The sequence below is a fragment of the Hyalella azteca genome, unplaced genomic scaffold (genome assembly GCF_000764305.2).
Source record: "Hyalella azteca isolate HAZT.00-mixed unplaced genomic scaffold, Hazt_2.0.2 contig5418, whole genome shotgun sequence".
In the NCBI taxonomy this organism is placed as follows: domain Eukaryota; kingdom Metazoa; phylum Arthropoda; class Malacostraca; order Amphipoda; family Hyalellidae; genus Hyalella; species Hyalella azteca.
The window spans coordinates 138,788-282,966 of record NW_025935610.1 but is presented as its reverse complement, the minus strand read 5'-3'; the positions used below and the strand labels follow the sequence as shown (position 1 = coordinate 282,966).

At 37.9% G+C, this 144,179-nt stretch overlaps 11 protein-coding genes and 1 long non-coding RNA gene across 17 annotated transcripts; 7 read left to right on the top strand and 5 right to left on the bottom strand.

Moving 5' to 3' along the window:
- Nucleotides 1–6,008: 6,008 nt before the first annotated feature.
- On the bottom strand, nt 6,009–11,791 carry LOC108675552. Of its 2 annotated transcripts, XR_001931116.2 has the most exons (5): nt 11,669–11,791; nt 7,411–7,547; nt 7,004–7,182; nt 6,566–6,719; nt 6,009–6,229 (listed from the first exon to the last, which is right to left on the bottom strand). It is a non-coding gene; the product is annotated as an uncharacterized LOC108675552 (long non-coding RNA). The 2 variants fall into 2 exon arrangements; XR_007156701.1 differs by having other exon boundaries at nt 6,009–6,719.
- Nucleotides 11,792–24,291: 12,500 nt separating this feature from the next.
- Nucleotides 24,292–28,881, bottom strand: LOC108675550 (interaptin). Its single transcript, XM_018163570.2, has 3 exons — nt 28,817–28,881; nt 27,107–27,383; nt 24,292–26,882 (listed from the first exon to the last, which is right to left on the bottom strand). The coding sequence occupies exons 1-3, from the start codon at nt 28,848–28,850 to the stop codon at nt 25,493–25,495; spliced, it is 1,701 nt and encodes a 566-aa protein (XP_018019059.1). The 5' UTR covers nt 28,851–28,881; the 3' UTR covers nt 24,292–25,492.
- Nucleotides 28,882–29,125: 244 nt separating this feature from the next.
- Nucleotides 29,126–30,169, top strand: LOC125177881. Its single transcript, XM_047880459.1, has 3 exons — nt 29,126–29,132; nt 29,269–30,011; nt 30,161–30,169. The coding sequence occupies exons 1-3, from the start codon at nt 29,126–29,128 to the stop codon at nt 30,167–30,169; spliced, it is 759 nt and encodes a 252-aa protein (XP_047736415.1).
- Nucleotides 30,170–30,175: 6 nt separating this feature from the next.
- LOC108675548 (centrosomal protein of 290 kDa) lies at nt 30,176–39,258 on the bottom strand. The gene is made up of 13 exons (XM_018163567.2): nt 39,104–39,258; nt 38,444–38,539; nt 37,950–38,085; nt 37,216–37,352; nt 36,268–36,399; nt 35,760–35,872; nt 35,423–35,558; nt 34,350–34,540; nt 33,491–33,635; nt 32,494–32,590; nt 31,291–31,384; nt 30,565–30,679; nt 30,176–30,226 (listed from the first exon to the last, which is right to left on the bottom strand). The coding sequence occupies exons 1-13, from the start codon at nt 39,140–39,142 to the stop codon at nt 30,176–30,178; spliced, it is 1,482 nt and encodes a 493-aa protein (XP_018019056.2). The 5' UTR covers nt 39,143–39,258.
- A 2,245-nt stretch (nt 39,259–41,503) lies between these two features.
- Nucleotides 41,504–44,688, top strand: LOC108675551. The gene is made up of 5 exons (XM_018163571.2): nt 41,504–42,630; nt 42,845–43,018; nt 43,431–43,650; nt 43,917–44,032; nt 44,174–44,688. The coding sequence occupies exons 1-5, from the start codon at nt 41,945–41,947 to the stop codon at nt 44,379–44,381; spliced, it is 1,404 nt and encodes a 467-aa protein (XP_018019060.1). The 5' UTR covers nt 41,504–41,944; the 3' UTR covers nt 44,382–44,688.
- A 9,303-nt stretch (nt 44,689–53,991) lies between these two features.
- LOC108675558 (zinc finger protein 622) lies at nt 53,992–62,132 on the top strand. The gene is made up of 9 exons (XM_018163579.2): nt 53,992–54,276; nt 54,496–54,619; nt 55,905–56,017; nt 56,358–56,463; nt 59,149–59,237; nt 59,594–59,818; nt 60,152–60,293; nt 60,604–60,856; nt 61,589–62,132. The coding sequence occupies exons 1-9, from the start codon at nt 54,091–54,093 to the stop codon at nt 61,704–61,706; spliced, it is 1,356 nt and encodes a 451-aa protein (XP_018019068.1). The 5' UTR covers nt 53,992–54,090; the 3' UTR covers nt 61,707–62,132.
- A 652-nt stretch (nt 62,133–62,784) lies between these two features.
- LOC108675555 lies at nt 62,785–79,871 on the bottom strand. 3 transcript variants are annotated; one of them, XM_018163576.1, is made up of 6 exons: nt 75,414–75,570; nt 68,482–68,745; nt 68,054–68,165; nt 66,984–67,130; nt 65,915–66,333; nt 62,785–63,692 (listed from the first exon to the last, which is right to left on the bottom strand). In XM_018163576.1, the coding sequence occupies exons 1-6, from the start codon at nt 75,543–75,545 to the stop codon at nt 63,666–63,668; spliced, it is 1,101 nt and encodes a 366-aa protein (XP_018019065.1). In that variant the 5' UTR covers nt 75,546–75,570; the 3' UTR covers nt 62,785–63,665. The 3 variants fall into 3 exon arrangements, with proteins under 3 accessions (XP_018019065.1, XP_018019064.1, XP_018019063.1); XM_018163575.2 differs by lacking the exon at nt 75,414–75,570 and adding an exon at nt 79,810–79,871 and having other exon boundaries at nt 62,785–66,333; XM_018163574.1 differs by having other exon boundaries at nt 62,785–66,333.
- A 7,700-nt stretch (nt 79,872–87,571) lies between these two features.
- LOC108675554 lies at nt 87,572–92,296 on the top strand. Its single transcript, XM_018163573.2, has one exon. The coding sequence runs from the start codon at nt 87,674–87,676 to the stop codon at nt 91,355–91,357; it is 3,684 nt and encodes a 1,227-aa protein (XP_018019062.1). The 5' UTR covers nt 87,572–87,673; the 3' UTR covers nt 91,358–92,296.
- A 347-nt stretch (nt 92,297–92,643) lies between these two features.
- LOC108675557 (transcription elongation factor 1 homolog) lies at nt 92,644–96,398 on the bottom strand. 2 transcript variants are annotated; one of them, XM_018163577.2, is made up of 3 exons: nt 96,214–96,398; nt 94,867–95,055; nt 92,644–93,641 (listed from the first exon to the last, which is right to left on the bottom strand). In XM_018163577.2, the coding sequence occupies exons 2-3, from the start codon at nt 94,980–94,982 to the stop codon at nt 93,509–93,511; spliced, it is 249 nt and encodes an 82-aa protein (XP_018019066.1). In that variant the 5' UTR covers nt 94,983–95,055; nt 96,214–96,398; the 3' UTR covers nt 92,644–93,508. The 2 variants fall into 2 exon arrangements, with proteins under 2 accessions (XP_018019066.1, XP_018019067.1); XM_018163578.2 differs by having other exon boundaries at nt 96,334–96,398.
- Nucleotides 96,399–97,130: 732 nt separating this feature from the next.
- On the top strand, nt 97,131–119,698 carry LOC108675553 (gamma-aminobutyric acid type B receptor subunit 1). Of its 2 annotated transcripts, XM_047880460.1 has the most exons (20): nt 97,131–97,660; nt 98,138–98,236; nt 98,794–98,928; nt 99,399–99,569; nt 100,061–100,277; nt 101,351–101,499; nt 101,902–101,994; nt 102,237–102,407; nt 103,558–103,699; nt 103,990–104,140; nt 104,403–104,498; nt 104,734–104,878; nt 105,669–105,879; nt 106,093–106,193; nt 107,186–107,341; nt 108,373–108,501; nt 108,947–109,070; nt 109,968–109,985; nt 115,837–115,866; nt 117,183–117,211. In XM_047880460.1, the coding sequence occupies exons 1-18, from the start codon at nt 97,493–97,495 to the stop codon at nt 109,979–109,981; spliced, it is 2,472 nt and encodes an 823-aa protein (XP_047736416.1). In that variant the 5' UTR covers nt 97,131–97,492; the 3' UTR covers nt 109,982–109,985; nt 115,837–115,866; nt 117,183–117,211. The 2 variants fall into 2 exon arrangements, with proteins under 2 accessions (XP_047736416.1, XP_018019061.1); XM_018163572.2 differs by lacking the exon at nt 109,968–109,985 and having other exon boundaries at nt 117,183–119,698.
- A 4,771-nt stretch (nt 119,699–124,469) lies between these two features.
- LOC108675546 (alpha-L-fucosidase-like) lies at nt 124,470–138,940 on the top strand. The gene is made up of 9 exons (XM_047880461.1): nt 124,470–124,765; nt 131,174–131,338; nt 132,009–132,257; nt 132,980–133,143; nt 133,824–134,025; nt 134,833–134,973; nt 137,465–137,627; nt 138,072–138,210; nt 138,394–138,940. Exons 1-9 carry the CDS (start codon nt 124,732–124,734, stop codon nt 138,610–138,612), a joined length of 1,476 nt encoding a protein of 491 aa, XP_047736417.1. The 5' UTR covers nt 124,470–124,731; the 3' UTR covers nt 138,613–138,940.
- Nucleotides 138,941–141,719: 2,779 nt separating this feature from the next.
- On the top strand, nt 141,720–143,674 carry LOC108675544 (alpha-L-fucosidase-like). Its single transcript, XM_018163564.2, has 4 exons — nt 141,720–141,819; nt 142,202–142,366; nt 142,796–143,044; nt 143,517–143,674. Exons 1-4 carry the CDS (start codon nt 141,786–141,788, stop codon nt 143,672–143,674), a joined length of 606 nt encoding a protein of 201 aa, XP_018019053.1. The 5' UTR covers nt 141,720–141,785.
- Nucleotides 143,675–144,179: the final 505 nt, after the last annotated feature.

The window sequence follows — 144,179 nt, the reverse complement described above, 5'->3', positions numbered from 1 at the left end:
TTACATCTTACAATAATAACTACACAAAGAGCAAGCTTTTGACCTCTACCTAATTTTCCACATAGACATGTCATCATCAGTCATCATGGATCATAATTTAAATAGTAAATAGAAAATCCAAATATATTTAAAAATATAGATTAGCTAGCTTATAATCTTGTTGAATATCCTAAGCTCTCTCAAAATGACCTAAGAAATATTTCACCAGAATTCTCAATTCTGCTGAATAACATCAGTAATTCATCACCAGTGCAAAATAGGCACCTTGCAGCAAATTTATTCCTGTTCTAATTATTCTTCGCCAAAATTCTTTCTATAAGTAAAACAGCAGGCACCTGTCATCAAATGAAACACTAAAACAGCTTGACAGAACAAATTTTAAAAAGCAATCACTTATTTAAGATTATGTTTTGCTAATGGTACTACACTACTACCCACTTGAAATTATTCTGCGGCCACGATACTGCCTCAAATTATAAGTTCTAAATGTATGATTCAATCCAATCTCATATCGATTGCACTACTTCAAAAATTTTTAATGTAACATACCTATACACGAGTATTAGCTGACTATAATCTAAAAAGTATTTAACGCATATAAATGTAACCCATAAGACATGCGTAAATTTTATTCTTCCGCAATAACGGAGAGTTCTGCTACTCAAATTTCAACAAATATTTTGCCTTTCTCCCATTCTTGTATTTTTTTCCTCATGAATTATTCAATCCTAAACCACAAAATCTCATCGGCAAGCTAGTCAGTAACCACTAGTCAATAACCTCTTAAATTTTGACTGAAGACAGCAAACCCTTTCCAAATTAATTTAGACAAAAGGTTTGCCCACCCTATTAAAAACTCATATACTTTGTTAAATAATAAGTAACATGTAACATAGTTAATATGCCCCATTTATAGCAAAGGTTAATCAACCTGACTTAAGAGAACTAAAAACGAATTTTGAATCGAAACATTATAAAATACAGTTCCTGTAGTAGAAATATTTCATCTTCTCATTAATGCAGAATTCTAGTGTTCGTCTTTTTCATAACAGAAACTATCAACCTCCGTCACTTCAACATAAAATTACTATCGGTCCTTGGAGAAAAGCTAATAGTTCACTTTTTAAAACGGCAATAAACTCAACTTTCATTGAATGGACTAACAAATTTTTCCGATGATCCTCATCCACATTTCAGGCGTTGCAAGTAGTATTTCATACCGAGCAAAGAAAAAAAATCAGTAATCAGTCAAACGTCTCTGAGCAGCCAAAGACCATTTAACGCCACTTTGAGCCTTACGAAAATTTACCCAAACCGAATCAAATCCCAATTAATTTACCATACGTTTCTCAAACCAAACTTACCTAATAAGTATTTAACCTATATAAATTTCTATTGCCATTTACCTCGCAAACATAGATATCAATTAAGTAAATCACTGCTTCTTTCATCCCAAAATTGCTAAATGACTTCATAAACGCTATAAAATCACTACACCTAGAACACTTATCAACTCAATAATAGCAGACCTTTACAGACTGCAATTGTTCAACAGTGCTCTTTTCACTCTAACCACAATCCGATTTACAATTGTCAACTACCACCATACTATAACCATGAAGCATTTTCAGAAAATCTTTCGCCTCCCAATATACATAATTTCAAAATCATGTTCCGCTTAGAATAGAATAGAATAGAAGTGTCGGCGTTGAATAAATAGGCCCATGGCCTGTTGCCGATTCTTGACTTTATCGTGACTTGATTCACAAGGGATCCGGCCTTTGGAACCTGATCTTTCCATAGCTGACGAATGAATGAGATAGCGCAAAAAACGCAAATATATTTGATCAAATAACCAAAAAATTGCTCGTACAACTAAATCGCGCACAATTAATCAAAAGCAAAGCCAAGTAACAAAACATGGTTACAAAACTAGATAACACGGTAAACCCACGAAACATTATAAAACGAAACGACGTAACGTTAAACACAAGTGGTAAATCTACGTAATGAGCAATAAATATAAGCAACACAAAATTGACCCAGAAACATCCTTCGATGTATTATTTACAGCCTACGGCCGTTAATATCTGATACACAATAGCCTGTGCATTCATAGCAGAGGCGCCTAGCAGGGGCGTTCCGGCTTGGCGCCTAATTTCAACTGTAGAGTTCCGCAACAGGCATGACGCCAATCGCTCAACAATGGCGAGTACGAAAAACATGAACACGTGACACATTACTGGATAAATCCATCCATCGGCTCGCCACCTACTCTTCAATAACACGATCACCAAGCGGCTCATCACCATAGCATTTGCAGGATCTACGGCCACAGGACAGAATACAAAGACACTCGCTCATTAACATTTGAACTGGGATCCAACCCTCGCCTCTATGCTCCAATATTGTGCTCAGAACTTGTAACCACTGGGCCACCCTCTGTTAGTCTTCACATCATCTATCACAATCAAGCAAATTAATTGGTTACACTCTGACCGATAAATTTATCCAACGCGTGCTCACACAGACCCTAGCAATAGATTTACTCGCTAAATTCAAAATCAATCATGTCACACGGAACCAATCCTGTCACACAAAACAATCCACTCGCAAATATTTCGATTTCTAAATCGTTAGCGGCCTTCGGTGATTCCACAACGACGAGATCCATTGGAGCCATATCCTCGATAGAAACGGCCGCCGGTCTATGAAGCGCGCGTCGCTTGCAAGTTCTTCTGTTGTGTTTTCGTACACCGCACATGGAACACGTAACACGGCGGCGTCGTCGTCCCATCAGGAATCTAATAAACAATGTATTGATGTCATATTGATGCCAGAGAAAGTCAAAGACTAATGAAAATGAATTTTACAACATTCCATTGGGTTGAACTTGGATACAATAGATAACAGTACCAAAACTGTTATATTTGCTTGTATGTACACCCTTCTAGCCAATTAGCTGAAACTTCTTGCCAGTTAGCTTTCTGAAATTTCATAATACTGTCAAATAATTTTGTAAGATTTATAAATAAATTTGTATGCAAGAGCACATGAACCATAGGTATATAAATGCACTGAAATAAAGACAGATTATATATAAATTGAATTTAAGCATGAATGTAATGTACATTATATACCTACACTAGTAATAATTAATATTTTGGTGAAAATCTATCTGCCATACACCTGCATACATGCAGCACCTTTCTGGGTGCTAGAGAACATAATAGGCCATAAATAAAATCTGCTTATTTGTGGCATTTAAGTCTAGGATAATTTTATTTTCTTTATTATAATAAAATCATTTGAAATAACTAACGACAACATTATTATTCTTCAACAATATTCCAGATACCTTGTTAGGTATGCATCAGAATTTCCAACACATGAAGTGATACCTCAGATGCATGCATTAGAAATAATGACAGTTAATATATTGAATAGATATTAACTCACAGCCTTGGTTATTAGGAATTTGCCAGGTAAAAATGACATTCATTCAGTGAATATATAATTCACCTGATTTTAGAAGCTGTCAAGTAAATTTCAAAGATTTTTGCAATATAGACAATCTGTAAATTTCCTAAGAAACCTTTACTTGCTATGACAACACAGCTTCCCTGGAATAATCTCGCCACCTTACCCTGAAGCTACCCTAGGCCCTAGGCTTTGCTTAATAAATAACTTACCGAAAAACGAAGCAAACCAAACCTACTTAGCAAAATACGAAGAGAAATTTTTCGATTTCGTAAACGAAGTTTTAGACTTTCCAAACAACACTTCTAGACAACGCATCAAATGACGCTGTAGCAAATGCAATCCTATTCTTCGCAATCACAGGATTGAAAGAACTAGCTTAAATAAAATTTAGAATACATTAAATTAAAAAATTAGCTTGTTACCTTCAAGCATTTCTTTTTGAAATTGACTAATATTTTCATCGAGTATGGAAGCATATAAACCCTAAACTACATTTATTTCTAATAAACTAAAGCACACAAGTCACATCCGAATAAAGGTTTCAATTTTTCGTGCACACGAATTCGGTGCTTTCGCATGATAATAAATTGAAATCTTGAAAGACCGTCAACCATTGATTTACAGACATTCCCATAACACTACCGAACCAACAAAACACCCTTCTCCAGTGTATAGCAAATTGTAAACAGCTGGCTAGAATATCGAATTTTCGACGAAAATTAAATAAACAGAACTCTCCTTGACCCTAACTCCTGTTTTCAAATAAACTCTTGCATACTTGGACGCCAGCTCATTTTTCACACATTTATTCTTATTTCTGTTGTTGGCAATGCACTTTTCTCATCGTATTTCTTATAAATACCTACATTAAGAAATGTGACGACGCCACTTAATGGATCTACAATTGCCCACACGTTTCCAACCTACAAAGTGAGCACAGAAATTAAAAAACTATTTTATAAATTCAAAAATTGCAATAAATCCATGGTGCATACCACTGGAATTATGTTAAAATGCGATATTAAAGAACGATATGAGAACTCAAATTCCTGGATGAATGCATATAAATGAAAAGAACAAAAAACAAGGTAGTAACATTTCATATATTGTACTTGAATGCAATTTTTCTTCTCGAAAAATGAAACGAATTACTAAAAATAATTACAAGTAATTGATAAATATTATTCCATAGTATCTAATAACAAATAGCAGTTACGGCCCTACGGCCGTAACAATCTAATGCCCAGAAGCCTCTGTTTTAGTCGCGGGGGCGCCTAGCCTCGCAAGAAGCGAGGCTAGGCGCCTAATTCTCACATGAAAACTCTGGGATTCCGACAGAACCAGCAACACGCATGGCACTAATCTGCGACCACGGTGCGTACAAAGTACGAAGCACGTGAGCACATTGCACTTCAGAAATCTGGGCTACCGCACTCTTTGTCCGTTCCTCCTGTATCTGTATGTCCTGTATCTTCCTGTTTGTACGTTCCTCCTGTATCTGTATGACTAGCGAACGAAAGCGAATAAGGAAGTGTGAAATCAAGAGTGACAGTGAAATGAAAAAAATCACGCAAACGACGGTATAATCAAACATTTTTTAATCTAAAAAACACCATTCAGTAGTTATGAATGTATATTCAAAATTTCGTTCAAATCTGTTCGGTAGTTTGGAAGAAATTCTTTGATCACTGCGAATTTCGGCCTGTAGCGCAATACTGTATAACTCACGAATGAAGGAGATATTAAAAAATTTTCGCAAGCTAAACATCTCCGTCAAGTTCTGATGAATACATGTTACAAGTTTTATTGAGCTGCGTTCATTAGTTTGGGAGATATTACTTGATAATTGAATTTGGAGATTGGTCGTGAGACCGGTCACGAGTCAGGCCGTAAATTTGCCCGAGACGTCCTAGGTTTCTAGTGCTGAAATGGTTAAAAGGGATGAAAAACATATTGGTTCACTAAAAGGGGTTCTATTTGTGAAATACACTTTTGTGTTTAATCTTTATCTTTTAAAATTGCAGCGTACTAAATTTTCTAGAAAGAGGCGCATGATTTTATATGTGTCTGTTGGGGGCGCTAGAAATTCACTAGGGAGCCAAAGGGGGCGCCAGCCTGAAAAAGTTTAGGAACCACTGAATTAAGCGAATAGGCAAACAGACACTGCCACTTGCCCGTCACAGTGCTACCAGCGACTATTTTTTTGAAAAACCTAGATTATATCTCCGAAAAAAACTAGAATTGAATGAAAAAACCTAGATTCATCCTATCATGTAATTCATACTAATAAATCCTTCTTGTTCGCATAGGAATGAGTTTGGAACAGTTTCTATTTAACGTATTACAATTATCATTCATCTTCATCCCCCTAGTAAACAACAGTTTTCTAAGCATGTCTTGCATCCACTTGTCTACTTTAATCTCTCCTGTAAATGGCTTTATACAATGTCTCGTAGCAGTTCTCTACGTGGCTCCCATTTTATGCAAGACTAACCACGTTTCGTCCACGTTTGTTTAGCGAGGATTCGATCTCGGGAATCAAATTCTGGAAAATACAAATTTAGCTAAAATTCTGGAATGCTAACAGTTTGCTGTTACACCGCTACTTGGAAAAACGTTAAAAAAAATAAAAAGGTTAGAATAGACAAAGGTTAAACGCTTGAACGTCTTTATTTAAGTTTCTTCTTCTGTAGAACGGGCTGCAGGGCTTCCAACCACGCGATGTACGAGGAAAAATCCACTCCAACTGCAAGTCAAGAGCACACAATAATACAAGTTTATGAACACAATAATACAAGTTTATGAGTGCGACAATATAAAAAAGACATTTGGCAACGCGACGAGCTAAAACTAAGTTCAAAAGCACAATAAAGTTGTTAGACGCTTACCTGAGAGGGCGCATCTATTTTCCATGATGAGAAAACCAATGTACTAGCTAGTTAAAAATGATCAGTCACACAAAAGCAACAGAAAACCAAGCATTATTAGTGAAGAAGCACATATTCCAAAACACACAAGATCTCGAAAATATTTCAGGTGATGACATGAGAGCATGAAAAACGCAAAGCTGAAAAACATCGACCTGCTGCGCGTGGTCCAGGAACAAGGCTCGAGTGTTGATGAGGACGACGGTGGCAGCGCTGTCCGAAGTGCACCGAGCGCTCGAGCCGCTCTCTGAACTCGGGAATGCGCGTCAGGGAGCCGCATCTGTACGGCTGGATCATCGGCTCGCCAGTCTGTATATCAAAAACTTTTTATCACGTGTAGAAATGACTGGAATATTTTGTTCATCATTCCATGCACAAAAAAAAATTAGTAACGAACAGCAGAAAATTAACTTGCAAATAGGCTATCTGTACTTTATATGAGGCAGAAATAAGTCTGCTGTCCGTTTTTTACACATCATTGGCTACTGACATTGACTAGGTGTGTAATTACAAGGCTGCAAGATAAACAACGGATAAACGGTATATTGCGCATATTTGATAGCAGCCATAAATAAATAGCAGTTGAGGCTCACACCAATAGGATCCATTGTCATCAAGATTCACGCAATCCTTGAGTTTGGGCTTGGTGCCTCAACGCTGTCACTGGGAAGCAACAGCAGGAAGCGACGCACGTCGCTGAAGGCGCACCGCTTGCTGCTGAAGGCGCACCCAAACTTGCTCAGGTACGCCAGCATCTCGTCCTCAGCACAAACTGGCCAAGAGAAAGAAGATCATGGCACATGTAATCTCTAACTTGCAGGCTGAGGAAGAACTATGAGAATCATAATAACGCAGGTCATAACAAAGATATAAATATTCATAACAAGACATGGACATAATTCTTACCACCAAGTTCAACAACAAAGTCTTCCAAGTTCAACAACAAATGTCTGCAAATGTGCATGTTATCAAACTACAGCTTTCAATTATAATATCTCACACTGTGGCAGCCGTCTCCGATCAGCCTCGTGACATCAACACCAGCAGCAGAAGGAACACGGATTCGCAGAACATCATCCATATTTGACCTGCAGCTGCCACCCAAGCCAGCCACTTGCCACTGGCACCCATCATGATCTGCCCAACAAGTGCCCAACTTCAATGATTCATGGATGACAAATGGGAAAACAAAAGTGAACAGAGCTAGTTAATAATATTTGTCTCATCAAAATGATGAGTAAATAGAGTGTTTTCTATTCACCACATCAATGGTTAACATACATTCATATACATGAAAAAGTGTAAAGATATAACCAACAATGTTAGAATATATTCACTATTAGGTTGGGTTTAGAAACCTCAAAACACTGTTCCACTTAATACAATTATACCTGAATTTTCAAGTTTATTCTTGAATACAAAAATTTATTTTAATAGGCATTTTGATATTGCCCAAAATAAATGGGCATATAATGAGAGAATAATATTCAGGCAATGATAAATAGATACCTATATAATCCCTACAATATTAGAAAATATTCATTGAAGTTTGGCTTGAGAAACTGTAAAAACTAGGTTCTACTTTAAACAATTATTCCTGAATTTAAAGGTTATAGCTCTTAATAAACTCAAAAATATTTTGAAGAAAAACTCCCCTCTCACTTTCAATTATTACTTGCAAAAATATACAAGTCTCATCATACAAAACCTTGTTTTAAGTACATTCATTAAGGACATGACAACTAAACAGGGATTCATCCAATCTCAGAGCACAGAATGCAGTCACAAAATTCATAACTAACAGACATTTGCAATGAGAGCTAAAATATGGCAATAAGCTCAATTATAATTTCAATTTTAAGGACAGTATAACACCAATCCCCTAAAGCGTACATCTTAATGAACACAAGACACGAGGTAACCTGCAGTCTGAACTGCAACGTGTTTTATTCCGAATTACTTAAAATTTGATACTTGTCCCAAGATTTGTTCAAAGTTACCAGCCTGCCACCAGTTTTAAGCTATACGCCAGTCAAAAAATGTTGGGTATGGAAAATAACTATATTATGTGGCTTATCAGATGTGAAAAGTAAAATTCTTTCAGTGTGAACTGCAAGTACATGCTTTGATGCTCATATTTAGAATGGTAAGTGATCAATACCCTTCTGTTCAAGTTATGCAAAAGTTTATCTGAATTGGTTTCAAAGTAAATTGCTAATTGCTTGATTATAGCTGGGTTGTTGTAGTAATAAATATTTTGAATGCAGATCAATAAAATTCAATATCTTGAAAAGAAATAAAATAATATATTAGATTCATTGCCAATAAATGTAAGAAAATGGAATAATTCAAACATATTGCATTTAAAACCACATTGTGATTATCTCAACATATCCCATGATAATCAAGCTGTGAGTAATTTTAAAAATTATACAAAAACATGTTTCAAGCTCTCAAAATAAGAGACGTTGCTGTTCAGACTACAGATTACCTGGTGTCCCATGCTCATTAAGATGCATGCAGATTTATTGTGGACATGAGAACTGTGCAGGTATTCACCCAATCTCAAGGCACAAAATGTAGCCAGAAAATTCATAGCTAACAGCAGTCAGAAATGAGCATGGGACACGAGGTAACCTGCAATCCAAACAGCAACATGTTTTATTCCAAATAGATAGAATTTAATTCATGTTTCAAGATCTGTTAGCAGTTACTTGCCTGCATACAGTTTTACTCTCTACGCAACTAAGTTACTAGTTGCCTTTTCAAAAATATTCTAACAAAAACTGTCCCTATTTACCCAATGCGTCACTCTTATTTACTGAGTTTGACGTTAAAAATGGCTTGTCATTTAAAAATTTAAGTAAAATTGATAATATGTGATATGAAATGACATATTTGGTTTTTATTTCACTTGATTTATGTAAATTATTTCTATTTCAAAATTATTCCAACAAAGACTGTCCCTATTTATTTAATGCATCACCCTTATTATTGAGTTTGCCACTAAAAATTTCCTGTCATTTAAAATATTTCATTGATAATTTCATTGTCTACATTGAAAGAATTTCACTTTTCACATTTGATAAGCCACATAGGGTTGTCTAGTTACTTTCCATACTCAACATTTCTTGACTGGCATATAGATATTGAGTAAAACAGGTGAGTAGCCTAACTTTGAACATATATAGGAAGTTAGGAACTGGCCAGAAAACATAAAATAAATTTTATCTATTTCAGAATAAGACACATAACTGTTCAAACTGCAAATTACCTCATGTCCCAAGTCCCATGCTCAAACATATTGCATTTAAATATCACCTAACTTCTTATTCATGAGAATTTATAAGAATATAAGTACTGTATATCATAAGAATATATGTAGGCCAGTTAAGTATCATGGATACCATTATTATCATACATAAGAAATTGGTTCAAATATTGAGTAGATAAGAGAATTAAAAATAAACTGATTCTAAAAATCTCTGGTTTGCCACTATGCATGCCATGGCAGCAGCTGGAATGGCATGATGGCGGCATTGGCTCAAGTCAAGTACTCAAGCTGTTCCAAGGCTGAAGGCGCAAGCATGCACTGTACTGACTGTAGCTAATTTTTTCTGCTATTGAAACTCTGCAGTAATATCAATAGATTTTAAGTCGCAAATGATAGCTAAAAAGTAACGGAACAACCTAAAACTTCAAAATTCAACACCTGAAAACTAAAAAATTCTGAATTTATTCAAGATTAAAACAGGCTGGTGAGTGTTGGCTAGATCAATCCTGTCAGCAGCTCTAGTTATGGTTTGGAATTCTGGTGCAGAGGAATGTTTTTTTGTTGTTCAGTGTCATTGCCTATCATTAAACACATTTATCATTTAGAATTTTTAGCAATTATTAGAATTTTTGAAATGAGTGGCCAGATTTAGCCGCAAACTTGGTAATAAAAGTGGCATATGTAGCAAATCTGTACAGTTTTAGTTAGAATAGCTTTGAAATAACAACAATTACCATATATAAAGTAAAATAAAGTGTAATTGAGTCATTTCATATCACATTTTTTTATTTTTCATTAGAAATTATTAATGAAATGCAATTTTTAGCTGCAAATTTGGTAATAAAAGTGGCATATGTAGCAAATCTGTAAAGTTTTTGTTAGAATAGCTTTGAAATTGCAACAATTACCATAAATCAATTGAAATAAAGTGTAATCGAGTCATTTCATATCACATTTTATTTTTTTTTCATTAGAAATTTTTAATGACATGCAATTTTTAGTGGCAAACTTGGTAATAAGGGTAGCATATGTAGCAAATCTGTACAGTTTTTGTTAGAATAGCTTCGAAATAGCAACAATTACCATAAATCAAGTGAAATAAAGTGAAATTGAGTCATTTCATATCACATTTTATTATTTTTCATTAGAAATTTTTAATGACATGCAATTTTTAGCCGCAAATTTGGTAATAAAAGTGGCATATGTAGCAAATCTGTACAGTTTTTGTTAGAATAGCTTTGAAATAGCAACAATTACCATATATAAAGTGAAGATAAGTCGTACGATTGTTTCACCTTGTACAATTATTTCATTTTTTTGTACTATTTTTTAAGCAGGGTTGCCAGACGGTCATTTTTTTGGGACAGATTCCGTAATTTAGTTTTTCTCAATTGCATTGGCCGGCTAAAATGTATGATAGAGGTACTTCCTAATTAAATTTTAGATACTCCAAGAAGAAAATAAATGGGATTTTTATAGCGGAACCTAAAAATAAACTAGTATACATTGAATTATTGACCTTTTTTGTCCTTTTTTGTTCACGGATTTGGCCAATTTTAAGCAACCTGAATTATGTACCACTACCCTCTAAAGAAATACATTTCGTGATACGCATATGTACCAATAAGTAGTCAACGTGTTAAAAAATATAAAAAGGTCATATTTAATTAACAAATCAATTGCTTATATTACATCAATTGGTATTAGGTAATTAAAAACCTAGCATTATTGTTGTGGCTACATTCAGTGCCTTGACATTGGGTGAATACCTGACAAGTTGTCAACTCCACGACCACAATTAATGTACTTTAAAGATAATTTTGAAGAATTCGGATAATACTTTTCAAATCTGATAAGCCACATATTATAGTTTTTTTCAATACTCAACATCTCTTGACTGGCGTATAGAGTGAAACTCGTGGCAGGCTAGACGCTGGAGTAACTCTGAACATAGGCTATCTGGAACATGAATTAGCCAACCTACCTGTAAATTTGATCTATTTTGAAATTAGACATATTGCCATTCAGACTGCAGGTTACTTCATGTCCCATGCTCAAACATATTGCATTTATAATATAGTATGGCCAGATTCAACTTCCCGGAGAAATCGCGGAATCGCGGAAATTCTCATATCGCGGAATATTCTCAAAAGCTTTCTCAAACCAAAAAATTACTGTAACGATCTATTGAAACAACAACGATCTATTTAATAATAGACAAAATAAATTTGACGCATAATTATTCACCAAAAATAAGCCTCATGACTGGGCCTCATGGCGCGAAGGAGGTCTCGGATAAATTTACTAAAGGACCCGAGGCCGGTCTCGCGTCGGTAAAGGTTTTATTAGTGTTTTATTGGATTTGTCTAGTTTTTTTGCTGTTTTTAATGGAACCTGTTCCTAACTAGACCTAACCTGCGAGGTTTTCGTTGATTGGCTGGTTTTTTTCTATGTTTGGAGTCCGGCGGCCGCGGTTCCGACCGTAAATTTGTCCGAGACGTGTTTAACAAATGCTACTAGTATTATTAGTTATTGTGTTTATTTACTCTTTACTGAGTATACATAGAATATAAGTACAATAAGATAATCAAGATTTTTTTAATTGACGGACGAGTGAATCCATGCTAATAACCGATGAAATCTGTTAGTGCATTTCATTAAATCTAAGAAGTGCTTTTCATTTTTTGTTGATCATAATTTCTCCTTATTCGCGAAATATCTACCTATATTTGTAATGCCATGCACCTGGCGCTCTATCACAGTGTAATTCTCTGCTTTAATTTCCTCTGCCATCCACCTAGTGTTCTATCTTGATAATAGCTCTACCTCGATTTCTCTGCCATGTACCTAGTGCTCCATGAACCTAAAGTTCTGTCATCATGCAAGCTCTACCTTAATTTTCTCTGCTATGAACCTAGTGCTCTATCAGAGTGCAGGCTCTACTATAATTTGCTCTACCATGTACCTAAAGCTCTATCCTCGTGCATTCGTTTCCTCGATTTGCTCTGCCAAGAACCTAGTGCACATTTGCCCTGCCAGCTCTACCCTGATTTATACCGATCTTGCATATGGCGCTACGTCACCGTTGAAGCTCTATAATAATTTGCTCTATTTTTATTACCTCGATTTGCTCACTCTGATATGCAACTAGTGCTCTATCATCATGCAAGCTCTACCTTAATTTTCTCTGCTATGAACCTAGTGCTCTATCAGAGTGCAGGCTCTACTATAATTTGCTCTACCATGTACCTAAGGCTCTATCCTCGTGCATTCGTTTCCTCGATTTGCTCTGCCAAGAACCTGGTGCACATTTGCCCTGCCAGCTCTACCCTGCTTTTTACCGATCTTGCATATGGCGCTACATCACCGTTGAAGCTCTATAATAATTTGCTCTACTTTTATTACCTCGATTTGCTCACTCTGAAATGCAACTAGTGCTCTATCATCATGGTATCTCTGCCTCGACTTTCCCCGCCGTGAACCTAGTGCTCTATAAACGTGCAAGCTCTATCTTGATTCGCTCTATATATTATCTACTACTCAATCCTCGTGAAGAAGCCTAGCGGTTCCACCACAGAATTTTACGCCTATTCCCATTTTGTGGGAAAAATTGCAAAACGATCCCAATGAAAATTACAGCGTATGTACAGGGAGTCATGACCGACACTTGTGCAAAGTTTCAAGGCATTTCATTACGTTGTCGCGGAGTAATTTGAATTTAGGGAGTAAGAAACGCTGTTCACTCGTCCACCACTCACCTGCGATTCTATCACCTGCCCGAGTGAGTGTTCGACCTGCAGTTTTCTATGAACTCATTTTGAGGTAAGACTCTTGCAAAGGAGACTGATAGGATATCGATCTCGACGACAGATCTTCACGTGATACAAATATCACGTGAAGCCTCAGAACGATTACAGCTATATGTTACAGTCATAAGTTACAGTCATAGGTTACAGTCATAAGTTACAGTCATAAGTTACAGTCATAAATTACAGTCATAAGTTACAGTTATAGATTACAGCCATAAGTAACAGTCACGCACCCGTCGTACTGCCTTCAATGTAGTACCCCAGCAGGGCCTGGGCGCCGTGGTGGGTGTTATAACAGTTATGAGTTACAGTAATAAGTTACAGTTACAAGTTAGAGTCACGCACCCGTAGTCCTGCCCTCAATGTAGTACCCCAGCAGGGTCTGGGCGCCGTGATGGGCGTTATAACAGTTATGAGTTACCGTTATAGGTTACAGTCATAAGTTACAGTCATAAGTTACAGTTATAAGTTACAGCTATAAGTAACAGTCACACACCCGTAGTCCTGCCCTCAATGCAGTATCCCAGCAGGGTCTGGGCGCCGTAGTGGGCGTTATAACAGTTATAAGTTACAGTCATAAGTTACAGTTACCTAGACATGTGCATGAGTTACCTGGACATGTGCAAAGTTTCGAGGCATTTCTTTTACTTTTTAGCGGAGTAATTTGGATTTAGGGAGTATGAAAGACTATTCACTAACACTGTCCACTTACTCACCTGACTGTTCTATCACCTGCCTGAGTGAATAGTCAATTGTTACGCAGCAACAATAACCTATTATAGTTTCCCATGAAAAAGTTGCTAGTTTTCTTATAAGAATGATTTCAATGAAGGTATTTTGAGGGCAGACTCATGCAAGGAAAGTGATAGAATATCGATCTCGACGACAGATAAGATTATAGATGGAACAAGTTAATCTTCGCTCTTTCTAATTCATTACGGTCAATATGGAACCGTCTACACCTGCAACCGTCTACCTACACCGTCTAATACACCTGCAACTACACGTAGCGACCTTAGTATACACCATCTAATACACCTACACGTTATAAATCATCCCATATAGAAACAAATACGTTAACAGTCTGCTCTGTCCTAGAGCGGAGACGCGTGCAATGGGAGCGCCAGCCGACAACACACCTGCTTCGACGGGAGTCAGAGCGACACTGGCAACTGCCGACGGAACAGCGCTTCACTCGCTGTCACAGTGCATACGGCAGCGCTATACGGCAGCGCTATAAAGTAGCGCTATACTTTAGCGCTATACGTATAGAGAAGGTAGCGCTATATACGGTTCATCATTCCTGGTCAATGTAAATTATTTTAATGAAGTTAACTGATAGATTTTGAACTTTAAGAATGCTCAAGATGACAGAACTCCGCGAAGGAACGGACGTCGGTTCAACGACAAAACTTTACGATTATTTCGATTTTGTGGAAAAAATTACTAAGCGATGACCAAATGAAAATTTAACCGCATGTACAGGAAGTCATGCCCTAGACGTGTGCAAAGTTTCGAGGCAATTAATTGCTTTGTTGCCGAGTAATTGGGGGGGGGAGGGGGAAAGGTTTTAATTTTTTTATAGCCGTAAAAATGGTGCTAGAGAGCTGTAATTTTAGAGGGACATACTTCTCATCATGGTCGATATGTGTATCAAGTTTGGGACTTGTGGCTTCTTGCATGACTGAGAAAAAAATTTTTCAAAAATTTTCGACAAAAAAATGAAATAATTTTTTTTCGCCATATACATGTTCCGAGATAGCCCAAAAAACTCAAGTACATACCGGCAATCATGCCTAACATATGTGCAAAGTTTGACAATTGTGACTTTTATTTTGGAGGAGGAGATAGCTTTTGAAATTTTCCCCCAAAAAAAGTTTTTTAATTTTTTTCGCCATATACATGATCCGGGAAGGCCCAAAAAACTCAAGTGCATACCCGCTATCATGCCCAACATATGTGCAAAGTTTGCCGCTTGTGACTTTTATTTTGGAGGAGGAGATAGGTTTTGAAATTTTTCCCAAAAAATAGGTTTTTAATTTTTTTCTCGAAAAAATTCATAATGATGACCCCCTCAAAAATAATCCCCCAGGACATGCTCATGGTCCCCATATGCTCGAAAAATTTCAGGGCGGCAAGTTGAGCAGTTCTCCCAAACCCCCGCGGGGTAAAAAAAAATGTTTTGGTTGAGTGTCGCCATATACATGATCCGAGATAGCCCAAAAAACTCAAGTGCATACCTGCAATCATGCCCAACATGTGTGCAAAGTTTGAAAATTGTGACTTTAATTTTGGAGGAGGAGATAGGTTTTGAAATTTTCCCCACCCCGCGGTGGGGTAGAAACTTGGAAAAAATCCGGCAAAAATCGCGAAAAAAATTTTTTTTCGAATTTTGAAATTTTTTCAACAGCATATCATAAAACAAGTCTGGGGATGATTTTTCATCTAAATAAACGTTCCTGTGAGATGCACGGATTTTGAGTTGTATCGCCTTGAATTTTTGCCAAAAAGTCGAAAATACGATTTTTTTCGAATATCTCGCGAACCACGCATTTTAGAGGAAAATGGTCATCAGTATAGCCATAATACTTTTCAATTTGGCATATTTTGGCATAAAAATTTTCTCTCTAGCTTCAACCGTTTGGCCTCCACAGAAAACGGGCAAAAAATTCAATCGGCTTTTTCTCGGCGGGGGAAGGTCACATGGGACCCTTGATTTTTTTCAACATTAAGCTAGGGATTCTCTACATTATTATCATATTTGCGACAGTAAGAATATTCACGGGTCTCTTTTTAAAAAATCCCGAAAATTTGGTAAATTTTTCACCTTTCCCCCCGTGGGGGGCACATTTTTGGGGGGATCGGGTCAGGATGTTCCGGAAACATGCCCCACCTCAAGAGAAGAAAAGGAGCCAAGATTGAAGCGCGTGCGAGGTCTGGTTGATTTTTAGCGATTTTTTTAAAAAATCCCCACTCTTTGGGGATTGGTGTCTTCCCCATGGGGAATTTCGGGAATCGGACCGTTGATTCGTCAATAGGAAATCGAGCTCTATTATGAGCCAAAATTTCAGCTTCCTAGCAGGCCTGGAACATAGGAAATGCTACCAAACGGCAACATTTGTTGTAAAGGAGCAAAAGAGGGCCAGTAGACCCTGTCTCTTATACACATCTAGATGTGTATAAGAGACAGGGTCAGGATGTTCCGGAAACATGCCCCACCTTAAGAGAAGAAAAGGAGCCAAGATTGAAGCGCGTGCGAGGTCTGGTTGATTTTTAGCGATTTTTTCAAAAAATCCCCACTCGTTGGGGATTGGTGTCTTCCCCATGGGGAATTTCGGGAATCCGACTCCTGATTCGTCAATAGGAAATCGAGCTCTATTATGAGCCAAAATTTCAGCTTCCTAGCAGGCCTGGAACATAGAGAATGGCGCCAAAAGCCTACAAATCGTGAGAGGTACGGAAGTTGGATGGCAGTCCTCGTCCAGAAAGGATTTCTGTACTAGGGGCGGGGGTTCGTTTTAGTGATTTCTTCGAAATTTTTTTTCGAGTCCCCACGCGTGTAATGAACATTAACGCGACGTTAATATTGATACAGGATTCGAGATGTTCATCTCGAAATCTCGAATCATGAAGAGTTCCATTAAAGACTGTTACGAAGTGGATTCCATTTACACGAAGCTCTGCTATATACAGCCAAACGTGAGCGAATTCCTAATAACTTTAATTATTCTAAATTAATAAGTTTATTCGCACCAGAACTGTGAACTACTACGCGGCTTAATCTTAGACGTTATCTGTATTTAAATATTCACATTATTCTTGGAATGAACAGAATATATTAATTTGTATGACCAAAAGAAGTGGCAATCAGTTCCAGAAATAATTGTGATATATTTCTGAAATTATCAAAATAAATGTCATTCCCAAATTTCATTCCCAAATTGTCATTGTAGAATAAAATATTCATAATCAACATTAGTATTAATATACGACCGTGAAGGCATTCAACTTGTGGAGAGGAATCTCCATTGCTTTCGTCAATAATTATTCATGCCGTGCAAGAGATATGATACGCGTGGTCCGGCATAAGTTGAATCAGATGCTACCCTTCACTTCCCAGTCTTACTGAGTGTTGATGCTGCTCTCTTCCCAGTCTTAATAAATGCATGTCAGCAAGAGCTACGACCGCAGTATATCGAAGCTAAACCTCTGACCACAGTTCGTTGCTATATAGAAGACCGGCTCATGCAAACCCAAATGTGTGTCAAGGAGCATGTATGCAGTCGTCGAAGCAGACTTATGAAACCCGGAGTGAACCGAAAGACCGGTTCAGCGACACGCCCGCTCCTTATTAAGCTTCGTAAACAAGGATTACACAGTTCACTAACAGGACCTAAGCAGGCAGACAAGGGGGTGGGTGCCCGCATGGCCGGTGCTGTTAGAGCATATATATCGCTCATATCACAGGAGCAGGGGAAACTGAGGAAAAAAAGTAAACGAGATGAACGAACTTGGTCAACTGGAGGCCGTTAGTCCACAGAGCATTAATAATGTTAGAAATATGTGTTGCCTCTCGTTATTACATGGAGGAACTAGAGAAGAATATATTAGTAGTAAAGAGAAGTAATGAAATCAATGGAAAATTCGTCTCGGTAGGCTTCAAACCATTACGAATAAGAGTTTCCGAATTGTTCAAGAATCTATTTCATCTCACTCCGTTACTACCCGTTACGACAAAATAAATAGGCGTTAAAAATATTTTCGCCTTTTCAACAGTTGATGAACTTACAATGCAAAGAAATTAGTCCAGTGAGATGAATGGAAGTTCGTATATAAATATCGATATCAATCCTCAGAACTCCTATCAATTATTCTTTTTTTTTGTCAGTGCAGTGAATACGGTTCATTTCTTTAACAACCAAACCTTCAAAGAATAAGAACTAGCTATGCAACGCTGAAAGTCAAAAACCACTCATCCCAAAATAAATTAGCGACCGATATCACTAATATCAATACAAGATATCATCACTAATATCAATACGAGATCATTCACTATCAACCAGCGGCGAAAGGCTGCACTCGCCATAACTGGTTAGAAATAAAAAAGGCACTAACATCTCATTGCAACGAAAAGTAAAGAGAAGCTAAAGAAACAACAATATAAACGAAGACACTAACACAAACGTCGCTTAATTTCACGGCATTACGGCCCACATACAAGGGACACAGCGCAGGAGTGAACAAGGCAATCCTACCAAGAAGGCATCGTAACCCCTCAGCCGATCGCTGAGGCGGGTCGTCGGGAGACAATATTCCGGGAAAAAGCGAATCCTCCCAAGCCAGTAACACCCAATTTAAGGAAAATTTTTACCCCTAGGGCGTAATTTTCCATTTTTATGTGATGAAGCTTACTCGAGTGCGTTGATTCGGTAAATATGCATCAACGATGATAACACTTTTGAAATAGTCAACAGACTTATATCAGGACATGTTAAGTTGAGCACCGTAACGAGGCGATAATTTGCAGAGCCAATTCACTAGATTGTATGGAGAAGCAATGGCATGAGTCAGTTGACCCAAGCTGATGTGTAAATTACAATGAATGTCTTCATATTAAAAACCTTCATGTCATCAAGTGTGACTAATAAATAACACTCAGTCGTCGAAAAATAAAGTAATTACATGATATGATCATGAAGATTAAATGAATTAATAATAATCACAAGAATTGCGGTACGAATATATGACCGAGGCATGCAAGCCAGGCTCGGTCAACAGCTCAATTTACGCTCCGAGGTGCATGCATGACAGGGCAACGCACTGTTTTAAACTCAGCTTTGCTCACCACGTGATAACAGCGAAAATCCTCGTCGTTTGTATTGGGGGACGGTCTCGTAACACGTGGGCTCCACGATGTCGTCATTTCCTCAATAAAGTCAAGATAATCGCCAACGATGATTGAGTGCGAGTGTTTGGCGACAGGCAGATCGTGGGAGCACCAACACATAGATAACATGTGCACTACCGATCACTGAGTCAAGCGATACTCGGCTCAAAGCTCCCGAGTCAAGGGCAACGTAATCTGATAAGAACATTTTACCTAATAAACACTAATGAGAGCTATCATGATCGTAAAAACGCTTAATAGATCAAGAAATATCCTCGGTATTTATATTTCTGCCTGACCTGGCCTAGATGAATGTCAATTTTTTATAATTTTTACAAAGGGAAGACATTATAATCGTGGCCCGGTATTGGAATAACTCCACGTGACTGCGTTAACGTAAAAATTAAGCGCCGAACTTGCAATAAATTCCAACAGATTTTCTCTTGTAGCGAAAGTCACGGCTAAAATTAAGATTGTAACATTAATATTCACATCAGTTTTCAGAGTAAATGTAGGACGCACGACGCAGTATTAGATATAAGAACCTATAACATGATGGAATAAACAAAACAATCTCAACTATATAAGTAAAACTTGCACGTTTGTGTAAAAATTCACGTGTTGCTGCATGAAAACTAGGTAGCAAATACAGCGAATGCCTGTTTGCATAGAAACGACCGAGTTGATGAGTTCCGTTTAGGATTCCACCCTGGGCAGCACGAATCTTGTACGCCAAATTCACCGCAAATCAGGGTTGTTGTCTAGCATCCTACATAGCCTAATTGGAGAATTTTGACCTTTGAAATTCATTGGCCGGCAAATGGCCTTTAATTTATCAACATTTTTGAGTGTGTAAAATAAAGAAAAATTGCACCGTTGCACCGAAAATTCCCAATTTTTCAATAAATATTGAAACATTAATTGTCTGAAGAAGGCTGAAGTATTTCAAATGTCATCGAATTGTAGACAATTAATTAGACGTTACAATCCTAACCATGCGCATATTGCATATTCTAGTATCGGGAAAAGAATTTTCAGCGCTTGGAGTTTAGATGAAAATTAGAATGTGCTTCAAAATATGCTCAATAGACCACTGAAATGACAATGAATGTAGTGAACATTTGCATATTCATGAGCAAAATGCCCAAGTTTGTACTGTCTCGTCTTTTACTATTGATTTTCTTCATTTTCGATCAATTTTATTCTATTTCATGTAAAAAACTTTAGACAATTTCACTTATTCCAAACAATTAAATTACTACTGAAACTCAAATGAGATAAAAGTTTAGGGCACAGGAATAACCGTTGCAACACTGACCTTATCTCTGACTCTCGAGTTGCAAATATTTATAGTACCTGGATAATAATTATCGTACTTCATTGCAGTGATGAGGAAAAGATCGGTCAATGACCCTACTGAGCGAGCAGCAATGCAGCAGGAAATACAGTATATCCGCATTACCTATTCCTGCATTCATGTTGCAACCTAAACCCCGTGAAATAGCAGGATAAAAGTAATTAAATTTAAAAGTTGTTTGAAAATACGAAACGCCTAACAAACTTGCCTAACATCCACAATTACCCTACTAACTATAAAGTCGAATACACACCACCATTTTTGGAAGGAAAGATCATAAGATGCAAGTATTTGCATGAGATTAGAGATTTACGAATTGAATACTATGACGATTCGGGGGTAACGGATGTCCAAAAAGTTACAAGTTCTGCTACAACCAGGTTAGGATAAATCACGACGAGCGTCTACAACCTAAATGCTTCTTCAATAAATCATTTTCTTAGGATAAGTCGACATGGACAGGAGTAACTCGCTCGACGGATCGGATTAAGCCGGACTTGTCTTTCAGTTGCGACGCAAACGTGACGTCAATGTGTCGGCCGAAATATACGCGCGGAACGGCGGCGGGGAAAAGAAAACGTCTTTCATTAAATTGCCACTCATAAAAATTATCATTATTTAACTACTCCTACTAATGCACCATATAAATGTGAATGGTAGGTGCTAGCTATAAATATTCAACATAACATACAGAGTATTGATTTATTTGCCGAGATAACTTGCAGCGATTTAAAGAGACCTTTCCTGTCATCGTGAACTGTCTGCGGGCAACGATGCGCTGAACTTCAAACTCTGCACGGCTATTCAAACGCGTTCATCTTCATGGCCGGCGGTAAAATTTTACCAATACAGGCAATAGCTAATGACGTTAACACACAATGATTAATATCCCTTATTTGCTAGATCAAATTTATGTTATATGGAATTTTCATTAAAAAGCTTGAAAATATCAAATGGTGAATCAAAAGTGCTACCACATGAGGAGTGTAATCAACAAATTTAGTACGCATCCTAATACTGTATAAAATCAGTCATCGGTATATGTATTCAGTAATCGGTATTCGGAATATGAATAGTATGAATGCTATGAATATCCTATCTTTTAATAGACTAGACGTCTCCATCACAATATGAATGAGCGAAAGTTATTGGAGCACCAAAGAAAATGAACCGGTCGAACCAAACTGAGAAGCTGCATAAACTAATAAGACGAAACATTGTTAATGAAACACGTCATGGCAGAAAGAATGGAAAAAGATCCACTTACCTTCGTATTAGTGTTGGGCATCTTGTCAAGAGATGGCAGAGACGCCAGAAAAGTAGGTAGCTTCGGATGCAGGAGATCGTTCTGCTCGGCTTTGCAGACGACTCTCAGTGCTCCGCTGCAGGCGATAACATTTTCCGAAGAATATTCAACAAAAGAATAATACTCACCGTTCGTAGCTTCTCCGAAGGCAAAGATCTGTAGAATGCGACTCTTTTATAGTATTAACACAAACACTTGCGAAATTAAAATTATCAAGACGAATTTAACGCATTAACGTGCAAGCAAACACAGCAAAATTTCACCACGACCACCATCACCAGCCCCACAACACCATGTCAGATGCAAGACTGAGCCGCGCTGACGTTTGCAACGGTTTTGACCACGTGACAGTCGACAACGTTCTCGATGGCTGGTAAGAGCATGGTTGAATCCGAAATGAAACGGCAAATTATAAACTATACTAATAAAGTTATTTATTTTTAACAGGGGGGATTTTCCATCTCTTACGGCGTTACAATTGTTGTCAGCGATCCTTTGTAGTGGGTTTAGCTAAATTTTAAGAACGTGCTTCAACAAATTTCTAAGCTAGCAAATAAGTGGCAGTTGAGTTATAACTACAATATTGTGCAAATTAGTTAGGACAGTGGTTGAAATAACACAGTTATTTTCCCCATTGAAGTTTTATTAAGAATCATAACAATGGTACAAAATATGATATAATTAATAGGAGATATGACCTCCTTTTGCTTTTACAAGCATTTTGAACACAATTTGACATGGATTCAACCAATGTTGAACACATTTTAGTCACTTGCTCATCATGATACCATCAATCCCATTGAAAACGTATATGCTATACTCAAACAAAAACTCCTGAAAGGAGACTGCTCGACAATGGCAAAGCTAATTTGTGCTGTAATTAGGACCTGGTATCATGATGAGCAAGTGACTAAAATGTGTTCAACATTGGTTGAATCCATGCCAAATTGGGTTCAAATGCTTGTAAAAGCTCAAGTAGGTCATATTTTCAATTAATTATATCATTTTTTGTACCATTGGCATGTTTTTTTAAATAAAACTTCAATGTGGCAAATAATTGTTATATCAACCACTGTCCGAATTTGCACAATACTGTAACACAAATAAGACCTCATTAAGAGGAACAGACGTAATTTATCGTGTCGTGATTATTTAAATTATTCTTAGTATAATCATAGTTATTTTAAAATCATTTTCGTTTATCATGCCATTATCATTTATCTAGCCTATAATCAATCGCATTCTTATAACTGCGTTGGTGGACACTTAAGTTATTTTAAATGTCCATATTTTCTATGTCCATCTCGATCGATGTCATAAAATTGACTATAACATCAAACGTTGCATATTTGAAACTGCATCGAATCGAGTGATATTTCGATCTATATGAGAAAACGAAACTGTATTACATTTTTCGGATCGATCAAAAGAAGGTATACAATTACTTTGTATATCAATTACTTTGTGGATCGCGAAACGAACGCAATGCAATTCCGTAAGACTGTTCATGCGATGTAACATGTGCCGTTTTTATTACCACGTTTTTCTTAGCTCGCTTTCGTGTCTGTGATGATCAAATCTTGCAATCGATATTTCACCAACTTTCCCATTAGCTAGCGCTCTGAAACTTTTAGGGAAGCTCAGCTCCCGATAACAATACAATAATCAATAATTTGTTGCACGTTTCCTGGCGTATAAACTCTAAAGGAACTCACAAGCAGGGGTTGGAACCTTTAATGCACGCCATCCTCGAGAGGATATTCGTGTTTAGACTGCGTATATCGATGATACGCTTCGCCCCACGTTTTTCGTTTTAGATGTTGTAAAAAATTTTAACTGAAATACAAAAGACCAAGAGAATGAAAGCAAACAGAGATCAGTAGCTGCCGAAAAATTATTTTCTACTTTTGAGTCCACATGAAAAACGTGGTCTTTAAAAATTTTTTTTTATACATTTTATTTCAAGTATTACAGGTACAATTACTGAATGACTTACGAACGCTTTTATATGTATTAAGTATCCGAGATTTTTTGGTCGTTTCGATCGCGTAAATGCGGTACCTACGGCTACAAATATTGCATGGAATTTTCATAGAAATTTCATATGAAACGCAATAAATTTTCGTACCTACATTGTGGCCCGTTGGAGAGTAGGATTGCAAAAATAGTCAATCCGATTTTTATTTTAGTAAGTTCAGCGTCAACAGGAAAATAATAAACTAACTCTAACTGTAAACTGTAACTAAAATAACTTTATTTAAAAATATTAAAAGTCGGTTTCTTATGATTTCGGAGATGGGATTCAAATGGAAGTTTTATGCTCAAATATGGCGTGAATAGGGATTCTATATTCAACACTAATTTAGTCCGAGAATTACTAACCAATTATTTGAAAAAGGATTAGAGAGAACAAGATTTTCAAATCTCAGGGACTATATTTACCATGAACAGCATCATCTGTTATTATCTTAGAAAATTATAATATGCACGGCTATAAAATAGTCACTTCATTGCTAGTGAAACTCGATTAGTACATATTCATGTTTGTACTGCAGTTAAGGGTAAATTTGAAAGACTTTTGAGAAATTAAAATCAAAAAGTTTGCCGGTACTTAATTGTGGCCCAGTGCTCCATTACATATATGAACAGGTTTATAGTATAGTATTGAATGGGTATAAATCTACCACTTATACATTTATTTTGTTCGTTGGATCATGCATTACCGAAAAGTTTGAGGTTTGGGAAGCATCTACTTCGAACAATCTCTCATGAATGTTTTTTTCCTATTATAGCTGAAATGACAAAGATGCAAAGAATGGGCTAAAGAAATTCACACATTTTAAAATGATTAATCACTCACGCCTTAATTAAGCTAGAAAACAATCAACGAAGTTTGACGTCGATAATGAGTTTATTAACATGTTACGTGATTAAGTTGAATTTCCAGCCAAATTTTTGACAGTCGAACGTTGGCCATTCAAATGCCATTGGCAGCCTGTCAATATTTTGAGCAGGAAAGATGAGAATACAAAATGTGAACGTAATTTGAGCAGCGTTGTAACAGATATTTGGCAGTTTGTCGAACACATTGAAGTTGTTTGATCAACAATGAATATTATCTGGCAAACGGATTCTAACACATATATGGAAATGAACCTCAATAAGCAGAAACTTCACAATATTTCTCTGGGTGAGATATTAATTGAGCTATCAGCAAAAAAGAGGAACCAAAACAGGCTTAATGCAGCTCTATGCGCTTCTTACGATATTGTATCAGTTTATATTGCACTATATTTTTATTACAAAATGGTGATAGTCCTTGCAGCTTATGAGCGCATCGAAAAGAAAGATTATTATTTTACACAAGATTTTCTTACTCGACCAATTGAGCTTTTGTGCAAATAGCTTTTTAGAAAGTTACTGCATCAGCAAAAATGTTTAGTAAGTTATCACTTAATCTGAAGTTCAGCGATGATTCTGTCTTTTTCGATGAGTTTTTCTCTCATTTTCTCGACCAAAGCAGTCAGCAATATGGTTGGGGCCTGAGAGGCCTGCTTTTTGTACGAATTGCACTGCTGCCTCAACTCTTCTATTTGTTTCATGTAGCTACTGGTCTCATTCATGGCTTGTTTGAGTTCCTGCTCATGCTGCTGGGATTTCTTCTTGCAAGAAACTTCTTGTTTGTCAAGTTCGTGTTTGAAACGTGCCTGCTCTTTCGACAACTTCGCATTAATAGATTCAAGCTTCGATTCAGCATCTGCCTTCTCGATTCTTGTTGTTGAGAGTTGCTTTTCTAAGAGACGAACCGTTTCTGTCATCGCTTGAATTTGGTCAATGAATTGTTGGTGGTGGAAACTCCCATCTTCACGACTCGGAATGGAATCCAAATACAACTGAAGGTCTTTGATTCGTCGTAGAGCTGCATCCCTCTCCTTGGTTACATAGCCAAGCTCTTGTTTGTACTTGTTCGTCTCATCCCGATGTTCTTCACTCATTTTCTCTATAAAGTCCTGATAGCGCTTCACTATCTGGTTGCTGTTTTCGATTGTAATTTCTTCTCTAATTGGAATTTGCGGTTCACGCTCTGCGAACTCAATCCTGTTGAAGGCTGCTGGAGCTGAGTCGTCGACTTGCAATGTGAGTGCAAGTTCATTAGGTGATGTCTTGTATAGACTCATCTCACTTTTTACTTTGTTGATAAATTGTTCTTTGGAAATCAAAGTAAGTTCTTTTTCCCTTATCGTTCTCTGAAGGTTTTCATTCAATGCCCTTTGTTTTTCAAGGTCTGTTATAGCCTGTCCCAAAACTTCATCATTTTGAGCGATGTATCGAGCTATTCGGGAATCTTCATCGTCCGATTGCGATTCGATCGTCTGGATGGCGATCGTCGCCACGTCGGTTTCTAACTTAGTAACCCCGTTTCTTTCCTCGTCCCCGACTGCCGAACTGCATGTGACATTTGCAGTCAAATTTTCGATTATTTCTCTCAGCTGAGCTTCTTTTGCTACAGCTGACAATTTCAACTCAGTGTTTTCTTTCGACAAGAGTTCGAGTTTTTCCTTTAGTTCAATGTTAGTTAACTGTTGTTTCTGAAAGCTATGGCACCACATGGATACATTTTGTTCAGATTGTTCGTTGGAATGAATTTCTTTAATTTGATCAATGTGCTTCATGTTAGCCTGCAGTTGCCGCAACATTACTTGAGCGTCGAACTGCAAATTACGTGCAGCAGTGAGGGCTTCATGGGCTGCTCTACGCTCATCCAGGAGCTGGTTTAGCAGATGGGCTAAAACGCTTAGAAGTGCAGGAGTTGTGGTGTCGTCTGTTGTCAGCTTCAACCTGCATTTGAAAAGAAGTTTGCTCATATTTAGGTAAGTTCATCCATCTATAATGCTCTTGACAATTAACGTCAACTTTCCCCAACACATTTACTCATAGTGTCGTGGTATGGAGGAGTCGTGTTAACAGAAAGAAAAAGAATGAGTTAGATTTTGTAATCGTTTTCATAAGTTCAAGTGCAATTTATTTGAATTTTTCTTAATCATTTATTACTTTAAACTCACCTGACGCTTTCGAGAACCTCCAAGACGTGTTGATGTGACCGCTCAGCAGCAACGAAATTGCTCTCGATTCGTGCGCTGATATTGACCGTCGGTTCAACATCGAAGGCCTCGAGCGAGCGCCGTGGCAAGCGGTCACCGCCTACGCTGCGGCTGACAGGTTCAGCGTCGTCGTACCTGCGTTTGGACGCTGCAGGCGGAGTCATGCAGTTGTTCTGCACCTCGTTGTGCTGGTCTTCACTCGCTGACACGTGCGTATCGATTGACACGAATTGCTGGCCTGGATCACAGACAGAGCGGCGTCAGTGGTGGCATTGATCGATGCGAGGGCTACGTACGGTACACTCAGTGAAATGAATGGGTAATGTTGTCCCTATAGTTATACATTATCTTACATAAAGCACGAGCTAAAAGCGGACGTAGCACTGATACGCCTTTTTGGCGAACCAAACTGGTTCGGGATCAATGGCACCCACACACAGGCATGAAGTGCATCGTTATTTGGACAAAGTCTCACTCATTCCTCTGCGTGTAGAAGCTCTCGCTAAATTGAAAACCCTAAGCAAAAAATCATCTAACTGCGGGGCACTGAATAAGTTGATATATTGGCGCAGAGTAAAGATGGCCGAACTTTTTTGGCTATACAAAAATTCCTAAGCCTGTTAATGCGCAATATGTTACGATTAATGTGCTATATGTCACGATTAATGTGCTGTATGTCACGATTAATGTGCTATATGTCACGATTAATGTGCTGTATGTCACGATTAATGTGCTATAATTTACGATTAATGTGCTGCAGGTTACGATTAATGTGCTACATTTCCGATTAATGTGCTATATGTCACGATTAATGTGCTACATGTTGCGATTAATGTCCTACAAGTCACGATTAATGTGCTATATGTCACGATTAATGTGCTACATGTTCCAATTAATGTGCTATATGTCACGATTAATGTCCTGCTGTTACGAATAATGTGCTACATATTCCGATTAATGTGCTTTATATTCCGATTAATGTGCTTTATATTACGATTAATGTGCTACTTGTTGCGATTAATGTGCTGCATGTTACGATTAATGTGCTACATGTTGTGTTAAATGTGCTACATGTTACGATTAATGTGCTACATTTCCGATTAATGTGCTATATGTCACGATTAATGTGCTACATGTTACGATTAATGTGCTACATGTTACGATTAATGTGCTACATGTTACGATTAATGTGCTGCATGTTACGATTAATGTGCTACATCTTGTGTTAAATGAGCTACATGTTACGATTAATGTGCTATATGTCACGATTAATGTGCTACATGTTACGACTAATGTGCTACATGTTACGATTAGTGTGCTACAACTTGCGATTTTTCTTTAATCGTGAGTGCGATTAATGTGCTATATATCACGATTAAAGTGCTATATGTCGCGATTAATGTGCTACATGTCGCGATTAATGAGCTACATGTCGCGATTAATGTGCTACATGTCGCGATTAATGAGCTACATGTCGCGATTAATGTGTTACAGAAGACGATTGATGTGCTACATTTTAGATTATTGTGCTACATGCTAAGATAACGCCAACCTATTTACACTAAGTCGTTCTGCTGATTTTCCGCGATTTTTTTGAGTCTTTCTGACTAAATTTGTTGTACTGTGCAAAGAGATATGATTGCATCCAAGTAAGTCCTCATAATTATTCACCGTAAGCAACAAGATTGAGTTGCCCACTCTCCATGCTAGGATCCTCGCTCTCCGATCGTCCTTCTGTTTCCTGATACAGAGAATAATATTCATACATTAGCAAATAGAGAATTGATAAAAAAGTTTAGCGTATATGATGCACCAACAGATATTCTATGATGTAATTATAGATGAACTATTCGATGGGATAACGTTCAAATGAAAGCATTTAAATTATTATTATGTGATAACTTTGCTAAAACAAACTTTTGAACTTTGACAATAGAAACTTTATAAGTGTACTTATTACCCGATTAAAATTGCCTGATAATGAGGCGTAATCTCTTACGGGTAATCTCTAACTTTCTTGTGGGGGTAATCACTACCTTTCATATTGAGGTAATTACCATCATTTTCATTGGGGCCATCAATATCCATCTTGTGGGAAGTAATCACTATCTTTATTGTGGGAGTAATTACTATCTTTATTGTGGGAGTAATTACTATCTTTATTGTGGGAGTAATCACTATCTTTATTGTGGGAGTAATCACTATCTTTATTGTGGGAGTAATCACTATCTTTATTGTGGGAGTAATCACTATCTTTATTGTGGGAGTAATCACTATCTTTATTGTGGGAGTAATCACTATCTTTATTGTGGGAGTAATCACTATCTTTATTGTGGGAGTAATCACTATCTTTATTGTGGGAGTAATCACTATCTTTATTGTGGGAGTAATCACTATCTTTATTGTGGGAGTAATCACTATCTTTATTGTGGGAGTAATCACTATCTTTATTGTGGGAGTAATCACTATCTTTATTGTGGGAGTAATCACTATCTTTATTGTGGGAGTAATCACTATCTTTATTGTGGGAGTAATCACTATCTTTATTGTGGGAGTAATCACTATCTTTATTGTGGGAGTAATCACTATCTTTATTGTGGGAGTAATCACTATCTTTATTGTGGGAGTAATCACTATCTTTATTGTGGGAGTAATCACTATCTTTATTGTGGGAGTAATCACTATCTTTATTGTGGGAGTAATCACTATCTTTATTGTGGGAGTAATCACTATCTTTATTGTGGGAGTAATCACTATCTTTATTGTGGGAGTAATCACTATCTTTATTGTGGGAGTAATCACTATCTTTATTGTGGGAGTAATCACTATCTTTATTGTGGGAGTAATCACTATCTTTATTGTGGGAGTAATCACTATCTTTATTGTGGGAGTAATCACTATCTTTATTGTGGGAGTAATCACTNGAGCACACGAGTTATCCGTGCAGTTATTAGAGCAGTTGTTACTGGAGCACATGTTAATGTTCTTTCTGGAGCACACGAGTTATCCGTGCAGTTATTATAGCAGTTGTTATACTGGAGCACATGTTAATGTACACTCTGTAATGAAGCACATGTCTTCCTGTAGCACATGTTAAGGTATTAATGTACTTTCTAGAGCACATGAGTTATCCGTGTACTTATCATTGCAGTTGTTACTGTAGAAGCTATCATCTAATATGTAATTGGTATAAATTGTCAATTTTTTGTTATAGTGACGGTATTTGTTTGCGTAAAGTATCCTCAAAAGTAAATTGCCCCCCAATTTCTTAAGCAAATGGCAATAAAATCTTTCTTATTTAAGTTAATAATTATTAATTAAATCATCAATTAACATAACAATTGACGCATGAAAATATGCAATTTGATCTTCAAAAATCCTAGAGGAATGGTTAAAAGAAATTCAGAATGTGTTCTCACAGAATAAAGTTTATCAAACTGCTTCTGAAGTTTAGCGATGATTTTCCTGGCGTCTTGAACAGTTTGTTCCCCCAGTCCTGAGCTCCGGCCTGACCGATCTCCCGCAATCTTAGACCTAAAATTAAAAGAAATGTCATAACAAAATTAAGTTAAATATAAAATTGAATGCATTACATGGATGAGAAGAACTTCTAAGAATTTAAAATCCAAAAAAAAAATTAAATTACAAATAATAAAAAAATGTCTCAGGAAAGTCAAGTAAATTTAGAATTATATGCATCATACAGATGAGAAGAATTACTACCACGGATGCGTTAATTTTCGAGTCAAATTAGATATGAGTAGGGAAGAAGTAAAACTTTGAAAAAATCTAAATAGAATTGTTTATTACATCCCTCTCTCTATTTTACGTGTCGCAGCTTCATTCTACAAATGAAGGAAGGTTAACTTTTCAAGTGAACTCGTTGGGTGAAGAGCTTCAATTATTTTGTTCATCTATAACAGTATAGTTTTCATATGATTGAAGCCATAAAAATGACCAAATCTCTTGTTTTTATCAACTCGAATCATTGCTCATAATGAATATAATTTCGATAAAATGTAAAAAATCAATACAATTCAAAACTAACAGAACTGTCATAACAAAACATGCAAATTGGTTTTCACATCCTCAAAATGACGAAATATTTAGTAAAAGTAAGCATTATTTAGGCAAGGTTTACTCACGTTGTCCCCAGCGCTTCTCTCAGCTCTCCTGCAAGCTGTCCCAACGCCTGCCGCATCAGCTGAAGCTCCTCAGACACCTCTTTGTTCAGGCCTCCTACAGGGAATAATCATTCATCTATTCATTAATAACTACAGTTAATGTAAGAAAATAATTGTTGAAAATAGAGTAATACATTTAAAATTAATACTTATAGCAATAAAATACTTGAATGAATCACCCGGTGAAATAAAAAATCGTTCAACTGTTGAGCCTTCGTAAGCTAATAACTTTTGAAAGAAAAACCTGGCTTCGTGTTCTAAGCCAAGCCCATTAAGATAAAAAATCACAGACTGATGTCTTCAATAATGCATTAGAAACTGTTTACTTTCATTTATTTACTTTTATTTATTATTTGCTTTTATTTATTTACCATACACTCATTTGGAAAAAATAATATAATAATAAGTAATGCTTGTGGTGTTTTTGCTACTCACGAAACCACGATTTCGTGCGCATTTATTTGGGTTCCATAAAAATGTCATCGTAACGGAAGGAGCAGGCAAATTCACCGATATCTTATAATCAAAGAGTAATTCTTTTTAATGTCCTAGATTAAGATTTTTCATGGCTACGATGACAAGAAATTTTTCGACTGTAACGGTAATCAATGGCAACGAAAATAAACAGTGCACAAATTATGCTAAAAGATGCCTGTAGATGCTGAACTGACCAGCAGATAATACGCCTACTGAATAATATAACCTGCTCATAATACGCTTAATTAATGAACTGATTTGCAGATAATACGCCTACTGAATTAATCTACAGATAAGGGGCCAAACCTACTGAACTGACCTACAGTTGATACTCAACGAACTGACCTGTAGTTAATACTCAACGAACTGACCTGTAGTTAATACTCAATGAACTGACCTGCAGTTGATACTCAATGAACTGACCTGCAGTTGATACTCAATGAACTGACCTGCAGTTAATACTCAACGAACTGACCTGCACTTAATACTCAACGAACTGACCTGCAGTTAATACTCAACGAACTGACCTGCAGTTAATACTCAGTGAACTGACCTGCAGTTAATACTCAACGAACTGACCTACAGTTGATACTCAACGAACTGACCTGCAGTTAATACTCAGTGAACTGACCTGTAGTTAATACTCAGTGAACTGACCTGCAGTTAATACTCAACGAACGGACTGACCTGTAAGGCACGATAAAGCCTCCTGTACAGGCAGGTCGAGCGCCGTGAGCTGCACCGCGTGCCGCGTGTTCGCCAGCTCCCGCGTGAGTGCGTAGACCTGTAGGAGGGCGGGACTGGTGGTGATGACATTGATAGGAAACAGGGACCATGTTATAAAAAATAGTTACTTTTGTACTTCTTTTCATATATTAGACTAAATATTATAAATTTTCTGACTTTCTAATAAGTTACTCTTAAAATTCTGCTATGAGTGACACTCTTCGGTGAAAGTATTCACACTTACGTGGCACACCTCATTAATATTAAGACATTAGTGCGTGTTGCCAATAAACAAGAGTCATTCGGTGACTCGCGCCCCTAGTTGCCATGATCACAGTTCTCAATGAAGTACGTCAATAATACTACATCAGTTACGGTAGAGTTACCATTAAAGAATAGCATTTCAGAGACTAGCATCTCAAATCACGTCGACCACCTCACCATTCCACAGTGACATATGTCAATAAAATTACTCCAATTTGAAGAGTATCCATTAAACTAAAGTCCTACAGATATGAGCACCAAAGTCACCTCGATCACCTCACTCTTGAGTGACATACGTCAATAACATTACTCCAGTGTCAAGAGTATCCATTAAACTAAAGTCCTACAGAGATGAGCACCAAAGTCAAGATGATGACCTCAGTCTTGAGTGATATAGGTAAATAGCATTACTCCAATTTGAAGAGTATCCATTAAAATAAAATCCTCCAGAGATGAACACCAAAGTCACAATGATGACCTCAGTCTTGAGTGATATACGTCAATACCATAACTCCAGTTTGAGGAGTATCCATTCAACTAAAATCCTACAGAGATGAGCGCCCAAGTCATAAGGATGACATCAGTCTAGAGTGATATACGTCAATAACATTACTCCAGTGTCAAGAGTATCCATTAAACTAAAGTCCTACAGTCATACAGTGCGCATACAGTGCACCAAAGTCACGAAGATGACCTCAGTTTTGAGTGATAGCTTCTCCTCCTCGAGCGCCCTGACGCGGCGGGTGAGAGATGTGATGAGTTTCTTGCGTCTCTGTCGCTGGCTGGCCACCCCCGCCGGCAGCTCCTGCTCCGCGCGCGGCTCTAGCTTCAGACGCGACCTGCCTCCGACACCGGGTAGAATTATTTATTAATATAATAATAATAATAATAATAATAATAATAATATAATGATAGTAATAATAATAATAATAAGAATACTAATAGAGGTCTCAGCATAGAAGATTAAGCCAGTTGCCGATTCTGAATGTTTCACAGCTTGCTGAGGGTTTTGAACACGCAGCCTAATGCTCCTGCTAGTAACCACTCTGTGCCCGATCACTTCTCCGATTTGACCAAAACTGTCACAGGTAGCTGGGATCGAACCGCAACTCACTGCTCCAACCAGGTACTCTAAGCTGTACTCTAAATTTAGTCTTGGGTCTAATGAATCGTTTCAATTTTTCAAGTTTGTTAAATCTCGAGGGTGGCTGCTTCTTGTAGAATTTACTACAATATATAATATTATTAGGTATAACATAATTTACTCATATAAATTGTTCTCCAATAATGGTGTAGGTTGTTGGAGGGCATCGCTTGTTAGGTTTTTTACATTAAGTTATACGAAGAAAAACTTTTTAAACATATAGAGCACACACTGTTGATGAACTGACTACCTTTTTAATATTTATAATTCTCTGACTAATGTCACAGATTTTTAATTAATTGATCCACATTTTGTAGAGCAAAAGAGTAACAATGCACAACCAAAACAGTTAGTAAGAGCTAGCTATTAAGATTGGAGCGTACCCACGTATAAAATTAGTTGTTCTGACCTCAAAAGCTCGTTTTCTTCAGCGACTTCATCCTCTCTGATCTGGAGGGCATTTGTGAGGGCGGTGAGCTCAGCGACCTGAGACTCCCGCTGAGCGAGCTGACTCCTGCACTCCTTCAGCTCCCTCAGCGCCTCGGCGAACGAATATTCACCGCTCATGTACGACCGCAGGTTCTCCGTCACCGACGCCAACTGCCACAACAATTCAGGGACTCAGCATGTTCAAAATAGATTATTACGCGTGTCTGAAACGCCCTCTATTTAAATGTATTGACACTCTCGACCCTGCCTCACATGACACTCTCAACTCTGCCTCACATGACATTCTCGACCCTGCCTCACATAACATTCTCAACTCTGCCTCACATGACACTCTCAACTCTGCCTCACATGACACTCTCAACTCTGCCTCACAAGACACTCTCAACTCTGCCTAACATGACACTCTCAACTCTGCCTCACATGACACTCTCAAGTCGGCCTCACATGACACTCTCAAGTCGGCCTCACATGCGCACTCTTCTCCTACTCCTACTTAAGCACGGTCAAAAATGGCAGCGATTGATTTTCAAACAAAAGGCTGTCTGGCAGACTGAAATTGTTTTCGAGCTCTGGAATTTTTTAAAGCACTCTCACCATCTCTCAATCGGCTGAGTGCAGGGCGACTGAGAATATTTCTTTGCTATTGGAAAATTTACCAAAGCGGAGCGAACTTATTCGGACACACAGATAATAGGCCAATATAAGTAAAAATGACCCCGCACTTTAATAACACATGGAATTTTACGGAATGAAATCTAAATTCTGACATTCTTCGTTTTATCACCACGCGGCCCATTATATAATCAATTCCAAGGAAAGCGGAGACAAGAAATTATTTAAGCAGGATTACGCATCATATTTTTTCAAAAAAATGTTTGCAAATCAGAAAAAATTCATGTAAAAATTTTCAATCGCTTATTAATTTGTACGATTATTAAACATGTGTTGAGAAATGAAAAATAATCATGATGTCTAGCAGATTAATTGTGTGAAAAAATGATAATCGTGCAAAAAATGAACGTGAATATTGACCTGTTTTGCGTGCATCTGAGCGTCGTCTTCAGCTGATACCAGCTGCTGCCGCAGACGCGCGTTCAGCTGCCGCTCCTGCTGCAGCTGCTTGCGCTGCCGCTGCAGTTGCGTCTTGAGCTCGTCGCTAGCGTTGGTCCTGTACAGGCGAAGACACAGCGGTACTGACGCAAGTATTACCTCGCGTTCTTAAGTATTAAGTATTAAACTTAAGTATGTTGATATCTAAAGAAAGTATTACCCCCGTTGTTTTAAAGAAACATTACCCCCCCCCACTAAGTGCGTGACCCACTAAGCGCATAACCCACTAAGTGCGTGACCCACTAAGCACGTGACCCACTGAGCGGTTGCCCTGAGAGAGGCGATGACTTCAGTAGTTGCGTCCATCTCTTCGCTGGCTTCCCGCAACTTGGACGTCAATTTCGAGATCTCGAGATTTTTTTCATCCATTTCCTGCCGACGAGAAATCGTTAGGTAATCACAAGTGGAGAAAAAATTCATCAAGTCGGTTATGGGTTCAGTCGAAAAATTCATATCCAATCCAGTCTGTGGCTCCACACATCATGCCGAAAAATTCTTTAAATGAATTTGAATCTGCCTGATTTATCAAATTTTTGGAATTCAGAAGCAAACAAAATGCAAAGTAAATTGACCATGTCTTTAATGAAAAAGTTTCGGAGACCTGCTTCATCATCAGGTCCAATCCAAAAGTTTCTAGAATGCCGGTAATTTTATTTTATTTTCACGATTGATTGTACTTGCATTGCTTACATTTTTTGGACTGATGATGGAGCTGGTCCCCCAAACATTTTCAACATCAATTACTGTACATTCATGAAGTAACCAACCATCTGGAGCTTCTCGACGAGTTCGTTCTGCCGCTCACTCGAGAACTTCTTCTGCTGGCGGCGCAGGCGCAGGACAGCGTTGCGCTCAGACCTCAGCTCCACTAGCTGCTCCTCCCGCTCCCGCAGCAGCGCCTGCATCAGCAACAACACTCAGAGATATAAGTGGGCAATGCACAACACTCAGAGATATAAATGGGCCACATGGTCCAAATAGTAACTCACCATCACGCTCCCGTAGCAGCGTCTGTATAATAACAGTAATAGTGTAATAGGGACTCGCTTTCTGTCCGTAGCACTGATACGTCTTCTTAACGGGCCAAATTGGGTCAGGGAGATTAATGAAACGGCGAAAAGTGCATCGCTATATGGACAATGTCTTACTTATTTCTATGGGTGAACACAATTTTGAACGCAACTCCGAGTGCGTTGTCATGAAGATGACAGTTACAGTGATGAACAAAATTATTGAATAAAAATAGTGGTTAAAGTACTTTGTATGTCGTCTGGTCGGCCGATTGATTTAGAACGCCAATATTGGAGTATTGATTAGCGGGTTCGAGATTCAGTTAGCTGTAAAAATTGAATCAGTGATGTTTCAGCCTTGGCATGAGGCACTCGCCTGCAGCGTCAGTTCAGTCATCTGCTGCTTGTTGTCAGAGCACTCGCCTGCAGCTTATTGTCAGAGCACTCGCCTGTAGCTTCAGGGCACTCGCCTGCAGCTTATTGTCAGAGCACTCGCCTGTAGCTTCAGGGCACTCGCCTGCAGCTTATTGTCAGAGCTCTCGCCTGCAGCTTCAGGGCACTCGCCAGCATCTTGCTGTCAGAGCACTCACCTGCAACGTCAGGGCACTCGCCTGCACCTTGTTATCAAGGCACTCGCCTGCAGCGTCAGGTCACTCGCCTGCAGCTTGTTATCAAGGCACTCGCCTGCAGCGTCAGGGCACTCGCCTGCAGCTTGCTGTTCCTGTGCTCAGCTGTGGCGCTGAAGGCGAGGTGCTGCTGCTGCAGCTGCAGCGTCTCCTGCTGCGCTGCCTTCAGCGCCTCCCGCAGGTCGTCTTCGCTCTGCTGTACCGACAGCAGCGTCTCTGTACGCGACAAATACTTTCTTAATGTTGGGTATATATTCGATAATTAACCAATTAATAAATAACCGATGTGGGGAAATTCAGGTTAATAAAATGATTTCAATTAGGTTTTTCAGGTGATCAACCGATAACCGCGGCAAATGGACTTTAATCTGAAACAAACTCGAGAAATATGATATATTACCCCGGTGCAGCTTCTGTAATAATTACATACCAATAAGTTCAGTCGTTTCAAAAATAGGTAAATAACCTATAAAAGCCGCAAATGAACTTGGATCTCCAGCAAATCGTTATTTTTATCAATATAAATTTCGATATATCTACTAAATCATTGACGGTAATGGTAATTAGCTTATGAATGGGAAGTTAAAGTAAACTCTTCGTAAAGTTAATATTAAATGGTAAACCACAGAATGATATGTTCATCCAAAGACCAGCAAAAAATGACTTAATGATCACATTCAACTCGGCAACAGTTCAGTTTTGACCGTTCACTAAATACGGCAAGGCAGCTGCACAGACTACTTAGCAGGTGCTGGATGACATCGCTCAGGGCGCTGAATTCAGCTTCTCAAGCTCCACCAGCACTTCCCTCACCTTGCAGGTGTTGGTTGGCGTCATTGAGGGCACTGAAGTCTGCGGCCAGCTCATCCAGCTCAGTCTGCGCCTCCCGCAACTGCGTTTGCAACGTCGACACAGTAGCGCGCAGAACCTGATTGTCTTCCTCCGCTTGCTGGGCAGAGTAAAGTGCCAAGTAAAAGTTGCCATTTAAATAATAAACATACAATCCATTGACATGATTACATATTAATTTACAAGTATGTTTGTAAATTGACAATGTTTTGTTGGAAAGAATGAAAAAATAATGCAAACGTGTGTCAAAAACAGCTGTTATGTTTAAAGCGCCAATATTCGTCAGATGAATTTGTGCAAGCCGAGGTAAGCCACCCAATTAATAGGAATGACATGATATAAATTCAAATCGCAGAACCTTGTGTTTCCAAGCAAATTAATATCCGAATTTTTAAGACATAGGTCGTTAGATTAAGTTTATCAAATTCTTCTATTTAATTTCAGCATGTAACAGTAACCATGTTGTCGTCCATGAGCTGCTGCAGGAGGGCGTTCTTGCGCACGATATCGTCCTCCAGCTGCCGCTTCTTCAGACGCCATTTGTTGGTCCAGTCCTAAGCAGCGAACCACCAAACAATAATAATACATACATCAATAATATACTCATTGATAATGTGTACATTAATTATATAGAGTATAGTGGTATGAGTATAAGGACATGTTGGCTTTTTCTAAAAAACTCGGTCACACCAAGAGAGCTTCATTAAGCTTATTGGAAATTGTTGAAAAAATATCTCCTGAGGTGAATGCTCAATCGTAAGCATTTTGATCCATGACTGGTAAAAAAAATGAATGAATCTAAAGATAATTTATCGTCTTCCTCCAAAAAGTTTGTTCGGCAAGTACGAAGAAACCTAATAACAGGATCTGACACAAATAACGGGTTTATAAGATAAAGTAACGCCCAGTCTTGGACTCATAAATTCCAAATAGTTTTAAGCTAGAAATTATAAATATAAAACAATTTTAATGATATAGAATGCATGTTTCGTTTCTTGCTCCTAATCTGAAATGGTTGCTCTTAAGTTCAATTGAAAGATAAACGTTTATTCATGAAAAATATTAAGATAATATGTATGACAACGAATGAAATCATGTTAAACCACAGGCGTACTCACATATCCTCCACCTTCCTCGGAATCGGAATCACTTGCCATAATTATTCGATTATTAGTAGTTAATCATTAATTAATATTGATTAGTGATCTCTATAATTCCTTGTGAACATATAAAATATGCGAAATGAATGCGAAATTCGGTTCTCATATAGAATTTCTGTCATGGGAAGAAATTACGCAACTCAGTTATTCAGTAAAAATTAAAATCTTGACAAAATACAAAAGTGAAAATATGTTTATGTATTAAATTTATGTATTAATTTGGTCATCACCCGTGGGTAATTAGTTGGATAAGTGTTAGACCTTTTCGTAATTTAAACACGTTTGAACAGATCATAATTTTACAATAGTTCATAGTTAAAAGATGTTATTTAGTTAGTTGATGAATTGATAAATGCGAATTAATTAGACGCATGGCTGAGTAGAAATCATTTGAGCAACTGCAAGGTATATTTGGCCATTTATTTTAGCGCCATCGCAATAAATTTTATTTTTACTTTACGAAATGATTATATTGACTGCATAGATATATATTATATATATCTATAAATATATATAATGCATGAATAATATAATATATACAACCCCATCTATCTAGCTTATCAGACATTTTTTACTTTATTACGCTTTCAATGATCGTGGCGCATCATCTATCACAATGAATCACTTGCTTCTTCGAGTCGACCAATCAAAAAACTCAGGTTATCCAACCCCATTTCATTTAGGTTATAAAATGAGTCAGAATTTCTAAAAAACGATCGCACAACATCGTTCTACACTATCGAACTGTTTACTTTATTCTTCAAATATGTCAACTCTCTACTTGGATCTTCAAATATATCAACTTTGCAAAGTTTAGCGATCACGTACGAGCTGCGCCCAAAAAGCCTCTCCTGATCTCAGTCCACGAGGCTCGCCCGCTCTGCTAAGGCAGAGACGACAACCTGTCGTGTTTGGCTGCGGTCGCTAGGGCAACGTCCATGTCATGTATATTGCAAAACACCGAGACTCATTCTCGTGTTTTTGTAAGATTACTTCGTGTTTTTATGACGTAGTATTTTTCTAAATTCCATGTGTGGTAAGAGAAAACCTTATTCGTGATGCGGTTTCACTGTCAAAATTATTTAAAATTAAATTGATTATGAATTACAGGAATTGGCTTCGAGATAGAGACCAATTTATTTTCTAACAGCATTAAATCAAATCAGTAACGAAAAGATACCGCCGTCTCGAGTGATTTAGAAGCAGGAGCTAAAATTATAGGTTATTTTTCAGATATAATAAAGCAGACATGTTCGCGACTCATTCATTTAATCGACTTAGAACTTTTGAAGCATCAACGCAGAAAAAATTACTTTCCACGATATTTCATATTCCTGGCGCTTGTTCGCTGCTAACCCAATTACGATTAATTCAGTAGGGAAGTTTAAAATTCGGACAATATTGTATGCTGCCCTGTGGATATAATTCAATAGTACAAGTTGAAGCACTTCTTTCGTCCAAAAAACGTATCGAAACCTTACGATGTCGGAATTTTTTGTCCAGAGCGCAAAAATAACACAATACGCGCACATCATCATCCAACGAGCTTTAAAGATCTGCGCATCTGAAAGAGATTTAAATACTGCAATGAGAAATTCCTGAAAATTTTAGTTAAAAATGGGTTTGCTATTAGATCCGTTGACATCAAAATTGTCAAATATCTATGCAACTAAAACATACTCAAAAAACATCACATGGCAAGCGATAATAAGGCAGGTATAACTGCTTCTTTCAAGCTATCGTTCATATAATAACGTTGTGAGCACAACTGATGAAAAATTCCAGCAACTTCACCCGTCATCTCACTTGCCACCTTTGCCTGAAGGTCAGTTTTAAGCCCCCCCCCCCCATCATTGAGACAAGCAATATTCGAAAAACAGGATTTGACAAGACATCGATATTATTTCCTAAGTTACTTTTGAAATTACCTTTTTTAGAATCAAATTTGCCCATTTCTTGTTCTTAGATCTATCAATGAATATATTTTATATTTGGATCATGAATTTTCTTACAATCGAAACGTTATCATTATATACAAAAATTTTCAGAATCCTACTTTTCGATCATTCATCGCCAACAAAAGAGATCGTTTGACTCGCTGAAAAAACGAACCAGTGAATTGCTTATAGCATCAATCCTCTGGTGTTCAATGGAACCTGTGTATAAGAAAAAAAATTGCCACCCTAAAACAATTCTCCAACGTTCAATGCCAATTAGATCAGGGAAATTCCGACCAAAAATCGCCACTCTTCTCCACAGCCCGGATAAAAGATGCATAAATGGCGAAGTAAGAACAGCAACTGTAGTTTAGTTCCATCCATGGTTTTCCTCCATTGAACTCAGTCGTTTGCGTGGCCGACAAGCTATGCACTACTGAGATTCTGAACCCTGCAGGTTGTGCAATTGACTCCCACTCAATGTGACCTTGTTTGGAACTATCTAGATCAATTTGAGAAATATTTGTCAAGATGCACTTCATAAACTGCTTCTTATTTAATTTGAAATGGCAATAACTACCGCGTGATTATACCAGACAACCATAAGATTCGTGATACGGGCTAAACTTCCATATGGGGCGCAGCAGAAGAGACCACAGTCAGTCATGAAACAAATACTGATATTTTAGAGCGAGTGATGAAGTGTGAGTGTTGAAGAGTGTCAACGTAATAAGATAAACTTGTCACTTTCAACGTATTTTTACTCATTCTGAAATCTTCTGTCATGCCGCTACCTGTCAGCTTGGCTTGCAATTGGTGTGCAAGGAAATAGCTTGAAAACACAATTTCCATTCAAACTATAATGGCCACGAAAATAATGAACAAGTTTAGGACGTTTGTCGTGTTGATCCTCGTTCTGCAGAGTTTGAGCGTGTTTTTTCTCATCAGGACTATGCCCGAAGGCTTTCAAACATCCGGAGGAGCTTCTTATCGGGATTTCGAGAGATTGAACTTTCAAAACTACAGTTCATATTCTGAATATGATGAGGAGCTTAGAAGTGTTGGTCAACGTTCTTCGAGGAAAAGAGACAAAGGCTATGAATTAATAAGCGCCGACGAAGAAATATTTTTTCCAGTATTGAGAGGTTACTTCGCAGGGGAAGTTTTATCACACAGCTTGCATATGATTCAGACTCAATCATTGCCGAAAATTGATCTGCTGGAAGAGCTTTTTTTGAGCGAAAGTGACGTCCTGCACTCCAGAAACAGTTTTTCTTTAGTGAACGTAATATCTCCGGTAACCAAACAAAACTACACTTACGTCTCTTTTATTAGTCCTGAGCAAAGAAAAATTTCTGAATATATCTATGAAGACAAAATTTCTACGGATTTACGAAACAAAAAATCTAATGCGTCTTCAAACGCCGATAAGTCTTCTGAAGAGCTAGCTCACGACTTGCTAATGAAACTGACGAAGCCAACGCTGCACTGCAAAAGAATGGTCAAAATGGGCGGTCGATATGCCAGTAAAATGCCCGATGGAGAAAAGTAAGATAAACAATAATTTAAGGAAATGATGTGGTTTATAATCATAGAGGAATAATATTTTATCTCCTTTCTTTCCTGATGAAATAAGTAAGTGCTATCAAATGGTGTGATTTCTTCAGAGATATAAACCCTGTTAATCAAATGAATAAGATACAATGGAAAATGTGTCAAACAACTAAGAGAACTTGCCATAACTTTTCACATCTCCACCAAGGTACATGTGCATGGACCCAGGCAGGATGCTCAATGCCAAGTCCTGCCTTGTTTATTCCTTCGGTGTTGGTTACGATTTCACGTTCGAAAGACTGATGGGCATTTACGGCTGTTATGTTGTGGCGTTCGATGACGACGAGTCACATAGTCAATATCCTAGTCAGCCCTACAACAGGTAACGTTGACAACTTCAAGGAAAGAGGCTTGTATAATTTCTAACATGGCTGCATGAAACGAAGGCACATGGTGCAATAATGTAATACATGTTTTCTTTCAATATGTTTTGACGTTGCTGTGGGTAATTTTTTTCTGCATTGCTAAGTGCTAACATTCTGTATCTAAGTAACGGGAGTACGTATAAACTCCATGTCAGTTTTCATTATAAAAACATCCAGCAGGCACGGTGCGTGCAAGGCGAGCTTTAGTTTGTGGGATAAGTTCATTATAACATTTTTTTCAACTGTTTGGAAAGCGTGATGCGATCTGTTCTCGATCTGACGTACAACGGCTGAGGCTTCAGTCTGGTTTATTGGAATTAAACTTACTAATTTATGAATTGAAACTAAAATTGTACATTTTTTTACCAGGGTAAACTTCATTAGCGTTCGTTTAAGTTCTTCCGGCAAGATTGAGTGGAAGACAGAAGTAAAGGGGAAGAAAGATGGCAGCACTTCCAATTACACTTACGTCTATCGACCTCTCGACAACATCTTGGCCATCACGGGACATTATGATGAAGTTTTGGATTATTTAAAACTTGACGTTGAAGGAAGTGAATGGAGCACTTTTGAAAATTCTATATTCAAGGTAAGGTTCATACATTTAGTTAATCCCGTATCTCCGATTCTATGAATATAATTTCATATAAATCTAACACATCTAAATAAATTCTGTATAAATATATTAAAATAACCCATATTATACATGCATATTCCTATACGTGTCAGTGAAGTGTTTTAACGTTACTAAGAACTCAACGATAGGCGGTCTTCATTCATCTTGCACGCTTCAATGGGACGAACATTTATTAATTAACCATGTGATGTTATTTATTAATAAAATTGTTCTTTTAGAGCGATGTGCTGAACAGGACGCGATATCTGGCGGTTGAGCTCCATTTAATCGCCCTCAATGACGCGGCGAGCGACGACCCGTCCTCGCAGCGAGCTTATATCCTGCGCTACCTTAGGTGACGATATATTAAGGTGACACATTACATATCCGTTTTTAACTTTGTCTATGGTTTTGTAGGCACAGCTAGGAAATATAGAACATATTTCTGTTAAAATTTAATGTTACTACTTCATTAAAAATTAAACTTTACCTGCAGATTCTTCACGGAGCTTGAAAACTTCGGGTTTAAGCTTCTCCACTACGATCCGAATTTCGTCAAACCAACTTTTGTTCATGTCTTCGGCCACCACATCCCAGTGTACGCTGAGCTGGTCTGGTGGAATCCTCGTGTAGCTCAGAACACACTCGCTTCTAAACACTACCTGGAGTCGAATACGATCGAAGAACTCGAATTTATGAATTGATTTTTGCGTCCGCTTTATGTATGGTTAGCTGTATGCGCTATTTTGTAGATATTTATATCACATTCAAGCTTCGCATGCATACTATTTATTCACAAGAGCACTTTGAAATATTTTGGTACAGTTATCTGTATCAACGTGGCAATGAAACTATTAGAGAAGTTCCGTGCGAACAATTGTTGTGTGGAAATGGAACGTTCCCTTGCAGCGAAATGAAGATGAGGCAATGTAACGAACGTTATCTCAACATAACATAGTAATTTCGGCGCTGAAGAGTAGGCCTGATGCGGCCTGTCGCCGATTATTGAACTTTTCGTGACATGTTCACAGAAGATCTAATATCATGTCATTTGACCGGATCTTTTTAAGACTGAAGATAGTTTGAAATAGCTACTAGACTTCCACCGGGTTCGATATGGTGCTAGGCATTTCAAGTTTGAACATATATTTTTCCACAGCTATATCTAGTCTGTTCTTGAACGCTCTCACACTCGGAGCGCAAACGAGGTAATCGGGGAGACTGTTCCACATGTCGGTGATTCGAAGCGAGAAGAAATGTTGTCGCGTGGATGAGCTGCCAAGCAGTTTTTTAGTTTATACCATGCTCGTGCAGGCTCTGCAAACGAACAACAATAAATGCAGACCATTACAGGGGCTACTTCGCAAACATATTGTTACAAGAGCATAAATATGTCCCATGTCGATTCAAATTACCAACCGTTGATTGACAGCAAATCTGACGAGAGTGCATTGTGCGGGATGCATCGAAACCGATTCATCTGAAGTGACCTCACATCGAAATGTACCGATGCATCGAAGGAGCTTGTTCGATACAAATATATGATAGGACTTTAAAATGATATGACCTCAGTCGTGCTATATAAGAGTCGCAGAAGGTTGACGTTTCGTAATCCTATACGCGCTACATATTACCTGTCCCAATGAACTGTAAGTATGAAATAACTTTTCCAAGTGATGCATCATAAAGCGGTCATGAAGGAGCCCAGAGTTCATTTCATCAAAATAAATGGGTTACAAATCATAAATATCGAATCTTTACCTCTGATGTAGGACGTATTATGTATTTAATTGCTGAAAATGCCACTAATAGGATTAGTGAAGTCTTTTTTGATTATAGAATTGTTGACTGGAATTGGTTGCGAGCTGATATCCGGTCGAGATCTTTAGACAGGTCATTCACGTAGCATGAAAGGGTCGCCTGCCGAAGACCACCACTGCCTTGGATGTAATGGACCATCATGATTCCTGCCTTCCGGAACGTAGCCTTCAACACTTCAAGCCGTCCGTATCTAGGCCGTTGGTCGAACCAGTCTTCGGTCGAACGGCCACTTGTCGAAGGACGATAAATTTTGGAACAGAACTATGCAATCCGAAACCTAACCTCAGATGCGGTGAACGTAAATTTACGTAATTTAACGATGCCCGAAAGTCAGATTCGATCCGCGGCCTGGTGGTGCATGGCAGGTGGTGGTCAAGGCAGGGTGGCCCAGGGTGGGCAGGGTGGCCCAGTGGTTAAAGTTCAGAGTACCAAGATTGGCGCAGAGAGGTGCGGGTTCGATCCCTGCTCTGTGTGCCAGTTTCTGGTCAGAATCGGCAAGGAGGCGGGGCGGTTAATTAAGCACAGCAGAATTGTAGCAGTGAGTTGCGAGTTCGAGACCGCGAAATGCTGTGAATGTTCTGCGATGTTAAGAATCGGGGACAGGCCTACGGCCTAATAAACGCTGAAACCGCTATTATTATAAGACCGGAAGAGGACAAAGCCGAGTGGTGCACGGCTGATTGGTGTAGGTCCGGAGAGATCCAAGGCGTTCGATTCAGGGCTTCTTGGTGCACAAAATTGGTGTGCACGGCTGCGCTCCCCTCAAGACCCCACTCTTTTCATCCTCCTCTACCTCAATCTCCTGGCCTCCACACGTTTTGCAAATATCTCTTCCCACTCTATAGGGTTTAGCTACAGTTGTTCCCTCAGACAGACCCCACAATCATTGTTATCCACTCTTCGCTTGTTCTCTAATGCCCCACTTCGTTAATCTCAACTCCATCATTCAGAATCACTTCCATCATAGACTCTCGCTCACTCGGATACGCTCCTCATTCCATCAACAAGTGCTCAGCAGTTTCCTTCTAATCCTCATCACACATAAAACATTTATCTTCCCTTCTCTCATTACACCTGTATGTACATCCATTCACACTCAGCGCCCCTGCCCTCACACAAAACAGAAGGTCCCCAACTCTACTACCATTATACGTGCATTCATATTTCGGCATCGCATTCATCTGATACATTTTTAGAGTGTTTACCCTCCATTTCTTGCTTCCACACCTTCATCCCATAGGCTATTACTTGGTTATTTATTTCTCATTCCTAATCTCTTATATTCCACTCTATCCCAGCTGCTTCCCGTACTGTCACCACCCATTCGTCCTTTTCGGCGTACCCATGCATCATGCATACCACACTTACGTATCATTGCACGACATCCAAGTGCCCATTTGCTCACCTCTATGTTCTATCAATACATCTTTCGTGCCCAACGTTCATCATTCATTCGCTCCAGTCTCACTTTATACCTCAAAACTGATCTCATTCTTTTCTCTTTAAAGGTACTCAATCCCATGTTCCTTCTCAAGGCCTCCACGAGCAGTCCATCTGGGGGCTCCTAGTGCCAATCTCGTCACTCTATTCTGTACTATTTCTAGCTTATCTAGCTCACCATGATACACCATCACTATATGCTATCACTTCCAATCAATACATAATACCAGGAAATACTACACACTTCTCTCAATGCTTCAAATTTACTCGCTCTCACTTATAGAATAGAAGTGTCGGCACTGAAGAAAAAGGCCCATGGCCTGTTGCCGGTTCATGTACTTTTCGTGACTTGATTATGATGCACTTCCAAGTATGCCCAACCATTAATTCGCTTTCATTAAATTCTCGTCCTGACTATCTAACTACTGATACATATCTATTGACACGCAAAATATTGATTTTTCGTTGAATATTTTTTTTTCATGCGATGAACGGCTAATTTAGTTCTCTGCTATACTTTTACTGTGGATCCATTAATGATCGTCTAAAGAGCATTCTGAAGAAAAACACCGTACCAAAACACATCGTTAGATTTTGCTGGCGTTATGGAGTAATTGAAGTCAGTTTTTAATGGAATTCGCATCAAAAGTGGTTGGGAATTGACTTCTTCTGTATTAATGACTTTGATGCTCTCAATTTCTATATTTCGGTTATGCTTCAATCAGTATTTTTCCAATGTAATATTGATATATCAGCCATTTTTAGGCGTTTTACCAGACTAATAAATGCAAGTTATGCAACTTTTACTAGTCGACTAAAGTCTAGTAGGTAGGTACCTAGCTCCTACTAGTAGTAACGTGACTAACGTCGACACTCAACAGCTTGAGCTGAGTTGAGCCTTGCAACAGTAGAACTGCATAAGCTAACATGTCACATGTGTTCAGCTTACAGTAAAGACAAATGTTATTGTTGCTGTTTGACTGTTTTAGGGTAAAATTAGAGAAAGTTGTACTGTTGGAGAAAATGCATAAATCAAGACAGAATAAAAAAAGAATTTTAAAAATTAAATGTTGTTTTTAATATTCAAGAATAAAATTAGAAATTCATTGGACATGTGTAACATTGGAGACACCAGCCTCTTTAGAAGTATGGTCTTTAAAAAGTAATTTTTAAAGGCAAAGAAAAGTAAGTTTTAAAGGCACATTAATTTCTTCATCTAGGGTGAACGCGGTATATTCTGACACATTAAGGGGACCGTCATGCGCAAATAATAAATCATATACCTTTGGGCGGATCATTCTGAAATTCGGTATACACTATACATACCTAGGTATGTACCTAAAATGTAAAACAAAATTGTTTTTGTTCGTGTGAATTTTTCGAAATAAACGAAAGAAAACATGAAATTAATAGAAAACGAAGAAATAAAGGGGTACCGGTACTTTATAAATCTATCTCCTCCTACAGTATATATGCTACAAGGTTGAGACACATGTCCAGTGTGGAAATCCAGAGGGGTAATATATTAACTGGTAAACATGGCAAATTGGAAAGCAGGACCCAAAAATCTGGAACGTCCAGCACCAGTGTGGAAATCCAGAGGGGTAATATATTAACTGGTAAACATAGCAAATTGGAAAGCAGGACCCAAAAATCTGGAACGTCCAGCACACTTCCACTTTCACTCCATCATCATCACTGATGAGTCTCTGCAAGATGCCACAGCTGTTTCTTTAAAAAAAACTGCTTGCATCATCACAGTAACAAGAATCCAATCAACGCTCGAACGCGTCCAACGTAACAGTCACAAGAATCCAATCAATGCTTGAACGCGTCCAACNACACGCAAATGTATGACGTCACCATTTCAACCATCAATGAATGCATGGAACTAAAACAAAGCTTAATATAAAGGAAAAACTAGAGAAGTGACGGAATTACCTACGATGTCGGAATATACCGCGTTTACCCTAAAACTAGTTATTTGAGGTAACACGTGCATGCAACCTTGTAAATAAGTTCGTGGCTTGAGAATAGTTTTTTATTACTCAGTGTAAATTGCTTTTCATTACTCAGTGTAAATGGCGTTTCATTAAAAATTACCCGGCGACGCATCTTTAAAATGGCCGGTGACACTTTGGGCTTAAAAGTCCATATATTGGCGACGCTGCATCCACCCTCTGCATAGTGGCTAGCGTTCACGTGTTCAGTTTTTTCAATTTCGAATTTGTTCATGATGGAGGGGGATTTAAAGAAAAAAAAACAAAAATTCTCCCCCCCTCCCCCTTTTTCCAATATATAATCCAAACTATAATGAAATCGGAAAAACTATACACGCAGTTTTTAGAGCTATTCCTTACAAATCAAATGATATATCTCCCATTGCTGTAGCTTGAAACTGTAGGAGATAGGTTTTCCGTGACAATAAGTTGAACTTTTCAGGACGGCGCGACAAAGTTTCGTGCGCCTTGAAATAGGCACTCAATGTTGCATGGATACCAAACTACAGGCTTCTGTAGCTTAATCCACTCAAGGATGCTAGCAGCAACTTGTAGTGCACCTCTACGTACAAAGTTAGGAGGGTCTCAGGGTAACTGAGCTCAGATGCCAGGTACACCAATATATGTAGTCTTGCCGCTCTAATTTTCTTAGGTCTATTTAGTGAAGGAACTCCACCCCCCACCCCATTTAAAGCCCGGCCGTGTGCGTCAATATTGACGTACAAGGATCGCAGTGGTATCGTTGAAAAGCTTAGAATGTCAGCTTTAAGATGAAACTAAGCATGTAACTGCAGCACAACTCAAGTAGAAACTATATTCAAAGATTTCAGCAGCTAATTACTTTATATCTAATTAGTTAAAGAACTCTCCCACTCGCTTCCCTTTAAAGAGACGTCATGAATGTAAATATTGGCATACAGCGATGGCAGTGGTACCATTGGAAAGAGCAGAATTCCAGCTTTCAGATGAGCACAAAAACCAGAGAAGGCCAAAATTGAAAATTTTAGGCAAGACGGTTGGTCCCCTTAAGGACGCATCGAGAAATGAAAAACTATAAAAAAATAACCGTATGCGTTACTCAAGTTCTGTTTGCTTTACGTGACTCTCAAAACACCGTAGACTACACGCCAGCAACAATGAAACATCACTAAATGTTGCCATATTTATTTAAAAGGCTTTAGAATGCAAACCTTCCAAATCCCTATATTCCAACACTGTGGGTGAGGGTGACTATATTTGGCACGTGCTGAGACAGTGAGACATTCCGACCACGCTTCAAATTGCACTAATACGTAATTCTGACATCCACGTGTTCAAATTCTGATCGCTGTATGAGCTGTATTGGAATACGACACGGCTTTGAATTAGAACACTATTGAATATTGAGCACTACTTAATTAGGCTTTTAATTAACAGTTATTAAGCTTTTAATTAAGAAAATTTTAATTTTTGCACACAGCTTGGAATGAGCTGCGTGTGTCCAATTCAAGTTGACTCAGAATTAGTTTTTATGTGTCTAAATCTGTTTCTCAAATTAATCATCTATTAATTTATTTACCACTTGAAATCAGCAAATACAAGTATACTTAAAGGATTCCTAATATATTCACAGACATATTTAAAAGTCTCAAACCATAATATTCTTTCTACACAAACAGTTTATCACTATTTGGTAGAGCAAGGTCAACTGTCAACTTTGACACATTTTTCGATGATCTCATTGGGTGGCATGCCCCGTCTCTCTTTGGATCTCAACATTTTTCTGCTAGATGGCCCAAACCTAGTGTTTTGGCAGTAGTTTGATGCGCAAATGTATGACGTCACTATTTCAACCATCAACAAACGCATGGAACTAAAACAAAGCTTAATATAAAGGAAAAACTAGAGAGGTGTCGGAATTACCCATGATGTTGGAATATACCGGGTTTACCCTTCTCTAGTTGGTAAAGTCCAACTTTTTTCTGAAATATTGTGGCTCTAATATCATACAATTTTAGTAGGTTGGAAATCTCATGGCTCTAAGGTCATGTATTTTTGTTTGATCAAAAAATTGTGTTTGTATTTTACAAACATATCAGTTCATAAAAAAATTTTCAACTTCCCCAGTATTTCAACGCTCCTGCTAAAATATCCTCACACCGTCACAATAACGAATCAACCCATAATGTTTCATTGAACTTTTAAAGATTGCATAGTTGTGGTCACATCAGAGACAGAGTGGTTAGAGTGACCGTCAGACTGCATTATCACGTGTTAAGTTGCCATTAATGTAAAGACAAATGTTATTGTTGCTGTTTCTAGGATAAAATTAGAGATTTGGCTTAATATGTGCACAGGACTTTTTAAATGAGATCATGGCTCATAAGTGGCTCATCATGGTCCATGATGGTGGAGATATGGAATTCAGGGCTCAAAGAAATGAATTCATGGTTTGTAAATCCATAAAGCAATGTCTCAAAAATTGAAGTCAGGGTTCAGAGAGTACCATCAACCGGGGCTACTCGGGACAGTCCTCCGACACGGCGTAAAACTGTTTTAGCAGCAAAACTAATTGGAATATTGCAAAAGTAAATTTAGTGGCATAAACATCAGCATTTTTCCTATCTATGTAGTATAAAGGAAGTTCAAAAATACTACATTCACTAGCTTTGAAAAATTCCCGAGAAAAATGGTGAAAAATGATATTTTGAAAAGTTACTTCTGCTAAGGTCTGTAGTAAAAAAAATTACCTATTCACCATATTAAAAAAAATTTACTTACATAAAAGTTGCACCCAGGTGTCCGCTTGAAAACGTAATTGACAGATTTTGCCTATCTCATTCCAAAAAAAAATGGGGGTCATTTCGGCACAGCTGGGCTACTCAGGACACCCAAGGTTGTTGTAAATGCTCAATGGCATGTTCATGGATACCATAATATCACATCAATAATACAGTAATATCCCATCAATAATACCATACCTTCAACTGGGGTGACTTGGGCCCTGTTTTTGATTTTGTTTTGCAAACAAAAGTGGGGTCATAAAGGATGGCCAAAGTCACTCTGGCATTTATGACCTTGTTTACGACCCTGGCATTTATGACCTTGTTTATGACCCTGGCATTTATGACCTTGTTTACGACCCTGGTGTTTATGACCCTGGCCTTTAGGACCCAGCATGAATCAAAAACATGGTGGAAGTCACCCCAGTCAGTTGACCATAATTGATGTTTATGGTAATATCAAAGGAAAAACAAGTGAAAATCACAGAAAATGTCATTTATTCTACCTCTACATCATCTACAATGAAAGAGGAGGACTTCAGAGTACTGTTAGTAATGGATGAGTACACTCTGCATGCTTCAAATGTTTTAAAATGAAGTTTTATTCCAAGTGTCCCGAGTAGCCCCATTTGACAGGGCTACTCAGGACACTTTTTTTTGCTTCTGGCACCTTAGGAATAGCATATGAAATTTTTTGGAGAAACCATGTGATAGCCCTTGCAAAGAGTTTTGAAATGAGCCTAAACTTGTTCATGAAATGTTTCATGGTAAGAAGTTATGAATGAAAAATGTTCGAAATTGTCCAGAGTAGTCCCGGTTGACGGTAGATATTTTCCCCACTGGCATCTACTCCAGAAAGTTGAGATTGAAACCAATATCTTATGTATGATAATTTGGGTATCCATGATACTTTTCTGGTCTACCATAAAATGGGGTAACTTAGACAACTTTTTTTTAAATGATGCCATTTTTTACTAGCTAAATTAAACTTAAATCGAAACATGCAAAAACAGGTCTATACTCTAGGTTCCCTCATCATAAATTGCTGGCTCCTGCCTCTCAAAGTTTTTATGTAATTTCAAAAAAGTGATGGTCTTTGTTACCCCAGCTCTTGGGGTATCTTAGACTGGGTTGTAAAGTCAATTATATTTTTTGGTAAAATAACTCCAAATAACTCCAGGTTTTGGTGCATTGTAGTAGAACTGTACTAGTTACATATGCATATGACAAATTTGAGGAGAGTGTCGTAGTTTGCAAATGAGGGGCGCTGACCCCAATGGGGGAACTTAGACCACCTAATGTCAGCCATGAAGGGGTAATATTGACCGGCTTGGAAATTAAGCAAAAATTACCATATATAAGACTCTGTAGAGTCTAAAACATAAAGAAAAAACATAATAGGTGTATCAAACATGAAATATGGTAATTTTATGTATGAAATATGAAATATGGTAATATATATGGTAATTTTAAATTAATTTCCAAGCTGGTCTATGTTACCCTGTCAGGGCTGACATTAGGTGGTCTAAGTTCCCCCATTGGGGGGTGGTGCCCCCCATTTGCAAACTATGAAACTTTCCTAAAATTTGTTATTTGTATATGTAACTAGAAGAGTTCTACTATAGTGCATCAAAACCTGGAGTTATTTTACCAAAAAAATAAAAAAATTGGATGGGGTACTCTGACAGGCTTTAAATAATATTTTTTTTGTGGGTCACATTTTTAATTTTTTAACCTATTAGATATGCAAACTTTTTAAATCTTTCTATTGTGTTATGTAGCCTCAGTATTAGGCTTTTAATGCCCATTGACAAAATTTTTCTATGTCAAATAATTTTTGAGTTTTGAGGGTTTTTGTTAAAAAAACAAAAAGTGGTCTAAGTTACCCTGGGAGCCTTAAGTTACCCCATTTTACGGTATTCATGGGACTCAAATTCAGAAAGATTCTAAACAAATTTCCAGATATTGTAACACATAAGCATTGCTTAATCAATACTGAAACACAACATTCTAGAAAGATAAAACAGCCTTGTAGATGTAGTTATGGCAAGATATAAATTTTCCTGTTTATTTGCCACTACTATAGCTTTCCTTCCATTTTTGTAAGACATCCTATTCCAGCTTCTATTCCAAGTATACAGTTTGTAATGCAGCATGAATGTATGTATATTATGAATCAATACCCATAAGCTGTGGGCCACAGCAGCAAAAAGGGGCTCTAGTACTGTGGAAATTCACTTAATATTACTCTCTTATACGTTTCTCTGAGATTTAATAATTGCTTTTTCTCTGAAAGCAATGAGATAATTGACAATACTTCCAATTGCAGTACCGATAATTTAAATTATTAATTGTAGGCATTCAACAAAATAAATACGGTATCGATAATCATGGCAGAAAGTGCCACCTACACCTGTCGCAAGTGTCAGGTTGAGTTTAACACTAAGGCAGCAGCCACTGAACACTATGGTGGCAAATGGCATCAGTTTAACCTCATGAGGATATTGAAGGACCTCAGTCCTATCTCAGAGGATATGTACAACAAATCTGTATCACAGTCAGCATTCCTGTCCAAAGTAAGTATTTCTAGCTATTGTCTTGGCAATAAAAATATTGTGACCATATAGGTATTAAGTAGATATTCATGATTCTTTAGTTGTAATTTACAATTAATTCCCTTAGCCTTGTACTAATAAATTTGAGTATCACCATCTAATCTAAAGTAATTAATCAATTTTCTCTACCAATTCATCTTAGTGTATGTTCTTTTATAATTAATTGTGTGTGTTTTTTAGGGTAAAAATCAGACCAATGTCATCCCTTGCAAAGCTTGCAAGAAATCCTTCAACAGCCAGGGATCATTCGAGACACACCAGCGCTCCAAGAAACACAAGCAGAATCTTGTTAAAAAAGCTGCTGGTGAGTGCATAAATCTACCATCACTATTGATGAACGTGGTTAGATCTTTTAATTTTTAGCTTTCTAAATAATATTTTATCAGAGTCAAGGAGGTTTTGTTTGAGTAAATCTTTTTGCTCAGCAAGAATTTAAGAAAAATGGTGATTATTTGAAATACGTACCTACATAGTTGAAGTTTTTTCAAAAATGTTCACATCACATATATAGATGCTATCCTTTCTCTGGGTAAGTAACACTGTGGTCTTTTCTCATGGAAAAGTTATATATGTCTATGGCAACAAGTGATGATCTTTTATGACAGATGAGTATAAAGGGTCTAAAAAATTAGATGAGCTCTTCAAATTTTTGAATTTGGCCTTGTGATGGTTACCTTTTAATGTGGTTAGCTTGGGAAGGTGAGGAGAGGGTCAAAAAGATGGACAGCTTGAAAGACATCCACCTCTAGATGGCTATTACACAATGGGATACTGCAGTGATTCTCAGCTTGTTGTAATACCGTACCCCTTGGAGTGAATTATAATTTTTGGAGATAGTTAACAATTTTATATTTCATGTAATCAACATTTTTAATGTTGATGAGTGAAAGGCTTGTTTTGATGTGTAAAACTGAGTAACAAGATGTAAAATCTTTAATAGACATGAGTTATACTCATAATTCATCGGGTAAAGATTGGTAATAGATCTGTTAGGTGCAGAGATGAGTAGGGAGGAGTGTTGGTTTGTTTGAATGGCATAAGCAAGGATCTATAGACAGGCAACCTCCATAATGTTAGACATTGGGACCACTCTTATCTTGTTTTAAGTTAGTTTATGGCAGCTATCACAAAGCAGCCATTCTAGTCACAAGGCTGAATCATGGATGGATTTTAAGATTGCAGTGGCAGTGATGTGGACTAGTGACTACTAAGTTGAAGTGGAGTTATTCAAAATGGTGCATTTAATGCTTCTGTAGGTGTCAGTGATGTCCATCATGAGAAGACAAGGCTTATAGAATATGGTATGTGTTGAGGTTTGTTGGCAGTGGTCTTGGTAAAGGGTAAAATTGGGTAAAATTTTGGGTAAAAAGGATAAAATGAAATCTTAGAAGATGGCAAAAATGCTGATGTGGTTTCAAAGTTAGTGGGTTTTGTCAACTTGGCTTTAACCATTGCAGATTGAGGCTGAAGCTTGTATTTTTGATTAATGTGTGTTGGTGCTTGTAATGGTGATCAGACTTAGTTTGGATAACAATAATAAATTATAAATACTGATATATTTCCATATTTGAGCTCTCTTTCAATTGCAGAGAATGTGCGTCGCGTGAAGATCCAGCTTGAGAAGGATGCTCGCAAGCAGGCCCTTCTCAGTTATGCAATGGTGGTAACTTCATCTGATGATGTTGAAGGAGATATCAAAGAGGTGTGCATTTATTCTCAGCATATATACTTACCTACGGTATTGTTATACAGTTGTTAATATTTTCTTCAAATGTTATAATTAAAGAAGTGCTATTTATGAGTCCCAATCTTCTAGTTACTCCTTTCACATGATCTCATTATTGATTTACTGATGTATACATATATCTCTGATCCCCACATATCCTTTTTTCTAGCTCTCTTCAGCTGCTAAAAAAATGGAAAATGGATTTGTTACTCTTAAGGGGTGATGGTGATTTGCTCCAGTTCAGTACTCCTTTCATTGAACAATACCGTGCCTACACGGAGTTAATATTTTTATTCACATGGAGTTTATATTCCAGGGCTCCTACTACTGCCGCGCGTGCAAGGAAGCATTTGCTGCTCAGAAGGACTACTTGAAGCACGCCGAGACCCAGAAGCACAGCAACGCCCTCAAACTACTTAAGAGTGAGTTTTATTCTTAATCTTAATTCTGCCTAGATTTTTATATAGTCTGAGATTCATCTATATATATTTCCATTGAAAATTTTGAGATCAAGTTTCTGAATTCTGGAAGTTCTTATTTGTGAAATGCAGGTTGAGAATTTCTTTTATTGTGCTGCCCAGTTTGTATGGGTGAAGTGATTAATATTGCATGGATTATTGAATGATGGTGTGAAGAGTAGTAGTAAAGCTATAATACTTTTATTTTAAGTGAGAAACGTCTATTACTCGCAAGGAAATGTATTACAGCAGCTGGGTGACTAATGATGAAATTATAATGGAACTCTTATTGTGACTTGATTTACAAACTTAGTTCAAGAATATAGATAGTAGTTCCATTTGTGTTGCCAGTGACAACTAAACATGTTTGCAAATTGAAATGAGCCATAGCGCCATTTTAAATTTAAATTCCCATAAATTTAGTTTTAATCATGTTGAGTGCTCTACATTTTTTTTTGCTGCTTAACAGAATTAACATTCTGCTTAAGCTGTAGCGTTGAACATATCAGAGTATTTCTTGTATCCAGTGCACGTATAACAAATTGTTCAATTTTTTGCTAATGTTTTTTGTTTATTACCACGTTTTTCTTGACTTCATTTCATGTCCGTCTGTCATAAAAAATTCCAAACCTTAATTTAGAGCACTTCTAAACATCCTAGTAAGTTGTAGTAGTAACATCCGCCTAGTTTATGCTGCCTAACAATTCAAGATTTGATCATCAGAAATAATAATTTAAAATATAAAAAAAAAGAATTTTTTTGAAAAAAAAATTGTAAAGTAAAAAAACACTAAAAATTCACAGTTTGTAATCAAGTTTTTTTCTCGGACATCCACACTTGCCAAGCCTGGAAATTGATTTGAATGGCTAATGTATATAAAAAATATTTTAAAAACCACGTTTTTCTGGTTTTTACAAAACTAAAAATAGTGAAATAAAACAAATAAAAAAACTTTAAAAAAACACGTTTTCTTAGTTTTCTTAACGGAGAAAAAAGAAAAACATTTACTCTTACATAACATTTTACATAACTTAAATGTTATGTAAGAGTAAATGTTTTTCTTTTTTTCTCGTTAAGAAAACGTGGTTTTTAAAAGTTTGTTTTATTTGTTTTATTTTGATCTGTTCTCTATGGCGTTATACAGGGTCCTCCATATTTATGGCAACGGATGTTTGCTATATAAAAATAAATTGGTTTCTAGGAGACTTTTCTTTTATAATGAAGCTTAATATCTTCTATTAATCCATCTATTTTATATTGCAGAAGTATAAGGTGTCTAAATCAACTATTACTTATGGTAGTAGATAGAAATGTAATTGTAACCCTTCATGAAAAGGGCGAGAGTAATTCAGTCATTGCAAAAAAAGCTCCAAATTCATCGTGAAACTTTGTGGAAGGTTGTAAAAAAATTCAAGGAAACTGGTGAAACATGCAATCGACCTGGTCAAGGAAAAAACGAAGTATCAGAACAAAACAATTGGTCAAAAACTTGAGGGAGAAGTTGAGGAGAAACCCTCATCGCTCAGCTGCAAAATTGGCTGCAGAAGCAGGAGTCAGTCAGACATCAATGCATAGAGTCCTCAAAGATGACCTTAAAACCTCCCGTTACAAAATGCAAACAAGGCATGAACTAACAGACCGTCATGAACGAATGAGGCTCAAAAGATGCCAGCACATTCTGGAACTCGTTGAGGATGGCACGCTGCCCAACTTCGTGTTCAGTGATGAGACAAAATGACATTGAACAAAGCGTTAACCGTCAAATGACAGAGTTTGGAGTCTGGATGGATCTGTGGCAACCAGAACAGCAACACGACGTCAAAATCCCATGTCCGTGATGGTTTGGGCCGCGGTAACCGCCACTGGGAGGTCCCCACTCGTTTTTGTCCCCTCAAGAGTGAAATTGAACAGTCAGCGATACATTTTGGACATTTTGGAAGCTGTGTTGTTACCTTGGGCCTGTAAACACTTCAACGTCTCACCATGGAGTTTTCAACAAGATTCTGCCCCATCACATGGCTCAAACATGACCCAAAACTGGATTCAGGGTCACATCCCAGCGTTCATTAGCAAAAATGAATTGCCCTCAAGAAGCCCTGATTTGAATCCTCTCGACTTTTCTGTGTGGGCTATTTTAGAGAGTAGGGTCTGCAAAACACCTCATGATTCTTTGGATAGTTTGAAGTCTAAATTGACACGAGAATGGGACTTGATCCCGCAAGAAATGCTGCGTGTCTCCTGTGAAGCTTTCCGCGTAGATTGAAGTCCGTCATTAAAAATAAGAGTGGTCATATTGAATAAATTTGTCTGAGAATTGTTTAGGTAATTCTTGGCTACCAGCTCATAAAAAAAAATGCACTTGTTTGTTTCATTGAGAAATGACAAAAAACATGCGTTGCCATAAATGTGGCGGACCCTGTATACGTGTTACTTTTATTTCAGTAGAGGATATCGAGAGGCATGTGAGCGATAGTTCTCACGTGTGTATAATGTAGATAGATGGCTAAAACTCTTAAGAGTTTCGGCTAACCTCCCAATAGCATTTCAAACACAAAGATTTTGCTAGCTTGTTTATCATCCACGTTATTCAGTTCATTATTCAACTCGATTTCTATAAGAACTGAATTATCCATTTATATGTATATCCAGTTGCCGAGGACCGCAAGAAGGAGCTGGATGACCAAGACAAAGAGGATGCTGCTGCAACGGCCGCGGCTCAGGCGGAGGCTGATATGGAGGTAGATCTCTGTTGGTACTATTATGAATAAATTCACTGCTTCACTACTGCAATATTGGGACCATTTGTATGCCTTCTTACTCGGAAGGCAGTAGCGACGGTTTTTTTAATTCATTACATTAGTTCCCATGAGAATTCGAAAAGAAACCATTGGAATTAAATGAAAGTTTGCCGGGGGTTTCATCTGTGTTCAAAATGAGTTTTATAAACAATTTTTTAATTATTGTCTGATTATTGTACTCACATTGACATTTTCTATGATTGAGATTTTTTTCTCAAGGACAATTAATATTCTCTATTGCTGGTCATGCCCATATTTAATTTTACACATAATAAGTGAGCACTATGCCATGACAGGTGGATGACGAGGACTCGGATGGTTGGGAAGAGGTCGACGAGATGGAAGTAGGGGAGGATGGCTCCACGAAAATAGTGCCCACTGTTAACACGTGTTTGCTGTGTGGCAAAAGATCCAAGAAAGTGGAGGACAACTTGCAGCATATGGAGCGTCATCATCAGTTCAAGATCCCGCACCTGCAGTCCGCTGACCTCGACAGACTCATGCCGTATCTCTTGCAAAAGGTTGGAAATTGCAATTTTGAAGTAAATAAATTATCTTTACAGCAATCATTGGAATAAAAATTAAATGTTCCGACTTATCTCTTCTACTCAATCTGTTTTGTATAGGCAGGTTCCGCCGTACATTTACTTATGGTGCATTTGATCAAATGCAATTAAGAAGCTAAATGTGTACGAGTGCTTTCTTGCAATAATAATTTACATTAGGGCAATGTTTCACACAAGTTTGTCAACTTGTGTGAAACTTGTTGCTATTCACCCTGAGGTAATGTTTCACACAATATTTTGTTCAAGTTCCTTGTGATGTGAACAACTCAAATGTTACATATTTTTCAGGTCATTGTTGATCGGAAGTGTGTGGAGTGTAGCAAGAGCTTCCAGAGCGTGAAAGGCGTCAGGAAGCATATGCTAGACAAGCCTCATCTCTCCATTTATTTCGAAGGCGAATATGATGATTTCTTCGACCTAAAAAAGATATGTGAGTTTCATTAACTTCTATCGTGTCCGTTACTTATGTGATAAGTTAGTCTTTGAATTTGATATATTTGCCTCTAGATTATGATGTGCACAGAAGTGTTTTGGGAATGATAAGTTAACATTATCGTGATTCATATAAATTATAGATTATTTTCGCTAATTGTAGCTGTTTTCTAGGCGCTTCTGTTTGGTTTTGCGTTTTTTTAACTTGTGCAGTAATAGAATTTTTTTATATATGCCATAAACTTATTTCGTTTATTAATAATGCAGAAAATATGTCGGTGAAATTCACATTGTAATTTCTTGTTTAGTGGCTCCGCTGACTCTGCCGTACAAGCCTGCTGATGACGACAATTTCGTGCTGGCGTTGCCAGACGGGACGTTCTTGACTCACCGCGACCTGAGGACTTACTTCAAGCAGGACCTCAAGCTGCTGCCTACCACGCGGGGCCTCAAGAGGCTCACGGACGGCCGTAGGGCTGTGCCAGGCGTCTCTCATCTTGGCAGGTTTAGCAAGTCGAACTCTGAGACGAACTTCCTGGAGGTCCGCAAGGACGCTAAAAAGTGAGTACACATTTAAGTTTATTTATTTTATTTTTGGCTCATGAGTGGAGCTTTTTGTAATATTTTTTGACGAAGCCGGAAATACGGTTAAAATTAAGCATAACTTTGCTTTAAATTTAGAGAGAAATGAGGAAAAACTTTGTTTTCAACGACGCTATTAATTTGACTGTCGAACTTGTTTTACTTTTAGTGGTGCAATGCAGTTCTTGGCTGTGTTTTAGAACACAAAAATTTTGATAGTCATGGCGATCGTTTCTATCTCAGGTCCTGACTTGAGAATCGTGTGGTGATTTTTGCTTCTCATAGTCAATGTTTGAATTTAAGTCAAATTATTTGGTAAACTCGGATGCAATTTTGCCAATAATTGTAGCGGACAGGTGGGAATTGTGCATGTGAACAGAGGTTTAAAATTGGACACAATTCCATCCGAGTTGTGTTCCCGGTCTGACACTCAAAATGTTCCTAAGCCCTGTGTTCTAATAATTGAAGAAGACCTTCACAGCTTGCACAAATAACTTTCCTTACGCAATATACTACATTTTTTGTGCAACTCTGAAATTCCGCCCTCGTACTTTAGCCAATATCTTAAATGTAAGCAGACGACTTTTTCCCCAATAAACTACCTTTTTAATTTCCAATGGACTACCTATATTCACATGCCACTCTATAATTCAACCATGGTAGCCTATGTCATAAATGTAAGCAGACGACTAAACTAGCTCATTTGTACAGGCGAGCGCGCATGCTGAAGGAGGAGACGCGAGGACGCGCCAGGGAGCGCCTGCAGGTGGGCGTTAAAGCCAACAAACTGCAGCCGCACCTCCGACCCCAGGTTATCAACGCCGGGTAAACTGCGGCGTGTGGAGCTGCCGGGGAGGGAAGACTGAGCTACATGGAGCACGGGATAAATTTCACTGTAAATTTTTCATATGAAGACATCGATAGGACTGAAAAAGAATAATAGGTAGATTGCCTGACTGCTTTTTGGGTTGTGTTGGTGTGCAGTCCGTTAATTATTTCTCATTGAAGACTTTGAATCACGTACTTGTTCTATCCTCCTTCGATTGCTACTTGGCTGTCAGCTGTATTTGTACACATGAAGGCCTAATAATACTGAATATTTTTTACGATTTACCGGCAACTCTCCGAATATTAAGCAGAACCCACACGATTCTAACTTAATGCTTGAAAATTTGTTTCATTACTGAGTAAGGATTTCAAATTTTTCTTTCTCTTCGATCCTGCTGATTTCAGAACGTTCCTTCCCTGTTCCAAATGTGTTTTTTTTCCTCCTCCTAATCGAGTCTGTTGGCCATCTTCAACTTCTAGGACTTGGACATTGGGTAAACTCTTAACACACTAAGCAAGTGGTCAGTTCGTTACTGAATTGTATTTTCAAGTATGTAATAGGTTTTTCCCCCGAATGATTTTTTCAATTAGAGCGGTATATTGCGTCTTTCATTAATAATTGACCGTGAAATGATGAAACGAAATAGGGAACAGTCAGTCCACTATTCATCATCCGGCAACAGGAATGGCCTACTTCCATACATAAATTTTCGCTTTCGGACAAAATTTGATCAACATCCGCTCTTGTGCGGTGTAAATCCGAGACCTATTTTGGAAATGGCCAAGAGAAATCATTTTTCAAAACCGACAAATGGGTTTGGCTCCACTCGATTAAATGAGCTAATATTTTCAACAAAAGCATCATTGCAACTGAATAGTTGCAATGATGATCATTTATACTATACTTTCGACCATAATTAGTCATCAATCCCCAAGTGCTGTTAATCTAATGCCAGTAAATCATCTTCCGGCATTCACTTCACAGCGCCACAATATTTTAACCTGGGCAGCTGAATAAAATATTTGCTTTGAAAGTAATTACGCCATCAGGCTAAACGATATAAAGAAAACGACAACGCTGAACAGGAATCAAATTTAATGTTAATGAATTTCAAAGTTAATGCCAACAAAATGTAGCAGGATTACAAGCACTCCATTTATTGTAAATAGATATTATGTGACAAAAAGTTCTAAAACACAGTGCCACACTCGTGTTAGAAGCAAGCATACAGTAACAGTTTCACCGAATCAATGTTCCAAGTTTGCGCGGGTGTTAATTTAATTATTTCCTGTACAGAAAGCAATTTAAATACGTCTTTTGAATTGTCAACTCTGATCAACAGAAAATTGGAACCGGATGTGAGCAGCACCAAATTCTTTAAGATGAAAGTATGATAATATTGAAAAGCAACAACCTGGATGCATCAGTAAAATATACCGCAAACGAAACATGATATTAGGCACAGCCAAGCGGTCAACAAATGTAAAGATAATCACGTTTTCGCTGCACTTGGAATAAAACTTATATAGACATCACAGAACAATGATTTTTGCACAATTGATTGTTCAGGAGGGATCGATTGATCTTTGAAGAAACAAAAATTATTGAGTGAGTGATCAACTATAAAATGCGTTGAACAAATTTCACTCGAGTGATGACGCCACTATATTACGAATAACAGCAGCAACGTGCACTTAGATAAATAACAAATCATTGTCTAAAAGACGATGCACTTTTTTACCCATGACACAAGCAACTGGCGGACGTAGCACTGCTCAGCCCTTTTGCCTGGCGGGTCAGGGTGCTCCATTAAACAGTAAATGGATTAAAAGTGTACTTAGATTTGTAGACAGTCCCTTCGTTTCCCTCAGTGTGCATTTCCAGGTAAATTGCGGCGAAAGTTGCCGTCTATGGCGTGCAGCTGTTGGGCAGCAGCGCGTCAAACTTGCGACGCTACCATCACTTCCTTCTGCGAGCGCTGGCCCGCTGCACGTCAGGCACAGACAACAGAAGGCAGGGTTTAGTCTATGAATAAACTCTGCGGTACTTAGTATCATGGGTACGATGAATAAGCTGTGCGGTAGTAGGTATCATGGATATGACGAATAAACTCGGTAACACTAGGTATCATGAATATGATGAATAAACTCAGTGACACTAGGTATCATGGATATGACGAATAAACTCGGCAACACTAGGTATCATGAATATGATGAATAAACTCAGTGACACTAGGTATCATGGATATGACGAATAAACTCGGCAACACTAGGTATCATGAATATGATGAATAAACTCAGTGACACTAGGTATCATGGATATGACGAATAAACTCGGCGGCGCTAGGTATCATGGATATGATGAATAAACTCAGTGATACTAGGTATCATGTATATGATGAATAAACTCAGTGACACTAGGTATCGTGGATATGATGAGTAAACTGAGCGGCACTTGGTATCGTGGATCCGATGAATAAACTCGGCGGTATTTAATTTACAAATATCAAAAAGTATAAGCAGGCAATATCGATTTGGGGAAGCCTTGGCGTACAGAAGAATGACCAGGGGCATGGTTTTTAGAATACGGATGGGACAGAAGATGGTGTGGCAATATCAAGTGCTATGTGAACATGTAATATCAAGTCTGAAAACAGATTTCGAAAGTGTAAAACACCAGCACGTACTATGTAGACGTTGTCGGAATAAAGTATATAAAAATCTATCTCTCATTCGATATTAATTGAAGTCTTAGTGATTTGCTTACTCAAAACCTCTTCATGAGATATTAAACATAAAAGATCAGACGAGGTAGAAATTTATGATGTATAAAATTAGTGGCGAATGGCAATGAAATCTAGCTTAAAATTTAGCAGTATTTAGTCAGCTGCCCAACACAAATGCCAATAGTCAAACGCAAGGCACTTTGCACTGGACGGATGGAAGACCTATTGTGTGCGAAGCCCACAAATTGCACTTCAAATGTTTTATCACAGTCTGCTTCATGTGCTTTCACATGAAGATTTCCTCAATAACAGATCCGCTCCGGAACTTGTGCTTAACTAAATCTGATTCAACGACGCGGGTCTTCTTCCGAGCACAGCTTGCTTGATCACATTCCCGTTTATTGGAGCTGCTCGCTACCTCATCGTAACAAGTAACACCGACATGATTGTTTGCAGCAGGAGATTGCCGAACTTGTTCAGCCTGCAACAGAAAAGGGGGCTCTGCAGTTGGAGATTGCCAGAGCTGTTCAACCTCCAATGCAAATTGAGGTTCTGTCCGTGCACTAAACTTTTTGCAAGCAGTGATTCTTTCAGGTTCGACGGCTTCTTCGTTGGAGGTATAGAGGTTACTTGCTTGAGAAGTGTGGTTGTCTAAATTTTTTATGGTCTGCCCGGATGATTCAGCATCCATAAATAAATTGAAATTATGTGACTGATTACTAATTTTATTAGCTTGATTTCCAGCGTTTCGACAGTCCTGAAAAGAAGAAATTTTCTGATCCGAACGCAGGTGTGAATTTTCTTTTAACGGCATCAATTGACATACAATACGAGTTACTTTCGTGTCGCGGCTTTCGTCTAGAATGACGACGCTCTCATCGGTCGCTGGCTCCTCTGCACTGAGCTCAGTATCACATTCGTATTCATAAACCTCGCTACACACTGAAAATTCTGGGGCAACTTTCTCCTCTCGCTTGTCAACAGCTCTCTCTTTGGAAGAACTTTGGAGACCTTCTGAAGGTAGCACTGGAAATTTTTTGAGACCACTGGAGCTTTCCTCACCATTTGTCCTTTCATCATGAATTTGTATATTGTCGTTAGATTTGACGTGGTCGTCAAGAGCCGCATTTGTCCCAGATGAATGAAAATCTTCAGGACTCGATGCTTTCCTCCCGCCTTCTTGCCCGATACAGAGCGCCCAGGAGAGGCGATCGTCTAGGATGTCACTGGCGTTTGCTAGCGCGTGTCTGCTATCTTTTTGCACAAGCAAGTCATAATCATCTTCTCTTCGTGGCATTTCTATGCCTCGTGCTCGTCTCAACATTACATTTTTTGCAAGAATGTTTGCCACAACACTTGCCGGGCTATCCTCAACATCGTGGTTCTCATCAGCACTAGCTATACAAGAACTCAGACCTTTACTCATCGCTGTGCCAGAGAAAGTCTTGCAGAACGCTTGTCTCGTTATTCGCGCATTACTCACCTTTGGTGCATCGGTGACACGAGGCTTGATGTTGCTGAGAAGAGCCAGAGACGTTCCTTCTACGCTAGAATTGAACAAATCATCTTGGAAATCATTCATTGCAGTTTTCTTGTGCCTCTCTTCAGGCGTGCAATGATTCCCTCCATCGCTTAAATCTCCGTCACTAGCGTGATGAACAATTTTTCTCTTCTCAGCCGACCTCTTCCTCATGGCATCATTTTCCTCGTCAGTGTCGCACTGCGGTTCATCAACATCAGTGTCGCTGTCAAAGCCGTCATCGCTGATGCCCGTGATGCAGGCAGCTGCTTCTGTCAATTCGCCGCGACTGGAGGCCTGGATATTGGGTTGAAGCTTTGCCCTGTTTCCGGCACCGGAAGTTGACGCCTCTGGCACGCTGACACCTGAAGAACCAGGAGTTCCTGTGCACAAATATCATAGTTAATATTTACGTCTTGTAGGCTGATCATTACTCGTGGCTCATCCATTGGCTGACTAGTTACCAACCAGCTGGACAGAACTTTCAAATCTGTTAGGCAGGTATACTAGTTAAAATCGTAATAGGAATTTACAATAAAAGCAAAATTTTGAACTTTATAAACTTAATTATTGAATAGTTAAGAGGCACAATGCAGCTTTGATGGATCCCATCTAAAAAATTCATTAAGGATTTGATGGGATGAATGCAATGAGACTTTAAAAGCAAGCCTGTTATTCTATCCTGAATAATTTAAAATAGAATGTGAGTATACACTTTTGTCACATTTTGTTATTAAAAAAACAATCAAATGCATTTATTAAATTACACTTTTTTTCATACACTGCAACTAGAAATAACATCTCGACCATCACTAGTGATTTTTTTTTATTTTGGGCAGTAATCCATGGCATGTGATGAGTGATTAGAACAGGTGCCATATTTCAGAGCAGAGTTAAGAGTTCACACACTTGAATAGTATGGCTTTGCTTAGCAAATAAAAAAAAATTGTTGCTTATATTGAAAATTGTGCATGGCTCCTTTACTATCACTAGTCCATCAATAACTTAGTCTTTTCATAATTTCTATTTTCACCTCGAGCTGCAGAGAGCGCTTCTTCCAATTGTCTTATCTTAGCTTTTTTGGTGTTGAGGAGTGCACAAAACTTTGCATAATTTTGAGACTTGAACTCTTCTTTGGCTCGCACGCTCTCATCCGTTAAGGTAAGAGCTTTCTTCAATTCTGCAACACAACCAAACACACAGTCAACAATCTGCCGTCAATGCCTATAACATTTCCACAGCACTCAAGTCGCCTGCCTTCAATAGAAATTATCTATCTTATAAACAAAACTGAACCACATCTTTCTAGTGCAATCAAAATGGCTTTGGAGACATCATGCAGTTATTGCACCTTACAAAATGTATTTCTGACTAGTGTTATACATTTTTAAAGTAAGGAATGGCAAGGTACATGCAGTTTCTACTGAGTGGCCACTAATGCGCCATTAACAGTATAGTTAAAAATACAACAATACTTCTTTTGTCTTTGTATCACAAGCAACAAATGCTGAGCAAAATGTCCCTTGCTTCTTTTACAAATGATACAAAAATGAAAATCTGAAGGCAATTATGAAGAATAAATTCAGAAGCCTTTCAAATATCTTGCTCCTCAGCAACTGAATATAATTAAATAATTTCCAAAGCAAAAAAATGAGTGTTAAGCAACTACTGTTCACATAGATGAACCAGATCAAATAGTTCATAAAGCAACACAAAAAATAAATTTAACTGATACTAAGTTCAAAATACAGCTTTTATACAGTTCATGGTGAATTTTATTCAGGAAATTTCCAGAACAATCATTAAAATAATGACAAGAAATATCTTGTTATTTGTAAACTTCTGAGTTATTAACAGGTTTTTCATCGGCATATGAAATTATCAAGACATGAAAAGATAGTCCGAATGTAATAAGGCAAGATGCACTGGTTTTTTGAAGCAAGATCAACAAAATCTTCAAAACAGATTGCTTACCATTCTTCAACGCACAGTTAACTATACTTGAAAGGAAGTTACATGGAAAGAAATATGGACATCAATAAATAATGTACAAGCCTCACTCGTTCTTGGATACAGTATGAATAAAATAAACTACTAGCACACCTTCCTCAAGCCTGTTATTTGTCTCCTGCAGTATTTCATTTTGCAGTTGTGCTTCCAAGTGATTTTTTAGAGCCTCCTGTAAGACCAGCCAGACAGCTGTAGAATATTCTGCCTGAAAAATAAACAATGGTAATTCATTCAAAATTGCATACATTTCATTGGATAATTGGATTGTTTTCTTTGATATTTTTTCTAATGATAGAGAAATACAGTATTTAGTTTCAGAAAGAGAAATGGTTAATAGCTATTATTGGCATATGTACTATATTGCACAAAGATTTAGTTTGGAAAAAGTTCCAAGATTAGAAAATTGTGCAAAAATTCTAAGAATTAACTTTCAAATAATAAAAAAGAAATCAAGTTCCATGTAAACCATATGTATAGACATGACACAAGTCCATTGCAATAATAAATATTGTTGAACTCACTTCTTGTATTGGAATGACTCCTCTTTTACCATGAACTTGTTTTTCAGGAAAATACTTTTTCCATATCATGAAGTTTTTCTCCACCTCAAAGATGTGCTCTCTGCCAACATCATTGTCATCTGTGGCATTAATTTTTGTCTTCATCAAATGACTGCTGCATCCATTCTGCTTTTGAAGGGCAGTCAGCAACTGTTCCAAGTATACTTCAGGTGAAACTTCCAGTCTTTGTGACCAAGTCTTGACAAATGCACAAGTCTTGCTGACCTAATGAAACAGAAGTTTATGCTGTTAATTAATGGCTACCATTTCTCGTTGATTATTTTATTCATTTATGGCTTAGTTTTAGTAACATCTACATAATTAATTGTTTTTCTTACAGGCAGTCTATGCAAACGTTTTGACTGGTTGTCTTCTTGTCAAACAGTTCCCAGGTTTTTGGCAAAATGATTCAAAAAGTGAAATAAAATATCACAAATCATTAGTACAGTAATATTTATTGACAACATTTCATATTAAATTCATCTGCAGAAACATTATACTCTTCTACTTTGCATTATAGCTGCTAGATCAAAGACCAAAAAGTTTAAAATAAGATAGTACTCCTACATTTACTTCAATTACATGTGTCTCATATAAACAATCCTAATCATGTTTGGAGGCGAAAAGCTTAATGTAAATATACAATAATCTGTATTCTATGTCCAATATAAGTAGATATTAGGAGTTGAAATGATGCCAAAATTTTTAAAAACTATCATTCTACTAGATCAAATCCAGTTGTACTTAAATGGTTCATTATCATGTACAACTTGGTGGTCATACACAGTCCCTTGTAGCATCAGTTACGAACCAATTAGTACTGATACTCTGATATTCTAGATTTTAATATACATAGGTTGAATATGTCTCAATATGATTGTAGAAGGCCATGGTTGTCAAAAAAAATATTTCTACATGGATGGCTTTCTATATCAATACAGCTGGTGATGGAAGACCAGTGCGAACTACAATACTCTTCAATTGATTGATTGTAATGGATTAGGAATTAGTAATGGTACAAATGCTGACTTCTGATGAATAGGTACCTATATCTTACAAGATAAGTAAAAAGATTCCGATTGTAAATGAAAAGCTTTAGTTCGGCATCTGGAAAATATGTGTATATATTTACCGTCAACCGGGGCAACTCGGGACTGGCGGGGTAACTCAGGACAGTCCTCCGACACGGCGTAAAACTGTTATAGTAGCAAAACTAATTGGAATATTGCAAAACTAAAAATAGTGGCATAAACGTCGACATTTTTCCTATCTATGTGGTATAAAGGAAGTCAAAAAATACTACATTTACTAGCTTTGAAAAATTCCAGAAAAAAATGGTGAAAAATGCTATTTTGAAAAGTTACTTCTGCTAAGGTCTGGAGCAAAAAAAATATTCGCCGTATTAAAAAACTTTACTTGCATAAAAGTTGCACCCAGGTGTCGGCTTCATAATGTAAGTGACGGAATTTACCTATCTCATTCCAAAAAAAAATGGCAGCCATGTCCGCGCGGCGGGGCTACTCAGGCCACCCCCCCGGGGCTATTCGGGACACCCCCAAAAACGTGTTCACAGCATGACCTTGGTTAGCAAAGGCTCCAGTAAATAAGAATTCTCATTTAATAGTCAGAATTGTGCACCAGGCAACATAGAATGAAAAATACATTACCTAAATTATGATCTAAGTCTCCAAAAATATCATGCTTGTTTCTAAATGATCCCTTTATTTTCAGGTTTTCTATATCTTTTTCTCTTACAGAAAATTCAATAAAGCCTATTAAGATGGTGAGGCATTATAAACCCGCAGGGAAACTTGTACGAAGGTTATTGTATACAACTGCTGATATCAAGCTGGCAGTAGACAGTGTAATTGTACATGGTATATCCATTAGAGATGCATCGCAAATGCATGATGTGCCTCGAAATACGCTGCATAGATACGTTGAACAACGCAGGACTGCAGGGAATGCAACTCATGACTTTCTTCATATGGGGCGCCCAACATCACTTCTTGGGCATGAAGAACAGATCATCGCCCAAAACCTAGTTGTTTTGGCTGATTGGGGGTGCCCTCTGACCCATCTTGAGATACGAATGATTGTAAGGGACTTCTTGAATAAGAGTGGCAGGAAGGTCACCACCTTCAAAAACAATCTGCCTGGCATCGACTGGGTTAATAATTTTATTGCCCGATACAAGCACTTGCTCTCTACGAGAATGTGTCAGAATATCACAAAAAAAAAGGGCAGAGATCTCAACTGAAGTCATCAACAAGTTTTTTGACAACATTGCTCCTGTGCTGCAAGGCGTGCCTGACACGAATATCATAAACTACGATGAGACAAATTTCACCAACGACCCTGCGAAGTCCCAGATGATCTTCAGGCGAGGGATTAAATACCCTGAGAGGGTGATGAATTTCAGCGAGACCAGCTATTCAGTGATGTTTGCAGGCACTGCTGCAGGGGAGCTTCTTCCACCTTATGTAGTTTATAAAGGTATGAGATTGCAAGAGGCATGGACCGAAGGAGGCCCTCATGGCTGTCGCTACAATGTCAGTAAAAGTGGCTGGTTCGACGCTGACACATTTTATGATTGGTTTAAAACTCTTCTGCTGCCCTTCTGTAAGAATTTGGAAGGCCACAAAGTGTTAATTGGAGATAACCTCTCCTCTCATCTGCACCAGGATGTATTTCGACTTTGCAATGAAAACAACATCAGTTTCGTCTTTATTCCAGCCAACGCAACGCATCTTATGCAGCCACTGGATGTGGTTTTCTATGCGCCATTGAAAAGGAAATGGCGCGAGATCCTTACAAATTGGAAGAAAGCTTTTGGCAAGAACATTGCAACACTCCCAAAAGACTGGTTTCCACGCCTCCTCTCAAACCTCTTGCACTCGATCAACAATGAAGTCAAGCACAATATGAGCATGGGCTTTCAAGCCACAGGATTGTACCCACTTGACAGGGAGCGCGTGCTCAGGAAACTTTGCAGAGAAACCACACAAGAAGATATTGAAAATACAAGGAACTTCGTCTCACATGCTGTGCTGGAGAAACTCCTAGAAATCCGCTCACCACCCACTGAAGCCAATAATGCACCCAAACGAAGAAAGGCTATCACGCTTACTCCTGGAAAGTCCCATACTGGGCCAAGGGCCAGCACTTCAGGTTCAGCAACAACACAAATCCAGAAGAAGCAGGGAGCAAATGTGAGGAAAGCATTAAAGTTTGACAACTATTCAGATGATGAGAATGAGGTTGAATCAAATGATGGAACTGACCTTGCTGTTGCTCAAGACATGGCCGATCCTCAAGATGAGATGCAGGAACCTGACAAGGACATCTCTAAAATCATCGTTAATGAAGATGATTTTATCCTTGTTAGGTTCAAGTTAGATGGAAAGGTACAACGTGAGAAATTTTATGTTGCTTGCGTGAGAGAACAACCACAAGACAATGACTGCGATGTCATGGTTGAATTCCTAAAGAAGAGCAGTGATACAAAAAGGCTATCATTTGTCTACCCTGTTCAGCATGACATGGCTGCTGTTGAGCGAGAGAACATCAGGCTCAAACTAACCCTAATGAGCACAAACCGAGGGAAGCACGTTTTTACTAACATGATGCTCAGCACCTTGGCTGAGACCGGTAGCCTCGGTTAGGCATAAGTTAAGTGTAAACATTACTGTATGAAAAGGAAGTTTTTTTATTTATTTTGAAAGTTTGTGTTTTAAAATGGAAAAAATAGTTTTTGTTTTGGTTGTGAAAAAGGAATTTAAATGTATAGGAATAAAGGAAAATTGGGAACAAATTACAGAAAACATCTTCTAATTTACATCTACATCATCAACAAATGAAGAAGAGGACTTCAGAGTACTTTTTGTAATGGGTGAGTACATTTTGCATGCTGTAAGAGTTTTAAAATTAAGTTTTATTGCAAGTGTCCCGAGTAGCCCCGTCTACTCGGGACACTATTTTTTTGCTTCTGGCACCTTACGAATAGCATATGGAATTTTTTTGAAGATGCCATTCGATAGCCCTCGCAAAGAGCTATAAAATGAGCCTAAAGTTGTTTATGAAATGTTTCATCGTAAGAAGTTATTAACAAAAAATGCTCAAAACCATCCCGAGTAGCCCCGGTTGACGGTATATATATTATTGATAAGTATGGTTATTGTGCAACACATTACTTAACCCTTTCACGGGTAAGTTACCATATATGATCACTTGAAATCGCGTCACAAAAAGCCTCACCACGGCTTCCTGTTTGTTTTTGAGGCGTCCTTATAATGCCTCAGTCAATCACTAATTATCTGACCATCGTTCTATCTATAGCATCACCAGCTGCAAAGGCCACAAATTGAAATATGAGCATTTAAATGAAGGTTTTGACTCGGATAATGGAACTGACGCTCTTTCCGCATTTTCTTCAAAAGGTGGAAGTATCAATATATATATTTATTTATTTTGGCAACTTGATTAAATTTAATTAAATTTTTATGTTTCTAATTTTTCATTTGCATAAACTGAATTTTAATTATAAAGAAAAATGTTCACATTTATTGAATTCTTCAAGTGCGACTTAAACCTTCAATAGGCAAAATTTGCAAAAATTCATAGAAATAAATATATTGTATACCGTCAACCGGGGCTACTCGGGACAGATTTGAATGATTAGTTTTAAATAACAGTTAATAACTTCTTACGATGAAGCATTTCATAAACAAGTTTAGTCTCATTTTATAGCTGATTGGCAGGGCTATCGAATGGCGTTGTCAAAAAAATTCCATATGCTATTCGTAAGGTGCCAGACGCAAAATAGAGATTATCCCGAGTAGCCCCGTTGGTTGGGGCTACTCGGGACAACAGGAATAAAACTTCATTTCAAAACATTTGAAGCATGCAGAGCGTACTCATCCATTACTAACAGTACTCTGAAGTCCTCCTCTTTCATTGTAGATGATTTAGAGGTAGAATAAATGACATTTTCTGTGATTTTTACTTGTTTTTCCTTTATTGATATGATATTGCCATATACATTAATTACCGTATTATTGATGTGACATTATCGTATTATTGATGTGATATTATCGTATCCATGAACATGCCATTGAGCATTTACAACAACCTTGTCCATTGCAAGCTTCATATCAGCAGCCTGCTACTACAACAGTTTTACGCCGTGTCATAGGCCTGTCCCGAGTAGCCCCGCCTGTCCCGAGTAGCCCCGGTTGACGGTAATACTTCTTACTTTCTTGAAATGGTTTCTGAAACTTTAATTTCTGGATATTTCAATGCTTGCCCGCTAAAGGGTTAAGAGTTCCCAAAAATCGTGTTGCGTAATTGTTCGATCAAAATGTTACCATAAACTGGGGTAACTTTGACCACTTTTTTTTTTTCAAAATGCCATTTTTTTTACTAGATAAGTTAAACTTAAATTGAATCATGCAAAATACAGGTCTATACTCTAGCTTTACTCACCATTAATTGCTGGCTCCTGCCTCTCATAGTTTTGATGTAATTTAAAGAAAAGTGATGGTCTTTGTTACCCCAGCTCTTGGGGTTTCTTTGACCGGGTGGTAAAATCAATTTTATTTTTTGGTAAAATAATTCCAAATAACTCCATGCATTGTGGTAGAACTCTTCTAGTTACATATGCAAAAGAAAAATTTTAGGAAAGTGTCATAGTTTGCAAATGGGGGGTGCCGCCCCCAAATGGGCAAAATGTGACCATCTAATGGCAGCTGTGACGGGGTAACATTGACCAGTTTGGAAATTAAGTTAAAATTACCATATATAAGACTCTGTAGTCTGAAACATGAAGAAAAAAACATTAATAGGTGTATCAAACATAAAATATGTTATATAGGTACGTACGTACCTATGGTAATTTCAACTTAATTTCCAAGCCGGTCAATGTTACCCCATCACGGCTGCCATTAGGTGGTCAAAGTTACCCCATTGGGGGGTGGCGCCCCCCATTGGCAAACTATGACACTGTTCTAAAATTTGTCTTTTGCATATGTAACTAGAAGAGTTCTACTAGAAGAGTTTTGATAGAACTAGAAGAGTTCTATCAAAACCTGGAGTTATTTTACCAAAAAATTAAAAAATTGGAGGGGGTACTCCAACAGGCTTTAAATAATAGCTCTTTTTTGTGGGTCACATTTTTAATTTTTTAACCTATTACATATGCAAACTTTTTAAATCTTTCTATTGTGTTACATAGCCTCAGTATTAGGCCTTTGATGGCCATTGACAAAATTTTTCTATGTCGAATCGTTTTTGAGTTTTGGGGGTTTTTGTTAAAAAAACGAAAAGTGGTCAAAGTTACCCCGCCGGTCAAAGTTACCCCATTTTACGGTACTCATACTTTTGACAATTAGAGAGACATTTTTGGCATATTGTGCTACAAAATGTTGCACAATTTTAGTCTCGGAATGTACCAGTGTCACAAAATCTACCTATGATTAGTATTTGCTAATAGTGCAAAACAAAAAAAGATAAACGCTATTATGCAACATGTTAATTAATGAAAACCTGTTAGGTTAGGGTTCGAATTAGGGTTAGAGGTGTGAAAAATGATTTTTTTGACACTATTTTACAATTTTACTAAGGTTAGGTCCAGCTAGGAAAGGTTCTTTTACCTTAAATAATGAATTTAAAAACGTCAACTAATAATTGTCGAGGTATTACCAATATGTATACTACACACATATTCAACTTTAAACAATGTTATTCTACCCAAAATGACCACAACAATCAGCACAACTCTATTTTACCATATGTGTTGTTTATGGGTTTAAGGTGAAAAATAAGCTAGGTGTAACTTCATTATACCACAACCAACACTCAACAATTCTAAAAACTTCAAGACAATTAGTACACACCTTGCTAGTATAGGCCTTGTCTTGTAACACCAAAGTAATTTTAAAATCATCACTTGTTTTGTCAGTGAGTATGAAAATTTCTTCATTGTTTTTATCACAGGCAGTTTTGTTTCTGATGTGGGATAAAACCATGATATAAAACTTATACAACAGATATCTGAAAGAGTAAGAATTAATGGTCAGATTGGACTTAGTTGCTTCAAACAATGCAATAAAAAGTTGGATTATGGATAGATTCAGAAATATTTGGCATGGGTACCAACAAATGACAATGACATAAAAGCAGCAAATTAGCTGATGGCCACTCAACTTGCCACTTGTTAATGGAAATATACTGTTTACAATTAAAACTTTGCCACATATTCCAAAATACCATGTCTGGCAACTTGCCTGACATGGAAGAGACATGAAGCATACCTACCTTTCAACATGGAAATAGAGCTTTCCTACCATTTTTGGAATTGCAAGATTTTGGCTATATGAATTACCGTCACACTAATTGATACTAATCAAAATACATGATCAGGCCACGAAATTCCCAATGTCTTGAAATTTTGTCCCATTAGGGTTGCAAGAGTTTCATAACAAGTAAAAAAAATCCAATCCTAATGTAGAATATGTGATATTTGCTTGTACTTGATATGATATTTGCTGAATGCTACTAGAGCATTCTTGCCTTTTTGATGGCTGTAAAATTCTTGCTAGATTAATTATCTCCTGATTGTTAATAAAACTGCACAATCATGGCTGCAAGATTCAAAATTTATCAAAAATTGGTCACTCCGGAACTGCAAAATTTCATTAACAAGTTATAAGTAGGAAATGCTCTGGTGCAACAGCTTTCTCGTGGTGGAGCCGACTGGGTCATCTACCAATGTCCCAGCAAACCGTTGCGGAACCCCTCCCTGCCCTGTCCCACAGCGCAGGGTTTTCTCCACCGGAGCAGTCTCTCCCAGCCAGCCTGCTCTGGATCCTTCTTTTAATGGCCACAATAAATCCCAACCCCGGGCCACGAATCTGGATATGCGCAGTCTGAAATAGAACCATCAACAAAACGCAATATTCTATACGCTGCCGGACCTGCTACAAGTGGTACCACATGGATGCCTGCTTGCAAATCAACAACTACTTTCTTTGCAACAACTGCATAAGGCCACTTACCCCCTCTCCACCACCCGCCATCCAGGCACCCAGAGCTCGCCCCTCCACCCTGGCACCCACAGCCCAGCAAGCCAATCCATCTAACCATCCGAGCTCACCACCCTCCGGGACCTTAAGGATTCTCCAGTTTAACTGTAACGGACTACAGAACAAATCTGACAAAATCGAACTCTTTCTGGCCACCCACAGCATCCAAGTAGCAGCCATCCAAGAAACAAAACTATCTTCCAGCTCCAAAGACCCAAAATTTAACAACTTCGCCATCTACCATAAAGATCGGAGCATGGAATGAGGCGAAGGCCGGATGATGTTAATTCACAACAGTATTGCTTTCACAATTAAGCTGCTATCAGACCTTAACACAATCGAACAACAGGCAGTAACTATCAAGGCCACTAACACTGATCTAACAGCTGAGCATTTCAGTTAGGTCCTAATGAATACATGTACCTTGTTTCATTGAGCTGCATTCGTTTCTTTGGGTGATGTTCATTATTCATTGAATTTGAAGACATTCCTTGGAGACCGGCTGTAAAATTGTCCGAGACGTGAGCAGAGATGCGGACGGTAGTGTTACGTGAGAACGTAGCAGACAAAAAAAAAAAAAAATCTGAAAACGCCTGCAAACAGAAGGGCCATATTGGTATTAAATAGCTTCATTGCCATTTAGTTCAAAGTGGTAAAGTTTGGGACTTAAGACGTAAACATGTGTCCCAAAAGTATTGATGTGGTCATTTAAAAATGATAGTGATTATCAGTTAATATAGTCAAAACATCCATGATGTTAATAATAAAATATTGTCAGCCCTTCTAAGACAAGTCCTAACTTCATAACTAGTAATAACTAGGGTAAACGGGGTATATTCCGACATCGTGGGTAATTCCGTCACCTCTCTAGTTTTTCCTTTATATTAGGCTTTGTTTTAGTTCCATGCGTTTGTTGATGGTTGAAATGGTGACGTCATACATTTGTGCATCAAACTACTGCCAAAACACTAGGTCTTGGCCATCTAGCAGGAAACTTTGGATTGTTTCTTCCTTGAATTTAATCGTATCAGTAAAGAAAAAGGAAGAAAGCCGCCTTTGGCAGCTTTTCTACCATTGACCTTGAGTGGCGCCACAGCCAGTGTGGAATTCTAGAGGGATATTAAATTAACCAGTACACATAGCATATTGGAAAGCAGGACCTGAAAGCTTGGAAAGGCCAGGAACTTTCCACTTTCAGTCCATCATATTATATACATAACCTATCACTTTCCAGCTGTGATTGGTTGATTGGATTGTGATTTTAGCCCCCTTCCAGCTTTCCAGCTGTGATTGGTTAATGGAATTGTAATGTTGTCTGCTTTCTAGCTGTGATTGGTTGATGGGATGCTTTCAAGCTGTGATTGGTTGATGGAGATGCTTTCAAGCTGTGATTGGTTGTGCACATAAGCCCCGCCCCCAAATATGGTATATGTCTACAGTACTGGTTAACTAAATACTCAACTTGAACTTGATCATTACAAACAAAAAGCCTGTATAATTTTCAAAAAATCCATTAAATAAAAGAAAAATAGAAAATATCTATCAAACAATTTTACAACAAATCTGAGGTACTGTACAATTGAAACAGTTTGTCCACTTTTGATCCTCCTTTAAAGTCCTTTTCATTTATAGTCAGTCACCTCACTCACCTGGCACTTGGCAGAGCACTGTATCTAAGGAAAGCATTCCACCTTGGGTGGAAAGCTTTTTTATAAGTGAACTTCCATTTCTAGAATTACACCCTGGCCACAGCTATGTAGGCGCGGTCTGCATGCTCTCAATCGTAGCACTGTCCGCGTAATAAAGTTTGGGGAGGAGGTGGTCTCAGCACAGCCTAAAACTCCGAGCTCTAATTAGATTGTTTTCGTTCCTCAAACAAAAATAATTAGAGCAAACTCCGTTTTAGGCTGTTTGCTTTTCTACCAAATCGCCCTTTAGGGTCTGGGGAAGGAAACTTTCAGACTCCCATGAGAGGTAAAAGAAGCAATCGAGATATTTAAACCAAGGTTTACTCAATTAGTGGGGCAATGCAAATGTTAGATACAAAAGTGTAGGCACTAATTAATGACCGTTCTCCCTGCCACGAACTGTATTTTGGGAACCGATAACGTCCTCTGATAGCAACGGATGAATACGTTGGGCGGTTGGGGGTGCTCCAGAAGCCGTTGCGCATGATTTCCTCCATGGATACATTGCGCATCCGGGCGATGGAGTGGCTAGCCCGGCGGACGTCATGGCCCGATGGATTTCCTGGCAAGTCGCCGAAGGAGCGAAGGGTGTGAGCCAGCCAAAAGGAGCATCTCCCGGCGTTGAGTGGCTTATGAGACTTGGGCTCCAAGAAGACGTGGTTCCTGTGTTCTTATGAGTTCATTCGCTTGAGGTATTCCTTCAAGTGGTAAGCAGGGCATAACGCATGTTTCCCACCCAATGTAGGGAAAGAGATGGGTGGTGGACACCTGTCAGGCTGTCTACTGACTGGTTTTTGTAGATGAAGCCCGGTAGGACTGCGATCAATACGTCGGTGGGTGAGATGGAGCACCCTGATCTAGAAGTGTTAGCTAGCTCTGATGCTCGGTTTCCGGATGCCAGAGCTGTTAAGAAGAGACACTTAGTCAGAAGGTCCTCTGTTGTTATGCGCGGGAGGCGGAAGCATCTAGATTTGAACCTTTTGAAGATAGCATCGAGGGACCAGTCTTCTTCTTCTTTCTTTGCAGGGTGTCCACTTGGAGTGGACTTAAAGCAGCAGGTCTGCCAGATGGATGACCGTTGGGCCTGAGAGCTTATAGCTTGGGGTTTTCAGCTTCTTTGTATATGAAGTTAATTGCTGCCATTTAGTGAGGTTGGCTGATGTAAGCTCAGTGCAGGATCTGTCTCTTATACACATCTAGATGTGTATAAGAGACAGGTCTGACACTGACTCCTCCACCACCAAGCCATCAGAAGATGCTTCCCCGAGGACCCCAACACAAGCCCCTGCCGCTCCAAGCACCACAGGTGGGCCAAAACCAGACCCCGTAAGGCAACTAAGATCATCCATGTGGAACAGACAAAACAGAAGTTAGAAAACAAACAAACAAAAAAAAATAATAATAATAATAATAATAACAATAATAATAGAAATATATACATAATTATAATAATATTGAAAAAATACCTAGATGATCTACTTGCTAAATTAAAACATATATCAGCAGTAGCCATGCATTACCAATTCTATCATGCTTCCATATATACTGCTCTGCAAGGCGCTCATCTAAAGAATCGAGGGACCAGTCGATGTTTGGTTAAACTGATCCAATAAATACCGCGGCGGGGCAAGTTCCGCTAATTTATCGAGGAGCAAAGTCACATTTGAGGAAAGCATATGTTTTCAAACGTATATAATTAACGTGTAAAACATTCGTTATATAATAAAAGTAACCATATTACTCAAAACTATATATTTATATCCAAACTTTGCACACGGTTCAGTTCAACAGTTGGTTACATTAGTTAGCACCAGGTACTAACAGTGGCCCGTATGCTAAATAGGGCACTAGCACTACAAAGTAGCACTATGCACTACGAAGTGTCCTGTTGGTATGCTAAATACGTCACCGATACTAAGCACTTCGAAGTAGCTCTACAATGTTTAGTGTCGCTTAAGGTGCTTGTACACGGGGATAGTGCAGACGGCTAGTAAATCTGGCTAGTGTCGGTCGCTTGGTGACTATCCGGCTAGTAAGCCTGTACACATTAGTGCTAGTGCCCTATTTAGCATGCCAACCGTAGTGTTCCATGTCGCACTATGGCTTATAGTGCGTAGTGCTACTTCATAGTGCTAGTGCCCTATTTAGCATGCCAACCGTAGTGTTCCATGTCGCACTTGTACCGCACTACGGCTTGTAGTGCGTAGTGCTACTTCGTAGTGCTAGTGTCCCATTTAGCATACGGGCCAGTTTTGTAAAAACGACGACTGGCTATTTATTATATTGAGATCTATTCGAGGCAATTCAAGCAGAAAATTTTATTCGTTGCGACCACCACGATTGCGAACTGAGATCGGGTAGTAACCCTAGATTCAACACTGTCAACACATTCACGACACAGTCGCGGTGACTGCTGCTTCAGTCACTATAAGCAAGTCATGGTTGAACTAGTAACAAGTGTCCACGTAGAGGATGATTGCATTACCTCAACTCTTCTTTCAACACATCTATTTTAAGAAATGTAGACGCTTAAACTCTGATATATAACACGCCATAGGCTTAGTTGCTGTTGTAGCATACTAACTGTGAGCTGGGTACTTAAGTAAAGTGTGCAGAAGTAATTTTCCTCGACAACGACGTTGTGGTTTAATATTTCATCATCTGGTCCTCGCTGTTTATATAGTATATCGGTTTTAGCGTTGATTTGCGTTGGGCAGGTTGGCTCAGTGGTTACAGTTCAGAGAACCATGATTGGCGCAGAGAGGCGCGGGTGCGATCCCAGCTCTGTGCGACATTTTTTGGTCATAATCGGCGAGGAAGCCGGGCGGTTAAGCACGGCAGAATTGTAGCAGCGACTTAAGAGTTCGAGACCGCCAAATGCTTTAAATGCTCTGCGATGTAAAGAATCGGCGACAGGCCTACAGGCTACGGCCTACTAAACGCTGGAACCTCTATTATTATTATTATTAAACCTGTCGCCGATTCCTAACATAGCAGAAACAGTTACAGCTTGTTGCGATCTCGAACACGCAACTCACTGCTCCGATTTTGCTGTTACTAAACGCGTAACTTCTCGCCGATTCTGAACAGAACTGTCGCAGTTAGACCCACAACCCACACCTCTCTGCTGTCTGCTCTAATCCTGGTCATGGTTACCGATTCGACACTTCAGCGAACTCGCCTGCGAGCTAGAATGCAAAACCTAACTTCATTTTCAACTATCGGTGTCATGGTTGAACTATATACTAAACATGAATCCTGGTACTCTCAACTGTAACCAAATTCGATGTGCTTTTGGATATATGACTGTTTTACATGTGAAACAAGACGATGGTAGATGAGTAAAATGCACAGAAGCATATTCTTAGGGTCAAAGCACGATTAAACGGTGTAACTCTTATTATATCGAAGCTATAATATTTTACTGCCATGCTCGCTCCAGCAATTACGGACCTACCCGGTTCTCCGCGCACGTGATGGATATTTTGTTCGCCACTTATTCTTCCCGTCAGTTTAGCGTTTCCAGCATTTAAGTTAAATTAAGTATGACAGTGATTCCTTTACTGTTTACATACTACAATATAAGTGATAAATTAATCATTTTCATTATTAATGTTTCAAAATGTTGTAGAAGATTCTGTTTTTTTTTTCGAACTAAATCACTCTTTTTTGATCTCTTTTTTTTTTTGCAGTGAACCAGTGATAGGTAGTTTTGAGTTTGGAATTTATAATGCTTTTAAAGTTGACCCATATTGTTTAGTTAATTAGTAATATATATATCTAATTCTTTGACCAACTTGCCCAGTCAAAAGATTTAATAACATTTTTCTCTTAGTCTTAGCCTATTAGGCTAGGTGACAATAGTTTGCTCACTTTGATTGGCAGTTGGCAATAGCCTATGTTATGTATCAGTATTTATAGTTCTGATTGAACAATTAAAATCAGCTTTTTACCTCTGTTAAGACTGTTATTGCTTGGAACTAGGATACTTCATATTTGCACTTGGATTCTCAAGGCAAGAATGTCATCAAAACTGACATTATTGATTATATAGCCCCAATCTGGACTCCAGAGTATTTGGCAAATTGGCAGACTTTTACAAAACTCATGGGTAAAAACAATCATTTTACAAGCAAGTTTTAAAAATTGCTATCAGAAGTTAGGTCTTTTTCTATATTTGAGAAACAAATTAGACCAAGCCATAAAAATGGATGAAATTCCAGATTGCAGAGCCTGTTGGCAAACTGAAGTTAACTGAAGTTAGCTCATTCCTAAAGTTGAATTGCCATTGTGTCCTTATTTACTTTTGTAAAACTTACCTAATGTCTAATGCAAACCTTTTAAAGAATATTTTCAAACTCTTTTATGTTTTACATAAGTAGCCAGAATGCCATGGTCAGGAAGATGTGCCAGGTGCGCAGGAATTTATATTGTCATTTTAACGACCTGCGTGGTGTGCCGTACTATGCCGGTAAAAAAATGTGCCGTGTGCTGTACTTTTAGAAAGCTAAAATAGTTTAAATATGGACGCGCGGCAACGCAAATTGCATAATCACACTGACCGTACACACAAACGTGTATCCATATTGTGTTGTGGTTGGATATGAGTTGCTTAGATAGGCTAGATTGCTAACGCGTCAACTCAGGATGTTCTAAGAGTCAGCACAGTAATGAATATTCATTCATAGATCACAATTCAATCGGACATGAATTACAGAACTAAAGAAGGCAACATGGCTTTAGATGTGCCATCGGTGCCTTCTAATGAATAACTGGACTGGTTGCGGCAAGTAGGGTATGAACCTGCATAGTGGCAAACCAGAGCTTTTTTAGAATCAGTTCATTTTTAATTTCCTCATTTACTCAAGATTTAAACCAATTTCTTATGTATGATAATGCTGGTATCCAGGATACTTTACTGGTCTACTTATAGGACTCAAAAATGAACTTGAGGGAGAGTCTAAAAGACTCTTTGCTTTGCCACTATGTGAACCTGTATGTTGACAGTATGATCCTGCATGCCAATGTTGAGACTACATTGCCGACATCCTCCCGGCCGGCAAAATCGACACGATCAATACCTAATAACAATGCACGTAAATGGACTATACAAATTAGGTCAATATGGCATAATTACAAACCGTAATTATGCTACGTGATACAAAATATGAATATATATATTTGCAAGATAAGTCAATGGTCTGTCATTTATTTTTGCTTTATTTGAGCAATTATGGTTTCCAAATCTGGGTGCGTTATGTTATGTCATGCGTACTTTGAATGTGCAAAAATTATAACTATCATGTGAAAATTGTTACGTAGGTTATCATAGAGTATCAAGATTGCAGTTCTGCCACCACCCTTCATTGAATTATCCCGCTTTTTTTTCCAAAATTCAATAATCTCTCTTCCAGCAAAGTTTGCAAAATTCATTAGCTGCAAAAAATACTATCTGCTGTGGTGTTCGAGTTCCTGTTGACGTGACATCCGTTTGCTTGTATGAAACTAATTTTGTAAAGGTTGCTTCAGATAAATTAATCATTGCCATTCCCATGTTCCACCCTCAATTTAATGTAGCTAACAATATTGAATGACATTATTCATACAAATCTGTATCTGTTAAACTTTTACATTTTAAGATCTGATGGAAGCGGCGAGTGTCCCTAACAATATGAGGATGTATATAAAAACATTAATGATCTAGGAGCGGGCTTCACAAAAAAAAAAAACATTTCAACATGGCTATAATTAAATTAAGATCATTACTTGTAGTATAATAAACATGAAGTTTCCCTATTAAAAAGTTATATTTCGTTGGTCATCAAAGTTTATGTCAACTACGCGAGTTGAACTAACAATAATAAAATGTAAGAAATGTCCGGGACTCCAGGTTACTTCTGACTCTTCCGCTTGTCGGATACAGAACATACGGTAATCGTAAACTGCGGCTATTAAACATACGAAATGTAAAAATACGGTGTTCAGTGTTGCAGTATGACCTTGGAGATAATTTCTTCCAAAATAAAGTTCTAGATTTCTCATTCACCAAATTTCCATATCAAGAAAAATCATATATTATTGAAGGATAATTAAAGGCATACTGTACTGAGTATTGCGTCTGTTCCTCCACAAACTGCTCTTGTGCGGCGTAGAATTGATGGCCGGGATTGAGCGAACTGCAGAAGTCAAGATTAAAGAACCACACCGCAAATCATTCATTCACTAATAAGTGCTAATTGCATAAAAAAACACAGGCACGGAAGAAATCTATCTTAATTACAAATTTTCATTTTTATTACAACAATGAAGGTTAATTATAGAGGCAAACAACAAACATTAATAAAAATGAGAATAGCTTCAGAGGGATGCATCACACTCGAAGTCGAAGATCGTTCAGCGTTACTTGAAATCTACAGACGATGTTGCCATTCCATTCAGATGAAAACTGTGTCTAAATCAGAACTGTGTTGGACGGCTCCACGGCCCGTTCCGAGTGCTGTGCGCCGTGGAATCGATGACCGTGATTTGCGCGAACGCGTGCGCAAAGAAAATATAAAAACTAAAAATGCGCAGGAAATTTCCCTGTTTATATACATCTTCCTGAGTGTGGCCAGAATGCAGTACTTAGAACACATAAATAAGCAGTAATTAGTAGATCTAGATTATTAGCATGTTCATTGATTACAACACAAGCAACTGCACTATAGGTTGTAAAATTCAACCAACTAGTCAATAGTTAATTACTTATATTTCATGTAAAGACCTTGCCAGAAAATATATCTACTATGGATGTGCTAATAACGAATACACACGTCTATTCTATAGTCCTTATAAATTTTACAAATCTTATGGTAAAACTTTAGATTAAGTGCATCAAAAAAAAGTTTTTTTTAATTACCTATATGTTTTTTGGGGTGTAGATTAAGAATCTGAAATCCGTTTTTGGCGGTCAGCATCGGAAAACCGATTTTTTCCCCAAGGCTCTAATTCGTCAAAAAAATCCAACAAAAATCGGCAAAAAAAACCTAACCTAACCAAAAATCCGGCAAAAAATAGGCAAAAAAACCTAACCTAACCGTGGTTGCAATGTTGTGGTTGCCTGCAATGTCGTGGTTGCAAGAGTATATGGGTCACCGAGGCTAAGTTAAAAACGCTATAAATCCACGGATATTGGGGCCAAGATTTAACTTGCATTTTATCTTAAAAATATATAAAAAATCGCTTTTCCAATGCCAACCGCCAAAAACAGATTTCAGATTCTTTATCTACACCCCAAAAAACATATAGTTAAAAAACACCCTTTTTTGGATGCACTTAATCTAAAGTAATACCACTCTTGCAATTTTAAAGACAATTTATTGGAGTTGATTATAAAATCAAGTAAATTGAAATTTTCTTTATTTTTCACTGCATTATAGAATTGGAATTGGGTGCATGCTGACCCCAGGCTGTAAAGAAAGACCTTTCAGCTTGAGATATTGGAATTTTTCCAAGCTCTCCAGCAGCCACCTTGACTCCAGCAGCCACCAAATTGGCATCCATGGCCAATCATAAACTATGGCTTGGCTTGGAAATCCATGAGTGATCATAAACTATGGATTGCTCAATCAGCCCTGCCATCACCACGCTCATCTTCACCTTGTTTGATTGCTTTTATCTGTCACCCAATCACAATGTGCATGTGTCTGGCGGGCCCAATGCTACTGCTGAAAAACTCATCTCCGTTTCCATAATTTGTTGGAAGCAAATGACGCATCAATACATTTTAATGTGTTATAGTGTATTCTAATGTAATCTTATGAGATATATTGCAATCTATTACGTTCCAATGCAATCTATTGCGTTCTAATGGTATCTATTGCGTTCTAATGCGATCTATTGCGTTCTAGCGAGATCTATTGCATTCTAATGCGATCTATTGCATTCTAACATGATATATTGCATTCTAACACAATATATTGCATTCCAAGGAGATCTATTGCATTATAATGTGATATATTGCGTTCTAACACGATCTATTGCATTTTAACGCGATGTGACGTGTTTTATTGCGTTACAACGCGATGTGACGTGTTTTATTGCGTTACAACGCAATGTAACGCAATATATTGCGATGTACCAAGATTTATTGCGTTCTAACGCGATCTATTGCATTCTAACACGATCTACTGTGTTCTAATGCAATCTATTGCGTTCTAACGCGATCTATTGCGTTCTAACGCGATCTATTGCGTTCTAACGCGATCTATTGCATTCTAACACGATCTACTGTGTTCTAATGCAATCTATTGCGTTCTAACGCGATCTATTGCGTTCTAACGCGATCTATTGCGTTCTAACGCGATCTATTGCATTCTAACACGATCTATTGCATTCTAACGCGATCTATTCCATTCTCATGCTATCAATTGCATTCTAACGCGATCTATTGTGTTCTAACGCAATGTAACACGTTCTATTGCGTGATAACGCAATGTAATGCAGTATATTGCGATGCAACGAGATATATTGCGTTCTAACGCGATCTATTGCATTCTAACGCGATCTATTGCTTTTTAACGCAATCTATTGCATTCTAACTCGATCTACTGCGTTCTAATTCGATCTATTGCTTTCTAATGATGTATTGCATTTTAACGCGATCTACTGCGTTCTAACGTGATCTATTGCGTTCTAACGCTATCTATTGCGTTCTAATTCAGTCTAATGCAATCTAATGTAACCTAATGAAATCTAATGTAGGTACCATAATTTGATATAATGCATTCTGGTGCATTCCAATGCATTGTAATGAAATGTGCTATCAAATAAAAACTTGATACATTCTAATATGTTCTAATTCAGTTCAGATCAGTGAGTCACTCAGTTCAGCAGTGAGTTTTAAGTTTGAGACCCACTACACTCTGTGAAAATTCTGCAATGTTAACTTGTTCAGAATTGGCAATGTTTCTAGTGATCTGATCAATGCTGACACTGCTAATCTATTCTTCTCCTAATGTCAATAGCAGCACTATCAGGAATTTTTTTATAAATTCTACAAGTTCCTTGCTTTATTCAGTAGGATGTTATTAGTATATTGATCTCCTAATTTTTAAAATTTTATTTATGATTTATTGTATGTCATAATATATCAATATTTAAATTTTATTACTTAATAATATTTTATTAGTGCATATTCTGAAACGAAAGTCATCTGAATGTTTTGAGCACATTATGTTGACATTTTTCATTGTAGTAACATGATTCTATATTTAATTATCATCATTTTTTCCCTCAGGATTAATTGTTATCCTTGTAGGGCAAGACATATATTATTGGATTATTATCCTGAGCATTGACAGTTGTGCATGTTTATTAATGTGAATTAAAAAAATTAAGGACTATATGCAGCAGACAGTTTTGATGGCTGATCAAGGAAAATTTTATACTCTACCTCAATCTGAGCCCATGCAACTCACTGTCAATACATCCCCAAAAACCTCAAACTCCCAAATGAATTGTATTTCACAGAAAGTTCCTGTAGTGCAACCAGGAGGAACCAAAGTAAAATCTAAAATACAGTGTCTAATTTGTAGCAAAACTTTTCACACATCGCATCAGTTTGAGATTCACTATAGGAATCACACAGGTGAGAAACCATTTAAATGCAAGGAATGTGATGCCCAGTTTACAGGCAAAAATCGGCTTGTGCTGCACATCAGGAAGCATACAGGTGAGCGTCCATACATGTGTGGCATTTGTCATCAGAAATTCCAACAAACTGCCCATCTCAAAGTTCACATGAAAAAACATTCAGCAGAGAAACCGTACAAGTGTTCTCAGTGTTCTAAGTGCTTCAAGCATTGCCAGTCATTAAAAATTCATATTTTGGAACATTCTGACAACTGGGAGTTCAAGTGCCAGGAATGTGATAAATTATTCACTACATCTCTAAAGTTGAAGAAACATAGTAAAGTTCATTCAGGTGGTAAACTCTTTCAGTGTAATAAGTGTAACAAGCAGTTCCGAGATGCTGCATATGTTGCCAAACATCAGTCAATGTTCTGTGGTAATGATGGTTATAAAAAAAGGTGGAAGAACAATCGCATCATTTGTAAATCAAAGAAGCGCGCCTGCACTGTACCTACTGAGAATGGAGAAGATGGCGTTTGTAAAGCGCCTAGGTCTCGTGGTAGACCACTTGGCTCAAGAAATCGGAGGAACAGAAGAAGAAAAGCAAAAATTGCTGTTGCCTCTGAGTCAGATGTTGAGTTTGAGGACCTTTTGAAAGAGAGTAAGGATGTTGTTGCCAGCAATAACAGCATTGCTCATGAGTCTGCTGACAAGGTTTTCAATACCAATAAAGATCCTCCATTCAGTCTGGATGAAATAATAAGTAACAATGATGATAATGACTCATCTATTGGTTACATTGATTTGTCTTTCAAATCAATTCAAAATTCCTTAAATTTTAAGCACAATGAAGTAAATATCGTCACTGACTCAATCCAGTCTCAGCGTAAATATCATGACAAACCTGACACGATCAAATTATCAATTGCTGTGAAGAAATCGGAAATAGCCTCAACTTCCAAAGGAACGCACAAACAAGCTCTTAATTCTCAAATTATCTCGTCACAACTCCCAATTTCTCACTCCTCTTCAACGACTGTAGAAGAGAAAGCAAGCACCGCGGTGTACGCAACCTCTTGCTCCACTTCTGTGGTGAACGTGATTTCCACCTCGTCCTTAGAGTCCGTTGGCGGATCACGAGCTATTGCTGCACATGAAATGGAATCCATGTCGTTACTGCATCCTGTGAATAATCGTTATGGCGCAGAAACTCGGTCTGCTGTCCATAATACAGCCATTTCTCACAGACTGTCACAAGGTACATCACGGCTATGCAATGCCGAACAGGCGAGCAACTCAGCCGTGCAGCAACAGATAAAATTTTCACCTCTACAACGCACACAGCAACAACAACAGTCATTGAACATGATTGATCAACCGTTACAGAACGATGATAAAAGTCAGGAACTGAGGGGAGTTTTCCCACAATCAATGCCCCAGCCGGACCAGCAGCAGGAGCTCACTCTCCACCCCTCCAAAAGTAGTCCACAACAGAGAGCGCTTCAGCAACTACAGTCGCACCATACAGTGCGGCTGCAACAGCATCAACAGCAATCTCACCATCAACAGCAACCACAACATCCGCAGCACGAGATGCTCATCCAAAGTCACCACAATCATGCCGATCATTTGTTGCAGAATTTGCCTCAATCATTAGCCGTATCATCCAATGGACTCGTCGGGCTGCACAAGAGCGTACCCAGCTTGAGTGGACCTCAGTGTCAGCACAAGAGTCAGTCATCAGCACAGCTGCAACCAATGGTTCAAATGACAGATAATATGTTTGAAGATCATTCTGGCTCTGGTAATCTTAACCAAGCCAACTTTGCCAATTCATATCCTGTGCTGCCAACTTCGTCACATGGACACATCGATTCGAATTCTTTGATGAACTACTCTTACTCTGATAACGTCAAAGACTTCTTCAATTTGTCAGTTCTAGCAGCTTCATATGACCCAAATCTTCCCGTAGATTTACAAGACAGTGCTCAAAATTTGCCTATATCTCTTGATTTATCAGTACACAATAATTTACAGAATTTGACTCAGAATCCTCAAAATCTGAGTATCACCCACAACGTTAACAATTTGCACCACTCGATGTCTGCTGTCGCTGAAAGTATCGGCGGAGCGCCGCAAAATGTTACAATTCCTCAATCATATGACGTTCCTCAAAGTTTGGGTGTGGTTACGAACACCCTAAGACCGCCACCCCCGTTCTCTTCCCACTCTCACACTGACGCTTCTATGCCGCACGATCTTTCCCTTATTCATCAAAATGCGTTTGCACAGAATCTTAGCAATGAATCAGATAACAACAGCGTTCAGAATTACTCACGCTTGAATGCGACTAGTATGATGCCGCAAAATCTCAACAATTTTGGTATTCCTCAAAACCTTTGTTCATTGCAAAACTCTAGTCCCATGATTCAGAATATAAGTTCTATTCCTTCAAATTCACAAAAATTCAATCTAAATTCTCTTCCTCAAAATCTAAGCACTATGTCTGATACTCTAGCACCTCTAGCTCTTAACATTCCTCTACTTCAACACGATTCGATGCCCCAAAATTTAACTGCTCAGAGATTGTCTTCGTTATCTCATAATTCGTCAAATTTTCCATTATACTTACCTCAGTCTATACCTCAGAACCTGAGTCTTCAAAACGATTTTGCGGAATCTTATTCGAGCAATTCTAATAATTTAATGTTGTCTGCTACAGCACACGACCTGAGCACTCCGCAAAACCTCTCAAATCATACCAATATAAATCACGTGCCTGGTACTGCCCAGCTCACTGACGATTTACTTCAACCTCAAAATCTTTCTCAAAGCCATTCTTCACAACCTGAAAACCTTTCTTTGCCCCAGAATTTATCCTTGCAGTCTTCGGACAAGAAGAATTCTTGTATGTCGCAGCCGCAGAATCTGTGTGTAACGAGTAATGCCATGGCATCCAACATCCTACATAAGGGCATTTCACTCCCTAGTGTTGCATGCCAGGTAGCATCGATTAACCAGAATTCTTTTCAAGGGCAATCTTCTATTTTGTCAAGTGTGGATGGCGTAGACCGTTCTATAAGCTCCGAAGATATCAGGAATTCCGGATCGTTGCACGGACGACTAGATGGCTTACCCATGAATCTTAACACACCAATACCTTCCATTTTGTCTAACCCCTACAGCGCCCATCTAAACTCATCCGGTAATAACAACCAGTTCAGCATGCAACAAAGTCTTTCCATACAAGCTTCTTATAACAACATTGACATGGGATTGACGTGTTCCATGTCAGAAGATCACAGCCAAAAGTTTGGTGTGCCCCAAAATTTGTCTCACCCCGGCAAGCTTAAACAATACATAGAAGATCTCTCGTGTCATTCGAAGCTAAATTCCACGCCTGATAATATTCCTCAAAATTTATCCATTGATGCACAACCGCATAATCTTGCATAGTTAATGTCAGGGCTGAGCAAATAAATATTTCGCCTTGCAAATTCAACTGATGCTCTATTTCAGTGTCTCTTAATTGGTCGTGCGTATGTTGGTTAGGTAATACAGATATTAACATTATCTAGGAAACCTCAAGAGTTACGTCTAGTGTCAAAGTCTTGTGATAAGACGTTCAGACGTAGTCAAAATAAGACGTTTGTCAAAAATAAGATGCATAATATATTGAAACACGAGTGCACTGATTGTTTTTTCTGTACTGAGACAATTAGTATAATTGTAACTAACCGATTTCGTATTATATTTGACAAGGATTTCAAATCGATAGCTCGCGAGCTATCGATATGAATATAATCGTACTTGATAATTTCTTTCATACAATGTATACAGCAAGTGCTTACTGGCTTAAAATTTTGATACTAATGATGAATTGTATTAAATTCTTTGCGCTGGAATGTTGATCGCATTCAATCCATTGATTTCAATCCATCGCATTCGGCGCCTTGATTTCTTTGACTCGGAATCAAACTTTTGCATTACCAATGTCGGAGACAATGGAGTCCAAGATACTGAGTGATGAAAGCTCACGATTGACATGTACCTTGACTAACTGCCATTAGTATAAAATTTCTAATGTGTTCCAATTCTTTTGTATCTACAGTGAATGTGAAGCCTACCGATGTGACATGAAAAATTCAAAATTTTTATGCTCTACTATGAAAATTCGATGTTGGCTTGGTAGTTTTACCTTCACCTGCATATAAATTATTGAGTTAGTCCTTATTTTACGCTTGAAATTTTCATTTGTTAAATGTGCATATACATATCGTCTACAATACAATATCATGTATTATCGAATAATTTGAATAATTGTATCTTTAGTTGTTCATCCACAAACCCTTGTGATATCGTTGCATAGAGTAAGGTTGCAAATAAATTTGAGAAATTCAATTTTTGGCATTTCCCTTTTCGGTTTTATTACCAATAATCGTACTTGATAATTTCTTTCATACAATGTATACAACAAGTGCTTACGGGCATAAAATTTTAATACTAATGATGAATTGTATTAAATTCTTTGCGCTGGAATGTTGATCGACTGTGATAAATTTTTAAGGGGACACTCCTATATTTTCTTGAGAAATCTGAACTACTTTAATTATCGAAATAATTAAATCTCTTTATTCCATCTCCATTGCAATTAATGTATGAATCTCCGAGTTTGCAAGTCTTATTCCATTACGCCACTGTTGTTTTTTAGGTAAATAAATTGTGATTCTTTCAGTAGAATCATGAGGAATTCAATTTTATTTTAAGATAAAAGCAAAGCTCGAGTACAAGGCACAGTATTGGAGGATTATCGAGCTAAAGGCACTAAAACTCCACTAGCCTGTAGTTCGGCGAAGAGATTTTCATCTAGTCGACAAGTAAGAAAATCTATTAAGAATGATATCGAATAATGATTAGATTTCTTTTGTGATCAACACACCATTACAAATTGTGATGGATGAACTAATTGGAGCTAAATTTTATTACTGGAAAGTATATTTTCTAGGTTTCCATGATTCGTTAATTGAATGTGGTTAATTGGATACTTTTTGGGATATGAATCGTTTCGTTTCGGGTCTTCGTACCTGACCCAAAGTTAGACGTGGAGCCTCAACTCACATGGTCTACCGAGTAATTTTGTCTGACTGAATTTATGATAAAGTTCCGTCTCAACAACAAAGTTTATACGACAATGTAAAAGCCTGCATTATTATTTATTGTTGATGATATTCCCGAATTCAAGTCCTGCAAGTTACCTGCAATAGGATGTGGCTGTGGCGTTGAACCCATGTCTTGACTCACGCAGTCAATTAAGTTCTTAGTTAAATACGACATACTTTTGCTTCGACCCGCGTCGAGCTGACACAATTTCCAATAGGCGTCAAAAATGTGCAGGTACATAACCCTTCCTCTTCAGATAAATTTGCTGTTTCTTATGCTATTCGTGTCTAAATGACTGAGTAACAGTCATAAGACTGTGAGTTAAACAGGTTCAGAGAGTCAATTATATACGTAATCATAATTTGCAGTCTTAGTTCGTATTTTGTTAACTGGTTATTTATTGCTGATAATAATCTTAAATTTTCTCGTCCCTGAGTTTCTAATGATTCAGTTGGCAGCTTCACAGGCATCTATCCATTCATTATAGACGTCGATCTCCTCCATGAGGTAGTTAACGTGGCACTGGTAGTCCTCCAAACACACTCTGCAGTGCACTCTCCCCACGCTCCGGTCCTTGTCTCTGATGAATTAGGAAAAAAATTATTTCAATACTCACTGCAGTGAGTGACAGAGAGCGCATTTTCTCAAAATCGACAAAAACGTGAAGTCACGGACAGACGGACGGACATGACGAGCACAATAGGGCATTTTTTAGAAATGAGAAAATGCGCTAAAAATATCATGGTGTTGAAATTGCTTGCGTCAGTGCGAATAAGGGGTTGAAGCTATGAATATCTTCATTCATACTTCATTCTTCATTCATACTTCATATCTTCATTCTTTAAAAAATGCTAATTATGAATATATTATATATATATGTGCCAAATTAAGTATATATCATTTAATGTACAATTATTTGAATATTTTTATGTTTATTCAATTAAGTCTTGTCTCCCATCGTAGTGCAGAAAGTTGCTAGAAGCGTCCAACTAGAATTAAAAAATAAACTTAGAACAAATAATTGATTTTTGAGCTAGGTTTTGCATTCGGTGTAGCTAAGATCTTAATTAAGTCGTTGCTCCTGCAATTTTATTACAAGTATATTATCGCAGCTCAAAGTTTAGCCAAGGTAAGAACTGCTTGACTAAAAATTACTTGACAATACACCCTAGAAGCTAGTAACGTATTATTAATATTATATACCCAATAAATGGTCAAACTTCAGTACATTAAGGTTAATCGTAGTTTGCAATGTCACACATTAGTCAATTCGGTGGAGCTTTGACACCGCTCGTCTGCAGTAAATAAATTTGCAAGCAATTTCACAGAACTCGGAACAGGCACACGTTTATGACAACGCGCTACACGCAATCTTACACGTTCTTAATCTCGAAATCAAAAGCAATCTCACACGACTCATCACCATGCAGACACGCTCCTGATAATTGCACAAAAACTATATCTGACAATCTCACACGCTACAGGCAATCCCACGCTACAGGAAATCTCGCACGCTACGGGCAATCTCGTACGCTACAGGCAATCTCGTTCTGTTCTAAAAAATGCCGTATTAAGACAGTCTGACACGCATTACAATCGCCGGCCGGTATGCGAAACAAAGCATTGTCTTGCCGTTTTTATTTTAATTTAACCCAAGAAACCCGTACCACACATGAAAAAAAAAAAACAATACTGTTTATTCTAATGATGCAGTCGACCACTAGAACGCCGGTCAGACAGTTTTGTCACCGTTATTTCGAACAGCGTGCACGCTACTGGAGATACCGAATGCCTAGGCAACCCACATGTCGACGTCGCAGGAGCGCTCGTGGTTGCAGAAGGGGCAGGTGAACTGCGTGTCGAGCGCCTCCAAAGCCTTTCGTTTTGGCGGAGGCTTGCGCTTGGATTTGCGCCGCCCCATGGAGTAAAGTTTAGTGAAGTTCCTCCTTTAGTTGAGCTGCTGCGCCAGGGTCATCTGTGCATCATTATCTGCGCTGAAAAGATGAATATTGGCTCATAATGACAGAAATATATGGCGATATTGTAGGATATAGGGTACTATTTTTGCAGGATATACGGAACAATTTTTGTAGAATATCAAGTGGACCCATCATCGGGAGATGCGATACGCAAGATTGCGTGCTGAGGAAGTGTCGGGGATTATTCAGCATTCTGGTTAATTTATGCTTTTTATGGTTTGCCTTCGAGCGGCATATTTTGCTTTCGAGCGGCATGTTGCACAACGGAAATACGTATATTAAGATAAAAGCATTTGCCTAATTTAACGGACGCGTTTTCGTTTAGGAGTGCAAGTTAGAAGTGGTCGCACCTGCATAAAATGACCTTCCGTAAACTGAGATAAAATTGATAAATTTTGAAACGGTAACTTTTAACCTAAATTTACCTGGTTTACATTAGTATCTAACAAATTTGATTAGTACTTCTTGGACTTCTTGCTTCTGGGACTAAATTTTAACATTCCATGTGGATTCATTTATTTTGACGGTGATGGGTCCACTTGATTTCTTATTCACAGTTTTGCATTTCCAGGCAATCACTCAAAATTATACCCTTCAGAACTTTGCTAGTGTTTGTCATATCATAATTATACATTTTAATTGTTGGGCTGAAGAACACTTGGAGGAAATTTGTTTCACAATTTTCACTATAACGTGATCTCATTCGCGAGGTATGTCAATAAGTACTTATGTTGTATCTCTATATTCGTCATCTTGTTGATAACTTGTTTTAGTGGCCATAATTGCTCGCGCTTCAGATCGAGCTATATCGCGCCGTCTTGTTGATAAGGTAAGAAGGAAACATTTTATTGACATGAAAATAACTGTTATTTAACTGTTATATAACTGTTGACATAAATAACTGTTATAAATATATTTAGGACACAAATGAAATGGTTGTGGGAATTACATAAGCGATGGTCGAAACTGTGTTTAAATTACAAGAGGAAGATACTAGAATATTCGGATCAATTACCGTAGATTATTTGAACAGCCACGTGTTCCAACCCATATTTTAGAATTTCATCAGTGACAGCTTCACTATAGAAATTAGTACGTTATGGCTAGTCATGAATTTTTAAAATTCACGAATTTTTAAGAATATATTGTTTCGTTTTTATCATTAGCACTTACCTATGCTAAAATTAAACTTGATTTTGCACTACCGTTTGCTATGATACACTTAGCAGTCTAGGAAAAAATTTTCAAACGCTTCAGACTATTTTTCTAGCATGAAAGTTTGATCTTACTCACTAGATTAGGAGCATAAGTCAACAATTTAACGTGGTTACCACGAGCTATGTACGTGCAAACTACGTTCGATGTGGCACTGTGCCATGAACGGTCTGCTAGGACCACAGAAAACGAGAATGAGATGAACAGAGAAAACTAATTTTTAATTGGGTAGACTCAAACTTTTTAGCTCACTCCTTCCTATCTGTAAACAGATTTTTAAGTTATTCAGTTTTCTTTCCAAAAAGGTAGTAAAAAGATCCCGTAGACGCAGCAAAATGATTTGATGAAGAAAATAATTTATAAAAATGACTTTACTATCTCTAATGAAGTTAGTATAATAATTCCCGTAAAATACACAATTTTGACAGCAAAGTTAATGACATATAATTTGACGATTAACGTTGAATGTTACGATTAATATTTTTACTTTTTTACGTACGCCCAAAGTTTTTTTTATAATTTAATGTGCGAAGACTACGTGAAGGATTCAGAAGCCTTGCGTTCTGATTTGGAAATGTAGTTTCGCTTTAGCAGCGGTGGAATCGATAGTTTCTCTCTCACGCCTTGGCTCTGATATGTCTATGGACGCCAGTATTGGGCTAAACGCTGAAGATGAAGGTTATCGCGTCTGCTCGAGGTTCGGAGTGCCCATAATTATTCAGCTATATGGTGTAGATGAGTTGAACCGCTTGAATATTCTTTCTGCTGGAACGTCATGAACAAGAAAAACAGATTAAAAAAGTAGGTTTTGGAAACTTGAAAATTATCAGTCTGAAATAAATTTTCATAGATATCGGTGTAATTATTATTATACTGGAATGTTTAAATAGGTTATTTCCATTTTTTCGTTAAAGCAGATAAATCGAAAGTTAAGTTCAAGTGCACTTAGTGAAAAAATTAGTTACCGAACGATAACAGCAAATACGATTGCCGTTTTGGATCCAGAAAAAATTTATTGAAATGTTTAACAGGCAAAATTGAATAAACTGATGCAGGTGATAAAAGAAATGCCTTCTCAGTTGATCAATTGAGTTAGAAAACTTTCAGTGATAAACTCGTGAGGTTCAATTTGGTGTTAGCAACTCCCGCTCTTCAGAAATAATCGAAGTGGCAAAAAATGGTAGTTACAGAACAGTGTTTTTCTATTTCCTACGAATAATAGAAACTTAATTAAAAAATGCGGCGTTTTCAGGACTCAGTAATGTGGCGTAAGTTGTTGTTCGTGTTGTTGTTGTCATGTTTGGTGAGCGGCGCCATAGATCCAGGAGCTGAGGACGAAGAGAAGGTGCTACATATCGGCGGCATCTTCCCCATCAACGGCACCTCCGGGTGGCAGGGCGGCCAGGTGATTAGGCTATATTGCTATCCTAATCATCCACCGCCAGCCTAATCATCCCTAAATTCGCCTATATATTATCACCAGCATTTTTATAATTTTATAATCCGTCGATATAATCACCCGTATCTTTTTCGCAACATAATCTCCCTCTTTATAACAGTTAAATTCGTGGATATCATCACCAGGATCTTAAAATTTGTCGATATAATCACCCATGTCCTCAAATTCGATGACATCATCACCTGCATCCTAAAATTGGTCAATGTCATCAGTGACTCATCACCCATATCTTTAAATTCGCCGATATCATAACTCAAATGACTAAATTCATCGATGTCTTCACCCAGGATCCTACTTGAACCTTAAAATTAATAGATTTCATCACTCGCATATATAAATACGTCGATATCATCACCCGCATCTTTAAATTCAGCGATGTCTTCACCAGCTTTATGAAGCCATCGATGTATGTATCACCCACAGGCCTGTCAGCCGGCGGCCATGTTGGCGTTGCAAGACGTCAACGAGAGAGCTGACCTGCTGAAGGGATACAAGCTCAACCTCGTCTGGAACGACTCGCTTGTCAGTTTAATGTTTCTGCTCCTAACTCTAAATTTGAATAGTAATTAAAATTTTCGATTAAGTGTGATGTTGTTTTAGTAATTGTTTGTCCATTATTTCAGCTCATGACGGCGGAGTTCATTAGTTTTACATTTCAGATTAAGTATATAATTCGTTTCAGTAATTGCTTAACGAAGTTTACGCCGGTAGGATTAATCAAATTTGATTTTTAAATCTTCTAAAACACTGTATCTTTATGACATGATTTGCTTTTAAATATTTCATTCTCTGAATTTAAAAACCTATCCCGCCGTAGAAAAGTTTGTACCCGGATGAATGAAATCAATAGCAGAATATGTTAGTACAAACTCAAGTTTTTGTTTTTATTTCCCCTGGAGAGGTTAAACGATCGCGCTTCTTTTACGAATTTATAACCTACACTGTTATCGGCAAAAGAATTATTAATATTTTTTATTGAAGTTTTACTTATTGATATTTTCGAATAAGTTGTGGCTGATTTTAGGTTTATAATGTTTATTATTAAGATTAAATAAGTTGTTTGTTATACGTGCCGCCAGTGCGACCCTGGGCTGGGAGCTGCCGTCATGTACGAGCTGCTCTACAACGCCCCCACGAAGCTCATGCTCCTGGGCGGCTGCTCTACTGTGTCCACCACCATCGGCGAGGCCGCTAGGATGTGGAACTTGATTGTGGTCAGTTTATAACAATACTTAAGGCCTCTCTTTAAATTGTGGTGAGTGGTTCTGCCTAACTTGATTGTGGTCAGTTTATATCAATACTTGATGCCTCTCTTTAAATTGTAGTGAGTTGTTCTGACTGACTTGATTGTAATGAGTTCATAATAATACTTAATGCATCTTTTTAAATTGTGGTGAGTTGTTTTGCCTAACTTGTATGTGGTGAGTTGTTCTGCCTGACTTGAATGTGGTGAGTTGTTCTGCCGTACTTGACTGGTGTGATGTAATAATATTTCATTCCACTATGATTATTTATTTATGTTGATGTTAAACCTTTTGAAATGATCAAGATAATCCTCTATTGTCCGAAGTACTGTTTAGGTATACATATATTTATTTTTGATATTGTGTAAGACTATATGAGAATCATTTTACGTCCCACCGAAGAAAAAATATAAGAAAAAGACGTAATTCCGTGTTGCAAGGTCTCCTTCGGTTCGAGCTCGCCAGCTCTGTCAGACCGCAAGCGGTTCCCGACCTTCTTCCGCACGCACCCCTCGGCGACTGTCCACAACCCCACGAGGGTCAAACTTATGAAGAAATTCGGCTGGACACGAATAGCGATCCTGCAACAGGCGGAGGAAGTTTTCATATCGGTGAGATTGATGGGAGATGACTAATCAAGTTTTCTACTAATTATCATTGAATAATGTAAATAAACCTAAAACTAAAAAAAGAGTTCTTGGAGTTGAAGATAAAGCCAATTCTAGACGTCGCAGAAATTTCGATTGCTATCTTGGACTTGAATGCGCAAATAAGTCCTTTAATCTTGCTGTTCTTAACTTCTCTACCAGTCCACTCACTCTTGGCTTCCCTACAGACTCAATATCTACAGCTTAAAATATTCTTCATACATTCTTCAACCCTTTCTTCTTCACTTGCCCCTTTTTCATCCGTTCGTCTCTCATCATTCATGTAATAAATTTTTGTAACGATGATTTTGTATTTACATTTGTGTACTAATGTTCCATCAGTATGTATTTGATTTGGGAGAAAAATAATCAGCGAAATGTTAATGAAATTTACTCTCTAGTCTGTATCGACACTTACCTCATATGTATGTTAATGCATGTTTTTCATTCAACAGACAGCCGAAGACTTGGAAATCGAGGCCACAATGAACGGCGTTGAAATTTTGACCCGCCAGAGTTTCCTAAACGATCCGACGGACGCCGTGAAGAACCTGAAGCGCCACGACGCCCGCATCATCGTGGGGCTCTTCTACGTGGTGGCCGCAAGACGTGTGCTCTGCGAAATATACAAGAATAACCTGTACGGCAAGGGCAAAGTCTGGTTCTTTATTGGTGAGTAATTACAGCAGACTGTACGGCAAGGGCATAGTTTGGTTTTTTATTGGTCAGTAATTACGGCAGACAGTACGGTAAAGCCAAAGTCTGGTTCTTTATTGGTGAGTAATTACGGCAGACAGTACGGCAAAGCCAAAGTCTGGTTCTTTATTGGTGAGTAATTACGGCAGACTGTACGGCAAAGCCAAAGTCTGGTTCTTTATTGGTGAGTAATTACGGCAGACTGTACGGCAAGGGCAAAGTCTGGTTCTTCATTGATGAGTCATTGTGAAAAAACTGACGGCTTCGCAAATATCTCCAACGGACGTTTGATGCAGTGGTGAAAGATGGCTGCGATTTGCCTTTTTCTCGACTGGTGCCCGCTCTACTATTTATCCCCAAGTGCAAACAATGATTTACTTATATACTCAGATATTTTTTGTATTGTTCTGACTGTATCAAAGTTGTTGATTTCACTCGCTCCATCTATAATTTTTTTTAGGCTCGTAAGAATACTACCGCATCGTTAATTCTACTGAAATTTAACATTCACCTCATTTACGTGAAATAAGAAGTGTTCCTAATTTCTCCGTTCTCCTGTATAGTTTATAAGTCTTCTAAATTATCTAATTAAATTCTCTGTAATTTGCCATATTAAGTGAGATTTCTTAAAGACTGGAATTGTGCAGAAATTTTTTTTTCGAAATGTCATCTAAAGAAGGAGGACCTGATAATTTAGGTTGATGAGGACAGAGTGGGCAGGGTGGCCCAGTGTTTACAGTTCAGAGTACCAGGATTGGCGCAGAGAGGCACGGGTTCGATCCCAGCTCTGTGCGCCAGTTTCTGGTCAGAATCGGCGAGGAGGTCGGGCGGTTAAGCACAGCAGAATTGTAGCAGCGAGTTGCGAGTTCGAGACCGCAAAATGCTGTGAATGTTCTGCGATGTTAAGAGTCGGCGACAGGCCTACGGCCTAATAAACGCTGAAACTGATATTATTATTTATTATTATGATTGAGTGTGCATTTTGTGAAGGATGATACGTGCGTCACCTGTAGGAGGATGATTAACGTGACTGTATTTATGTTGTGAAGGATGGTACGAGAACGGATGGTACGAGCGTCACCTGAAGGAGGAGGAACTCAACTGCACCCTGGACCAGATGAGGAACGCTGCGGAAGGCCACCTCACCACCGAAGCCATCATGTGGAACAGAGACAACAAGATCACCATTTCGAACACCGTAAATAAGTCGATGTTTCTTCTTCATTTTGAGATTTTAGGAATTATGAATTTTGGAATATTGTACAATTCTTACTAAGTTAGACAAAGTCTCTTGCAAATTTGTACATGAGTTGCTAATCTATTCCATTTTGAGATGTAGAAACTTACTTTGCTGAAATTGCTGTCAGTTTCTGGTTGAATCTATGTAACGGTTCACGACAGTACTAAAAAGTTTTTAACATACTTTTAATAGTGTGCACACACTTCTCTATAGTTATAACTCATTTGAAGTTCGATAACTACAATATACTAGGGTTAAACTGCAGCAATGATTTTAATGGTGAATATTCTTGTCTTGATACCATGCGCATAAATATTCTTTCCAATTTGGGCGTCATATTTCATTTCATTTTGTGCGCAGACTGCTGAGGCCTTCAGGAAGCGGCTCGAAAAGGAACTTTTTAACCGGGGTTACGAAGGTATCCTTGATGACATCTTTCCTGAAGGATATCAAGTGAGTCAAGATAGTGAGTCAACCTTGCAGGTAATGAATCGAAGGCCATGAACAACTTTGAGATCTCACGATTATTTTTACGATCACGATCTGTTCTTCATCATTTTCCGTTGAAAGATCAATGCTCGATTCATTCTTTCTTCCGCAGGAACAACGTATGATCTATTTTAGAATAATAACAGGCCCAAGTATGATAACCCTCCCTTGATTAAATGCACAACACAAGGTCTATATTCCTTCAGGAAGCGCCCTTAGCATACGACGCCATATGGAGCATGGCGTTGGCACTGAACGTCACCATGGAGAAGCTGGCCCAGCAGGGCAAGAGTCTGCGGGACTTCACCTACAGCAACAGCGACATCGCAGACCAGATCTACGAGGCGATGAACGCTACGCAGTTCCTCGGTGTTTCGGTCAGATGTTCTTATTAATGTTTCCGCCCTCGGCCACGCTGGTGCCTTGCATTTGTATTACTCGAATCCCGGGGCTAGAACCCACACCTAGATGAATATTGGCTCATGATAGTCAGACCTAGAACCCGGGGCTAGAACCTAGATGAATATTGGCTCATGATAGTCAGACCTAGAACTCGGGGCTAGAACCCAGACCTAGATAAATATTGGTTCATGATATTCAGACCTAGAACCCGGAGCTTGAACCCAGACCTAGATGAATATTGGCTCATGATAGTCAGACCTAGAACTCGGGGCTAGAACCCAGACCTAGATAAATATTGGCTCATGATATTCAGACCTAGAACCCGGAGCTTGAACCCAGACCTAGATGAATATTGCTCATGATATTCAGACCTAGAATCCGGGGCTAGAACCCAGAATTACGGGGCTAGAACCCAGACCTAGATGAATATTGGCTCATGGTATTCAGACCTAGAATCCGGGGCTAGAACCCAGACATAGATGAATATTGGCCTATGATATTATGACCTAGAATCCGGGACTAGAACCCAGAATTCCGGGGCTAGAACCCAGACCTAGATGAATATTGGCTCGTGGTATTTAGACCTATAATCCGGGGCTAGAACCCAGACCTAGATGAATATTGGCCTATGATATTCAGACCTAGAATCCGGGGCTAGAACCCAGAATCCCGGGGCTAGAGCCCAGACCTAGATGAATATTCAGCTCATGATATTCAGACCTAAAACTCGGGGCTAGAACCCAGACCAGAAGGCATGGTTGAATATAGTTCAACCATGCCCAGACCTACTGGGCCCGAGAAAAGCGTGTAGCTTCTGTGTAAGATTAACACGAAACGAAACAAGTCAAGTTCAATGTTGGCCTAAATAAATCGACGACCCTTTCGGTTTGAGGATCATTAGCAAATTATTAATTTTATTTCTCATAAAATGCTTGCATGGCTTCATGTATAGTACTGAGCCAACGCTTGACAAATAAAATACAAATGACTCCTCTTAAAATACCGAGTAAAAATGGATTTAATTCTGTCAGGTTTCAGATTTCTAGCAATGAACAGTTTTAATTTTTTACTTTCACAATTTAATAAAATGTATTCATAATTTGAAAAATTCTCTGCTAATTCCAGGGTCCGGTCGCATTCAAGACGGATGGTTCACGCGTGGCGTGGACACAAGTCGAGCAACTCATCCGCGGCAAGTACGAAGTGCTGGGCTACTACGACGGCCAGACGGACAACCTCACCTGGTTTGAAGTTGAACGCTGGGAAGGTGGTTATCCGTTCCCAATTTATACTTATTGATTATATAATTGGATTCCAATTCCAGTGAAGTTATATTCTAATGCACCAGTGACCTTTAATTCGGTAGATTTTCAATAACGTCAATCACAAAAGCATTAAAATAAAGCTCCCTAATGAAATGCAATGTATTTAATTTGTTACGGCGATAAAGACACGTTGCGCTAGATATAATGTGTCCAAAGAACATTGAAGTTAATTACTATGTATCAAAAGTCACGTCACACAGAAATTTTAAAATGATTACTTCATGTAAAATAGGAGGCAAGGTGCCCCAGGACAGAACCATCATCAAGAGCGAGCTGCGGACCATTTCACTGGGACTTTTCATCGCCATGAGCTGCATCAGCGCCTTCGGTATCCTCGTGTCCCTATTCCTGCTGCTCTTCAGCTGCCTCTACAGCCACCGCAGGTACAGTCAGCATATTCCTGCTGCTCTTCAGCTGCCTCTACAATCAGTGCAAGTTTGCACTCTGCTTTAGCTGAATTCACCGTCATTGCAACTCCAGTGGACATCTTTCTGCTGATCTATGATGTCTATTAAGTCGTTGTTGCGTATTCGTCGCCGTTTAGGCAGTCTCTATCGCCTGTCATAACGATATAATGAGAAAATCATATGAAATTGCTGAAAAACTTATTGGCCAAACATAGATTGAAAATGTTTTTCTTCGTAGGATGATGCGAATGTCGCATCCTGCTTGCAACAACGTCACACTCGGAGGATCTATCCTTTGCTTCAGCTCGGTTTTCCTCCTCGGCTTAGACGGAAGGTATGCTAAGAGCTTAAATTTTTTGATCGTAATTTATTTAAAGTATAGGTAAAACATCATCAAATACTGGAAGAAATTACTCCGCTGACACCATCTGAGGGTATCATCAAGTACAAGTGATGCAGAATTATCTCTTAATTCCACATTTAATGATCAGTTAAGAATTTTTCAAGCATAATATCACGAGATACAAGATACAGAATGATCTTATTTACAATTAATATCACAACAACAGATTTATACCGGAAGAGAACTTCGCGTACCTGTGCACTGCACGAGCCTGGATTTTATCATTCGGGTTCAGCCTGGCCTACGGGTCGCTCTTCTCGAAAATTTGGCGCGTGCACCGCCTCTCTACCAAGAGCAAGGTCGAGAGCAAGGTACTGCTGCTCTTTAAGATGTATTTTTTTGTATTCTACTTATGGCAAGGTCGCAAATAAGGTACTGCTGCTCTTTAGGATGTACATAGTTTTTTGTATTCTTTTTATGGCAAGGTCGAAAATAAGGTACTGCTGCTCTCTAGGATGTATTTTTTGTATTCTACTTATGGTAAGGTCGAAAGCAAGGTACTACTGCTCTTATTTAGGATGTATTTTTCGTATTCTACTCATGGTAAGGTCGAAAGCAAGGTACTACTGCTCTTATTTAGGATGTATTTTTCGTATTCTACTTATGGCAAGGTCGAAAGCAAGGTACTGCTGCTATTTAGGATGTATTTTTAATGTCCCCATAATGGCAAGGCTGAGAGCAAACTACTGCCCTTCTTCAGGATATCTTCAAGAAGTACTAGCAAAGGTAATGCTAGGAATAAGGGATGGATGATTTTTCAGGTTGTCTTGACATTTAGATATTTATTCGTTAACAAAATATCATCTCGATCATTTACTGGTGATTTTCATAGCATTTAAGATTGGTCTACTGGAAATATTAATTCAGACCTGTCATATTCTCATTGTCATTTAGAGAAATTATGATACGTACAAATCTTGCTATCAATTAAATGAGCCGTATCGTAAGTTTTCATATCAGTACTCGCATCAAAAACATTGCGTATCTTGAGATCCATATAAATTGATACTACTATCAAATTTTTGAAACTTAATTTGATATCGAAAAGACCAAGAAACCTGCGATCTTAAAATATCCCCTGCAATGGCTTCCTCATTACAGCAAATCAGCGTGGACCCATGGAAGATCTACGCGATGGTGGGGGCGATGTTGGTTGTGGATGTTGTGGTATTGAGTGTGTGGCAAGGAGTTGACCCCATGGTGCGCACACTCGAGACCTTCCCACTCGAGATCCCACTCGACACTGACGATGATGTTAAGATCATGCCACAGCTCGAGCACTGCGAGAGCACGCATAACAACATATGGCTTGGTACAAAATGTGATTTCATATGAAATACAGAACTATGATTTCATATGTACATGAAATAATTCATGATAAATTTTAGAGTGAATGTAATAATCATTATAATCTTTGGGAGTGCTGAAGTTAATTTATGTGAATTATTTATTAGATTAATCATATATTTAATGAATTATATATTATATCAATTACACATTATAAGAATAATCAAACTATGCACAGGAACGCTGTTCAGCATCAAGGGGCTCCTGCTAATCCTCGGTCTCTTCCTCTCCTACGAAACTCGGAGCGTCAAACTCGACAAAATCAACGACTCGAGGCTGGTCGCTACAAATGTTTCTCTTTTGATTGATTAATTAATGGCAGTGACCATGATGTAGTTAATTCTCTTTTAACCCATTGATGCCGACGATCGCTATGTACGTTTATTTCAAATGGACTAGCATTTCATCTGAGTCCATGTTAATGATTTAGTAACATTTTGTGTTATAAACACCTTCGGCGTCAATGGGTTAACCAAACATTGAAGTTCTTTTTAATCTTTGGGATTTTTTAAGGAAAGTTTCAAAGGGTCTTATAGAGTGCAAATTCGGTGCGTCTGCTTGCGTTGATGATTTTAATTTAAATTTCTCGCATTTTTTCTCGCATTTTAAAATTTCTATAAAAGTAGTGTTTTTAACTAGAATCGGAGCATAATAAAGTATTCTAGTTTTTTGTGAAATTGCGATTTTAACGTAAGAGTTCGAATGAATTTTTGAAGTGATCTTCTTTATGATTAAATCCATTGCCACTAAACAAGCATTCTGCAGACTGATGACAAGGAGAGTTATAGACGGCATTGAAGGTTAAATAAATTAGCACAGTTTCCTGGACGTTTTTTAAATATCATCTTGGCTTTGAGCTGCGATCGTCCGCTCATGAAATTAGTGAATTATAGTCCCCAATAACGATCAGTTAACTTGTAGCTGCTCTGGCCGGTGACAAGCTATAAATATTTAGATGTTTATTATATATCGACCCACCAAGTTAGCTCATTATGTTACGATTGTTTCGAATGATGTAAATGGCTTACTCTTGCCTGGGTGCTGGTGGGCATGAGTATCTACAACGTTGCGGTATTTTAAATACTTAAAATATTTGTATTCTAAACAATAATATAAGTATCTAATATCTCTCATGATATTCCGAATGTTTTGAATATCACAAACGTCTTCCCGCTGCCCCGTGCAGGTTGGCATGAGCATCTATGACGCGGCGGTATTTTAAATACTTAATATATTTATAATACAAACAATAATACACGTATCTAATATAGGTTGGCATGAGCATCTACAACGTGGCGGTGCTGTGCATCATCACGGCGCCGGTGACGCTGCTGGTGTCCTCGCAGCAGGACGCGTCCTTCGCCTTCGCTGCGCTCTCCATTATTTTCTGCTGCTTCCTCTCCATGGCACTCATATTCGTACCAAAGGTTGAACAAACTTTTGATAATATATCATATAAGTTCCTCTATATATATATATATCGTGCCCTGAAATATATCGTGCCCTGAGTTTATTTGTTCAAAATTATTAATTGAGTGAATCAAGAAAAGTAAAGAAATAGACATTTTTGTCAATTAAAAGAAACCGTCTGCGGACTATAATAAATTCCATTGAATATATCACATGAAAAATCACGCTGCACTAATTTGAGGCTAATTATTTAAGCACTTAGAATTTAATCAACTTGTTATGCATCCAAAGTCCTCAGTAATAACAGAAATATTCCATAAAATGTTATTCATTAGCAATCGTTAACTTTTTAAGTCATTATTAGTGTTACATGAAGCTGTAGTCTTGGTCAGGAGTTGAATCCCCTGACTGTTTATCTGTGATGAATGATTGCTCAAAGAATAAATTAATCGTTAAGTGATTAAATACTCCGTAAATTTAGACCTGTTTTACAAAAATACTACCTATGGCCACTTCCAATCTACGCTGCTTTCATAATATTCTTTAATGAAACAAGTATTTTTCAAATTTTTACCATTCACAAACTAATATCAACATATCAAGATTTTATCAGCCAGAAAAACCAAAGTGAAACTTTACTTCTCATCTGAAAACGTTTCATAAATATATTATATATACGTAAACACATCGAAAAAACATTTCTTGATCCTAGATTAGCAATGTTTTTAGCGCATTTTCTCATTTATGAACAAAAATACCCTATTGTAGTCGCCATGTCCGTCTGTCCGTCCGTGACTTCATGTTTTCGTCGACGAGATAATGCGCTCTCTGTTGTTGTTGTAATTGCTTATCCTGGTAGTGGCGACTAGGGAGGGGGGGGGGATAGGTCAGTTTTTCCGGGCACTCGGTGCCACAGGTAGTTCTACGACCATCACTGGCTCGCTGACCCGCCAGAACCATTTACGCTCTCTGTCACTCACTGCAGTGAGTACTGAGTTATGTTTTTTCGATATATCCGCGTGTGTAGAGCGCGTGTTGCCTCGTGCAGATCGTGGAGGTGGTGCAGAACCCACGCGAGCGCGTCGACTCCACGGAGCACGGACCGTCCCGAGAAGAGGAGGAGCGCTACCACGCCCTGGTCGCTGAGAACGAGGACATGCAGAAACTTATTTCTGAGGTGAAGTAATGGAGTGGCCTCCATTAATTTCTGAGGTGAAGTAATGGAGTGGCCTCCATTACTTTCTGAAGTGAAGTAATGGAGTGGCCTCCATTAATTTCTGAGGCGAAGTAATGGAGGCCGAGGTGGTGGAATAATTACATATAAATAAGTATGCCAATAAATATGTTATGGGCTGATCGCTGATATAACGTGGTGATGGATTCAATATTATTAATAATATGTTATGAGTTCATCGCTAAGGTAACGTCGCGATGAAACCATTACTTATAATATGTTATGAGCTCATTGCTGAGGTAGAGAGGCTTTGAAACAATTATATATTTATATGCTTCGAGCTCATTATTGAAGTAGACGGACTCTGAAATAATTATATATATATATATGTTGCGAGCTCATTGTTGAGCACAATAAACGAGTTATTTCTCTTGCTCCTGGCCAACAGAAGGAGGAGATGATCAAGCTGCTCAAGGAGAAGATCGCACAGCGCAACGCAGCTAAGGCGAGAGAGGCGGCCTCCCTCAACCATGTCGTCGCGGCGCCGGAGTCGCAGACCAGACTGCGGCAAGGTTGGTCTTGCTAATAAACATTAACAATTGAATAGATTAAACACAATTCAATCCTTTAGGCAGAATATTATTGTTCGTCAAAAAAGTAATCTGAAAGTTCAGTCTTTGAAATCACGGGCTCATCAAAATTATTCGAACTCGAAACCATCTGCAGGAGAATATCTTATAATATACAGAGAAGATCTAGTATATCCTAGTATATGTTGACTGGATTTCATATGAGGTTTACAAATTTTAGTACATTGATTCATGACAAAATGAGAATTTTTTCACTATTGTCATGTCACGCATACAATACATTTATGCAATGATCAAGTTAATTATAAATATTTAAAATCATTTGATGTTTATTTTCTTGTGAATATTACAGCAGCGTCAAAGGATACGGATTTATATTGTTGAATTTGATACCCGATTTCTTTGTGAAGTTGTCAACTAGCGTTCGGTAGACAGATTATCGCATAAAAGATCTTGTTTAGCGCAAATATTTTAATATTTTATGCGATCATCTTATAATTTTTATGCGATAAAATTTAAGAATTATCGCGAATATTTGTATACATTGCAATAAGTCAAAATCATTTTTAGAACTTTTATTCGCTCTATTGCTTACTGGAATATATCGCGTGACGTTGGTTTGTTCTACACGAAACAATTGTCATATTCAAAGCTTTTGTCGCATTGAGTAACATCTGAGAAATTAGGTGAAAATAATCTCTATTATCAATGCTGTTATCATGGGCGGTAAATTCGATTCACAGTCTTAATTAGGCTGAATGCTAGGTTGATTCAAAAGCTCAACATTTTTCAGAGCGTCTTTTAACCAATAATATAGACATCAGGTACGCGTTCATGCTGCTAGATTTATTTCCGTTCATTTATTCTTCAATCAAGCAGCAGGAACCACGTGAAATTGTGAGACCAATATATTGTTTGCGTTTTAGATGAACGAGCTGATGATTTTTGCCCAAAGTAGAGTTTGGATAATTTTCTTGGTCACTCATTTGAAAGTTGTGCATTTTTCTAATTTTTGGTTGCATCATACTGTATCTTATTGATACTCTTTTATGGATTCATGAGCCAGCTAGAAATTTGATTCGATGTTCGAATTCACAATAGTTTGTAGGCATTAGGGCGCTTAGAGAGCAGTAGTTTGAAAGTTTCTCACCAATGTTTGTTTTTTGTAATCGACTAGATAGCGAAAAGTGTGTGCTAGAATTCATAGTTGTTCAGCAAACATTCACGTAAACGTCCTCAATTTTTAGCAAAGTTCGTCTTTCGTAATTTTTGTTAAGTAATCGTGCACAAGGCATGTGCTAGGTCACAAAGTTACTTCTTTTCTGGAAGAATCAAGTAATGTTCGATTATTTAAGTAAATAATCCAAGTGACATAAATGTGTACGATTGAATATGTAAGTGAATTATTTTGTAACGATTGGCGTGGTGTAACTCCTATACCCGTCAAAAACGACATGGTGCAACTAATTAAAAAACTTATTGATTACAGTACTAATTAATATTTTCTGCTTATCAAGCATCGTGAATTTTGTCGTAAAGAAAGATAAAGAGAAGAACTCTGTTATGAACACAGGACAGAAATTGAGAATCCAATGACTTATATCCTACGCGCGTAAAAATTTATTTAATATGATTAAACAATTTAACTGATTCTTTTAATAAATAAAGTGACATTACCTCTGCTAGAAGTAAGGATAACCAACCCATTTTTATATTTGTCACATGTGTATTTATAAAAAATGGACATTGTTGGTAGAAAATTCCGGTACATTTTTTTATTTCTGCGATTATTTGCGGGTAGAAAATCTCTAGAAAATTCTCAGGTTAAATTAAATCATCGCACAATTAATGTGTTAATTACATATCATATTCGATATATATCGCATTAATATTTTTTACTTTAATTAAAAATATTTCGAGAATGAAAACGCTGAGATAATTGCTCAATTATGGGTCGCCGTTTAAGAATATGAAAATAAATATTTTTTTTTGTCTCTGACTGTATACTCTAATGGAAATTTCGTATATAAAATTCTTATTTATTAATTTTTTAGGATTGAAATACAATGCTATAAATTTATTATTCAAAGGAGCTCTTCCTTTCGGTACCAATCGTCCTGCGGGATTCAATTATCCAAACAGAAAATTAAAAATTCTAATGGTGTAAGCTGACACTAACTGGCAAATCTCAGCGTTTCTGTAACGGACAATTCTTACCCGAACCAATATCCAATATAATGTATGTACATATTTTTAAAATTCGTGTATCCCGTAACTCATCTAAATCATGTGAGTTTAGCTTAGCAAAATGTATTATGAATATAATTAATGAACCGCGGAGCGTCCTGCTCTAATTTTATTTTCTGAGGTTGAGTAGTTCTAGTAGTTACATAGTAGGAAAGATGAATAATTTATAGTTGTGGAATTTGAATGAATATTGAAACAGGGCACAATTCTTTATGTGACAATTTATGAAGAAATAATGCATTCTTATGAATTAAAATTTCCCTCATAGGTCCATTTTCAAAGTTAATCCTCACTTATACATTAATCCCTATACTTCTATGGACAGTTTTTTTTTATTATTTTCAACAATTTATCATATTTTTACTGAATTATATTTCCTATTTTTACTTCTATGACTTTTTAAGTTAATTTTTTCTTAATATAATGACTACGGGTGGCCGAAATAACGCGTAAAGTAAACTAAAATGTATATTTGAATCAAAGAAAATCAAATGGCATCGAAGACCGAGGTCTTATAAGCTAAATTCTGTGCAAATATTTTCTTACGATTACCATTGCTAAATAGTTTGAATAGAGTAATTACTTTACTCTTTATGACGAACAATTTGCTGTTGGGCGGATCCATCTGGTGGACAAATACTGATCAAGATACGATCGTGTTTAGGTGTCTTAAACTAACTCAAATCGTACGTCATTATCATTATTTATGGCACCTGTGCTCTTATTAATAATAAATGAGGAAGAAGTTATCTGCTTCTCAAAGACTTCCATCTATTTATAAAAAATTAGATTTTAGAAGAATCGCATATTCTAATATTCAGTGGGTGCAAAAAGTATAGGACTCAGAGTAAAAACTTTATTTAATTGAAGCTTATCCAACAAAATAATGTAAACAAACACTATTCTAATGTAAATTCACATGGGAAATACAAATATATCGAAACAACAATATCATTAAATTTTGACTTGATAATACAGCTTTGTTAAAAGTTAAGTTTCAAATAATAAATTTGAAACTTAACTTTTAAGAAAAAGTGAAGTTCCAAATAATAAAGTTATAAAGTTAAAAATATAACTTAAGTTAAGGGTAACTTTTATAAAAAGTTAAGTTTCAAATAATAAATTTTTTCCTATGAGTCGGAAACTTTTTGCACCCACTGAAGCTGCTCGATCGGTCGCTAATTAATTGCCAAGATGCCTGGCGGAGCATTTTAATTGACATTTTAAAGCGAATAGTCGGTTAGTAAGAATTGAAAGCTAGTTTTGAAAGGTATACTGTATATTGACCCTAGATATAAAAATCTCACGGTTAAGCGCAGTAGCCTACGTCGTTCGTATCCTTTACCAGAATTTGCTGAGAAGTAACGTTTATATTTCAATTTGAAATAAGTTTATAATATTCCGAGTCATTTTTTGTTCGTACTTTTGATTTAGTTTTCTGTGCCTTTTATTTCCTTCCATATTAGTTTAATTTTTTTGTTTGATTGTGACTTCTTTCTTTACATTTTGTGCGTTTTGGAAAGCAGTATTAAAGTATGCTTTAAGTGCTATTTTTCTATTGAGCTTATATATTTTCTGTCGATGCTCCTGCACGTCCAGTCGCATGCGATAATTAAATGACCTAATTTTCATCTTAGATATTTTGTATTTGTTTAAGTGGCTGATTGCATTTTTGTTAATCCAATTATACACCAACATAATTTAAAACTATTTTAACTGTCATCAGCTCTTTTCATGCCTGAAATTACTTGCATGAAGTCAATATACTTGGATGTGTGCTATTTCATTTATTTTTCAAATTCAGTGTCATTAAATGAATATTTTGATGTAAATTCGTAACCTGAGCATAGTCTTTTCCTGATTTGGCGGATAATACAAGAGGAGTTTGTTGTCTAGAGTTTGTTTTGTCCATGTATGGGTAGATTATACAGGATGAATTCCCCATCTAGAGTAAGTTCTGTCTCCTTGTATGGGTGGATAATACGGAATGAATTTACCGTCTGGCGCGAGTTTTGGATGCAGTGTGCAGTGAGCGCTCGCAGCTCCTGCATACGGCTGACCACGACCGATGGCGACTGAGAGCAAACGCTTTAGTAAAGCTACGGAGAGCGAAGAGAATATTATCGATGTGGTCTAAATAGCTCGGAAGGCCTGGGTTTCTTGAAGCTCGAGAAAGGATACGGTTTTTTGGTTTTATGGGACAACGCATCCAACGCTTGTAGGTGCGTTAGACAAATGAAAACTGCCGAAAACGTGACGTTGGATCGATTGGCGAATTAATGACCGTAATCTGATTGAATGTTTTCAACATATGTTAGTACAATTAACTTAATTTTAGCGTTTAATAGTGAATCGTGTGCCCAGTGTAAAGTAGAACTGCATAGTATCCAAAGTTTGCGTTGTAAGAAGTTCATGAGTAGTTCATAATCACAATACTGGAGTTTACTGCAATAAAGTTTATCTGAATGAACTGTAAAGTACGTATCATAAAAATTGAATGGAACTGCAATTTACAGGCATTTACATAATTATTGAACAATTCTATATACTGATTAATTTTCTGTGGAAAATTGTCTGGTTCCTTGATATAATTGATTGTTTTGTGAGCGAATATCTTTGTTAAAACGAACATTGAGTCATGTTTTGTTTTTATTTCATCAAATGTAAATAAAAAAAATCATTAACGTAAGAACAAATCATTATCGTTTCATGCTACGACGTAAAACTAAAGTTTTCTTCGTAAATGATAAATTTACGAAAAAGGCATCACTGATTGCTTACACGATTCAAAATTTGTTGCCGAATGTTTAGTATGAGGTTCATAAATCATGATTCATCGCATACCTAACAACGATTCACATGCTTGTAAAGTTGCCTGCTTTGCCGCTATTATCGTGAGTATAACAATCAATTTCGAAAGTTTTCAATGTCATTGCACTCAATGTTATTTGGTAACTGCTCTGATATAAATACCGGAATTGGCTGTAGAGATTACGAGCCACTACATAAAAAAAGTTAATAATTGAATGATTAATAATACTATTGTTCTTTGCTGCCGTTTGAAATTTTTGAAAACTAAATTCACAGATTTTTCTCACTCAAGGGAAACATTTGTCCAAGGGAAAATTTGTGTATTGTAACATTCGTCTGTCACTTCCCTTGAGAACATTCGTTTCAAGTGATGATACGGTAGATGAGCCCACAAAACCTGTTTCAGCAATCAGTGATTTACTACGCTTGATTCATTATATACGAAAAACTGTAGCGTTCCCTACATTGCTCCTTTCGTAAACTCGGTATTACTTCTTTATTAGAAAGTATAAATATAGATATAATGAGTTATTATAATCAGTATATACTTTTTCTAGGCAAACCGCATGTTGTTACTTGCATGTTAATTTCACGTCTGGCACATTTCCCGCCTTACAAAGTATTGTTGAACAACCAGTAATATGAACAGCACTCAATAGCGTAAATGAAGCCTGCCCCAATACGTATGTTTTTCTGTTTCCTGTGTAGACTGAATTGCCATTGTGCTAATTGATAAAGATTCCATCTTCAAGCATTTAATTTTTAAAAGTGTTAAACAATATTTTTAACAATCTCTGCTCTTTAATTTCGTTTACTTATTTTATTTTTTGATAAAACTTTTAATTTGCAGTTTTTTTCAGCGACCGATTCTGTAGTTAAATAAGTTGGAATGAATACGTTAGCGAATTCAGGTAGTGTAATAGGGAAACATCATCCTGATTTCTGAGTAAGTTTCCTCACAATGATATTATATCCTTCATTATTTTTTTTATTATCGTTTAATTTAACTGGCTTGTTGAAAACATTTCGCCGATGACTTTACTTCTGCGAGCCAAATCTCGACAAGTCCAGGCGGAAGCTCCGATATAATCGGAAACCACTCTATCAAAATAATTAAAAATAATTGAAATGCTTCCGAGTAAATTAAAAAAGCTAATAGTTCGCAATCAAAAGTCTCAATCAAAAGTTTTGTTTATTCTTTTGTACATGTGCTTCAACTCAGTTTTTTTATATAGCGATACCTCAAGCGATATACGTAAGCATTATTTTGTTCTTTACTTATTAGTTCTTCGTCCATAGGCAAGGTGAAGGCAGTTAGTAGTTTATAGGGAAGATATGAGAAATTTTATTCAGACAAGAATACGGTTAAAATATGATCCCAGCATTGACGGCAGGGAGAAAGATATGTGTTTAAGATTTCCTATTGTTCAGGTAAAAGGAAAATTTGCTTTAATTTAAAATAGGAGTTAGGCAAGACTACATTGCTACTGTCGGTAGCAGTGCCCTCTGTTCAGAGCAGCTTCACATATAAATGAAATAAACTCGCAAGGTAGTTAGTTTGTTAAGACGAGGTTGCCATGCGACGGTCGTCGTAGCTGCCTTAAAGTGGTCCCTCAGAGGCCAAGACATGTTTTGCATTTAGGACAGATAAAAGTTCTCTAAAATTTCTTATTTCTTTCTTATTTTTCAGTCTCTGATGCCGCAGACAAGAAGGACAAAGGTAAGTATTCGTAATATTATTTTAAATTTAGGCTAACTATAAAATTTATAACTTTCTGTAAACGAATTTCCTGTGGAATTTTATTGTTAAAAATGTTTTTTTTATTGTTAAAAATGCACTTTTGACATTCTCATTGTATCACTATTTTTACATGATATTATTTTCTCTATTCTGTGCTACATACTTTTTAACGCAGATACTCTGCAAAAAAATGAAAATAAATAAATAAATACAAATAACTTGGCACATTTGTTAGATTATTAATTAACTTTAAGAAATTTCTTCATAAAAACTTTACTTCATAATCAAATTATTGTTGATTTTCGAGCGATTAACTCAGCTATCTGGTGAAATGCATTCGGGCCTTCCCTCTGCTCCTCTATGAGACATCATGAAGAACTAACATTTCAATCAGACCGAGTCAATTAAACAGGAAAACTTTCACTGAAACTTTTACTGACAAACTCTAAGCAACTTAATCAAGTATCTTTGGATGGTGCGTAGAAATCAACCAAGTTCATCCACTTTAATCTTGAATAGTCAACCGAGTTCATCCACTTTAATCTTGAATCGTTCCTTCAGTATTTCCCCTCATTATAGTGTTGAGTGATGGTATGTATTAACTAGTAACTCATGCCGATACTTTTTAAAATCCATTACTGCTTAACAAAATACATTTATTTTCGAGGTGGGGGCATTTGTAATTCAATTTTGGGTGGGCATTCGTATGGGCATTCGCAATTCAATTGATTTTCCATGTAAGTTTTACTCAAGTGGTAATGGATTTAAACGATATTACTGAAGTTTATGCCATATTTGTTCATATTTCTTATAGGTAGTTTGTGATGAAATATCCGAGTTATATTGTTGGATACGCTACGTGGTCGGATTATTTTTCTACATTAGCGGCCGATTTCTCTTCTGTGATTGGTGGTTTGGCTTGGAAAGCCGTCAATGATTGGGTAAAGGAGTTACGAAATTAACACTATTTTTTATCGGACGGCCCCTGAAGTAATAACAGAACTTGTAAGTATTCCTGATAGTCATACCACTCATGGTTGAACTAGTATAAGGTTGACCCATGAGAAGCTCATTTGTGCTGATTTATTTTATTGTTTGCGTGTGACGTCACGGGCATTAAGCAATCACCGAAATGCGATCAAACCAGTCAATCAATCCGTCATGGGATTGTTGAAGTTTTTCGATCTCAGTGACGTAACAAAAAATCTGAACTGAAAGACGGAAATCCTCATGGGTCAACCTTATATACCGTGGGTCAACCATGCTACCACTGATCGCAACCATACCTCCACCAGGCTGTGCTCGTCCCACCCCTCCGCGCCCCAACTCAACCGACGCGCCTGCCTCGACTGACGCCGCGATGGTGCCTCGTATCAACTTTAATATCTCTGAGTCCTATCTTTAAGTTGCCATCTTAAATAACTTTCATGCATGCTGCTGGAAAAGTTCATTATTTTATACAATTCATGTTTTTAATCATGCTTTTAATGATGGTGTCAACTGCCAATAGTTAATTCGATTCTTTCTAAGGATTTCTTTTACCCTCCTTCATGGTAGCGTTCAATTTTCATCTGTGAAAATTTTTGTTATGAATATTGAGAGAATGTTTGTGAAGATTACTACTGGCTGGCCATCATCATGAATTTCGTTGATATTACTCAACCATACCTAGATTAGACTGCATTTAATGATGGGCTTGTACAACGTCGTCGTGTGATCACGGGAGAAGGTTTAGAAGGTAATTATTTGACAATCGTAAGTCGTAGCGAAGTTAAAATCGAACGTTTGACGTGTGCTTTAGTGTTCATAAGCCATTATGGAAGATGATTTGGTGGATGAGTTATAGGATAATAATTGTCATTTATGAGCATCAGACATTGAGTAGATTTCCAGCACAAGTCATTTACTGGCGATTAGAATGAATTGCCAAACAGGCTAGTGGAAGCAGTGCACAGTCTAGCGACAGTAAGGACAGTCTAGTGGAAGCAGTGCACAGTCTAGCGACCGCAACGAACATTCTAGTGGAAGCAGCGCACAGTCTAGCGACAGTACGGATAGTCTAGTGGAAGCAGTGCACAGTCTAGCGACCGCAACGGACAATCTAGTGGAAGCAGTGCACAGTCTAGCGACAGCAACAGACAGTCTAGTGGAAGCAGTGCACAGCCTAGCGACAGCAACAGACAGTCTAGTGGAAGCAGTGCACAGCCTAGCGACAGTAACAGACAGTCTAGTGAAAGCAGTGCACAGCCTAGCGACCGCAACGGGCAGTCTAGTGGAAGCAGGTCACAGTCTAGCGACCGCAACAGACAGTCTAGTGATAGTAGTGCACAGTCTACTGACAGCAACAGACAGTCTAGTGGAAGCAGTGCACAGTCTAGCGACAGCAACGGACAGTCTAGTGGAAGCAGTGCACAGTCTAGCGACAGCAACGGACAGTCTAGTGGAAGCAGTGCACAGTCTAGCGACAGCAACGGACAGTTTAGTGGAATCAGTGCACTGTCTTGTGACAGCAACAGGCAGTCTAATGACAGCAACGGACAGTTTAGTGACAGCAACGGACAGTCTAGTGACAGCAATGGACAGTCTAATGACAGCAATAGAGCGACATCTCCTGTTCCGTCTATAGCAAAACTTTTTTTGTGAATAACGTTTGAACATTTATGTATCCGTGATTTGATTTAATATGTTATTTCTGTCAACTTATTGCTTGTCTAATTTATTTTAGAGTATATATGTAGAAATTTAGGTTACGTACAGTCAGTACGCGAATTTTATTGTTTTAATAGTTGAATATTTAGGCTTCATGTGGCTTGACAGTTTGCACAAATTTACTGAAGAAAATAAAAATAAGTAGTAACTTTGTTTTTCTCTAATGAGAATCCGTGAGCTGCGGAAGTCAATTCTTGACCATACCTGGGTATTTTTATCAAAAAAGTGATAAATACCTGAAAATAACTGAAAGTATTAAATTGCTGGCGGTTTAGAATTCACTAGGTAAACGACTGCTCAAGGGTGAGAGTACGTTATAATTCTGAAAATAATTTATAATAAAAAGAAGTCACGGCGGAAATTATGAATGCGAAGATGTTGGTGCTGCTATAATTACAAGTAAGAGCGAATTAATAAAAAAATGTTTTGTTCTGTAATAGTTTAAATATAGAAATTTTCAGGTGTTATGCTTGTAGTTTACATGCATGATCCTGTTTCCTCACGTTGAGCGTCAAGTACTCATTAGGAAGTAGTTGATTTCGCATTATCTTATCTTGTTGTGCTCTAACTACACTTGTATTTCTATTACCCGACTTACTCTTTAACTTCCAGAACGACCTCAGACGTCGTAGAACTTTTATTACGACATTTTACAATTGCAAAAATTGTATGAAGTGCTTCAACCTCCTACATTTCGTTGCGACGATATTTATTTGGTAGATATTTTAATGGATTAAAAATTTTTATTTTAAAATGCACTAGGTTATTATCTAGAAGTGTAAACACGAGGCAAAGTAATACCCCTAGCTTCCTCATATACGTGGAAGGACTCCAACTAAGGGCAAAAAATTAATCTCGTGTTCTAAAAGAACAGTTTTTTGCTGCATTTTATTAAACTACTACTTCGGAGAAATAAATGCCTTTTGACTATTTATTTTGAATGAATATTGTTCTAATGTTTTTTTGGTGATTTGTAAGAAATTAATTATGCGAAGTCTAAGTTGAATGACGGATGTGGTGCTGTTTAACTGAATAATAGAGCCCTTCAAGCATGTGAAATATTTTAACAATGAAAGGGTTTTTAGCATAAAATATTTTCATCCAATCTATATGACATAAGAAATGAATTATTTTCGTGCAAGATGCTTTTCCAAATTTGTTCTATTTAAATTGGATCATGTAATAGGAATTAGATTGCTTTAATTCTACAGGTTTCACATCACAATTTTTTATGTCTTGAAGCCCAACTATGAGGAACCGTAATAAATGTTATACGTCGAATATATGTTTTCTTCTCACCCCATGTACGCTGGTAAAAATAAAACCCAGCATCAAAATTTACCGAACACGTGTGCGAATCCGCGTTTTTTTTAAGTTTTCATTTATAAAAACTGTGGAGGAGCCGAGAAGTGAAAGGCCGAGTTAGTTTGAAGTGTAAATTTTTCTTATGATCATCTGACGCCCTTACGCAGGTCGTTTCTGAACGGCTGGGATATATAAAGTCAAGAGGTTATAAAAGCTCGGTTAGTAGGAAAAAAATTCTTGAATAAAAATCGTTTTAGGAGCTAAATGGAATCATGAGATTGATTAGGAAATAGTACGTCACCAAGCTGAATATTTACGAATTTTTTGTTAAGTATTTCGAATATCTCTCTCAATATAATACAGGGTGACACAAAAAAAACAGAGCTCACTAAAAGTCTTATAACTCCTGAAATTTTATTCAGTTTGAAACAAAAATTCTATGGAATTATGTACAACCTATGTAGCCAACATCTGCAAAATCTTGTCTTTTGCTCTGTAGTCCAAGGCATCTCGAAGCTCACACGTGGTAGACTCTTAGATCAATCCGTCTTCTTAATGAATCTGAAACAAATAACAGGATTACTTGAGTATTGTGGAAATTATTCAACTTTTTATGAGCTCTGTTTTTTTTGTGTCACCCTGTATTTCTTATGTAAGAACAACGAGAAAAATAATACTATCGCCTCAATGTAGGTTAAAGTTAGGTTCAATGGCCGATAAAATTCATGAACTTTTACTTTTATATCAGAGAAATAATCAAATCTGATGATTTATAATCTATAGAAAGTCACCAATTAATTCTGAAACAGAATACGACGCAAACGCTGTAATTGTCACTGATATGGATAAAGAAAGACTTATTTTTCTTTACTCACATGATGATAAACAATTTTCAAATTGTGGGAAGTCTGTGCTGGTGGATAATGCATGAGAAAATTAACCGGGATATCTGTCCTCAAATCAGTAAGGATGACGTCACTCGTTTTGTAGTCACTCGTTATCAGAAAAAACACAAACTGTTTTCAACACGAGCATGTGACTGAACGACTTTGTTAACATTACTGAATTATCGTTTTCATTATTAAGTAACAGTTTTTTATAGAATTATTCATCGGTCGTAATTTATGCAGCGTACAATTATTTTTATTTATTTAGCGCCTATGAAGATGGAATGTTATTAGCTTTAAAGTTTTCGTCCTTTTGCGATTTAATCTATAAAAATCTCAACTAGTGATAATTTCAACTAATCTATAATTTAATGATATTTTGTATTCAAATAATTGTGCTAAATAATTAAAAGTACTAGTTGGTAGGCACAGTCGTTGAACACATTTTAAAAATGACTTTTGAACGACTTGTATGAGGTTGCGCCGTTTTACGAATGTCAAATAAGACGATCGCAAAAATTTTTGATGTATTATATGAAAATTACGTTAATAGAATCAATTTCAATAAATTAATCGACAGTGACCTGACTAAAGCGGATGCACCAGACCTGGAGAGTTAATCCGAAAATTGAAAATGGTTTGTTTTACTGAATAATGTTTGATGTTGTTAGAGTTATTTAGTTATATAAAAAGGTTAAGTTATTTAGCGAGCATACAAAGAATATTTTTCGTACACGAGTATCGAAATTTTGAGCTCATAAAAATTCTCATGGGTGTACTCGAAAAAAGTCTCGTTAAAAGTTTTACGGGGAAATTCAATAATGACCGAAGACGAATGGTCTGGTACCTATATTAAGAATGCCGAAGATAAATACATTTATATTTTTCAAACGGAAGATTATCGTCTTTGGCTGAATATTCGAGAATTACTTCACTTAGTATGCACTATTGGTGGGGACTGGAATGGAAGATATTGCAATAAGCTTGACGTTGAATTGCAAATTTGTCAAGATTCGAGACAGCCTAATATTTGAGGACAAATTTGAGGCTCTGGCTTCATTATTGAAGACAATGAGCGTCTGCTGATGCGTGGCTTGCAGGAAGAAGTTTCCTGAGGAGCAATTTTCCAGGAAATCAAAATCAAGCGACGCTTTAATTGAGTTACCGATCAAAAATTCGCCGGCCGTTATGAGAATAAATTGAAGCGATCTGTTCAATGGGAATGTTTTCTTTAGGGTCAATCATTTTTTTGTCGAGCACTTGAGATGTACAGAATATTCAGTTATTCTTCAGGTTTGGGTATTTTAGCGTAAATGTGCGGTATCTTAGGTCATTCATCGAGTCCGTGCTTGCACTCAGAGATGTCGGAGAAGACAAATAATTATGAAAATTTAGATTTGTATTTTTAACCTTGTATCTTGGTAATGAAAATGCGAGGAAATAAAAAGTTTAATAATGTTGAAGCCGTATAGATAAGACAAAAACCTACAAATAAATTTGATAATTCAGCTTCCACTAGCTACCATAAGCTATAACAGCTAATTTTGGAATTAGGGCTCGGATGTGAATCTATCTTTGTCGTTTCAAGTTTGTGAGAGCCTGAGTCTTCGTCGAGGATCAAACTTCGTTATCGAACTTCATTAGTTTGGTATTCTTTTGGCTTAACTTCCGATGCAGATTAGAGGCATCTGCCCATAATCATCCAGATAATCCACCTTCGAGCTTTTTGAAGGCCAAATGAATCATTTCTAATTGGCAACAATTTTCCCTCCAATTCTGAATTAATAAAAATTGATTATTGAATTGTTGAACTAAGTTTGTCAAATTGACGTAAAATTAACCTCGCTGCTCCGGTCATATGAGATTCTTAATTTCATTATGCGGTGTTTAAAAAATGAATATTATTTCATTTTCACGTATGCATCAACGAAAATTTCTTATTATTAAATTTTGATTTTAAATTTAATACGAAACTGACCATATCGGCTAACAGATGAAAACAAATGGTCATTCTTTGAAAAGATTAATTTACCGAAGTGAACACAAGTTTAAATGCGGCTATAATTCTATTATATTTAACATAATTAAGGCGAAAATTTATATTAAATAATTAAAATGCCGAGAGCTTCACAAACATATATCAACATTCAGATTGATGCTGCAAGCGTTCGAGGAGAATTATGCCCAAATGCGCGCCTATCAATTTGGCTGATTTAACGCCTTTAATACAAATTAAAATGTATACAATCGCATTTTCTATTTTCATCGGTCTTTATGACCATTGTTTTCTGCATTGTCTATCTATCAAGTTCGATTGTTTTGACGCCTGCGATAATTATGGTCGATCTAAAACAGATTTTAATTTGATACTAAAATTGGGATTTTTCAGAGATATTTCTGACAAATGACATTTGGAAACAAAAAATCTCTTACTTAATCAATGGTAAACATTGTTGATTATGCGCTATCTCTAGGTGGTCATATCAGTGATAAAGTTACTAGGTTTGACGTACAAAGAGAAAGAAGTTGACTGAGCATTGATGGCCACGACACGATTTAGGACGGGGATGGTCATCTCTTGATGTTCAGTGATGTAAAAAATAATAAGGCTTTATACAGATACTTGACTGAAAATTTATTTAATGGACTGGAAATAAGATTATTGAAACTGGACGACGAAAGAAAGTTATGCGGCAAATTGCACGAGGTTTAATACATTTTACGTAACTGGGACCTGTTGTCAGGCTTAACTGTTAAGCTGTGCGCTGTTCCTGTTCCTTACGTAAGGTAGAATTATTGGTATAAATCGTCTTAGTTTAATATATTACACAGTGCTTTGAAATGTCACATAAATTTACAGTATGCGTCAAGATTGTGTGATTTACAATGTAGTAGAAGAATTTTAAATTTTGTAATTACTCATTTAAGCCTTTTTTACACCACGGGGACACGTTTGTAATTCTCGAGTTTTGTGCTATACTTTTATTTTATTTTATTTCAAGTTCTCCGTTTGAACCGACCGATAACATTTGCGAGATTACACACTCACCATGTCAGGGGGCCTAGAGAAATATGATCAGATGTACATTAGGGAACAAACTTCAAGAAACAACGACAAACTTCCTGTCTATTTATTTCTTAAATCCATCTTGACCAATTTTCGAAAACATTTTACGTAAAAGAGATGAAAATTACGGCTTAGCATTGCTCGGGAAAGAATGATGTCCCAATGCATAAATAACATTTCGGAATCAGAATTTTCTAAATTTATAAAAAGAATTTCAAGACAAAAAAGACTTTACATATTACGTACGTAACGTCATCGCAAGCAACATTACATTCAAACATCAGCGGTCAAACGACAATAAAGACACGTTTATTGTCGTTCAAACGATCAAAAATGTCATGAGCTTAACATTCTGATGTGCTATATAGGAGCCTTACCGTTTTGGAAAAATTTAGTTTAGTTTTGGAAAATTTTTTGAAGCATCAATACCAGTCCGAAAAAATCTAAGATTTCGATGATCGTCCAAGAAGCGAGCGAAAAGCATTAGAAGCCATTCAACTTAACACAATGAGAGGTTTTAAATTACGAGTACATTTAAAATTTGATGCCAATATCATACTCAAGTGCAAATTAACTTTTATCATGCATGTTTTGATTTATTAATTTACTTTTAAAGGGAACGACTTGCCATTTTGGCGGTAAAGAATTTATTCGTAGTAAGAACCAAACACTAGCGCGAAATAGAATTTAGTAATAACCGAGCTTTGCATCATCAAATTTCTCACCGCGAAATACGGAAGCGGAATTTTGTCGGTTAACTTTGAAGTCGAAGGAGCTATTTAGAAGAATTTAATGAGCAGGAAATATTTTCAGATATTCATTCACATATTTTCTGAACATTTCTGCGTGGGAGATCACATGCAACACTGAGCCATCATGTTGGAGTGGCTGACAATGTCGCTGCTCATTGGTGGGTATCGGTGGCATAACGTTGCAAGATAAAAAACGGAATCTGACCAAAAATATTTTAAACTGTGTGCAAATTTGGGTTTTTGAATGCCAAAAGCTTTTCATTTGCTTCAAATATTCTTGTAGTACGAAATTTGTTGAGTATTTTCTGGTTGGAAGTTGGACAATGATTATTCGAGGTCTCATCTCTTCTTACATGTCATGTATTTGGCAGTTTCTTGCAAGCTGTGAATTTTTTTATATATAAGATATTTGTGCCAATGGCTTGAACTTGTAAATAAAAAATAAAAATTGTCCTATTTTAATGTAATTAATTTCAAATGACATATTCTGAAGCAAACAAGAATAATAGTGGATTTATGTGCCTTTTATATGCGTAAGAATCGATGGAAAAGTATGCAGTAAATACTGCAAATCAATGGACATGAATAAATGGACATAAATAAAATAAAATAAAAACAGAATGAAAATAAACAGGGTTAGTGAAGTAATCCCAATTGTATGGTCCCCACAGGAGCAGCAACGCTGAGCGAGGCGCAGTACGCACCAACGTGGGAGTCGCTGGACGCGCGGCCGCTGCCCGCCTGGTATGACGAGGCCAAGATTGGCATCTTCATCCACTGGGGCGTCTTCTCGGTGCCTTCCTTCGGCTCCGAGTGGTTCTGGCAGGACTGGCAAGGTGATGAAGTCACCTAACAATCAATTTCTCCAGCATTGGAAACTCAAGAAACTATGGTGTAGATTCTTATGATTCTTGTATAGACTTTTAAAATGTGGCGGCAATTTTGTACCATCAGTAAAAAACTCAAAATTTTGGATTGTTCCTCATTTCATTTTAATAGAAACCCAATTCTGTATAATCTACAGTTCTGACAACCTGTATTACGTAAAATTACTTACTCATGCTCTGATTTCGCTTCCAGGTTCGAAAAACCCAATGTATGTCGAATTCATGTTGAAAAACTACCGGCCTGGGTTCACATACCAAGATTTTGCTGCGATGTTCACGGCAGAATTTTATAACCCAGTCGACTGGGCGGACATTTTCAACGCGTCTGGGGCCAAGTACGTCGTGTTGACCAGCAAGCACCACGAGGGCTACACCAACTGGCCCTCCAAAGTCTCCTGGAACTGGAACTCCATGGACGTGGGCCCCAAGCGCGACTTGGTCGGTGAGCAAATAAACATTCAGGTCATGTATACTGGTTTAATCTTCTTCACTTGTATGTTAAGGTTATTACTTAGAACAAAGCTTTTGTTAATTTATGGCATATTGGTCACTCCAACGGAGTTCAGGTGTGGCTCGAATGCATTTTTCCCCGTTTCATACATATACTGTATATCAATGCTTATCACATCTAAATCCTTGAACTGATAACTGAATAAGTGAAATTTTAATGATGAACATTCATATTTTCTTGAGTTAATTTAGAATATCAGAGAACATAAAGTTCAATTCAACACGGTCAGTTCTTTCAATACATTTATATATGAACTTGCCTCTTTTTTTTTTTTTAAACACACCTTGAATGATGGAACCGACAATACCGACAACCTGTCAGTCTTAATGGGCGGGTCCGTATCAGACTGGGCTTCAGCTTGTGCGCAGCGGCGTGCCACAACTAAGGAGGCATTCTCGGGCCTGTTTTATTCGTTGCGTTATAAACGATCTGCTAGAAGCTGTGTCTAGCGTGTGCTCGACATATGCTGACGACACAAAAATTTATAATACAGTGAAGAATACGTCGCAAAAAGTACAGTTGCAAGGTGATCTTGATAGGTTAGTTGACTAGGCTGATAAGTGGCAGCTGCGTTTTTTAATTAACGCGGAAAAATGTAAAGTAATCCACCTTGGCATGAATAGTGAACAGCAAGATTACAGTATGAGAAGACACGATTAGACAGAAAACGACAGAGTGATGATGTCGAAGTCGACAACGGAAAAAGATTTAGGAGTTAATTTCGACGATGAGTTAAAATTTTCTAAGCATATTGAAGGTCAAGTAAATAAAGCCAATAAACCACATGGACTGATCAGATGCTCCTACGACTACATCGATGCTGAAGCGATGAACGCGATGAGTCGCTGTCGTGCGTAAGAACCTAGAGTTTGGAAACGCCGTGTGGTCACCAAAACTAGAAAAGGATAAAAATTTAGTCGAGAGTGTTCATAGACGTGCAACAAGGATAATTCAGGGATTAAAAGGCAAGCCATATAAAGAAAGATTAAAGATTAATTATGAAGCATCCAAGCCTCTGTTATCGACGTCTGCGTGGTGACCTCATTGAAGTATACAAGTTTACCCACGGTTTATACAAGGTCCCAGAAAGATTACTAGAATTTGAAACAAGAACCAACACCAGGGGCCACGGCTATAAACGAAAAACTGAGTTGTAACACATCCATGCGACAACATTTTTCCTCGCTTCGAATCACCGACATGTGGAACAGCCTTCCTCATAGCATCGTTGACGCTCCGAATATGAACGCCTTCAAGAACAGACTAGACGAAGCTATGCAGGAATATATCTTGAGTCTTGAAATGCCTAGCACCTTACAGACCAGGCAATAAGTCCAGCAGCTATCTCAATCAATCGTCAGTTATGGAAAGATCGGGTTCCAAAGGCCGGATCCCTTGTGAATCAAGTCACGAATAGTACAAAAATCGGCAACAGGCCATGGGTCTATTTCTTCAGTGCCGACACTTCTATTCTATCATATTGTTAGCTGCGGGCAAAAATCATTGAAGTCTGAGATAAATTGCGAATTATATTTATTTTTTTGAAAGTAAACTACACTGAATTTTCTTAAAGGTGAGCTGGCTGACGCAATTCGTGCGAATCACTCGCACATCCACTTCGGCTTGTACCACTCCTTATTTGAGTGGTTCAACCCACTCTACCTGCAAGACAAGAACAACAGCTTCCAGACCAACAAGTTCGTCGAGACCAAGACCATGCCAGAGCTTATTGAACTGGTCAGTACATTTTGGGGTGGCTAATTTCTCGTGTTAACATTTAGATTCTATTAACGTAATAACAATATCATCTGGAAGATCTGGTCTGGGACCATGCAGCAGAATGTTTGGCGACCAACTTTGCCATGCGAGATGATACCTAATGTTGGTGGCTTAAATTCAGTATAACTTTCAAATTCCTATTCCTCAAAGCATCAGTAGCTATAGTTGAGCCCAAGTACAGCCTGACCACATCATGTAGATTTATCGTTGTCGCATTGACGATGAAATACCTCATGAAGTCCTCATGAAAAATATTGATTAAATTACAAAAATATACATCGACACACTTTAACGTCTGAAGGGATGACTACATGTCACGACCCTTATGCTTTCGCATCAGGGCATTTTCGTAGACCATTCTGGCTTACCTAACTAATTCCCTAAAACTCTAGATACTTAGATAATGTTAACCCGCTGGCTGATCCATGATTAAAAGAATACCCCAATTGTGCAAAGACAGTGTTGCCGTGTCTTTTCTAGATTAACTGATTCCAGTATTCATTCATTGACTCATTTGAAAAGGTTCAATGCAGCTTTTGTTCAAAATTATGTCCTTCTTCATGTAAGAGACAAAATTATATTCTTGCTCGGACAGGTGAACTCATATCAACCAGAGTTAATCTGGTCGGACGGAGAATGGGAGGCAGAAGATTGGTACTGGAACTCTACGTTGTTCCTGCAGTGGCTCTTCAACGACTCGCCTGTGAAGGATACCGTTGTGGTCAACGATAGGTGGGGCAGCGAGACACTCTGCAAACACGGATCATATTATACATGCGTCGACAGATACAATCCGGGTTAGTATGATACTCAAGTAACACAAATTATTCAGCTCTCAGTTTGAGGAATAATAAAAAAATGTTTAGAGTCAGGTGCATTTGAGAATTGGGCCATGTTACCATGACGGGCATGGCGCAAAATTTGGTCCGTTTTCACCTCAACCATCAAATGCAGTACGTTTCAAGTCAATTTTGAATACACATGTCTGTATTTGGGATTTGATCGACTCGTCACTTATAACAATTTTTAACTACACACCGAACTCAAATATTGGCATTAATGCGTGACAGGAACGTTGCAGCCACACAAATGGGAGAACGCCATGACTCTGGACTATAAATCCTGGGGCTACCGCCGCAACGCCGCCGCTGTCGACTACATGACCATCGAGCAGCTGCTCGAGACGCTGGCCTCCACCATCAGCTGTGGAGGTGATGTTTCTAGGTTCACGTAAAATTTAAAATAAGATGGCTATAACTAATTGCTGGTTAACGTTGGTCCCACCCACGACGGTATGATCCCCGCCATCATGGTGGCCAATATTATCTTAACCGTACGTTTATGCAGGCAACTTGCTGGTTAACATTGGTCCCACCCACGACGGGATGATCCCCCGCCATCATGGAGGCCAATATTATCTTAACCGTACGCTTATGCAGGCAACTTGCTGGTTAACATTGGTCCCACCCATGACGGGATGATCCCCACCATCATGGAGGCAAATATGCCATTTCGAGAATAAATTGAAGCGATCTGCTCATGGGAAATTTTCTTGTGTGATTGCTGATTCCTTCACCTCGTGTTATGGGTTGCTAATATAAGTTTTTAGATTTTTAAGGTTTCGATGAAATACGTTTCGCTCAAACTATGGTAGAAATAAAAATAGAATTTAGCGATAAAATTATCGATTTCAACAAACCTGATTAATTAATTTCAATTATGCAATCTTGCTTTGAGTTTCCAATTTTGACTGTTAAAAATTGAAAGATTTTACTGGCCATTTCTACCGGCCATCCATTAAAAATTACCGGGTAATTTATTATGAATTTATCCGTAGTTATTATGAAAATTTCACACTTGTTCAATTCATCATGTATCAGCAACGCACCGTGTTAAATTCGAGCTAGATTATTAATTAGATTAGTTACGGCGTAGGTTATCGGGTTGATCCCTGACCAGAAATAAACAAAGCTTTGAGAAGGAAATGCAATACGGAATGTTTTTGTTGTAATATGAATTAATCACCTAGAAGTTTTCATTCAAATATTTTTCCCTAAACTGATCACTATGAGTTTCTCCAAAGAAAAAGTATAGAAGGTTGCGTTAATAAAACCGTTATTGCCATCGGTCGACGTTTGTTGGAAATTCTATAGAAATTTCGCTCATTCGTCATTGTTCGATAAAATTGAAACAGCTTCTACAGGATGTCTTTGATTATGTTGTGAAATTTATGGTTACTAATGGAGAAAAAAAAATTGTAGTGATCACTAAACGGCTGCCATGCTAAACGGCAGCCATGCTAAACGGCTGCCATAGACAGGATTATTTGGATAACACATTCGGTTAGAATATCGGGATCAATGATTTTATTTCTTTTTTTTTCTACATTGATCATACGAAAACAAAAAATCTGTGCTTCATCTATGTTGTGCTCCTCGAAACAATGGTTATCTCGAGTGGTATTATCAGTCACTGATGCGCGTAACCATGCAGGCTACTTACTAACGTTGGTCGACAAGCAGTCCTGATGTCGGACAGAGCAGAGATGGAAGGGTCATAGGGTGGTTAAAGAATATCTACGATACATTTTCAATTTAATAATTAGATTTCTTCTAAAACAGGATCTTCATTCAAGGCAAATTTTAGCCGAAGCTGATTACGTCGAGACTGATTTTCAGTGGGTCAACCTGAAATTGTGAAGTTCGTTAGAGTGCGGTTGTCGTGGACATATTATCAACGTCATATTTTTTCTCCATTTTCTTGGAGGAAACACTACAGAAGATAGTTAACCATTTGGTGCAGTTTAGACGACGCTATTATACAAGGACCATTTTCCTTGTGATGTTTAATCTCTATTCGAAATACATTTCGAGTACATACATGTGCACACATATTAAATGTTGTCGCAGGCTTTCCATCAATTCGAGGCTCATCAAAAATATGAACATCAAATAATAAGAGACGATGGTACAATCTTCAAATTTACCATCAGTCACCAGATTATTAAGATTTCATGCTTCCATAAGGACTGAGTGATGCGGATTTTACTGTCCTTGACTGTACGTAGTATCCACTTAACAAATGATGTGATAATAATTTCTTAACAGATAAAATTCATAGCTGTCAGAATAATCGACCTTAATTAATGCTGAAGTGGATAGCAGTGATGCTCCTAATTGGTGAGGACATTCAACATACGCAAATAGTTTGAGAACTGATAGTCCGGAAATCATCCTCTACAAATAACTAATTTCTGGGAAACGAGGAAGTAGTTGTTGGACATTTTAATGACAGTAACGTGTTATCAAGAGTCCAAGTGTGAATCTAAAATATTTGTGAATCTAATACAAAATGACACTTTAACTCAAGCAATCCTTATTGCACCTCAGGAGCAGCAGCGCTGAGCGAGGCGCAGTACGCACCAACGTGGGAGTCGCTGGACGCGCGGCCGCTGCCCGCCTGGTATGACGAGGCCAAGATTGGCATCTTCATCCACTGGGGCGTCTTCTCGGTGCCTTCCTTCGGCTCCGAGTGGTTCTGGCAGGACTGGCAAGGTGATGAAGTCACCTAACAATCAATTTCTCCAGCATTGGNTCTGTCTCTTATACACATCTAGATGTGTATAAGAGACAGGGTTTTTACAGCGGTGCGACAGCTTTCTTTAGCTTGATTTCGAGCTCTTGCGTATAGGTTATAGTCAGCATCGCTACGAGTCTGTAAATAACGCTGGTAGGCTTCCATCTTTGTTTTCAGCTTAGCTAAAACTGTACTGTTCATCCACCGAGTTTTTTTGCCCCACCAAGCTTAATTATAGGTACACACGCATCAACTGCAGACATAACCGTGTTCTTGAGAAGTCACTATGACTCAGCCACATTCATGTCCTTAATACAGTTCGAAATATTCACTGCATTCACAGCTTCACGGAGTTTATTATAGTCGCCTTTCGCAAAATTCAAACCCTCACGCTTTCGAGGCGTCTTTTCTGTACAACACTTTAGACTGAAAAAAAACAAAGATTGGTGATGGCTTTTGCCCAATGGAGCCTCGTGACAAAGCTCATCTAACCTTGATTCATCACTAGTAAACACCAGGTCTAGAATATTGAGAGTTTGTTTACTTCTATAATAAGTAATTTATTTATAAAGCATTACATATCTTGTACGGCGTGTTTGTGTAGATATTGTCTTGATATTATTTGGTAATACCGTCCTCATTTTCCAGGATCTAAAGATCCTGCCTACGTGGAATTCATGGAGAAAAACTACCGGCCTGGGTTCACGTACCAAGATTTTGCTGCGATGTTCACGGCAGAATTTTATAACCCAGTCGACTGGGCGGACATTTTCAACGCGTCTGGGGCCAAGTACGTCGTGTTGATCAGTAAGCACCACGAGGGCTACACCAACTGGCCCTCCAAAGTCTCCTGGAACTGGAACTCCATGGACGTGGGCCCCAAGCGTGACTTGGTCGGTGAGCAAATAAATATTTAGGTCATGTATACTGGTTGAAATAAAAGACAATTGGCATTGATTTCATTCATGTTTTAAGGTTGTTGCTGAGAACAAAGCTGTTCTATTTCTTGAGATATTTTAAATTATCAGAAAAAGTATATGTTGTGACCGCAACATTTGTCTTAGGATAGTAGCTTAATTCTGTGGTCTTGCGAAACCTTTTCGTTCGTTCGTCATCTGTCAGCTGCGGAGCACAGACCGAACTTAGATCAGGAACGAATTTTGGTGAGCCTAGTTCTCATGTTTGAACATTTATTTGTTTATTTTTTAGAAAGCCTTAGTAATTACTTGAATATTTTCGAATATTGTTTATAAATTCAATAACCTTTTTTATTTGAATAAATTTTGTATTTGTACCGGTTTTTTTCCAGAAACTGTGTCTTCTGGGAATGTAAAGCACAAATGAACCCATGGATGCACGCGTATTCAATTAATCCTGCCATAGACAACAGCTGTGCTGAAAAGCAATAAATAGTCCGCAACAATATAGTTCAATTTAATTCGGTTAATTTGAACTTTCAATGTGTTTAAATATGAACACTCAATTTTTTTGTTATATACACCTCGAATGATGGAACCATCATATTGTCAGCTCAACGACAAAAATTATCGGCGCTTAAGATAAATTGCGAATTATTTTTATTTTTTTTGAAAGTAAGCTACACTGAAATTTTTTTAAAGGGGAGCTGGCTGAAGCGATTCGTGCAAATCACTCGCTCATCCACTTCGGCTTGTACCACTCCTTGTACGAGTGGTACAATCCACTCTACCTGAAAGACAGGAACAACAGCTTCCAGACCAACTATTTTATCGAGACCAAGACTATGCCAGAGCTTATTGAACTGGTCAGTATAATTCCTTATGCAGGTATCACCTATTGTTCAGGTCTTTCTTACTGTGAAATAATTCCTAAGGTGTTTTTTAGAATTAGATTTTTTAGAATTATTTTTCTAATTAGGTTCCTTGTTTTCAGTCCAATGTTCCCGTTCACACCGATTCTGTACTTGCGATGTGTCCTAAGAGTGGGACAACTTTCAAAGGTTGGAGTCAAAAATCAACTTGCTCACAACCTTATTCATATCTAGACCAGATCAGAATCGATTTAGTTAGCGATGCTATTCCTTATTAATCAAAAAAAGATTACCGCTGTCCCTGAGTCATATGGTATTGAAAAGAAGTCTTGTAGCAATTAATTTTTTTAAACAGATCATAGGTGTTCTCGAGGTGTTCTCGGTAAAGGGTGGTGTTCTCGAAGTGTTCTCTGCAATCCTGCAGCCATATATCTCTGCAACAATTAAAATTATATTACTTGAGGAACGCATTAGTCTCCATATAACTTATAGGCTATTGTAATTATAGGTAGAAGAAATTTCCACCTCGAGAGACTTATCTGCTTGCTGCTATTAAAATTTATTTACCCATCTTTCGGTAACCTTGATAAACGTTTCGGTAAACATGTAAGTAAAAATTCATAAATTCATTGAAATATTGATAAAGACATTCAAACATTTTTCAACATGTGCAGGTGAACTCTTATAAACCAGAGGTTATTTGGTCTGACGGGGACTGGGAGGCGCAAGACTGGTATTGGAACTCTACGTTGTTCCTGCAGTGGCTCTTCAACGACTCACCTGTGAAGGATACGGTGGTGGTCAACGATAGGTGGGGCATTGATATTCCTTGCAACCATGGATCCTATTACACCTGCACAGACAGGTACAATCCTGGTGAGCTATTTAATTATGACGCAAAATTATTTGTTGACAGGATTTACTAATAACTTTATTATATATTCACGTCTTACTAGATTTTATGAAAAACGTTGTGAAATGATTTTAAGCGTGCCGGAAAATGTCAGTAATGTCTTATATTGAGTGCTATAATTTTGTCTTATATTGAGTGCTATATAACTACAAGTGACATTTGGCAGTCGACACTTCTTACATAACGCGGCAGACGATTTAAACCTATTTTGACAAATATAAAATTAATTTGCACGTTGACTCCAAAGTTGTACATACTCGGATGCGCAGCATGAGGTATATCATTATTTACGTGGTGTTACATATATGTTACACTTATATATAACACTATATATATCTAATGTACATATATGTCATCAACACTTAATTTCAAAAAGTTCTTACTATACAAGTTACGAATTTAGTGTCAATCTATTTTACCGGTAGTAGAGAGATAGGGTCACAAAAAAAACATTTCATGCCTTAATATTTGGGATTTTATTTATAATAACACCTTTGTAAAATTTGTTCCGGTCTACTGGGGAAGTTAGGCAAAGTGTTAGATCCCTCCTAGTGTTTGTACATCAAGAACATCACAGATAACGTTAGGGAAACTGCAACCATCCGTTAAGAACACATCAGCTACAAGCCAGGAACACAGCTCCATCACTTTAGGAACACTGCAGCCACACTGCAGTGTTCCTAAGCTGTACTGTGATGTTACTTTAGTAACATCACACTGAATGCATTAGGTATCCACTCACCAGCCAGACTGACATTGTTACGTGACAGGAACACTGCAGCCGCACAAATGGGAGAACGCCATGACGCTGGACTTGCAGTCTTGGGGCTACCGCCGCAACGCCGCCGCCGTCGACTACATGACCATCGAGCAGCTGCTCGAGACGCTGGCCTCCACCATCAGCTGTGGAGGTGAAGTATCTGCATACAACCTTGCTTAATTTAAAATGAAATAAATATACATTTTGCATTTATATACTAATTAAAATTGCAATATATAATTCGAAAATAATTTGAGTTTTGCTGTCTGGGAAGAACGAGTTTGTTAATATTATATTTTTGTGTTTTTCATGATGAAATTACATGATTTTTGCCAATTAATTTTTATTAAAATATCTTGTCGACGAGCTGTAGTTTGGTTCATTTATTTATGAGTGTATTAGCAGCGGTCAATTTACTGGTGAGTTAAGCACTTCGTAATTTATACACCCGGCGAGTAATTAACGAGTGAGTTTCGTACCTCATAATTTATGCATTTTAGTAACGTACCTAGTGTCCAGTCCTTACAGAATATTAGCATAATAGAAGCCTAACCAAAAACAAAATGAGCAATCATTCTGCTAGTTTCATGTTAATAGTGATAACAAAAATAGAAAGATATAAAGTAAACAAACTATATTGCTACTTTCAGTCGTCGGTTCGTTCTGCTCTTGTGTTATGTTTTTTAAATATTTTATGATGTCAAAGTTGAGAACAATGACAATAAATGTAGGCTATATGAAAATGCTAAAAAATATAACTCAGTACTCACTGCAGTGATTGACAGAGAGCGCATTTTCTCGTCGACGAAAACGTGAAGTCACGGACGGACAGACAGACAGACAGACGGACAGACGGACGAACGGACATGGCGAGCTCAATTGTGCATTTTTTCCATACATGAGAAAATGCGCTAAAAAGTATATATATATATATATATATATCTGAAATAAAACGAATAAAAAACTTTTAAAAACCACTTTTTCTTAACGGACAAAAAAGAAAAACATTAACTCTTACATAACATTAAAGTTATGTAGAATGTTATGTAATGTTATGCAAGAGTAAATGTTTTTCTTTTTTGTCCGTTAAGAAAACGTGGTTTTTAAAAGTTTTTTTATTTGTTTTATTTCATTGTTTTTTGTTTTGTAATCACCAGAAAAACGTGGTTTTTAAAAAGGTTTTTTTTTACTTTTATTTTTTTCTACCTTTTAGCTTAGCAATTTTAGCATTGTAAAATTTAGCGACAAAGAAAACTCGATTCCCAACCGTGAATTTCTATTTTTTTATTAAATAAAAAATTAAAATTATTACTTCTGAGGATCAAATCTTGAATTGTTAGGCAGCATAAGCATGCATGCCAAATTTCAAGTTTCTAGGATCTTCAGAAGTGCTTTAAATTAAGGCTTGAATTTTTGATGACAGACAGAGACGAAGCGAAACTAAGAAAAGCGTGGTAAAATAGACAACAAGAGTCATGAGGCAACACTGTTTTTTTTAAAAGGCAAATCGTCTTCTGGGCAGTTAGCACTCACTGTTTAATCAGACACGGCAGGAGTATTGCAAAAGTTATCTGGCGTTAACAGGTTGACGATTAAAAAATCATCAAAGGACGAAATGAACAATCGAAAATGTTTTTAAAACTCTAACGTGTTGGTAGTACTTAATATAAACAATGCAATCCTTTTATTATACTACTTATCGACGCCATAGTTCATGAGTTTGGAGGTGGCAATGTACGGCTCCGTAATGTGAATAGATTCAATGAAGATGTGTGAGATGGTCAAGAGATGAAGCATAGCAAACGTATGTGGAAACTTTCGATTATCGTATGTGAAATTATTTCAATGACTAACGGTTCAAGTGATCTGGCACACGTGTTATGACAACCAAACTTTATTATTATTAAAAGTAGGCAAGAACGTTCATTTCAATAATTTTTATGAATTTAAACCACATATATTAAACATAACAGAGGATTATTGAAGTAGTGTTTTAACCGGGCCCATTGATGGCGAAACATGCTTAGTTACCTCGAAACAATATTTGAGTTTTGATCCTCAAAGTAAATACTCAATGTGTCAAGTAGATGTAATTTAAAACGTACGTGCTAACCAATTTCGCGATACAATTTCTTTTTTAGTTCATATCCCCGTAAATTTGTGTGCAAAAGCTAAACACTAATTTCGCTCAATTAGTGTGTAGAAGCTGCACACTAATTGGGGACGCATCATGAATGTCCCTGTGTAGAAATATTCGAAGAAATAACTTCCTGCTACGTGTATATAGAATCGGAGTCATTCTGATTCATCATGGATGAACTCATATTACCTTGCACCACCAGCATTATCTTAACCGTACGCTTATGCAGGCAACTTGCTGGTTAACATTGGTCCCACCCACGACGGGATGATCCCCGCCATCATGGAGGCCAATATTATCTTAACCGTACGCTTATGCAGGCAACTTGCTGGTTAACATTGGTCCCACCCACGACGGGATGATCCCCGCCATCATGGAGGCCAATATTATCTTAACCGTACGCTTATGCAGGCAACTTGCTGGTTAACATTGGTCCCACCCACGACGGGATGATCCCCGCCATCATGGAGGCCAATATTATCTTAACCGTACGCTTATGCAGGCAACTTGCTGGTTAACATTGGTCCCACCCACGACGGGATGATCCCCGCTATCATGGAGGAGCGTCTGCGTCAGATGGGCGAGTGGCTTTCCATCAACGGCGAGGCGATCTACGCATCGACGCCCTGGGCCGTGCAGAACGACACACTTACGCCTGGGGTCTGGTGAGTACACTCACGCCTGGGGTCTGGTGAGTACACTCACGCCTGGGGTCTGGTGAGTACGCTCACGCCTGGGGTCTGGTGAGTACACTCACGCCTGGGGTCTGGTGAGTGCACTCACGCCTGGTATGTGGTGAATGTACTTTCGCTTGGGGTCTGGTGACTTCATTCATGCCTGGGGTCTGGTGAGTGCATTCCCGCCAGGGGTCTGGAGAGCACTTATAACCCGGGGTTCGCGTGAGTGCACCCACGCCTGAGTCTGGTGGTGAGTGCACTTGCTCCTGGTGAGTGGCCAGTTCATCCACGCCATTGATTTGACTGGGTAATGTTCCATTACCGGATCACAAACTTGGAATTTAACAGCAAACTTTAAAATTTTATATCTTTAGCCATTATGTAGAGTTAACGAATAACCTGACTGACTGTTAATAAATGTCTTACGTTCAGGTTCACGAGTTCGGGTGGCGCAGTTTACGGCATCGTGTTGCACTGGCCTCAGGACGACCTGCTCACCCTCGCCTCCGTCAGCAGCACCGCCAGCACCTCCATCACCATGCTGGCGGACAGCCTTCAGGAGGTCTTGAAAGTAAGACCAATAAATAGATTAAGAGACCACTCTAGTACCTATGTCACCATGCTGGGGAGCAGCTACAGGAGGACCCAACTGTAAGATCAATAAATAGTGTTTTCCATTTGCACCTTTGCAGGAATATTTCTTTTTGAATTTTTAGCTGATCCGAAGCTTTAGATGAACCGTTGCTTGGTTCAGTTCCAGGAAGGTTCGCAAGGCCTGGCAATTTCACTGCCGCCAAAGTCGGCGGTGAGCAGCCAATGGGCCTGGGTGCTCAAGATGGAGGGCGTCAACCCTGTCGCGTCTAGAAGCCATGGCTCCTTGGCAAGGCGCTTTGACACCTTGGCAGTCCCTCGTCGCTTTGAATCATTGACAGTCCCGCGTAGGCACCGCTTGGACGGCCTTGCAACGCCTTGACACAAGGACGGCTAACATATGGCTTAATATCCCCGTGACGTCTTGACGACCGCACGTTGTCTTGTTGATTTGAAAGTCCCATAATCTATTATTGTTTTCCTAAATTCCTGCTTCCAGTTGTAAATTCTCTGTATTCATTTAGTTAACGCTAATCTTACCGATTCATAATGAAGCAGATAAATTGCCAACGATCAGAGAACTTGAAGAGTCGAACTGCAACCTTCGAAGCGAAGACTTAATGCCATGATTCTAAGTACTTTTTATGCATCATTATTGCACATCTGTAATAAAATTACAATCATGAATTTAAGTAAAAGAACTGTTAAGCTTAATTTGTATTTTTACCACATAAATAATAAATAATTAGTCACGTCGCAACGCTAGTTAAAAGTTAGAATTACTACCATCAAGACTTTTTACTTAGTTTAGTTTCCATGGAAAATTCGTAAGGGATTTTTGCAAATTTGTTTATAAGTTTGGACTTTGGAATTGATCGATAGTCGATTTTATGGAAACAATAATGCTATAAAATGAATGTGTCTATGGATATTAAGTTTTTCAGGCAGTAGGAAAGCAGAAACTATTCGCAGTCAAATTTATTCATCTCTCAGGTTTCAGCCGAGCGCCATGGATATGTAGCTTTCAAAACCAGTTTATTTTTTAATGCACATTCCTGTCAATTCATTCCGGATTTCAAATCTCTTTCGATTTTTTACATTGCAAAGTTGTCGTCATTAGTTTAGTCTACTGAACTACATTAGCTCCAGGGGGGATTTAACTATATTTCATGTGCACATCGTGCATTCAGTCTGATAAATATGCACACATTGAGTACCCTGATAATAAATATGCATACATTGCGCTCCTACTCTGCTGATAATTATTTGCTTACCAAGCATCCAGTTTGATAATTGGGCACGCATTGCGCACCCTTATTAATGATGCACAATTGAACATTCTTACATGAAACGATCACGAAATCAAGGCTCTGGCCTCATTATTGAAGAGAATGAGGGTCTGCCGATGCGTGGCTTAAAGGAAGAAGTCTCCTGAGTAGCAATTTTCCTGCAAATCAAAATCAAGCGACGCTTTAATTGAGTTACCGATCAAAAGTTCGTAGGCCATTTCGAGAAAAAAATTGAAGCGATCTGCTCATGGGAAATTTTCGTGTGAGGTTGATGATTCCTTCACCTCGAGTTATGGGCCATTAATATAGTTTTCGGATTTTTAAGCATTCGATAGAATTCGTTTCGCTTAAACCATTGTGTAGATAAAAATGAAATTTAGTAATAAAGATAATCGAATTAAACAAACTGGAATAATTAATTTAAATTATTCAATTTAAGTTTGAGGTTTGAATATTAAAAATAAAATAATAAAAGCGGTTACAGCGTTTAGTAGGCCGTAGGCCTGTCGCCGATTCTTAAACATCGCAGAACATTCACAGCATGTTGCGGCGCGCAGCGCACTGCTACAATTCTGCTATGCTTAACCGCCCGGCCTCCTTGCCGATTCTGACCAGAAACTGTCGCACAGAGCTGGGATCGAACCCGCGCCTCTCTGCTCCAATCTTGGTACTCTGAACTTTAACCACTAGGCCACCCTGCCCAGATATTGGCCGTTAAAAATTGATAGATTTTAGGGGCCGTTGCTATTTGCCGCATTACTTTACTTACCTTGAAAATAATGTTCACGAGAATGAGAATTTTTCTATTTTCCGCAGAAGGCCGAAATTCCGAGATTACTCGGCATGACAGGTTTCTTGCTAAAGTTCTGATTGAAAGTAAATTACCCAACACAGTCACCCTCGCGACTATAAGTTTTACGGAATTTTTTCGCAGTTATTATAAATTTTGTTCACATTTGTTCAATTCTTCATGTTTCAACAACGCATCGTGTTAAATTCGAGCTAGATTATTAATTAGATTAGCTACGGCGCAGGTTGTCAGTTTGATCCCTGACCACGAATAAACATGGCTTTGAAAAGGAAATGAAATAAGGAATGTTTTTAATGTAATCTAAATAAATTACCTAGAAGTCTTCATTCATATATTTTTCCTAAATTAACGACTCTGAGTATCTCCAAAGAAAACTATAGAAGGTTGCGTGAATAAAACCGTTATTGCCATCTGTCGACGTTTGTTGGAAATTCTATAGAAATTTCCATCTTTGGAAATCGGTCGATAAATTTGAAGCCACTTCTACAAGATGTCTTTGATTATGTTGGCGAAATTTATGGTACTAATGGAGAAAAACAATTTTAGAGGTCACGCTTAATTGTTAGGCCTGAGAGCACCATGCCTAAACGGCTGCCATATGGTATGATTGTTTGGATAACACATAGATCGGAATATCGGAATCAAATATTTCTTATTATTTTTCAACATTTATCATACGAAAACAATAGATCTGTACTTCATCTACGTTGTGCTCGTCGAAACAATGGTTATCTTGAAGTGGTATTATCACTGATAGGCGTTACCAGGCTATTTCCTAACGTTGGTCGACAAGCAGTCCTGATGTCAGCGCGAGCAGAGATGGAAGGGTCATAGGGTGGTAATAAAATGTATACGATGATTAATAAATGTATACGATAATAATAAAATGTATACGATTTATTTAATAATTAGATTTCTTCGAATACAGGATGTTTATTCAATACAAATTTTAGATTAAGTTGATCTTCGTCGAGACTGATTCTTAGTAGGTCAACCTGAAATTGTGATGTTGGTTTGCGGTTGTTGTGACCATACTTGTTTTAGTGGCTATCACCCTCATATTTTTTCTCCATTTCCTTGGAGGAAACATTCCAGAAGATAGGGAACCTTTTGGTGCTCTTTAGACGACGCTATTTCAGGACCTTTTTCTTCCAAGCTCTAGATGAAGTGCATATCGAAGACATGTACGTGCACATATATTAAGTGTTGTCGCTGGCTTTCCATCCATTCGAGGCTCATCAAAAATATGAACATCCAATAATAAGGGAAGATGGTACAATCTTCAAATTTACCATAAATCACCAGATTAGGAAAATTTTATGTCTCCATTGAGGACTGCGTGACGAAGTTCTTACTGTCATTGCCTGTACGTAGTATCCATTTAACAAATGATGTGATAAATAATTTCCTTGAATGAGCAGGTAAAATTCAGAACTATTAGAATCGTCGACCTTAATGCTGAAGTGGATAGCAGTGATGCTCCTTATTGGTAAGGACATTCAGTATACGTAACTAGTTTGAAAATTGATAGTCCGTATATCATCCCCTACCTATAATTAATTTCTGCCAGACGAGCAAGCTGTTGTTGGACATCTTAATTATCCTGTGTGTGACCAAGAGTCCTCGTATGAAGCTAAAATATTTTTAAGAATCACTGGATCACTGATACCAATTTTGCACATTTTTTGTTCAAACAGAATAACCAAATAGCAGAATAACGAATTATTTGCCGCTATTTCAACTTTCTATACGTTCCTCGTTGATCGTCGAGAGAACTTGGCTACTGTGGTCATGATAAAGTTGTCATTGAATCGTGATTTGTATAATAAAAAAATGATACTTTAACTCAAGCAATCCTTATTGCACCTCAGGAGCAGCAGCGCTGAGCGAGGCGCAGTACGCACCAACGTGGGAGTCGCTGGACGCGCGGCCGCTGCCCGCCTGGTATGGCGAGGCCAAGATCGGCATCTTCATCCACTGGGGCGTCTTCTCGGTGCCTTCCTTCGGCTCTGAGTGGTTCTGGGCGTATTGGCAAGGTGGGAAATTCTTTATTCACCGTATAGTTAAATTACAGTGAATGGTTATGGATTTCAGGATGTTTAGATCTTGATATTTTAATTTGGTGTATGTTGGTACATGAAGGAGGATCTGTCACAGGGAAGTACAGGGTGCTTTGGATATCAGTCGGGAGGTAGTTGAATCTATAGATCATGTAAAGATCCGTTTGGAAAATGCTTTTTCTGGCTATGCATGGGAGCAGAAATCATTAGAATTTTAATTTATACCTTTTTTACCTAAAAATTTTCCATTGTATGTGGATGGAGAGGGAGCCTATATACTATTTGAATATTTCAGTGTTGGTTCTAATAAGTATTTTATTTTTTAACGTATTACAGCTGTTATATGGCGTGTTTGTGCAGATATTGTCCTGAAAATTATTTGGTAATACCGTCCTCATTTTCCAGGATCTAAAGATCCTGCCTACGTGGAGTTCATGGAGAAAAACTACCGGCCTGGGTTCACGTACCAAGATTTTGCTGCGATGTTCACGGCAGAATTTTACAACCCAGTTGACTGGGCGGACATTTTCAACGCGTCTGGGGCCAAGTACGTCGTGTTGACCAGCAAGCACCACGAGGGCTACACCAACTGGCCCTCCAAAGTATCCTGGAACTGGAACTCCATGGACGTGGGCCCCAAGCGTGACTTGGTCGGTGAGCAAATAAACATTCAAGTCATGTATACTGGTTGAAATAAAATGACAATTGGAATCGACTTCATTCACGTTTTAAGGTTGTTGCTGAGAACAAAGCTGTTGTTAATGTATCACATTTTGGTTACTCCAACACGGATCAGGTTTGGCTCGAATACTTTTTTCACATTAGATATATCAAATGCTTAACGAATCAAAATCCCTGAACTGATAACCGAAGAAATAAAATTTTAATGATAAACATTCATATTTCTCGTTGAGCTATTTAAAATATCAGAAAACTTATAGTTCAATCTAACTCGGCCAGTTCTTTCAATGTGTTTAAATATCAAACTCAGTTTTTTTGTTTAATACACCTTGAAGGATGGAACCATCATATTGTTAGCTCAACGACAAAAATTATCGGTGTATAAGATAAATTGCGAATTAAATTTCTTTTTTCGAAAGTAAGCTACACTGAAATTTTTTTAAAGGGGAGCTGGCTGAAGCGATTCGTGCAAATCACTCGCACATCCACTTCGGCTTGTACCACTCCTTGTACGAGTGGTACAATCCACTCTACCTGAAAGACAGGAACAACAGCTTCCAGACCAACTATTTTATCGTGGATAGGGCAGAATGTCAGCTTTAAGATGAGACTAAACGGGTAACTAAGCTGCACCTCAAGCAGACACTGTATTTAATGTGCTGGGAACCGAATTTCCTCCGATCTAATTTGTTAAAGAACTCCCACCCTCCCTCCTTTCATGATCTGTTCTGAACGTATAAATCAACGTACAGAGATGGTAATGGTACCGTTGAATAGGACAGAATGTCAGCTTTAAGATGAAACTAAACGGGTAACTAAGCTGCACTTCAAGCAGACACTGTATTTAATGTGCTGGGAACCGAATTACCTCCTATCTAATTTATTAAAGAACTCCCCACCCTCCTCCTTTCATGATATGTCCTGAACGCATAAATCAACGTACAGAGATGATTTTGGTACCGTTGAATAGAGCAGAATGTCAGCTTTAAGATGAGACTAAAAACCAGAAAAGCCCATATTCAAAAATTTTGGCCAGACGCTCTCCTTCCTGCCTGCCTTTGAATTTTCTGCTTTTAGGTTCACGAGTTCGGGTGGCGCAGTTTACGGC

Bases quoted from the DNA above. Each gene is read 5' to 3' on its own strand.
- LOC108675548 (XM_018163567.2), bottom strand. From the start codon at position 39,142: ATGGCAAGTGATTCCGATTCCGAGGAAGGTGGAGGATAT. The intron at 35,559-35,759 runs GTGGGTCACGTG...TCGCCTGTACAG, and splicing joins TCTCTCAGGGCAACCGCTCA to GACCAACGCTAGCGACGAGC. The intron at 34,541-35,422 runs GTCAATATTCAC...TTGTTGTGGCAG, and splicing joins CTCAGATGCACGCAAAACAG to TTGGCGTCGGTGACGGAGAA.
- LOC108675554 (XM_018163573.2), top strand. From the start codon at position 87,674: ATGCAGCAGACAGTTTTGATGGCTGATCAAGGAAAATTTTATACTCTA.
- LOC108675557 (XM_018163577.2), bottom strand. From the start codon at position 94,982: ATGGGGCGGCGCAAATCCAAGCGCAAGCCTCCGCCAAAACGAAAGGCT. The intron at 93,642-94,866 runs GTGGGTTGCCTA...CTAATTCATCAG, and splicing joins CGCTCCTGCGACGTCGACAT to AGACAAGGACCGGAGCGTGG.
- LOC108675555 (XM_018163574.1), bottom strand. From the start codon at position 75,545: ATGGTTTTATCCCACATCAGAAACAAAACTGCCTGTGATAAAAACAAT. The intron at 68,746-75,413 runs GTGTGTACTAAT...CTGTTTCATTAG, and splicing joins ACAAGGCCTATACTAGCAAG to GTCAGCAAGACTTGTGCATT. The intron at 68,166-68,481 runs GTGAGTTCAACA...TTTATTTTTCAG, and splicing joins GAGTCATTCCAATACAAGAA to GCAGAATATTCTACAGCTGT.
- LOC108675553 (XM_018163572.2), top strand. From the start codon at position 97,493: ATGCGGCGTTTTCAGGACTCAGTAATGTGGCGTAAGTTGTTGTTCGTG. The intron at 104,499-104,733 runs GTATGCTAAGAG...TCACAACAACAG, and splicing joins CTCCTCGGCTTAGACGGAAG to ATTTATACCGGAAGAGAACT. The intron at 109,071-115,836 runs GTTGGTCTTGCT...CTTATTTTTCAG, and splicing joins GCAGACCAGACTGCGGCAAG to TCTCTGATGCCGCAGACAAG.
- LOC108675544 (XM_018163564.2), top strand. From the start codon at position 141,786: ATGCTGAAGTGGATAGCAGTGATGCTCCTTATTG. The intron at 141,820-142,201 runs GTAAGGACATTC...ATTGCACCTCAG, and splicing joins AGCAGTGATGCTCCTTATTG to GAGCAGCAGCGCTGAGCGAG. The intron at 142,367-142,795 runs GTGGGAAATTCT...CTCATTTTCCAG, and splicing joins GTTCTGGGCGTATTGGCAAG to GATCTAAAGATCCTGCCTAC.
- LOC108675558 (XM_018163579.2), top strand. From the start codon at position 54,091: ATGGCAGAAAGTGCCACCTACACCTGTCGCAAGTGTCAGGTTGAGTTT. The intron at 54,277-54,495 runs GTAAGTATTTCT...TGTGTTTTTTAG, and splicing joins AGTCAGCATTCCTGTCCAAA to GGTAAAAATCAGACCAATGT. The intron at 56,464-59,148 runs GTGAGTTTTATT...ATGTATATCCAG, and splicing joins CGCCCTCAAACTACTTAAGA to TTGCCGAGGACCGCAAGAAG.
- LOC108675551 (XM_018163571.2), top strand. From the start codon at position 41,945: ATGGCCACGAAAATAATGAACAAGTTTAGGACGTTTGTCGTGTTGATC. The intron at 43,019-43,430 runs GTAACGTTGACA...TTTTTTTACCAG, and splicing joins CCTAGTCAGCCCTACAACAG to GGTAAACTTCATTAGCGTTC. The intron at 44,033-44,173 runs GTGACGATATAT...CTTTACCTGCAG, and splicing joins TATATCCTGCGCTACCTTAG to ATTCTTCACGGAGCTTGAAA.
- LOC108675546 (XM_047880461.1), top strand. From the start codon at position 124,732: ATGTTGGAGTGGCTGACAATGTCGCTGCTCATTG. The intron at 124,766-131,173 runs GTGGGTATCGGT...ATTGCACCTCAG, and splicing joins GACAATGTCGCTGCTCATTG to GAGCAGCAGCGCTGAGCGAG. The intron at 137,628-138,071 runs GTGAGTACACTC...TCTTACGTTCAG, and splicing joins ACACTTACGCCTGGGGTCTG to GTTCACGAGTTCGGGTGGCG.
- LOC108675550 (XM_018163570.2), bottom strand. From the start codon at position 28,850: ATGGAGAGTGGGCAACTCAATCTTGTTGCTTACG. The intron at 27,384-28,816 runs GTGAATAATTAT...TCTGTGATCCAG, and splicing joins ACTCAATCTTGTTGCTTACG to GCCAGCAATTCGTGTCAATC. The intron at 26,883-27,106 runs GTGAGTTTAAAG...TTTCAAATGCAG, and splicing joins GAGGTTCTCGAAAGCGTCAG to GTTGAAGCTGACAACAGACG.